Below are 105,890 nucleotides of genomic sequence, written 5' to 3'. Positions count from 1 at the left end.
TTCCTCTCGCAAAATTACGTGGGAATAGTGCCTCAAAGAATTAATTGCAGCACTTTTCAAAGTCGTCGAAATTTTCGCCAAAAATCCAAAGGGGTAAGCCTTACTTTTTTGGTCATTTTCGGAGCCGAAAATTTCGCGTCTCGGAATCGATTTGTATGACCATTTCTAGAGTAATTCGACCCCCAGGAACTCAGAAAACACATCAAAAACAGCGTAGGACCAGCAGCAGAGAAATGACGATGGAAATTTGCAGTTTTTCGGCCGTAACTTTTCAGCTATCAATCGCAGCGTATTGGGACTGCGCTTAATCGATTCCTCTCGCAAAATTACGTCGGAATAGTGCCTCAAAGAATTTATTGCAGCACTTTCCAAAGTCGTCGAAATTTTTGCCAAAAATCCAAAGGGGTAAGCCTTACTTTTTTGGTCATTTTCGGAGCCGGAAATTTCGCGTCTCGGAATCGATTTGTATGACCATTTCTAGGGTAATTCGACCCCCAGGAACTCAGAAAACACATCAAAAACAGCGTAGGACCAGCAGCAGAGAAATGACGATGGAAATTTGCAGTTTTTCGGCCGTAACTTTTCAGCTATCAATCGCAGCGTATTGGGACTGCGCTTAATCGATTCCTCTCGCAAAATTACGTCGGAATAGTGCCTCAAAGAATTTATTGCAGCACTTTCCAAAGTCGTCGAAATTTTCGCCAAAAATCCAAAGGGGTAAGCCTTACTTTTTTGGTCATTTTCGGAGCCGAAAATTTCGCGTCTCGGAATCGATTTGTATGACCATTTCTAGAGTAATTCGACCCCCAGGAACTCAGAAAACACATCAAAAACAGCTTAGGACCAGCAGCAGAGAAATGACGATGGAAATTTGCAGTTTTTCGCCCGTAACTTTTCAGCAATCAATCGCAGCGTATTGGGACTGCGCTTATTCGATTCCTCTCGCAAAATTACTTCGGAATAGTGCCTCAAAGAATTTATTGCAGCACTTTCCAAAGTCGTCGAAATTTTCGCCAAAAATCCAAAGGGGTAAGCCTTACTTTTTTGGTCATTTTCGGAGCCGAAAATTTCGCGTCTCGGAATCGATTTGTATGACCATTTCTAGAGTAATTCGACCCCCAGGAACTCAGAAAACACATCAAAAACAGCGTAGGACCAGCAGCAGAGAAATGACGATGGAAATTTGCAGTTTTTCGGCCGTAACTTTTCAGCTATCGATCGCAGCGTATTGGAACTGCGCTTAATCGATTCCTCTCGCAAAATTACGTCGGAATAGTGCCTCAAAGAATGTATTGCAGCACTTTCCAAAGTCGTCGAAATTTTCGCCAAAAATCCAAAGGGGTAAGCCTTACTTTTTTGGTCATTTTCGGAGCCGAAAATTTCGCGTCTCGGAATCGATTTGTATGACCATTTCTAGAGTAATTCGACCCCCAGGAACTCAGAAAACACATCAAAAACAGCGTAGGACCAGCAGCAGAGAAATGACGATGGAAATTTGCAGTTTTTCGGCCGTAACTTTTCAGCTATTAATCGCAGCGTATTGGGACTGCGCTTAATTGATTCCTCTCGCAAAATTACGTCGGAATAGTGCCTCAAAGAATTTATTGCAGCACTTTTCAAAGTCGTCGAAATTTTCGCCAAAAATCCAAAGGGGTAAGCCTTACTTTTTTCGTCATTTTCGGAGTCGAAAATTTCTCGTCCCGGAATCGATTTGTATGACCATTTTTAGAGTAATTCGAACCCCAGGAACTCAGAAAACACATCAAAAATAGCGTAGGACCAGCAGCAGAGAAATGACGATGAAAATTTCCAGTTTTTCGGCCGTAACTTTTCAGCAATCAATCGCAGCGTATTGAGACTGCGCTTAATCGATTCCTCTCGCAAAATTACGTTGGAATAGTGCCTCTAAGAATTAATTGCAGCACTTTTCAAAGTCGTCGAAATTTTCGTCAAAAATCCAAAGGGGTATGCCTTACTTTTTTGGTCATTTCCGCAGCCGAAAATTTCTCGTCTCGGAATCGATTCGTATGACCATTTCCAGAGTAATTCGACCCCCAGGAACTCAGAAAACACATCAAAAACAGCGTAGGACCAGCAGCAGAGAAATGACGATGGAAATTTGCACTTTTTCGGCCGTAACTTTTCAGCTATCAATCGCAGCGTATTGGGACTGCGCTTAATCGATTCCTCTCGCAAAATTACGTCGGAATAGTGCCTCAAAGAATTTATTGCAGCACTTCCCAAAGTCGTCGAAATTTTCGCCAAAAATCCAAAGGGGTAAGCTTTACTTTTTTGGTCATTTTCGGAGCCGAAAATTTCGCGTCTCGGAATCGATTTGTGTGACCATTTCTAGAGTAATTCGACCCCCAGGAACTCAGAGAACACATCAAAAACAGCGTAGGACCAGCAGCAGAGAAATGACGATGGAAATTTGCAGTTTTTCGGCCGTAACTTTTCAGCTATCAATCGCAGCGTATTGGGACTGCGCTTAATCGATTCCTCTCGCAAAATTACGTCGGAATAGTGCCTCAAAGAATTTATTGCAGCACTTTCCAAAGTCGTCGAAATTTTTGCCAAAAATCCAAAGGGGTAAGCCTTACTTTTTTGGTCATTTTCGGAGCCGAAAATTTCGCGTCTCGGAATCGATTTGTATGACCATTTCTAGAGTAATTCGACCCCCAGGAACTCAGAAAACACATCAAAAACAGCGTAGGACCAGCAGCAGAGAAATGACGATGGAAATTTGCAGTTTTTCGGCCGTAACTTTTCAGCTATCAATCGCAGCGTATTGGGACTGCGCTTAATCGATTCCTCTCGCAAAATTACGTCGGAATAGTGCCTCAAAGAATTTATTGCAGCACTTCCCAAAGTCGTCGAAATTTTCGCCAAAAATCCAAAGGGGTAAGCCTTACTTTTTTGGTCATTTTCGGAGCCGAAAATTTCGCGTCTCGGAATCGATTTGTGTGACCATTTCTAGAGTAATTCGACCCCCAGGAACTCAGAGAACACATCAAAAACAGCGTAGGACCAGCAGCAGAGAAATGACGATGGAAATTTGCAGTTTTTCGGCCGTAACTTTTCAGCTATCAATCGCAGCGTATTGGGACTGCGCTTAATCGATTCCTCTCGCAAAATTACGTCGGAATAGTGCCTCAAAGAATTTATTGCAGCACTTTTCAAAGTCGTCGAAATTTTCGCCAAAAATCCAAAGGGGTAAGCCTTACTTTTTTCGTCATTTTCGGAGTCGAAAATTTCTCGTCCCGGAATCGATTTGTATGACCATTTCTAGAGTAATTCGAACCCCAGGAACTCAGAAAACACATCAAAAATAGCGTAGGACCAGCAGCAGAGAAATGACGATGAAAATTTCCAGTTTTTCGGCCGTAACTTTTCAGCAATCAATCGCAGCGTATTGAGACTGCGCTTAATCGATTCCTCTCGCAAAATTACGTTGGAATAGTGCCTCTAAGAATTAATTGCAGCACTTTTCAAAGTCGTCGAAATTTTCGTCAAAAATCCAAAGGGGTATGCCTTACTTTTTTGGTCATTTTCGCAGCCGAAAATTTCTCGTCTCGGAATCGATTTGTATGACCATTTCTAGAGTAATTCGACCCCTAGGAAGTCAGAAAACACATCAAAAACAGCGTAGGACCAGCAGCAGAGAAATGACGATGAAAATTTGCAGTTTTTCGGCCGTAACTTTTCAGCTATCAATCGCAGCGTATTGGGACTGCGCTTAATCGATTCCTCTCGCAAAATTACGTCGGAATAGTGCCTCAAAGAATTAATTGCTGCACTTTTTAAAGTCGTCGAAATTTTCGTCAAAAATCCAAAGGGGTATGCCTTACTTTTTTGGTCATTTTCGCAGCCGAAAATTTCTCGTCTCGGAATCGATTCGTATGACCATTTCCAGAGTAATTCGACCCCCAGGAACTCAGAAAACACATCAAAAACAGCGTAGGACCAGCAGCAGAGAAATGACGATGGAAATTTGCAGTTTTTCGGCCGTAACTTTTCAGCTATCAATCGCAGCGTATTGGGACTGCGCTTAATCGATTCCTCTCGCAAAATTACGTCGGAATAGTGCCTCAAAGAATTTATTGCAGCACTTTTCAAAGTCGTCGAAATTTTCGCCAAAAATCCAAAGGGGTAAGCCTTACTTTTTTCGTCATTTTCGGAGTCGAAAATTTCTCGTCCCGGAATCGATTTGTATGACCATTTCTAGAGTAATTCGAACCCCAGGAACTCAGAAAACACATCAAAAATAGCGTAGGACCAGCAGCAGAGAAATGACGATGAAAATTTCCAGTTTTTCGGCCGTAACTTTTCAGCAATCAATCGCAGCGTATTGAGACTGCGCCTAATCGATTCCTCTCGCAAAATTACGTTGGAATAGTGCCTCTAAGAATTAATTGCAGCACTTTTCAAAGTCGTCGAAATTTTCGTCAAAAATCCAAAGGGGTATGCCTTACTTTTTTGGTCATTTTCGCAGCCGAAAATTTCTCGTCTCGGAATCGATTTGTATGACCATTTCTAGAGTAATTCGACCCCTAGGAAGTCAGAAAACACATCAAAAACAGCGTAGGACCAGCAGCAGAGAAATGACGATGAAAATTTGCAGTTTTTCGGCCGTAACTTTTCAGCTATCAATCGCAGCGTATTGGGACTGCGCTTAATCGATTCCTCTCGCAAAATTACGTCGGAATAGTGCCTCAAAGAATTTATTGCAGCACTTTCCAAAGTCGTCGAAATTTTTGCCAAAAATCCAAAGGGGTAAGCCTTACTTTTTTGGTCATTTTCGGAGCCGAAAATTTCGCGTCTCGGAATCGATTTGTATGACCATTTCTAGAGTAATTCGACCCCCAGGAACTCAGAAAACACATCAAAAACAGCGTCGGACCAGCAGCAGAGAAATGACGATGGAAATTTGCAGTTTTTCGGCCGTAACTTTTCAGCTATCAATCGCAGCGTATTGGGACTGCGCTTAATCGATTCCTCTCGCAAAATTACGTCGGAATAGTGCCTCAAAGAATTTATTGCAGCACTTCCCAAAGTCGTCGAAATTTTCGCCAAAAATCCAAAGGGGTAAGCCTTACTTTTTTGGTCATTTTCGGAGCCGAAAATTTCGCGTCTCGGAATCGATTTGTGTGACCATTTCTAGAGTAATTCGACCCCCAGGAACTCAGAGAACACATCAAAAACAGCGTAGGACCAGCAGCAGAGAAATGACGATGGAAATTTGCAGTTTTTCGGCCGTAACTTTTCAGCTATCAATCGCAGCGTATTGGGACTGCGCTTAATCGATTCCTCTCGCAAAATTACGTCGGAATAGTGCCTCAAAGAATGTATTGCAGCACTTTCCAAAGTCGTCGAAATTTTCGCCAAAAATCCAAAGGGGTAAGCCTTACTTTTTTGGTCATTTTCGGAGCCGAAAATTTCGCGTCTCGGAATCGATTTGTATGACCATTTCTAGAGTAATTCGACCCACAGGAACTCAGAAAACACATCAAAAACAGCGTAGGACCAGCAGCAGAGAAATGACGATGGAAATTTGCAGTTTTTCGGCCGTAACTTTTCAGCTATTAATCGCAGCGTATTGGGACTGCGCTTAATTGATTCCTCTCGCAAAATTACGTCGGAATAGTGCCTCAAAGAATTTATTGCAGCACTTTCCAAAGTCGTCGAAATTTTCGCCAAAAATCCAAAGGGGTAAGCCTTACTTTTTTCGTCATTTTCGGAGTCGAAAATTTCTCGTCCCGGAATCGATTTGTATGACCATTTCTAGAGTAATTCGAACCCCAGGAACTCAGAAAACACATCAAAAATAGCGTAGGACCAGCAGCAGAGAAATGACGATGAAAATTTCCAGTTTTTCGGCCGTAACTTTTCAGCAATCAATCGCAGCGTATTGAGACTGCGCTTAATCGATTCCTCTCGCAAAATTACGTTGGAATAGTGCCTCTAAGAATTAATTGCAGCACTTTTCAAAGTCGTCGAAATTTTCGTCAAAAATCCAAAGGGGTATGCCTTACTTTTTTGGTCATTTTCGCAGCCGAAAATTTCTCGTCTCGGAATCGATTTGTATGACCATTTTTAGAGTAATTCGACCCCTAGGAAGTCAGAAAACACATCAAAAACAGCGTAGGACCAGCAGCAGAGAAATGACGATGAAAATTTGCAGTTTTTCGGCCGTAACTTTTCAGCTATCAATCGCAGCGTATTGGGACTGCGCTTAATCGATTCCTCTCGCAAAATTACGTCGGAATAGTGCCTCAAAGAATTTATTGCAGCACTTTCCAAAGTCGTCGAAATTTTTGCCAAAAATCCAAAGGGGTAAGCCTTACTTTTTTGGTCATTTTCGGAGCCGAAAATTTCGCGTCTCGGAATCGATTTGTATGACCATTTCTAGAGTAATTCGACCCCCAGGAACTCAGAAAACACATCAAAAACAGCGTCGGACCAGCAGCAGAGAAATGACGATGGAAATTTGCAGTTTTTCGGCCGTAACTTTTCAGCTATCAATCGCAGCGTATTGGGACTGCGCTTAATCGATTCCTCTCGCAAAATTACGTCGGAATAGTGCCTCAAAGAATTTATTGCAGCACTTTCCAAAGTCGTCGAAATTTTCGCCAAAAATCCAAAGGGGTAAGCCTTACTTTTTTGGTCATTTTCGGAGCCGAAAATTTCGCGTCTCGGAATCGATTTGTATGACCATTTCTAGAGTAATTCGACCCCCAGGAACTCAGAAAACACATCAAAAACAGCGTAGGACCAGCAGCAGAGAAATGACGATGGAAATTTGCAGTTTTTCGGCCGTAACTTTTCAGCTATCAATCGCAGCGTATTGGGACTGCGCTTAATCGATTCCTCTCGCAAAATTACGTCGGAATAGTGCCTCAAAGAATTTATTGCAGCACTTTTCAAAGTCGTCGAAATTTTCGTCACAAATCCAAAGGGGTATGCCTTACTTTTTAGGTCATTTTCGCAGCCGAAAATTTCTCGTCGCGGAATCGATTTGTATGACCATTTCTAGAGTAATTCGACCCACAGGAACTCAGGAAACACATCAAAAATAGCGTAGAACCAGCAGCAGAGAAATGACGATGAAAATTTCCAGTTTTTCGGCCGTAACTTTTCAGCTATCAATCGCAGCGTATCGGGACTGCGCTCAATCGATTCCTCTCGCAAAATTACGTTGGGATAGTGCCTCAAAGAATTAATTGCAGCACTTTTCAAAGTCGTCGAAATTTTCGTCAAAAATCCAAAGGGGTATGCCTTACTTTTCTGGTCATTTTCGCAGCCGAAAATTTCTCGTTTTGGAATCGATTTGTATGACCATTTCTAGAGTAATTCGACCCCCAGGAACTCAGAAAACACATCAAAAACAGCGTAGGACCAGCAGCAGAGAAATGACGATGAAAATTCGCAGTTTTTCGGCTGTAACTTTTCAGCTATCAATCGCAGCGTATTGGGACTTCGCTTAATCGATTTCTCTCGCAAAATTACGTCGGAATAGTGCCTCAAAGAAATAATTGCAGCATTTTTCGAAGTCGTCGAAATTTTCGCCAAAAATCCAAACGGGTAAGCCTTACTTTTTTGGTCATTTTCGGAGCCGAAAATTTCGCGTCTCGGAATCGATTTGTATGACCATTTCTAGAGTAATTCGACCCCCAGGAACTCAGAAAACACATCAAAAACAGCGTCGGACCAGCAGCAGAGAAATGACGATGGAAATTTGCAGTTTTTCGGCCGTAACTTTTCAGCTATCAATCGCAGCGTATTGGGACTGCGCTTAATCGATTCCTCTCGCAAAATTACGTCGGAATAGTGCCTCAAAGAATTTATTGCAGCACTTTCCAAAGTCGTCGAAATTTTCGCCAAAAATCCAAAGGGGTAAGCCTTACTTTTTTGGTCATTTTCGGAGCCGAAAATTTCGCGTCTCGGAATCGATTTGTATGACCATTTCTAGAGTAATTCGACCCCCAGGAACTCAGAAAACACATCAAAAACAGCGTAGGACCAGCAGCAGAGAAATGACGATGGAAATTTGCAGTTTTTCGGCCGTAACTTTTCAGCTATCAATCGCAGCGTATTGGGACTGCGCTTAATCGATTCCTCTCGCAAAATTACGTCGGAATAGTGCCTCAAAGAATTTATTGCAGCACTTTTCAAAGTCGTCGAAATTTTCGTCACAAATCCAAAGGGGTATGCCTTACTTTTTAGGTCATTTTCGCAGCCGAAAATTTCTCGTCGCGGAATCGATTTGTATGACCATTTCTAGAGTAATTCGACCCACAGGAACTCAGGAAACACATCAAAAATAGCGTAGAACCAGCAGCAGAGAAATGACGATGAAAATTTCCAGTTTTTCGGCCGTAACTTTTCAGCTATCAATCGCAGCGTATCGGGACTGCGCTCAATCGATTCCTCTCGCAAAATTACGTTGGGATAGTGCCTCAAAGAATTAATTGCAGCACTTTTCAAAGTCGTCGAAATTTTCGTCAAAAATCCAAAGGGGTATGCCTTACTTTTCTGGTCATTTTCGCAGCCGAAAATTTCTCGTTTTGGAATCGATTTGTATGACCATTTCTAGAGTAATTCGACCCCCAGGAACTCAGAAAACACATCAAAAACAGCGTAGGACCAGCAGCAGAGAAATGACGATGAAAATTCGCAGTTTTTCGGCTGTAACTTTTCAGCTATCAATCGCAGCGTATTGGGACTTCGCTTAATCGATTTCTCTCGCAAAATTACGTCGGAATAGTGCCTCAAAGAAATAATTGCAGCATTTTTCGAAGTCGTCGAAATTTTCGCCAAAAATCCAAACGGGTAAGCCTTACTTTTTTGGTCATTTTCGGAGCCGAAAATTTCGCGTCTCGGAATCGATTTGTATGACCATTTCTAGAGTAATTCGACCCCCAGGAACTCAGAAAACACATCAAAAACAGCGTCGGACCAGCAGCAGAGAAATGACGATGGAAATTTGCAGTTTTTCGGCCGTAACTTTTCAGCTATCAATCGCAGCGTATTGGGACTGCGCTTAATCGATTCCTCTCGCAAAATTACGTCGGAATAGTGCCTCAAAGAATTTATTGCAGCACTTTCCAAAGTCGTCGAAATTTTCGCCAAAAATCCAAAGGGGTAAGCCTTACTTTTTTGGTCATTTTCGGAGCCGAAAATTTCGCGTCTCGGAATCGATTTGTATGACCATTTCTAGAGTAATTCGACCCCCAGGAACTCAGAAAACACATCAAAAACAGCGTAGGACCAGCAGCAGAGAAATGACGATGGAAATTTGCAGTTTTTCGGCCGTAACTTTTCAGCTATCAATCGCAGCGTATTGGGACTGCGCTTAATCGATTCCTCTCGCAAAATTACGTCGGAATAGTGCCTCAAAGAATTTATTGCAGCACTTTTCAAAGTCGTCGAAATTTTCGTCACAAATCCAAAGGGGTATGCCTTACTTTTTAGGTCATTTTCGCAGCCGAAAATTTCTCGTCGCGGAATCGATTTGTATGACCATTTCTAGAGTAATTCGACCCACAGGAACTCAGGAAACACATCAAAAATAGCGTAGAACCAGCAGCAGAGAAATGACGATGAAAATTTCCAGTTTTTCGGCCGTAACTTTTCAGCTATCAATCGCAGCGTATCGGGACTGCGCTCAATCGATTCCTCTCGCAAAATTACGTTGGGATAGTGCCTCAAAGAATTAATTGCAGCACTTTTCAAAGTCGTCGAAATTTTCGTCAAAAATCCAAAGGGGTATGCCTTACTTTTTTGGTCATTTTCGCAGCCGAAAATTTCTCGTTTTGGAATCGATTTGTATGACCATTTCTAGAGTAATTCGACCCCCAGGAACTCAGAAAACACATCAAAAACAGCGTAGGACCAGCAGCAGAGAAATGACGATGAAAATTCGCAGTTTTTCGGCTGTAACTTTTCAGCTATCAATCGCAGCGTATTGGGACTTCGCTTAATCGATTTCTCTCGCAAAATTACGTCGGAATAGTGCCTCAAAGAATTAATTGCAGCATTTTTCGAAGTCGTCGAAATTTTCGCCAAAAATCCAAAGGGGTAAGCCTTACTTTTTTCTTCATTCTCGGAGCCGAAAATTTCTCGTCTCGGAATCGATTTGTATGACCATTTCTAGATTAATTCGACCCCCAGGAACTCAGAAAACACATCAAAAACAGCGTAGGACCAGCGGCAGAGAAATGACGATGAAAATTTTCAGTTTACCGGCCGTAACTTTTCAGCTATCAATCGCAGCGTATTGGGACTGCGCTTAATCGATTCCTCTCGCAAAATTACGTCGGAATAGTGCCCCAAAGAATTGTCGGCGTATTTTGTAGGGGAAAGCGATCAGACTCAGTTCAAAGTCACTGCGATTTCATCCTAAAAAATTGCAGCCCACTGACAAAAAGGATTTGTCGTACTTTTGTGGTTGGTATCCTCATACGATACTCCAAATGCCGTTTTCAAATACCCCAGATTCCACATAGTGAAAAAGGGTCCTATGAATTAATTTTGATGTGAACACTTTTGCGTGATATTCAATCATGCCTTTCCTTCCCGGCTAACTTGTTTTCAGTCCAAAACAAAATGTCAGTTCGATTTCATATGAACTATAATATGTGAAAATGACTCCCATTCCCTTGCATCCATGGTGTAAGACACTGATCTCTATACCTATACACAGATCAGTGTGTAAGGAAACAAGGTGTGTTCTAAATGGAGATGCGCAGTAGCAAAGTCAAGTGATGCTCGCACCTGACGTCACACAACTATAGTTGAATATAAATGTCTTTCACGTGCAGGCACATTCTTAATAGCCGAAGCGGCAGTGGATGCGCGATATCAGACCTTGTTTCCTTACACATGCCTACGTCGGCTTCATTGCCAGTCATTTTCACATAGTTCCTATAGAATCGAGTTAGCATTTAGTTTCGGACCGCAAACAAGTTAGCCGAAAAGTTAAGCCATTGATGATCATTACCGTACACCCCTCGAGGTGGATTCTGATCGTTCAAGGCCACCGATGGCGTCTGCTACGCAGGTTGAATAAATGGTGGCTGACGAAACCGGTGGCCTTGGTCAGAATCTACTTCGGGAGGTATACACGCAATACAATATTTTTTCATCTAGGTGTATGAGAGAAATATTGAACTCTACCGGACGGCCCTCTCTTGGCAACATCTCATGTTTATGTTTCAGGTGTAGATCGTGGAAGTGCCATGAACACATCAATCAGGCCTGTAGTACTGAACCTGTAGAGACTCGTCGCCGCCATTCAGTTGACTTTGGCGGGAAAAAGTTTTAGGTTCATAGCTGTTCCTCGGGGTGCACACAACGAATGCATGGTGAACATAGGAGGTAATACATGTCGTTCCTTCTACCATGCAAAGAATAATGGATCCTGATCAATATTTCGAAGTGAGATCAGATTACCTCTATCTAAGTTGATTCTATGCTCATGTCGGGTTGGTGATTAATCAAGATTAAAAAGAGCGTGTGCAGTGAACATACAAAGGTACCATTTTCTTAAATAACTTTTCAAAACGATGAAAACGATATTACAATCTATGCGCAGCAAATTTCAATTATTATACGAAACCTGAAATAACACTGTTCACGTTCACACGAGCTTATATATTACGTTGACAAAAATTCTCTAAAATATGCATTCTATATTCAAATATAATATATCTTATCAATGCTGCATTACGAACTGAATCTGAAGTGCATACAAACCGAGGTATAGAATCGTACGAGCATATTGAATTTCCTACTTACTCCATCCATGCGCACCACTTGCTACTATTCAACAAGTTTCTTTTAGGATAAAGAGGTATGGGCGATTACCAAGACTTGGGATTATTGCATTATGACGATAACCTGGACTACGAATATCAGTCACGCAATCAAGAACAAGATTTATTCGTTTCTTACGAAAATGCGGACTACGAGTATGAAGATGAATACGACCATCAAGTAAACGACGACCAGAGCCTGAGAAATATTTACAACCGCTGTGTATACCCTACAGTATTTGATGCTTGCAATTACTTAATTCCACTGGTGATAGCTTCCATCATATTCAAGAGTATAACCCAATCTAGTAAGTATCAAATATTGTTATACAACTCGAATGAAAATCGTATTGATAGTCCAATTTTGGTTTATTATTATAGGCTACACACCGCAACGAGGCTTTCATCTAATTTCTGCAGTCATTGGATTCTACGTTGTACAACTGTATGCCGCTGAATGTTTGTACTTGTTGATTACCCTGATTACCTTATCGTACCTGGTTTTTTGTTTGCCTGGTCGGTATGAGAGAAGGCTAACTATCAGTTTGCTATGCTTTGGTGTAATATTGTACGGGTAGGTGAAATGGATAGAACATGTTAACTGGAATCATTCAAGTTGGACACATGTGATTGTAGGAGGGGTTTGACATGCTTTTTAACCATTTGACGCAGCGAAAGATGGATGAAACCAGCATTCTGGCACAAAATACGTGGCGTTACCATGATTGCTTCTATGAAGGCGGTGAGCGTCGCAATGGAATCTGACATTTCTCCATCACCTAGTCTCCTGGAATACACAGGATATATGCTGTGCCCACCCACCTGCCTTTTCGGGCCCTGGGTTTCCTACAAAGATTATGCCACCCTGTATCGTGTTAACCAGTGGGTAAGGTACATTATCTGTTTTACTTATGTACTAGTTTTGAAGGTGCATATCGGTATGTCAATGCTTATGCATTTGTTGCAGAGTTTACGAAGGATTCTCATAGCTCTTGGATATTTGACGCTCGCATTTGCATTTCTAAGCATATCGAATTGCTGGGCTGAATGGATTTTTCCGGATTCCGTATGGAGGTCAGCGCTGAGTCACAACTCAGATGAAACAACTTCTTCCCCTTTGTTTGATACCAATGCTCATTGAAAGAAATGTGTTTTAGATGGATTGTGGCATACAGAGAGGCATTGTGCTTCCGATCTTCGCACTACTTCATATCCTATACATCCGGGGGCTTGGCTTTGCTAGGAGGATTCTCCTCGACCACAGCTACTGTAACAAAACCCAGATCAGTCGAGCTACCGCACTCTCTTGTCCAAGTCGTTGTTCATTGGAATATCCCCATGCATAATTGGCTGAAAACATGTGAGCGACGATGAAATCAGTTTTCGTCAACACTTTCGATCGCCAGAGCAGATAATTAATTTGCATATCATTCATGATTTAGATGTATTTCGACACAGCCGTGAACATTTTGGTCAGTTCGGAGCAGTCTTCCTCACCTACGCAGTCAGTTCTCTTCTCCATGGTTTCAACTTCCAGCTAGCCGCCGTCCTTCTAAGCCTTGGGTTCTACACATATGTCGAATACCAGTTAAGGCAGGAACTTGCTCGTACTTTCGATGCTTGCATTGCCGCTAGACGTTGCAGCGGCCACAAATGTATACACAAACGAACCACAGCCAACTGTTGGTGGGTTTTGGTGATAAATATTTTATTCTCTGCATTGGCCATGTTCCATCTGGCTTACTTGGGACTGATGTTCGATACATCTGAACAACAAGAGACGGGATATAGTTACTCGCATGCAATGGAGAAGTGGTCCAGTCTCAGCTTTGCTAGCCACTGGGTCGTACTTGCCACATATTTCGCCTATTTTATGATTAAATAATGAATGATACCTCTATTTTATTTGTGCATCAACTTTCGAGAGAGCGGGAACAACTTATCCCTTCAAGGTTGCTGAATGTAACGTTTTTGCCATTGTTAGCACTATGTGTGTGTGTCCATACGTACTTACCATTTCAAGCACTTACAACCTGTTATTACAAAGCAAAGATCCAATGTATCAGGGAGTAAATACGGTTTTTAAATTCCTTAATTTCAGAAAAATAATCATTGCGATGATTTATTCATATTTGTAATTACAAATATCTTATCGTTACTCATAAGTTAACGCTGTAGCTGTAAATATTGCAGCTGCGCGAACAACACAACATTGATCAAGTAATTGTGAAGATGCCACCGACCTTGGATTTTATATTTTCTAAAATAGCCATACTCTATCTGACAGTTTGTATTTTATATTCGTAAATAAATTTTTACGCTTTTACAATAAAATAAAAAATGAACTATACTTATGTCATCCCATTTCATGTGACGTATTTTTTCAATTATACCTTGCAGAACTAAAATGACGGATCTCTACAAAGAATTCACTACAATGTGATCCCTAATTGATAAAAAAAACACACTTTCCGATTGTTATGAATAATAATACAGCAGGTAAATGTTTAGCGTTAACTAAATTTCGAGGTCCAATACATTTGGGTGCTTTGTACTTATATATAAGAAGTAGTACGACGTGAAATGAAAATGTCGCTACTAGGGTAAAATGGAACAGTAGTTTGAAAAAAAAAACTACTGGGAATTGATTATTTTTTAAATCGATCAGTTTCTCATGATGAAACTATTGGGATCGATGAAATTTATGAATTTGAATCCTTCATGTTTCCTAGAGTATTAACTTCATGCTGACTATGATGCAATGACACTGTTGCAGAACATACCTATTCTGATTCAGTGTTGCACTTGGGGTCCACTCACTTTAAAACTACCTTAGTTATATTTCGGTCATCTTCCACAATAGGAAAATACATGCGATTCAAATTGGAACAGAGAATAATTTGAAACAAGGTCAGTGCACTGTGATTGGTGAAAGTCGTCAATAAGTAGTTCAGGATGAAATGATAGTACGACTGATTTAACATTTGCATCTCACCAGAAAAAAGATCGTAGTATGTCGAGCAAAGAAGTAAGTTTCCAGTTTATAATTAATTTAAAAATCATTGACAAAATTCTTGAAAATGTTACACATAATTAGAGGGTGAAAAAAATAAAATAAAATAAAAGAGTAAACCTACATTAGTAAAATAAGTCTTTGTGTTACTATAAAATCGATAAACTTTACTGCGTTCAGCAAGTGTTGATGTATCAAACCTACTATTAATTTGTTTAACTGTAATTATGATATCAATTGTACAATTCTCTACAGAAGGATTTTTTCAATGTTACATCAAGGATAAAACTATTGGTTGGTTCCTTGTAAGTATATATAAAATACCTAGCCATTTTCAAAGACGAATATGTCAGTCAACTTATATTTTCAGTTGTTCGTACACTCGTAGCCTGCGTCGTGACTCTGAGCTCGTACATTTGTAGAATAATTTCGTTTCACCGTAAAGTTAGCACTTTCCACCCTCTATATGTATCTACTTATCTATCTTTCTTCCTCCCTCTCCTTGTTGGCACTAGGATGATGAAGTTTCTTGTACTCAGCTATGATAAAAGACGGGCCAACGCCTGTCATAGAGCTCTCAATTGTTTCAACTCTTATTAAATCTATTTTAAAACGGTTAATATGATTCTCAGTACATTCGTACAATGACCGCGACTCTAATATAATATAATATAATATAATATAATATAATATAATATAATAGCTCAGTATTTCAATAATAATTAACAATCAAATTTATTACAGCACGGGTCATCGAAATGTACGGACAGTGTGAATATAACTATAAGTAAGCGAGCAGTGAATAATTGTTGTTCTCATTCTTGTGTAAAATTGTTAGTAAATTGAATATAGATTGCCGTCAGTAATCTATGTTTAATTACGACTATTCTTGGGTTTAAGAATGGTATCGCAAGTCGGAGTAATAAGCTTCACATCTTGGATGTGCAGTTTTCTAAGAAACATCCCCGCCTGCGAAACCATGTTTGAAAAATCACCTTACATACGTACATTGTATACATATATGTATGTAGGACTATCTCCGAAGCAGACCAATTCACCGAGTCTTGTATTATTCACTGTAAGTTTGCCTCTACCTTAATTGCGAATGGCCAGCTCCAAAACAATATTCATGATGTGACAAAATGCCGTGTTTTGTCATTTAATATACTACACATACTAATGGATGGTAGGCTCAATCTAGTGTTCGCGTGTCATTCGCGTGAAGAGATTGTAACAATTAGCTGACTGAAGCGGATTAAAATTGTTATACGTAATAAAAATGAGAAGCTAGGAGATAAAATTACAGATAAGAGATTAGTCACAAGGATGAAAACCATGACCAAACCGCGAGATCCAGTTGTGGGGGGGGGGGGGGGGGGGGCAAACCGGTCGTGATAAGAGCATGATGGTCGTGAATCGTTGGTTACTACACCATACGCACGGGACATCGGAACCTCAGCACGATGAGATCTGTGTTCTTCGTTTGATGCTTGAACCTCGGTTACATTGTCGACGTGGTGATACTTATCTCACTGGACGATGGGATTTAGGCGGCGAGATCTCCTACGTTGGCGAGATATATGGATGTCCGCCCTATCGTCTCTGACATCTCTGAGAATATCGGTTAGTCATCTGACAAATGCTGTTTTGTAACTTTTTGTTGTGCGCGCGCTGTAAGACACAGAAAGAAACGGGAATTTGTCTGTTAGCCACCGGACATGACAGTGAGCGATTTATGGTGTTTTAGTTTTTTTTTTAGACATCAACGGTAATGTTGCCGGTAGGTGAAATGTTACCAAATGGTGAATGTGCAGAGGTGTTAATTGAATCATATGAAGGGCAATCGAGTCATGTTACGACTACGTCTCTAACACTGTTAGTTGGACATACTTGTGTTCTTTGCAGCACAGAAGCTAAAGCGTTAATGGTTAAAAAAAAGTCAAGATAACTAATAAAACAACAAAATCGATGTCCCTGGCAAAGCTATCATCATCTGCAGTATGACAAACAACATTTGGTAGAAATAATAATCGAATGTGCAAAGAAACGAACAGGAAGGACAAATATGTCTGGACGTTAAAGCGTCGCACTTACTGTCTCAGAGAATGATATCGTGTGACACGATCCGCTGATCGCAGAATCATATTCATGCCCGGTTGTTGGGGCTGCAGAGCCCCGCGGTTTGTAGTTGCAACAGCAGCGCGAGCTTCGGTAACACACGAAGCCCTGACACTGGACCTTGTAACTGGCTTTGATACAGAACTGGAAGTTACTGGACTCGTTGAATCCACGTCGTTGTTGACATTGTTGCTGTTGTTGTTGTTGTTGATGTGATTTCGATTGTTGTTCATACTACGAATCTGTGTCGTTGCTTTTGAATTGATACGGCGTACACTTGATTCGCAGTTGTTAGTGACCAGCCAACTATTTCTACAATAACCCAAGAAGATGAAAAATCGTCTTTCTAATATAAATCTCTATTTAGCATCCTAAACGTCCTGCATAGTAAATTCCCACAAAGATTCAAGTGCCATAGGAAGGACCACCTTGTTACCAGAGAAGTTATAAAAAAAGGTATCTTTGAAATACGAACCTCTTTACAATCGTTGTGGTAGTCGCACGGCCGAGGAGCCGCTTGGGTACTTCTTTGTCCTTGTTACTAACCAAGCCGGCGGTTCCCTTCTGACTCCTTGTTTGAAGCAAAGGTCCCAGGTAAGGACTAATAGGGAGGATAACCGTGTGAGTTGTAAGTAGCGATCTTTGGCAAAATGGTACTTACTGTGCAACAGTCGAGGGGCTCGATATACCGCCCAGAGACGATTGACAAGAAGGTATGATGCTGCGTCGTGATGCTTTTATCTGATTCAACTTGTCGCCTTGAGTCAAAACTGAGATTTTTGGTACAACGATGCCTGGAAGCGGCCCAGGATCGTCAAGTTTTATACCGTCGACTCGGTGCATGATGCCTGAGACATTGTCTTGAACTAAACGCGAATTTCGCAGGCCAGATAAGGACAATCCACCGGGTCTTCCAGCCACTGAATATATCCCAAACTGATGTACCGGATTTCCGTTCTCAGGATGCAGCGGTACCTTCAGTAAGGAATGAAGGTAGGCTTCTTTTCTAGAGTATTAAAATATTTGTCTTGAATTACAGGTTCTCCTGAAAATATAAAATATATCAGGAGGAACTCACTCCTCGAGCCAGTGTTGCTGGTGGCCGATCACTGAACCAGGTCTACATATTCTGATCCATGCAATGGTTTCCCGAGCTGTAAGATGGTAATGTTTCATGATATAGCAGCCGATAAGGGATCCTGTTCTACCAAGACCAGCCTTGCAGTGTACCGCGACAGCACCAGGTGCAGTTTCAGCTATTTTCAGAAACTGTTGCATTATAGAATTAGTGGGCGTCGAACCATCTATGAAGAACAGCTCCTTGTGGTCGAATCCAGCTTCGACAAATCTAGAGGCTTCGTAAATTTTCTTATTGAGCCGAACGATCGTCGAAACGTTGTTACGACGAAAGTATGCAAAGTAAGATTCCGGAGCATGTAGGGGATACCCTGTAGCAGACGCAGAATTAGTTAATTTTCCATTTGGGATGTAGGGAAGCTCAAGGTTACGAGTGAAAACTAACCGTTTTCAATTTTCGTTTTAGCATGGGGTCCGCAAAACGCGATAAACTTTCCTGGAACTATCCAATTCATGTCACCGTTTTCTACGCGTTCAAAGTACTCGTACTCCTCCCGGTGAAAATCACGAAAATTGAAAAATCCCAAAGAGTAGCACTTGTGGATGGCACGGAGGCATTCTTTCAACGATATCTGGTAGCAAGGTGGACCCAGAGAGGCATCTCGAAACATTATGAATGGCGGACTCGTCGGGCTGGCTATCAAAATGTCATAGGCTTCTTCAGCGGTACGTTTCCAATATATTATCTGGAGAATGGCAATACACGTATCGTAAAAAGTTATTTCAAATTAGTAGGAATGAGCAAAATACCTCGTCGGCTAGAATATAAGGTAACTGACCACATAGCTAGCGATAAGAAATGCAGCGTTTACTCGCTTCTGAGGGTCCATCACAGTGTAGTGGACAATTTTCTTCTTGCTTAGAGTGATCGCCTTCAGTTTCTTGTTCACTTTCTGACAATAACGATGAAGCATTGCAAGATTCAAGGGTCCAAAGTCAGCGTAGAAGTTCTCGTAGATGAGTTCGTCATCGATACTGAAGTAGTGGGTGTTAGAGGTGCTTCGAGGTTTCACCGTTGTCCTCAGCGTAACAAAGTATAACCGATCTGCAACACGGATCTCTTTAGCCTGTAAAAGGGGGAGAAGAGAATTGGTGTTAAGGAATTCGAGATACCCTTCAAGAACTCTGCTGCACAGACTAGCACCTCATTGGAATCCTCCATTTTTTGCTGTCAACCTGCAACGAAGAAACTTTAAGTTAGGTGTGGGGGAATGAAATATAACTCGATACTCCTATCCCCATATACATATAATTGGTATTAGGATGAGAAGTAATTATAAAGTGGAATTCATTTCTGAAAAGTCGAGGTTGTGGGCAGAAACTGGAGGTAAGCTGGATTCCGTTACCCACGCCAATGACGATTGTCACGGGTGTCGTACGTGAATTCGAATTTATCGCGGAAGATTTGCGTGTCGAAACAAACGCCTCCGTTAGTGGCTCTAATTTTTAATCATTGATTTTCACTCACTTAGTTTACTAATCGCCGACCGCGAGTGTAAATATAAACACCGCAGTGACAGGATAAGAGAGAAAGAAGGAGAAACTGAAAGAGAGAGAGAGAAGGGAATGTAGAGTAGGAAGGCAGCGGAGTCGAGTGGTGTGGGCGGGAGAAGCTTGTGGTTACGACGGTAACCGCCAGGGCGAGACTGGTTCCCGAAGCAGGCAGAGTGCTTTGCAGCCTTTGCACCCAGAGCGTGTGTGTGTGTGTGTGTGTGTATGTATGCATGGGTTATGTGTTACATAACCTCTGGCGTATACCCCTATACTCTGGTATCTCCAGTCAAAACTAACAAGTGTATCCTCTATTCTTGATTGGCCGATATGTTTCCTCCTAGCCAATCAAGTGCAGCGTGAGAGAGACAGAGTAGCCCTAAATATCTATAGGTAGAGATCATGTCTCTGATACTTGTTTCAGACAGAACTCGATCGTTCGTTACAGAACTCTTAACTCCCTAAGAGCGTTGTAGACGTGGTCTAGGCGTAGTTCGCTTTACAATTAGTGTGGTCTTAGTTCTCGTTATGAGTTCACTTTTAATGTGCATGCATGTCGCTACCTTTTTTTCTATCATTTGCTTCCTTCATAAATTTGCTCTTTGTACTACTTCTGACACGGATGTGTATATATGGCTTGCACGTTACATGCACGTATACCATCTTTGTATGTATGTGTGTATGTATGTATGCATATATTTACACCTATATACAGCTGTTCCGTGTTTCTTTCCTCTATTCATTTAGTTTGTAACATTATCCAATATTGCTATGGATAAGTAAATATACTATTCTATTCTATTGTCTCATCACATCGGCTACATTTTACGCGGGGTCGATGGGATGAGTATCTCCCTTCGGTAGTATAATACTATATCACGGTGGATAACATTTTTTCTTCAATGGTGCAGCGCATGTGCAGTAGCTACTAGTTCCAGTCTAGATAACGGTGGGCTCACACCTTAGAGCATATCACGCAAGCGCGGTCGAGCGGTAACCAATCAAAATGCAAGAAATCTAGCGAACACTATTCTTCAGGCTTTTAATTTGTTGCCGCTCGACCGCACTCCGTGCTGCCGCGCGTTTGTGAGCTAGCCATTTCAGTGGTTCGGTTGCGTAGAGTCGCACATTTTCAAGATGGTTTCTATTGGACTCACAGCCAAATATGGTCTGCTCAGAACGGAATGAACACTATGAACCAACATGTGTCTACCGCAACAACAAGTCTCATCTTCTTTCATCATGGCAGTGAGGAATAGAGTCCCTTTGACCAGAGTCTTGCCACCGCGTGACCTATTTTCATTGGCTGCTCGAATTCGATACTAATGGCGAACTTTTATGGCAGAATGAACAATCGAAACGAGTGCAGACTTAAACATGCTTTTAATCTACAAATTCGTTTATCGTATCGATTGAGATCACAGGAATTGTGATGATTATCTTACTCCGAATACCACAGATTATATGGAAATATATTATTTCTGAAGCTGTAACACCACGCCGTCGGCGGGAAAAGTCGTTCGGATTACGAAAATGGGTACTGACCAAACGGAATGATGCTCCGCTTCGAAACCCATGTGATTAGGTCAATGGATCTCAATTACATTTTTGTTCGAAGAATTTACAAATCCAGGATTGATTATTAAAAGTGCGAAAAAATGGAGGAAATGCAAAAGCGAGATGCAGCAGCTGATAGCGTATTCGGACTGCACACAATCGATTCCTCTCGCAAAACTACGTCGATATAGCGCATCAAGGAATTACTTTAAATATTTCTCAAAGTTGCTCAGATTTCGACTGAAAAAACCCAAAGGGGTTAGCCTTGCTTTTTTGCGATTCTCAGAGATCGGAAATTTTTGATTTCCTTTTCATCACTGGAACCAGAATCAAAATCCGTCTCCTGAAGCAGGGCTTTGATAAGCCATATTTTTTTTGCACATACATCGTTATTCCGTATAAGACAACTTTGCTGCATAACGATCGGCTGATAGGCAGTCTAAAAACAATAATTGATCGAACCCTACGTAACAATGCATGTGTATCTGCTGATTTGTGTTACATACAAGAACAAATAAAAACGAAATCTCGACACAGACACGAGATGCTGCAATTAAAAGGTACCTAAATGCAGATATAATGTACGGGAAAGGCAGTGGGAAAAAGTATCAAGACAATGTGTCTTAGATACTTGTATCTGTATAGATACTTCCCAACGCTATTGTATACGGTACATGGATAAATTAGTTGATTTTATCGCGATTTCTTAACCCTTTCAGTCACAGAAACCACTATAGTGGCACCCTTCTTGGTCTTCTTTCTCGCATTTTTTTATACTTCATGCAAAATCTCGAATTTTTTTGCATTTTCAGATAACAAAATACCTAAACTTTGGGATTATTAGGATTTTTCGTGAATCCACAATAGTTTATAATTGTTATGAATTAATATATGCAAAAAAAAACGTGTCTTTGTGAATGTAATTAGTTAGCGGAGAAATTTGGTAATAAACGTATACTAAAAACGCTTGGAATTCATTGATTGACAAACAGAGATCTTAGGATGGCCTTCAAATTTCCAAAATTCAATGCATAGAGGTGGTTTTCGCCATCCTTAAGGGTGCATATAGTATACTGTAGAGTATTGGGGGATGCACCTATTTTCGGTCTAAAATTGTACTGTCTCAAAATAAATATTCATATAAACCTCATTCAAGAACACTGCGTCTGAAACAACAAACGACCCCGTTTTCAGCCCATTTCAAGGGGTTTTTTATAGTTGTATTAAATTTTTTACATCAAATTTGGATTCAGTGTCCAAAAATATATAGGAAACGTATAAGTGTGCCTTTCCGTACAAAAAAATAAATAAATAAATAGCGAGAAAAAAGGGACTAAAAAAATGAACGCACTTTCAGCAGTTAGGGCGATCTGAAAATGCTCAGAGCTAGCTAATAAATTATAATCGAACGCATTTTGAGACGCTGTCCCCTTACCGGTTGATGTAACGCCAGTTCCAGTTCCAATAGTACCCAATTCACTAATGACGATCCACTACGCATCCAACTTGTAGCAAATGGGTACAGCTTAAACCGCAATAATTGAAACGTAACTCCTCGTTCGGTTTGAAATGTGAAAAAGACAAAGAGTAATTTAGTGAAACCAAAACAAGTACTAAAAATATATTTTACAATATTCTGTACAAAGATCATTAAAAATTAGTATTTTCATGCATGTCCATACATAACGTATTAAATATTATATCATATTATATTATCGAGGTGACTTTTCCACGATTGTAAATCAACAGATATTACGATTTATGTAAATATTATCGTACGGCGTCACCAATTTGTAGTATACAGTATATTCATCAATTCGATTACGAATCGACAACTAGAATGAAAAGTCACCCAAAAAAAAAAAAACACCTCCGTGTCAGCTGCTGCGGAAGCTGGCGAGTGATACAATTTTTTTGTGATAATTGTAGTTTCCCCAGCAGATGCAAATATAATTTAAGAAACATACAGTATAATTAAAATTAAGTTACGTGCCCAAGCACATACGCTTGCATGCGTAATAGTATCATTCGGTTTGACGCTGGATGCTGTGGGGCAGATTCTTGGTCAATGACAACGGGTGTAACACAGGGAACTGCTCTGCGCGTCAGAAAAACGAACAGACCTATCATACATACAAAATGGGTCCGATATTGCCCTTTGTTCTTATCTTTCCTACTTTTGTGACAAATAATTACACTGCATTGAATAAACAATTAAGTTGTTGCAAACCGATAAAGAAAAAATCAGCAAACCACAAGTATAACTATAATCAACAGATTTCGTTGCATAATTATTGTCGTTAGGAACCACATTTCGTGTGTTTACTCTACACGACAATGTAAGCCTAATTTTTAATATTTAAATTTAAACCACTGTATCGGAGAACCAGCCAGACTTGACCAAAGTTCATTTTACCGTACGATTATTAAAATAAAAAAACTTAAATGCAGAAATATCTATACACGTAATAGTATCGATGTATGTGGTATATGCATACAGAAACACGGATGATATATAGATACAAAACGTACTTATACGTATATTAACACCAGTTGCCTTGTTACCAGGCAAAAAAAAAAATTCATTGTCAAATTGCCTGTGCACAGAGATAGATGCAAGGACGAATAGATGATACAATGCACTGCAGTGTTGTAATGTTACTTATCGGTAATGACAATTACATTTTTCGATTGATTTCATTTTCGTTTCAAACTTTGAAACTGCGCACTTTCGCATCCAATAAACTTTTTAAAATATATATGTATGTATATATGTATACATACCTACATGTACATGTACACATGTATGCATAAAACGTTGATTGAAAAGAACTGTTATCATAATAAAAGTCTATTTACATTGCAAGACAGATATGTTGAGATAATATTGAAGATGATCATAATCATAGAATACTCGCCATGAATATCTCCGAAAGATGACTGGTTGCAACACTTGAGACTACCCCCGTAATGAATAAATAGCCGACTTGAGGATCTATGCATGGTATGAAATATTTTTTGTCAAGCGAGCTACTTCTTTTAAAATTACCTACTCCGAATGTGATCATTACGAGAAATTTGGTACCATAAATACAGGCTAATTAAAACCAAGGTAAAAAAGTTAAAGTCGATGGTCCAGCGATGGTAAGGGCATTCTATGAAAAAAAACACGGTGCAGCATTTACAGTTTAAACAGTAACAGATCAACAGTAAGCCGAAATTGAATTCGCCAATCGGTACGAATTTGCTTTGATTCGTAGTCATACTCAAGCCGTTATCCGTATATTTACGAAGTGATCAAATACGATAATTATTCATTATATCTGGCAAAGAATGGACAGTTTTTTTTACTTGTGAATGAAGTCTTTCACATTAAAACAAACAAAAACTTGCAGAAAATTCACTCTGCTGATGGTCCACTGAAGTTCCAACAATTGGAACGGCTGTTCCATGGAAAAGTCCAACTTTCTGAAGACTCTGTTTGAGATATGACTGATTTTTCTCATCCGATTGCAAAGGACATGTACGAAATATTGATTTAAAGTTTTGGTACAACAGCATTGTTGATCGTTTAAGCGAATGATATAGGTACAGGTGGTTGCCGCGTTACCGCCCCACTAAAATACCCAAGTTGAACCGTCAACGACGGCTGACATAATATTTCATAAATGTAGTGTACGTGAAGAAGGTCTTTGCACTATAATAATTCCACATAACCAACAATGACTAGTTTTAAATATGATGCATCAAACTCCTATTTAACATGGTTGCATAATTTTTATTCCAATTACTTATATACGTATCGTGACTGATTGATTTTATATATTCTGTTCCAGAAAATGTTCTCTCAACAGGTGTGTTTTCATTTGTTCCGTTTGATTTCCGTTCATCTTGCGAACGAGAAGTAACCAGTCTATGCACAAAACAGTCGTTTTTTGCAAAATAAAATATGCGTTCATTTCATTTGATTAAAAAATCTGAGATTCAATGAAGTAAGATATTCGAAAATAAATACAAAACTTGATACAAGCGGCATCATAATCTGTTAGCGGTTTAGACCATTTATGCGTACATGCAGGATCATCAACGTCAGCCGGCAATCTTTGAATAAGTCGCTTCCTTGGAAGAAGAAAGAAATGTTGTGATTCAAAACGTTCAAAGTTGTTCATGTTCAAAAATGAGAGCCGTCTTTCAGAAATTAGCCAGTGTCGTGCACCTAAGCTACCTGCGTGTGCAGGTGTAAAGATTCTAATCGCACCTCATTTGTGAACAAGAGCTTGAAAACTACTTGTACCTCGTACTTTTTTGCTCCTGCAAGGTTTCGACGAATTCAAGGATCGACGGTCATTGTTGATCATCCGGTATATTGTATACCGACTCTATGAATTTTCACTCAAACTTATTGGGCAACGTGTATTGAGGAGAGTTGAGTTGATTAAAAACTTTCACTTCTGTAAATTTTACCTTCCTCCATTAGCGACCGTGCGGCATTTACTCCCTTTGATAGTCGATTTTGCAAGTTTGTAAATCTGAAACCCAACGAGTGTCAGAACCGTATTGGAACGAGCATTAAATTGGCTGCATTTGTTTTCGTGTTCAACTTGTCGGTATCTATTTCGATTCAGTTTATTTCGGTTTCAAGTTAATGCTAAAGAGGTATGTTGAATGGATATTTAGAAATTTTGAAATAAAATGATTTCTTTTCCTTACGAACAAGAGGCAAATAATGGCCATATTCCACTATTTTGTTAAAAATACAGACAAAATTTGCAAATTTGACCAAAGCCATGACACAGATTCATCTTTCGGCTTGAAAATGAGACGAAGATACCGACACTGTCTTATCCAGGTTGATCGAATGAGAAGGTAAATACGGAGCATCTCTGTGGGCTAATAGCACAAGATGTAGAAAATGACCTCGATATTGCCATGAATGGCTATGAAATGCTTCGATTCATTCGGATATTTGTGTTTACACTTCACGATGTTCTACTAGAGGAGAGGCACGACTCGAATGTTTCTTGATAAGCTTTGACTTTTTTACGCAATAGGTTTGGTCGAATTTTGATCCGTATAATACTTCTGATAGAGATAATATAGTCGGTCGTGTGTGCCTTTGACCAGAATTTACACCAACTGATTTTGAACTAACGTAGCACGGCGCAGACTTCACTGACTGCATAGAAAAACAGCATTAGCATTGGAAGCACAGCAAGATCATAGATGCGTCATGTTAGGCGAAATTAAATGACTGAATTTTGGCCAAGTCTTGCATCGTTGTACAATCAACGAAAATTTTTTCGAGAAATTAATATTCCGTGCGATCAGCAGTTTCAACGGTTGAACATGATTTCCGTAATCCATCAACGTGGATGTATAATGCATAACAACCCCGTCAACTGTCAAGTCTGTTATACACGGTGTAAAAAAATATCCGAACTTTGGAATATTAACCTTTAGAGGGCCGCTATTTTGTCCTTGAAATTTGATATTTGTTAGAGGTACGATTTATGAATATAAATAGTCAACACTTCCGGTGGAATTTCCGAGTTATCTGCAGACTCGAAAATGAGCGATACCGGCCCTCTAAAGGTTAAAAGTGGTTAGTTCGTTTAATTGCCAGTTCCTTGTGTAAACCTTCATATACGAATTGCATGGATATTAAAGCAATGTAAAAATGTAGTCACGTCGATTATCGTATGTCATTGTAGAATACGTATGTCAGGTGAGATGCACAAAGAAGAGAAAGCGAAAATAATCCATTGAATGAAATTATCGACACAGCTTAAACCCAACCACTGATACACTCAGACACATATGATTATATTTTATAATAACTCGATTATAGACGTATGTACATGTAAAACGTCAGTCTGCGGTGTAATACAATTGCAACGCATATTATTTATGCAGCCAACTTTTAAGCTGCGATTATCGTATCCTAATTCGTACGTCAGAAACGGCCATTTTGTACAAATTCTGTCGACCGATGGGAAAAATTAATAATAAACACCCCCGTGGTCTACAATTAATCTTAAAATATACAATATTATGTAGGAATATGATCTATAATAGTTAAAATTATATCTCAACAAGCTTGCAGATTTTTTTCTCTGTCAAAATTCTGCTGAGTTCACCGCGCTCGTGCACTCTCATAAAATTACTAATAATTCATCGATAATTCATCACTTATTCATTATAATACCACCATACCTGATTGTACAAAACATACAGACCTATTCCACTTCATTCCACTGCCTTGCATCGTCGGTTAATATTCCTCCATTCAAATTCGTTGTACAAGATCCACTATCAACAACTAATACAGGATTCAATGAATCACGAATGGATATGAAAGACACACTGGTCGTTCAACTTAAAATACCGTATTGTTCCGAGTATAAGTTGACCCCCAATTCTGAGACGGTATTCCAGAGTGTTTTTACTAGTTACCCACACATTCGACAGGTCCGCGTGTAAGACGAGGACAATTTTTGCGGGTACTGTCAGTGGCAAAAAACCTCTGCTTATATTCGGAAAAATACGATAATCAGAGACGTCATCTTTTGCACTCTGCATCATGCTTTGCCTTACTTGCACCATTCGAAATAGCTATATTTACTGAGAATATTCGGAGAAGCATGCTTCATAAGCTTCGTCCATGCCTTGCACTTTTCAAGTTGCCATTGTGAATCGATCGACAACGGAAGTGTACATGGCTCGCTTCATCGAAGATTCGCAGTCTGCGTACATTGCGTATGTACATCGTTGCCCAACGCACCGGCATACGGATATTTTTACACGTAGCAGCTAATCATGTTTATGTACTTGTCGGCACAACGGTCACTTTGCTGTATTGTTCGTCAGCCCGATTAACGTTCTGTTGAGAGAGTGGTGATTTTTGATCGACTTGTTGATGGGGTACGTACGACAGCGTTGAACTTTCCAACGTCGTATTCCCAATAGGTCGTGATGGATTTTCTGCTATAGTCACATAACCAGATGTTTGTTTGACTATTGGCAAAGATGTGGATACGGATGGCGTACCGGATATAACACGATCGCCATGGCCGTCTAAGCTCTGTAACGTTGCGGCCGATGACTCAGTAATTCCGGAGGAAAAGGGGTAGGATGGCGCGAAGTGGTCGTGAACGCCGGCACTTTTTTCTTGGTTGCCGTGAGATGAAGGTTCCAGCATGGATATCATGGTTGATACCGAGACGTAAGGACTTTGCGTTTGCGGCGAGTCCTTCGCGCTGCTCACAGGTAACGCACCAAGCCTCGTACCTACAGGTACATAAGCATGTTTCGGCAACTGAATTAACGATTGGCCGAAAGGTTCTCCTGTCACAGCGTAACAAGCGTTTAGCGCGTCTTCGTCGTCCAGCTCGTTCGGTGGGCATGATTTCATCATGGTGTCATTTAATCCCGTCCGCACATACGGCTTGCAATATTTGTCCGACATTGGTAACTGGCTGTGTTCTACTTCTCGGATCGGGTGAACAAACTTCATCTCTTCAAAGTTTCCCAGGGACGTTAAATGCGGCATATTAGTATTTTTCGTTTTTTCTTCTAAGGAAGCGAGACTGACGTATGGATTCGACGTGGCCGCAGTCGTCAACCTTGGTTCTGCCTCGAGAGGTATAAGATTCACAGCCTGCGGGTGGTTGCTGTTCGCACCGCTTGTTTCTGCCGCTGCTCCGACTCCTGTTTTAGTTGCAAACGCGGGCGGAGGTGCCAAGCCCACTATGCTGTAAACTCCTTGATTACTTCCTTGGCCATGCGGCGAAGGACTTGGACTGTTTGACGACTCTTCCTCAGAGGAGGCCGTGGAAGACGAGGAGGAAGGCATGCTTATATATCCAGTCGAGGACCAGGCATGTTGCCGAGACGCGCCATAGAGACCAGCTGATGGGGTTGCGTCGGTAATGTCTGCCGTGAGATTCGGTGTCGATTTTGCCAGAGAAAGAACGTCACCCGCGGATGTGTCTAAAGTCTTGGCGACTTTAACATACGAGTCCCACTGTTCGTGGTCGTTACATGACTCTGGTTTGGTACCAGCAACAATACGTTGTCGTAACCTTGACGATTCCCAGGTAGGGGGTGATTCGAGTAGTTTCGTCGGCGACATTGGTAAGGGATCTAGATCGGCCCCACTATCCGTTGACACGTGAGACTCCGAGGTGAGAGACGATGTAACAGACTCTTGTCCGCTCGAGCAACCGCTTGAATCTACAGAACGTGGCGGTAGGTGCTGTTCGTTGGGTGGTCCCAACAATTTCTGCTGTAAATAGAAAAATTTGATCATATTAGTACATGTGTTTCAATAATTGCTCCCACCACTGAAAAGCAAAGTTATAAAATATATATTCCAAATACCGTGTTGGACGCCAGACCAGGTGGTAATTTTACTTCCACATCCTGCATAGCCTTACATTTCGTCCACAATCTGTAACCGTGATAAAATTAGTTAAAACACGCGTCTAGCTCCTATTTTAGAACAGGTATTCCTTTTTTCGCATCATTTGTTTTTTCTTGCCAAATGATATTTCTAAGATCAATACTTGAAGTCAAATCACCTCTTTGAAGAGTATGCTATAAACAGTAGGACAGCTACGCCGATGAGACTTCCGAAAATCCATACTAACATCCAAGTCACGTCAGGTGGTCCTATAGTAGGCAAACAGAAATACAGGTATGGTTACATATTTGTACGAATACTGTCTAAATCTTCGACATGGTGCAATGGGATATCGGTGTAATGACGATGGCACGGTAGTTCGTGGGAGTATGCATCAAGTGTGAAAAATCCAGGGAGACCACTATGCAGATTAACGATAGGTAGAAACAGTGGCGAATGGTAAGCAGAACATATTCGCATAAAAATATATTGAGACGAAGATTTCACAAAAAATATACACATTCTGTGGCGAGGAAAATTTATAGCTCTGAGGATCTTGTTTCAAGTCTTTGGTATCTCAAATGTACTCACCGCTGTTGTAACAGGTCCCTTCTCCAGCTTCGGACCAAGGCCCTTCCAGGCGTGTTTTTTTAGGCCCAAAGTTGATAGCCCTTACACGGAATAGATGCGCTCTATTACGATTTGTCTGGCAGTCGGCAATATCCAGATACTTTTCTGTATCAGAAGTAAATATCAATATTCAAAATTAATTTATACTATCCTTTGACTTTCTAACGAATATGATCAATAGTAATATTGTATGCATCATTAGTACACAAACCAGATTAGGCTAGCTTTGTTTGATTTATTAAGAATTGATTTATTAACGGAGGAAATCTTTGCCAAAGGTGTGGTAAACCAAAATTTCAAAACGTCATCTTATATTGTGTCAAAACTTGGATATTTATACCCTAAACGAGAGCGAACCAGTTTCGATGAAAGATAAGGAACTCGCTGGTGCGTGCAAATTGATGTGATTCGAGTAGATACGAGAAGTGGACTTTTGAATTACAGCACAGGAATTCGATACCTTTACTCAAACCGATCCTGTAATTAAACGCTACAAGTTTTCAAAATCCAAAGTATACATGTAACTGACCATGATTAGTTATGTTGGTATAGATCTTGTCCTCAGTTTCTATCTCATAAAAGTCTGTAAGCCCTGCCGGTTCTCTTGGTGGGTTCCAGACAATTTGAATCTGGCTGGTATTCATAAATCGTATGGCAGGTACTTCCATTTTTCCTGGAACTCCGATGTCCGTCCAAAGATCTATCGGTGAGGAGAGATTGCCGCATGTAACGGTACATGCCGAGACGCTGATGTTATAACGCGTGTGCGGTTTGAGGCCTTCAATCACTACTTGGGTAGCATTGCCCTGGGCGCCTTCGACTCTTGTCTTGTTTTGGTTGTAATGAACATGGTAATATCGTAACACACCGTTCATAGCAACTGGGGCTTCCCATTGAACCGCCATGCTTGTGTTAGTTACGTTTTTAACCATAACGTTGAGGGGCACACTGGGTGCTCCCTCGAGCGTCGTGCTATACTGTGGGTCACTTGCGGGTCCCTCGCCGTTCTTTGTCAATACTGCTACGGATAGCATGTAGGTGGTATAGGGCTTCAAATCGGTCACAATGCCGCGCATTGTCTGAGGGTCAGCCTTCACTGTTCTGTTTAATTTCTCACCCTTGCAGTTGAGGTTCTGCGGCGCCACAATGGGGCAATAATATATTCTAAAACCTTCGACAATGCCTATGCGGTCGGAGCACTCCAGCTTCCAACCAATCTCAATCTGGTACGATTCGGGACGATTTATCCACACAGACTTCATCTTCCCAATAGTGTTGTTGTGGATGGCCGTACACGAGGCCCATACCATACCGCTGCTGGCTCGATCTGTATTCGCTGCTATCGCAAATTGGTAGACTTTTCTCGCGTCAGGCACCGTGATGTTGTGTACGGTTACAGTCCGATTTACGTGAACCCAGTCAAGGTACCCCTGCGCATAGCGGGATAGAGAACAATGATATTAGCAGGAAAAACCGTCAATAACCGTTCAAAGCAACGACGGTATCCTAAGGAGACTTTACGAAAGACGGCAAACTCCAATAGAATCGGTGTGCCAAGATAATGGTATTAAGACGGGCGAGACGGGAACTTGGCTAAGTTTGGTACTTTGAAAGTGCCGAGAGATCAAATTGGCCTGGTGAAAAGTAGGAGCAGAATTTTTGGGAATAATGAAAGTAATTGATGAAAATTAAAGAAATCCAAGGATTCGTCGACTGTTAATATTTTAAGAATATTGTACTATTTCCAAGATGACTGAACATTCCGTTCGATTTGTAGGGTTTACCGATAAGAAAGGGATATAATATCAGCAGTTGACTTACAGACGTAACGCGTAACAAATAGATAAATTGTCTACTCACAGTGCATTGATATGGTCTGTCACGATCGTTTTCGCACCAAAATATTGTGTAATTCACAACGTTCGAATTACGCGGTGGATTCCAGGACAGCTCATAGAGACCGGCGTCGAATGCGATTTTCGTAAACACATCTGGTTCTCGTGGCACTGAAACAATTCAAATTGTACATTCACACTGAACAACCGTTCTGGCATTTAGTTGGAAATTCATTGTCAGCGAGATCCCATAACTTACTTTCGAGTTTACTCGGTACATGTACCACAGCTTTATGTTCATTTTCCCCTTTACAGTTGGCAGTTACAATTTCAAATCTAAAACTGTGAACACCGATTCCTTTGAACTTTGCATAAGTTTTGGTTTTTTCCTGTGGCTGCAGATTCACCTTTTTGCCATTTTCTTCCACACTAACAATTTTGTACGTGAAGTTGTCTCCGTTTTCCAAGTATGCCGGAATCGATTGCCAGTATATGTACACATCCCTGTTTGCAGTCTTTGCGACAATCTCGAAACTTCCAATATCTGTCTTTACTGGTAGTCCTGGCACTATGCATCAAAATATCAGAGTTATGTTAGTTCAATGCATTGCCTATAATTGCTGGGACGGTTGCAATTTCTATGAAAACTCGGTGACCGTTCAAGAACCTAGGACTATACCGACTTTGTTGCGGGGCATTTCATTCGAATTATTCGCATTTGCACGAGGAACTTTATCTTCAAACTGGACCTGAATCATTCCACACCGTATAATGGTTCATACTACATCCGATGTAAGCGCAATTTCACATTTTTATAAAAAAATTTAACGTCCTCTGACTATTTACACCCGGATCGCTAAAATTTTCTGATATTCACACGAGCCTTTAGGCAGAAGATATTATCAGAGATTACCTCACTCCTCGGTCTCTTTAGTAGAGAATGACGAGACAGTTTTAAACGATCAAGATCATACGAAAGGAAATTTAGCCTTCAAAGACGTTTATTCTTCTTTCAGGTTCCAGCTAAATCTCGTTACTCTACTAAATGTGTCTACTTAGATTGGGAATTTAAGTGGACGTGGGATTCAGTTGTCGATGTTGTTTGGCAGTGGAGGGAGACGGAAGAAGGCGGCTGGGCCCTAATAGACGGAGAGCCAGCGACGGATTTTGCCAAGACATTTCAAATAGCTTAAATTTTTGTCAATACAGTAGAACCTCGATTATCCGATCCTCGATCGTCCGAACACTCAATTACCCGAACATTGGCGCGAAAGCTACATTGTTGCTCGCTACCACGGCTGTGAGCAACGATGTGCGGATGATGAGTGCATTCTCGTGAGGTGCCACCATGTGTATATCAAGCATTATGTAAAAATAACTTATGCTCCTGGGAATGTGCAAAGAGGACTTACGTGTAGCTGCGGTTCTGAAGTTAATGTCACTGAACAGACTCCAACTATCTTCTCCGACTGCTAGTGCACTTTTGCTGAAAATTCTAACGTCATAAGGTGTATTTGCATATTGCAAATTGGTAAGATTGAAATATTTTTCATCCTGACGAGGTGCGCTCCTTATATGTTCCGTCTGAAATTACCAACATTAGGATCGATTAAGACTGCATACTTTTTCACATATTTTTGATTTCTTACTACTGTCAGGAATATCGTTATTTTTCCATATATATTAGGATGAAAAAAAAAAAACAAAAAAAAAACCACCATATTTCATTTCGATCGGTGAAGTCTCGAAACCATAGGTGATAACATAATATTAAATCTCCCGAAAGGGATACACTGTCCAATTCTTTTCAGAGTAGGCGTATCGACATTTTGTATTCGCCGTCTCGAAAACATGTGAGAAATCCAAGAACATTTGAAGTTCTACCATCGTCGAGTCATTTAATATAGTGTAAGACGTAGTATTTTAGCTTTTAAAAAATCAGTACCCAGAATAAACTTCCGTCTCTCTTGACTGGGCCATAGTAGAATGTTGAATGATATCCGTCAAATACATGGAAGGGAGTTTATCCTAGGTACCGATTTTTCGAAAGGTAAAAAACTGTGGTTTACACTATGTTGAATATGTTGAAGATCGTGGAACTGCAAATGTACTAAGATGTCTGGATTTGAAGGACACCATCGGAATTGGATTTCTTACATATTAATCAGATGGCAAATACAAAATGTCGGTTTGCGCGACCTCGGGAGGTTCAATATTATGTCATTCGCTACTATTATGTTGTTATTCACTACAGTTTCACGAAGTGGCTGAATGAAGAAGAAAAAACAATTTTCTTTGCAGCACTCCAATGTATTTATTACCTTCCAAGAATTTTCACCATCCCAAAGACTCTGGTAGGAAATCTTATGATGGAGGCCTGGCGGAAAGGTACCCATCGGATACGGTACATTCCAATGGAGCAAAGCACTGGAGAATGTTTTGTTGACGACAGACAAACCAACAGGTTTAGCAGGAATCACTGTAAACAGGTTTCAATTTTTTTTCACCATTTGCCTAAACAATTCAAATCATGATCCACAAGTTATACACCCACATACCCGTGGATTCATGTATGATAAAACAGTATTTGCGAATTGGAAATTTCTTCATTTCAACTTTTATTTTTGCCCGTGGAAATATAAATAAATAGATAACTAAATAAGTGAGCTCAATGATCTGATTCAGACACACGAATCTGTTTTGTTTAGCAAACAACTATAGAGTAGAGCCTTGATTATCCAAGTTTCCATTATCCGCACCCTCTACTATCTGATGCATGTCTTACTTTATCCGAATAAAAGCTGAATTTTGGAATAAATAAACATGCTCTCAGCAAAGAAAGGTATCAGAGAAAGTTCATTGCTGCAAGTCTTGTGCTAATATTAGCAATATCCTGATCAAATTCACACGTCAAGGTAGTTAAAATCACTTTGCGTGCGTTAAAGCAAGGCGCGGCATTTGTGAAAGTGACATAACAATATGCGCCTTATGTTTCTAATATTCTTCATTACGCATCATCGTTTCATCCAATATTAATGTTTCGTTACCCAGGCTCGGCCTCAATTGATTTGGACAATCAAGGTTCTCATATAGTGAGTAGTCGATGCCCTGATACACAAGAATGAGTAACGAAAGAATAACAGGACTTCCAGTTAATTTGACGCACAATATTCCAGGAGTTTGCAATTTTGGAATAAACAGAGTATTTGAAACCACATAATTATTTCTTAAGTAGGTAATTTGCTGCCACATGCTCAATGCTTACCATGCGCCCAGTGATGAAATTGATAAATAAAATGGTTGATTCCCAAAACGTTTTCAGCAGTTAATACAAATTTGAAGTTTTCATGGACCATTCTGTATGGCGGGTCCGTAGTAGCATCCCATGTACAAGTATTTGGCGGAAACTTTGGGTCATTCTTTGTTTCCGGGCAGTTGAAAGTTGTCCTTCCACCGGCTCTACCAGGTAGCTTGTAACCCAGAGAGAATTTAGTTGCGACATAATTGGGTGCTGGCACCCACGTACAAGTAAGATTCTCCCAGTTTTGCGATATGCAAGAGAAGTTTAACGGTTCCTTAGGCTTGACTGTAAAATACAAACAAATTTCAACAATATAGTTTCAGAATACAAGTTATATTTACGAGGTATCGTTACATAAGTGAAAAAAAGCTATCATTCAAGCCTTTTTTAGGCTGATAATTCGAGGATAATGTTTGTATGAAGTTGACATATTTTCTCCTCCGCTTTCCCTGATCACATTGCAAATTGCTCAACACATCTCTGAGTCTGTCTATAAAAAGTACAACTAATTACGTGCATGAATGGAACGGTTTTGAAGAGTAACTTCTTCGGGTATTCTTTGTTTTGACTGATACTTGAACTATGATCTGGACTAGGTCGATTATCATCCTGCTAATACTATCAAGGAATCAATAAACTTATTGCGGGAAGTTTAAACGAACTAGGTTTTACTACTGAGTACTGCGAATTCGGCAGGAAAACCAAACCTTATCTTTGTGAACTGTGGTACCATAAAACCACCAGACTCAATCAATACTACCAGAGGATGTATTTTAAATAATATGCATCGAAACTCTTTTCAACTATTGGCTCGCTTCGCATCACGTAGATCTCTTCAGTTTTTAGCAATGACACTTTGCACAACATTTTATACTACGAATAAATTTTTGACCACCGATAGATGGACCAAGAACAGTTCAGAGGACCAACCAAATTTTTGTGAAATTACAAAGAGTTTCTATTGCTGTGGAAGGCCCAACGTAACAAAGTTAGCCACAGATAGAAAAACGAAGAAAAAAAATTTGTCGATTTCACATAGACTTCTCCACATGTATTACATCCGCTTAGAAAAATAATCATCTCTACTTACACCCGATAACAACTTTGTTCAGACAGACAGCCTCGTACGACGGGTCAGAACCATTACCCAATCTGAGTTTGCAGTAGTACATGTCGCTTGATGGTTCTGGTTTATCGACGTACATTGCGATTGTTGTTTTGTTGATAACAGTCACATACTCCGGTTCCATTTCTCTGTCATTTCGATAAAATACCAAGTCCGAGGAGTTTTTACCGTGAAATTTTGGTTCCTTTAGAGTCTCATTCAGTATACAGTATATCTTCAAGGACTGTCCATATTCTTTGACTATATCACCCAGCGGCGATGTTCCTAATATACAAATGCAAAACGTTATTCAAAAGGTTTCATCGAGCCTAATTAACCAGTTCATCTTCCGACGAAGACAGGCAGTTAGGCTTGGTATGCCTTGACCAAGCCCACAATGCTAATTTGAAAGTAGATATTTGCTATCTTCAGAAACAAGATGAGTGAAACTCGCGGTATGTAATGTATTTTCAAAGACCACTGATCTCTGTAATATGTTCAAACTTACTTCCTGGTGTATTTAGTCCAGGGCTACACTGATTTGGATCAGTTGCGCAGATATCGAATGGAAACAAAAGGAGCAGGAAGGAGAATACCCAAAAACTATGACCGCTCCATCTATAGTTTCCCCAATTTTGTACTTTTGGTCCACCTTCAACTCGATTGGTATATTTTTCGTCATCTCTCCGAGTGTTTGTCATGGGTAGCTTTGCAAATTTGGAGCTTTCATTCTGATTAACCACAGGCCTGTGGTAATCAAGGAACTTTGTCCCTCTTCTCTGTTTACCGGATGTATTTTTGAAAAAGAATACTCTTTTTCGAATAATTTTATTCAGAGGTCGCACATGTAAATTGGAAGCTTCTTCATCCATAGAAGCCAAATTAAGACTGTTACTCATTGAATGGATAAATGAGCGCCGGGACATATGCATCTTTCCAACGGATAACCTTTGCAAAGACAGGTCTTTGGACAATATTGCGTGCCCATTACTGAAACGACAATAATATACATTGATAATACTTGCTACCAGCTGTTGGGAAGATGGGCTCGGTAAGATAAATCCACATCGTAAACCCAAGTCAAGAGGAAGGTTCGGTCGATTAGTAGATGAGATTGCGGGTTGGATTGACAACAATGGATAATGTATAAGGAAGTTGGGGTTAGACTCAACAGGCAAACAAACTTATGGATATCCTCCGATAAGATGGCACATTTGTGAGGATACGCTATGATAATTATGATGAGTAAAATATACGGATTCGGGATTATTTTCTGAGGGTATGCGTGGGTATTTGACGTTATAACTATTCGGAGATCGGGTGACGGGTGGGAGAATGTGGGGTCTGGGGGGGAAAGGGGAGTTGCGCGACGGAAGGGTGGGTAGGTTATGAGTATATGTAGGTGTAAGTGGATGGTACGCAAGGTGGAATTCTTACCCTTGACGAACCCCTCGCGATAATTCCCGCTGCTTAGGCGAAACTTCCGTTGCTCCGTTACTCTTTCTGCCTTGCAGATGCCAGTTATCCTTATCCCTCCCCGCTCCCCGCACAGCGCACGATGTACGACTGAGTCTAAATGTCCGCGTTCCTCTCCTCGCTTGCTCGGTCCCTCGCGAGAATTATTAAACACACCTCACTGCGGTAACAATCGATTATCATAACCACCCGCACTGGAACGGACTTCGATTATGGCACAATAAATATTCACTATCTGGTGCCACTATCGTTCACTCGTCTTATTTGTGCCATTACGTCTTTGCTCCAATCCTGTTTACATTCGCTCACCCGAGTCCCAGAAAGAATATAATATTTTCCGGGTAATAGATACGGCCGATCAATTTTAAAGCAGTGCTGCCAACGTCAACCCGAAGCGTCCTTAAAATGACCTTCGCTATGATAATCTTATTTGTGGCCGAATGATGGAGAAATACGCTGTAGTGGATTTTTATCAATTCTGGACTCTGATAAATACCGTGGAGGTCAAGAATGTTGGCGAATCAATAGATATCGGAAGTATAGTTTGGTGACATTTGAACCTAGCGATTGCTTAACTCGCCATCTGAATCATTGACGTCACTTTCTAACGCGCAACGCCACTTTCTTGGAAATAGCAAGGACTTGTGGAACGGACAGCGCTGGCCCAGAGGCGGACGAACTCGGCATTATCGGAATTGCCCGAGGCACTGGGAAGCGTTTCAGTTTTAATCTTCATTTGAAACTCTCAGAACTATACCCGAGTTCCTCCTAATCCTTGTTAAAAATAAAATGCACGTATAGTTTCGATACAAATATGCTATACATAGGTTAAAGTTCCATACCGTAATGCACACATGTCATTGGTGGTAGCGTCGATGCCAGCCAATTATATTCTGGCTCTACGACTATGTACAATTAGCTGGCAGCGCCAAAAACTCCCTAGGACAGAGGCAGAGCTACCCACGAAATCGGCAGCGCAAAAGAGATAAAAGATCGTTGACACCAATGGGAGCTAATATCGGAAAGCACCCCAAGAGTCGCTCGAGTCTGAATTTTCATGGGCAGCAAAATTCTGCCGCAGTAAGGCGGACTAAGGGTGCGTTCCGAAATTAGCTGGCAGCGCTTAAAATTCCCTAGGACAGAGGCAGAGCTACCCACAAACTTGGGAGCGCAAAAGGGATAAAAGATTGTTGACAGCACCGGGAGCCAATATCGGAACGCACCCTAAGGCGCAGTATTTATGTCTAGTTCTTTGCTGATAGGAATGTCAAGGAAATAGGCAACTCGCATACAGCGTGGATCAGGTAGTGCTAGAGCGTGTTTTGTAGGTACTCTAGGCAGCAATTTCCTGCTTTATTGGCATTCCTATTGGTCACAAACTTGGCAGCAGTATTTTCCTACCCGTGAAAATCCCATATAGACGAGAGTGAGAGATCCGACTCCAGCTGTTGCTCTCACTCTCTAATTATGGCTTCAACTCGGTGCATATATCGAATCATTTTAGGTATAAAATAAATACAGTTTGATTCAATTGCGTTTCCGAATATATCTACAGAAATGCTGTGACAAAAAATTACAGAATTTTCGAGAATTTTTAATTTCGTTCAACGTTATTTCGTTTTCGTTATTTCATAAAAGAAAGGAGTGGAAAGGCATTGAAAGTATGCAAAGCACCGTGAAAAAATGAGAAGAAAAGTGACATGCCGGTTGACATCTCTTTTGGTGCAAGACATTCAATAGTGGACCAAAGCGACATTATCAACAAGAAAATTGAAACGAAGGATGATAATTTAATATGGGACTGAAATTACTCACTTTGAGGGAAAGTTTGATTCTCAGCGTTTTTGTTTTTTATTCTGCTATTGGTTCAAAACTGTGATATTGACTGAAGATTATTTTTCGATTAACGCTGTGAGTTTAATGTCTCACGGGCAGAAAATTAATAATTAAAATACTAATTACGCTGTCTTGAAATTACTAATTCTGAATCTTAAGCTTATTAACATTACTCTAAATACTAACCAAAAATTTTATCATGAATAATGTATTTTGAATCGTCAGTTACTTTTGTATTATTCTATACCCGACAGACGACACTTTGATTAAATAAATATTAGAAAATTGCAAGTCCGAATATTGCATACATTCAGAAACGTAAAAATGGATGAGCGACTCTAATGTAAAGATGAACAGCAGTTAGTTTTCCTAGGATACAGAAACTATCTAAGAATAAATACAATACAATGCGGGCTTGTTCTGAAATTTCAAGTACGGAATAAAAATGTGTTCATATTCAAAGCCACAGACTGGGTGTCATGATTAACGATAAAAGTGAAAATGCTGAAAATTATAAGTTTTAGTTCAAGTTGAATCTATAGGATGGGGATGAAGAAAGCCCTGATAAAATGATTGGTACACCAATAATAAAGTAAACTTAATTGGGGGCACATATGTTGTATACACATGTGGTTTAAGAACCGGCACTTACTTTTGTTCATTTTTAGGACCTGGATGGTGCATATTAGCTCCATTTAATGAACAGGTAGAAGCAGGCGCAATTTCTATACAAAAAACATTTACTGAATCGGCCTGCTAATAGTCATAGTGGGGCCATCCCATAGTGGCTAGCGTAGGGCACAGTCATCTTGAGTAACTCAACTTCACCTCATATTTTCTGTGTACAAATATACTGCCTAGGATCATCAGTGGAGTAGCAGTGCCAACTGATAGACGTAGGCATACCCAATATTTCATAATTTTCAATCTCGAGTTCTTTAGTGATCTCTGGGCCCCAAAAAAGAATCAGTAGTTATGCGAGAACTGGGGTATTTGTTCTTTGGTCTGCAAAAATTCAATAAGTTTATTGTGAGAACATGATAACGAAGTTTTTCAGAGTTACTTGGATCATCGAAAAATTCACCTCAGACACAACGTGATACTTGAATTGATTTCTGATTTATTTCAAATCAATGAGCTCGGTTTTTTTCGGGAGCGCAGTCTGACTGGGAATTGACAACACCGAGCTCGCTCAATATTAAACTTGGGATTCGCATTTTAATGTTCGTCGAAGGTACGTGGCTGGATGTTGACCGAAGTCCATAAAGCCTTCAATTCTATAATTGTACACTAATCTGTAATCGCTCATTTTATTCGATTTTATAGGTATACATGTGATATTGTGTGTATATATATTAGGTTGGCCCTTAGAAGATGGTCTTCACTGAATTTTAACTGAACCATTCCCGAACAAAACTCGGTGTTATTGCGCAACTTGATATTCCAAATACAAATGGTGCCTGTAGGGACGTTTTGTTGTTCATTCAGATAACATTAACTTTCTGGGATTTTCGAGTTATGATTTTCCGCCATAAATAGTCAAACATTTGAAAAATTCAAAATCCATATGAATCAAAGTTCAACAATCCCCGATGTGATATTTCATACAGCTGCGGAACATCAGAAGTACCTAAAATTTTTTGGCACTTGTTCTGACAACGCACTTTAAAAGTGTATAAAAATTAATGGTATTCATCTAATAGGCACAATTTGCCATTGAGATACAGAGTTGTGCTTAAGTCCAGATTTTTATTTATTCGTTCGAGCCAGGTTGGGGGGTGACTCAGTTAATGTCCACCCAAACCAATTTTAAAGGCCACTCTAACATGTACACCTTCCGAGGTGGATTCTGACCGATTCAAGGCCACTGGTGTTGTCTGCTCTGCAGGTTGAATAGATGGCAGCAGACGATACACGTGGCATTGAATCAGTCAGAGTCTACCTCGGACGGTGTGCGTATATGTGAGAACGAGAAAAAAAATTATACATAATCATGTCACTCTTAGATCGTGTTGAACTTACCCTAGCTCTTAATAAATATATGAATATGATGCATATGCGCAAAGTCTCGACGATTTCCATTTCTTTTTTTTTAAAGAATTTCATTCAATGTCCCCAATATCATCAAATTTAAAATGTCAATGATTCTGAGAACTTTAAAAAATAGTTTTTCCAACATCTAACTGACGAGTTGATGAGATTCACTTGCAAATTTTTTAATTATTCGCTACAATCATTGCTAGTAAAATAACGAAAATCAGCTGAAATAAAATACTGACCCTTAATAGCTGTTCATATAATTGATTACTTGGTCTGACGAAATAAAATAAAACTTCTGTATGCAATAAAAACATTACTTAGGAAATGTCAATTTAGTCCCAATCCTACTGCCTGGTTTACATTGGTGGGTTTAGTAGTAGAGTAAAGAGGTATGGTATGTACTATTTCGTTTCTACACCTTACTTATCACAATGAAAGTAGGGCACTAAACATAGCAGCGGGCAAAGTAGAGCGAATAGTACACGTGAAGTAGTAGTTTATTGCGATAGAGCCGAGTAGTCGGGTCCGAAACGTGTGAATCTACAGAATGTGTTTTTAATCGTCAGCTATTGCAATTGTCAACTATTCTCTACTTAATTACTGGTTTTGTGTAGACAGTAACTATACCAAAATTAGTAGAGTAGAATTATTTATGTAAAAAGTATGTTATTGTACAGAACTCTACTATTAAACCGACTAATGTAAATCAGGATCATTAGATAATCGGTATGGTAACTACTAGCGAATAGTTAGAAATTAATCGCGAACCTAATGTTGGATAAATTATATCTGTCATCTTGTATACAGTGATGATTTCGCTAGAGACGGAAAAATGCTCTACCTTAGTTCCAAGTATATCAAGGCGGTAGGAACGGGAAGTCATGTAAGGTCGACCTTATCGAATGAAGACATCTCCACTGTATATGTGACGCCGTGCACGATTTTCATTGTCCAGCATTGTTCATTTGCTTCCTATCTGATCATTTGTTCATTTCAAGCCATAGAAATGGTCACGTTGATCCCAAGGTTTCCATTATCGGCAAATAATTGTGCCATCGACGTATCAAACACTAAACAATCGGAATTAAGAATAGCAGAAGACACACCTTCGTGGATAGATCTTGGCATAGCTTCCCACGTCAGCCGTCGTCTATGACCATTTAATTCCAATCTGGAATAAAGAGAAAGAAAAAACCAGAGACTTAGATGCCATCGTTAGTTTCACAACCAAACTTTGAACTTACACGACTCATCTTGTCCTCATTATTCTATACTGTATATACAATTATATATTCATAAATATGCATGAAAACATGTACAGCGCTTAGTATGGGTTGCACATGTATGTTCAATCCATCTATGATTGAAGTCCGTGAACTTGATCCTGACTATAAACCTGGTTATATATTATTTATATAGAACCATGTACTATACCTATAATAATGTAACAGAACATTAACCATATCATATTCTCGATACCAATTATAATAATGCAGGCTCTACCTGATATTTACGTCAATCTTCAAAAGTGAAGGGAAAATGTTTATGTCATGGAATAGATATCGGATATAATTGTCCGTTGTGATAAAACATTTTCACACAAACAATAAATAATCCAAACGATATTTATCTATGATAAATGACAAAAAGTAGGAACACGTGCGATACTGTTAAGAAGAGTATAAACGGAATTCTTTATATGTATACAAAATAAATTCTAATCCATTACTAGGAATATCTGAATACGAATAGAATAGGAAAATAAAAAAATTTACATCAGTTAAATTACATTTCTTTAATATATTTTCGAGTCCCCGATTTTGCGGACAAATATATTTCAAGTGAATAAATTAACTATTAATTTTTTGAAAAATTGATATGTTGATATTAATGCATTCACGTATGTAATTAACAGTATGATAAAAGCCAATTGCCCCCTACTTTTTATCCCAGGACCTGCCTGTCGTGACCTCAGTAGCGAATAATATATAGTCATGAGATTATAAAAAAATGATATGGCTACCTGTACGCGAAGTTTTCAGCTTGTTTCCTTGAACCAATTAGTTGAACAATGGCAAAGAATTGCTGATGTCCGTCGTACTTTTCTTGTTTCTCCAAGACGAGCATAAAGTGATGACCAAAACATGACTGCATCATTACCCAATCTACTGCTCCGGAAAGATTGATATCTGTTGCTAAAAACACGATGTCTTCACCTAGAAGGGAATAGGGTTGCTGTAGAATGTGTTTCAAATTATAGCATATCACCAGTTGCAGTGATAAAAAAATCACTGTCTTTCGCAATGATTAGTCTGTTGCATGAATTGTTGCAAATAGTTGTAAGCTAATACTAATATTATCAGATTACCTTGAAGGGTGGTAATGCTCTTATGGCTCATAACAAGGTGAGGCATGACTTGTTCGAGGGATCCCTGCCACTTGCAAGAGGCACCGGGGCAAGGACAACTGTAAGGGCGAAACTCACAAGCATCCTCGTGATCAGCTTTCTCCGTATGAACAAGAGATACAGTGCAACCGCTTGTCGAATACTTGCAGGGGAACATTACATTGCTCGCTACTTTCTCCATTGCCAGGTTTCTGATGTTACCTGTTTGTTTTTGTTTTTTTTTTTAATTCAAGGTAAACCGGATGACAAGATAACAGCATCGGTACTCATCACCGTCAAACATAGGTAGATACTACAAAAGTGTAGGTAAATGGTACAATGATGGTAAATAATGCATATACTAACCTAGGGGGCCCCGACAAGTGGGACAACAGTTGAGCTTAGGGCGACAGTTGCTGCATACTAGATGACCGCTCTGGCATTGCAGTATAGGTGGCAGGACGTAGTCAAAGCACACAGGACACTCGAAGAGGCTGGCTAGATCCGCAGAACTACTTAATGCCGAGGCTGCCGACGCCGAAGTGCCCGGTACTCCACGACCTCGCTTCCCCGAGCTTATATTCAATTGTGACATTGTGCCGAGCAGACCGTAGACTGTATCGAGACGCTTCCTTCCTCGGTCACTGGTCTTATCTAAATCTAATTTTCCGTGCGAAAGAACGTCCCTGGTTTCGTTTTATATCTGATCAGCTGCCCCTGATATCCGAGGTGTACCTGGTGGGCTGGTCTATCTCGTTAACTCTCGTCAACTTGTTAACGATTTCATTATGAATTTTCCGCACCAGTGAGGTTCCACAAGAAAAGGATGCAAGTCAGCCTGTCACAACGTTCCGGTATTATTCATTGGATATTCTTATTTTGGTATTGGTTTTGGTATAGGTCTTGCTTATAGTAGTAATGATAAGATTAAAAAAAGGCACTTGAACGAAGATTATCGTTGGACGCAAACAAGCCCGAGTCTTCCGACATGGAAACTAACCCCTTCCTTCTGTGGTACGGATAGTGTCAACGTTTACGGACACTTGATAATAAAAAAATAAACCGAATCGACGGGAAAGCTACATCGCGATGTAGCGCGATCGAGGCGCGTCGACAATTTGCTCTGCTGTGGTGGTGCTGTGTACGGGCGGTGGCAACGGCAACGGAAGCTGCGACGACAATAACAGCGACAACGGCGACGGCAACGACGACGGCAATGATGATGATGATGATGATGATGATGATGGTGATGATGATGATGGCGACGACGACGATGATGATAACGATGACGATGACGACGACGACGACAACGAAACTGACGATATTATTGACACTGACAAGGAGAGCGAAGACGACGGGGATGGGAACGGCATCGTGGCGTCGGACGATCGCTGGTGAGGGCGCGGACTCGGATTTAGGGTGGACGCGATCAAATCCAAACTCGGATCTAGTAGATAGACTGAAGACTGACGACGAGAGGCAGCAGGCTGGGGCGACTGGCGAGTGAGTGGTAGGCGACGTTCGCAAGGTGCCTACCTACTACAGGCACGCCGTACGCGTACGGCGTGTTTTCCAGTCCTACTTTGTCACTTCTCTACTTCAGCACATGCCAGCATGTATGCATGTATGGACGTACACACATACATACCATACGTACATTGTAGTTTAGTAGCCAGTACTTATATCTTCACTGTGATTCACAACAGGTGATGCGCGAACGTTATCCGTCGTATCTCTGGACACTTCATGATGATAAAATGTCTATTGGCTGATTGTCTGTCTTTCTTTCAAATACTGCAATAATCAACACTGCACTAGCAACTTCTCCTGCTTATACTTGCTTTCGATGCATGCATGCATGCACGCATTCAAGCACATTTATATGCAAGTACACACAAGCTTACCGCATAGTACCAACGTTTGCAATACGTGCACTGCACGACTTACAGATTACACCACAAACTAGGCGAGTAAAAAAATAGGTATGTTAGGCCTTGTCCGATTATCACATCACATGGATTCTTTTTCTTCTTCTTCCAATTGTCTATCTCCTTCCATCATACAATTCGATTACTGGCACTGCACCTTTCAATGCTGTTGCTGATCTTTCGCTTTTGCGCTATCGAGTTAACGACTAGTTCTGCGAGTTCTGCCCTGTGGTTCTGCCTGTCTTCTAGGGAGTTTTTATGGCAAGTAGCCAGGCAGTTGTTTCAGAACACTGACTTCAGAGATGAGTAGTCTCTGGTGAAAGACATGTTTTGGAGTCTAACTGTTCAGATTGCATATAAAATCACGCTCTTATGCCCTTTTTTATTATAAAAGTTGTCTAGGCTCGGATTTTAACCGACACAAGTGACGCACTTACATTTTGCAATTCACACGACGTAAAATTTTGTCGATTTCGATCGATTCTATACTTTTATCCGAATTTATTCCTCAGAGCTCAAAGATTGCTGACAGCATTGGAAGCTCATATCGGAAACGCACCCTCAATTGACATTGGCGAGGTGGTAAGTGTAGGGCACTGCCGTTACCCCAGTCTCGTCGTCCTCTTTTCCTTGCTTGAAAAGAATAATACCGATGGCTGGTTGTCTGGCAATTTTCACTCCATGTTGCACCGCAAGAGCACTCGATTGTGATCTAAGGACCGAGTCGGTAAGTTGAGGACACTGTACTTAATTTCGATCCTTCCGTGCCGTAAACGTGAAACTATAATTTCCCCTATTACGGAGCCGCACTCATTATCAGTGAAAAATACGTAATTTGAACGACTAACAGAATTCGATTTTGGGAAAAGGGAATTTCGTTTCTCTCGTGTGGGTAAGAACTTTGGCAAGAATTAAGACGGTTAAATGTACGTACAGTACAACTGCAATGGTTGAGATTTTTATATGAATATTTAACAGATTTCCAAAGAGCTAATATAAAATTGAAATACGAAGTTTAACAAGTTGTCCAGCAACTGGGCAATTTAGGATTCTAGGTTCAAGACCAATCCTCAATTTTTACGACGTGAAAGGCCGTGCAGAAGAAAGAAAGAGCTAACTAATCGTAAGTTTCTTTTCACCACATCTGCGCGGAAAGTACAACTTTCTGCCCCTCGCATAACGCGAAGTTGTACTTTCCGATGCAGGGGGTGGTGAAAAATAGTATACGTAACACGGGAGTGAAAAAGACGTCCCAAACTGCGTTCTTGCCACACTAATCTTCGGCTCGGATCGCTCGGGTGTTAATCTTGCACGCAGTTTGGAATAGCTTACTTTCCCTACCATGGTGCGTAATGTACTATTACAATGAACTTCACGTGACATATTTGAATGTAAGATATCTAGATTTAAAACCGATTAGGAGTAGAAAATGATATCTATCCTACTTTTAATGCAGCAGATTGGTAAATGAAAATTTAATGTGTAAAAACTTGATCTTCGAAGTTCTAATTCGACAAGTGTGCAGTTATGACATCTGCAATTATTCTTTAGGGGGTGCCCTCGCCCCCATTCTATGTATACACAATTCTGAACAAAAACACTGCAATATATTTTCCTTTTGACGCAGAAATAAAGAAATGTATACCGAAATGCATACTGTTTTCTTCGGTACTTTTGAAAATATGGACACTAAAAGGAGAGCGTGTATGCATTATTTGAAATTACATTCTAAAATCTTGATATAGATACTAAATTTGTTCGGCCAAACACGTATCTATTTTTTCGTTCGTCAAATCCACTTAAAAACATTTAGATAAACTAAAAATGGCGATATATTTCGAGAATATTGGGTTTGATGCAAAATGACTTATATGCTAAACTCATTTTGTTAGAGACAATTCTATTACACTGCTGGACATTTTGCCGAAATAAAGCTTCGATTTTTTTTACGACCACAGTGCTAAAAAATCGTCTACAATGGTGGGGAGGAGCGAGAAGACATGAAAATTGAATATTTTCAAAATCGAATTTGACCGAATTTATGACGCACAGTTGAAAGTTGAAAATGATTTGAGGAAAAAAAATGCATTTCCCGGTGCAGCAACGTAACCCCAACTTATCCCAATTGATGAAGTTCTCCGACAGTTCCCGGTTTACCCAGTCTGTCATTGCCCTGATTAATCAAAGTTTTACTAATGAATAGTTTTACCCAGATCGGTACGCGTGTAATTCAGATTTCGTTTCAAAGCCGGGGGGGTTCTTCACTTTTATAAAATTTCTGGAGATTGTTTCGATTTTTCTCTGTGGAATATACATTCCTGAAATTTCCCGAACTTCTAAATTATTGGGCACCCTGTGAAATGAAACTACTAATTAGAAGTTTTAATATTATTGAATTGATGTACATACATATGTACGTATGTATTAGCATGTGTATACACGTATTATAAGTAGTCAATTATTTACAATATTGAAATCATTTAGTTGATATCGCAATTATTCTCAGATTGCGTTGAATCAATACGCAAGTATGCGAGGCACGAACTGATACTTGGTTTGAGTCTAACGAACTCGGGTACAGAGGATGTTATAGGGAGCCTACATAAATATTTGCTCGATAAATGATTTACATGAACCCGGCATATCATCATTCTGGCTAAATTATTGCAGTATGATGATAATTCTAGGCCCTACCAATGCATACATAAAATTTCTATAAAGTTAGAATGATTAACTTGGAAGGTTTGGCTATCGGTGATAGAGCGCAATGAACAAACAATGACAATAGTCGAGATAATCGAATTATAACATTGTCCATGACGATGAAGATTATGATGATTATGATGACAATGATAATAACAACAACAGTAATGATGTTAATAGTAATAATAACAATAATTAATAATATTAATGACAATTTAAAAAAATACCACAATTAACGTAGTGATAGATGATAAAGTGATCTACTTCAAGTGCGTGTGTTTGTGTGTAGAGAGTAAAAAATATGTCAAATCTAGTCTGTTCCATTCCGTTTGAAAATTATCCTAATTACAGTTTATAGACACGACTGCATTCAATGTACTTACTGGACACCAAGGAGAGTACTACTAACAAAATATACCGGAACTGTAATATTTTAGCAGATAAACTCTCATGAGATATATAAGGTAAACTTGAATTGCGAGTAAAGCTATACACGCACAACTCTTATACTTGTTTCTTTGGTATCCAGGATACATATTCAGGTTACAGCAGCATTCCAAGACAGTGAAGAGGATGACTGGAGGCGGAGGGTGGGAGAGTGGAAGAGGAAACTGATTCCTCTCCTGTATGTTAACGCATTTCCCAATTTACCAGACATCAGTTTATCGTGGATGGTGGCGCTGCGTAACGAGGTCTTAGATCTGAATCACCGTCGCACATGTACCGCCCTGGAAATCGTTAGCTCATGTTATTTGAAAGTTTCTTTTCTTAAATTTTCTTTATAGCTCGAAGAAAACATCAGGTGACTCACCGGAGACGAATCTCCGCTTCACTAAACTGAGCCTATACCCAACACCGACGAGTTCAAACTCAACCCCGGACAGGGTAGTGCCTTCGCAATTGAATTGCGTGAATATTGTTCCTTGTGATCCTGGCCCTTGATCCAGCTCAATCCTTGCTTTAAGAGATCCGACACCACCACCTTCGCTATGCTGCGAGAGTTCAGTGAATTTCCACAATATTCGATTAGAATCAGGAAGCCACTGAGCGAGTGGCTTACTGTGCAGGCTCTTGAAACCTCCGTCAATCAGCGAAGCTATGTGAACATTCAGAAGCGGGCTTGGTAATGCCATTGCACGACTGTTGTACTTGTAATCAATCTATGGATGGGATGAAACTGATTATGAATAGATCACGGTCTTTGAGATTATCAGTAGAGTGTATCGGTAGCTACATACTTTCAAGTCGGTATGCGTTGTTTCGCATTTCCAATATGCGACGAGTTGAAAGGGGCACGATCCTGCACCCTCCTTGTTCTTTATTTGGTACTTGAGTATATCCACATTAAAGTAGGAAGCTGAAGGATTTTGTTCCGCCTGCCGTCGAAGTAGGGTGGTTAAGGCACTCATATTGAAGTCGAATACTGTACTGTCAGCCGTTGCTTGCGTAGCATCCCTTCAACGAATATACAGATTCATGAGTGATATTGTAGTTCGATAAAGGATTCTTTCGTAGTGTCAAAACTTACAAGCTGATCAGCTGACTGTTTGGCAGTAACTTTTCGAGTCTGTTGCTATTTTTAACACGAAAAACTAGCTTAGCAGGATTTGGATTATTGGCCAGGACGGCAACGATGCCAGCTGGAAAGGATAGCATCATATCTCCGCTGAGCTTCACCTGACATCGAGTTTCATCTGTGCCCCGAAAGTAAGAGTGAACTATTTCATGGAACGCGACAGCTAAAGGTATTGTATCAGCCAGACCGATTGTTAGGGGCGAGGGTCCCCTCGATGATCCGACCGCCACACCGGACGTTCGAAACTCCAGACTGGCCACACTGTCGGCTCGAGATAATGTTGCCGGCGAAACTCGACCACGAGACGTCGCCGCACTCATCCCGTCACCTCGTCTCGAAGGTGGCCTTGGAATCGCTATGGAGGCACTAGGTGACTGCTTCGGCGGTAGAGCCACACTGATTTCCCCTACCTCGGAAAATAGATCGCTATCTGAAATATCGAAAGATCTCTTAGCGAAGAGTGCTGATAACATTTTGCATCGTTAATTTCTCATCTGCACGCGTGACCCACCCACTGCACAAATTCTCCCGACTTTTCCATATTCTACCTTCCTCTGTCCTCAAAAATCAAGATCTGAGTTTACCTTGGAATCGTGGGTTGGGGTGAGCTGTGGCTGGGGCATGCGTATGTGGCGAGGGTTGAGAAATCGTGGGCGGAGAGGATAGAGGTGGCGGGCTTTGAAGTGGTGCGTAAGGGTGACCGCTTGTCGGCGTTGAGGCACTGGACGGTGTACTGCTGGGATTGAAGAGGTTCAAGCCGAGGAGGTCAGAACTGGGCTTTCCTCCGAGCTGCTGAGAGACAGACTGTGACCTCTTCATGTGGTGATCTGTATCGGCGTTGGACCCTCTACGACCCTGGTTGAGTGTCATATTTTCATTGGAATTGCGAGGTTGAACGGTATAAGCGTATAATGTCAATAATCCCTAAGCGAAGGGTACTCCAGCTTACCGCGATTGTGCCTACAGGAGACAAAGAGAGGTTTTCCACTGTTGCTCGGAGCTCGTCGACACTAGCACTCATCGGAGCACTGCCGTTGCTCAAAGGTTTGATTTCGACACGAATTTTACGCTCTCTTTCATCTTCGGAGTCACTGTCCGAGCTTGAGTAAAACCCTCTTTCGTTTTCCCAAGGGTCAACTTTCGGTTTTATACAGAATCCATCTTCGTCGACCTCAGGCGTCGGTGTTCCAGATTTACGACCGTCGTCTTTCTCCTCCCTTAAATAGTCATGCAACGTGAAAATTTGCACCTTTGATCTTCGAGTAGATAAATTGTTTTCGGCAGCCCCAGTGCAATCATTTCATACTTTCGACTGTTTGCATAATGAAAAATGCGGGAAACCGCACAAGTCGTTTCCTCAGATTGTGGCAGTAAAAAACCTACACAAATCCAAGGTACGGTATGGCTTGCAAAAGACCAGATGTCATCAGCCCAGATAACTTTAATTACATTCAGGACAACATAGCGTGCACTAGGTCTGCCGAGCATGCATATACTGACGGGTCGGACTTCTCTTCTTTGTTGCTGCTAGTCTCCACTGTGTCTTTTTTCTTCTTCGCCTTTTTCTCTTTTCGTTTTTCTCTCCTACTTCGCAGGAACCCTGTAGACGGTCAAGGTTGGTCACTGTGACTGTGGTAAAATTTCATACAAATAGAAAAGGTGAACGTTTGTGAATACGATTGTATCGGGAATAACGGTAAGCGAAAAGATCAGCAACCAACGTGTATGTCCAATTTCTCAACAATTTACATACATCTGTCCCAATCGTGATCACTAACGCTTCCTTTCCGGATTTCCCACTGTGCCGAGTATATCAAGTTTGTCTCAAATGATTGACAATTCTTCATTTTCTCGCCACAGTCGCGGTGTGGTTCATGTATCGAATAGACCATGTAAATGTTTATTGCCATTAGGCATATGCGGATTACCAAATAAAATATTGAACCTGGGTGAATGTCAACTCAATCAGTCGGTAATACTGAAAACGTACATTAGCTGGACTCAACTGTGGTTTTGGTGGATAGTGCACGAGAGCCAAGCTCGTGTGCGACTTGGCCATCAGGCACGTACCGACGTTACCACTGTGCGGCACCTTCCTCTTAACAAGGCGTGCTATTATGTAGCTGAACTGTGCCGAGTTGCACAGCGATAAATACAGATATACCATGTAGTTCATATCCTTTTAGCACTGCGAAATTCGCTCAGTCCAGCAACCAATCACAAGCATCATGGGATTTCGCGGCAGTATCAAGCTTCATCAAAACCTAAGTGTCGTAACATCGGGCATATACAGCGAATATTTCCGGTTGAAAGCAGGTCCACCTCCAGAGGTGGATGGATGCTGAATGATTCGAGGCCACCAGTGTCGTCCGTTGCCATCTATTCGACTGGCATAGCAGGTGACGTGGGAGGCCTTCAATCGGTCAGAATCCACTTCGGGAGGTAAGCTTCAGATGTGCTTGCATATATGTATTCGAGCAAAGTCAAATACCTGGGGATTTGGAAAAATTTGAAAACCCGCACATGCCTAACCGGTATACTTTAATTAGATTACAATGGTAGCTAAGGGCTAAGGTAAAGAGAGATTTACTTTCCAAGTGTAAAAATTGTAGCACAAAGTGAAATCGGAGCAAGTGCCCATAGTAGAGTAGGTAATAAATGTTCAGACAATGAGAGGTTCAAGTTAATGCTGTGTTTAGCGCCATGTGCATCACGACAACTATACTAAGCCTGCGTGTACATAATAGCATGCAAATAGATTTTGCGTTTAGAAGGTGTACGTGCATTTTCATGAGTCCTACAAGCCACACGGTGGATTCGACAAGACACCCTAAAGGATGGCGTAGAAGCCACTTCACGTCGGGTCAGCCTTGTTTGCCTACCGTTAGCATAAATTGGTGGTTGAATATTGATACTTGATATGAAATGACTTGACTCAAAAATTCATACTATACAGAAACGCAAGATGGAGAAATAATAGTAGCATAAAGTTAGCTCTCTGTAACACAGTGAACAATTGTAGACATAAGAGCCAACTACTCGTTGAACCCGAAACGCAAAACAAATACAATCACATGAATCGTTTGCCTCAACTTGACAAGGCGAGTAAGGACTTTTGTAATAGTTAGTTATATGATTTTATTACTAAAATGTCGGGAGTTATGTAAATAAGGCGAGGATGATATGGTTTTTCTTTGATTTCATACGTAAGTAATGTTTTTCTTCCACCTCAAACGAATTTTTAGAATAGTGTAATGTATATCTTGTACTGTCTAAGAAACCTCCGCCACCGCTGCATTGAATACCCAGCAAGTTCAACCACTATAAAAATTGTTTTTCTAACAACTTCTAGTGTTGATAAATTTCCAGATAAATAATAATAATAATAATAATAATAATAATAATAATAAATTGAGCCCCGGCAATTGTAAAGTATTTTACGATGAGAAATTTATGGTAATAACGACTCGTAAACTGACGTGAAAACGTAATACTAATGGTAGAAATGATAAGTTGGAAATTAGATGTTTGAATGGTAAACGCGGATCTGATACGCGTGTCTGGACTACAACTTCTCGTCACTTGGAAAATAAATAGTTGAAATCAGAATGAGCGCCATGCATTAATTACTTTATGAGGAACGGCTCACCTGAAGCCACGGCAACGTCGCCCCACCCCATCTCCTTGACGCTATCCAAGTCCAATTCCCAATTCTATACAATATTTACTGTCTTAATCGCTACTGCACAGATAAAATCTAGAAACTTCTTGTGTATTTATATATACGGACATATACCCATCAATTTCCGTGCGCTGCATATTTTTGTTCTTGCGTCATCGGTATATCACATTGCAACCGAAATACTTTGATAAAGTGATATCGTCTTTGTGCAGCAACACCCAAACGATTGTTAGAAAAACAATTGGCACGTGCTACCTGAAGAAAAGCACGAAAAAGTTAGCAACTCAAGTCTGTAGCTAGAGAATGGATCAACTTTCCTGTCATGTTTTTCTTCTCAATTTACGCTACTTTTTGATGGTTAATTATGTATTTTTTAGTGTCAAATTTATGTGGATTTGTTACGTATAACTACAATTTGTAAGTATTGTCCTTTAGTTGGACAATTTTGTACATGCCGCTTCTTATTTGTTTCAGGTAATATGTACAGAATAGCAAAAAGAAACATATAAATATCACCGCAACCAGGAGAAGATTTAAAAGCACTCGTGATTTGCTTTTTACTGATGTAGGTATTAGCTTCCTCGTCTAAAAATTTGAAAGCAGTGCATAGCTATAAACTGAGAAATTATTTAACACGCGAGTAATTCCATGTAAATACGCAAAACATCTTTCAAATCCTTCAACTTTTCAACAATCCTGTGGAAAATCGAGTGCAAGTTTCAAAAGAGACAATATCTCAGAGTTTTTCAAGAATTTCGTAATGCAGACGATATCGTTTTTCATACTCTAAAAACCTTGACGGAAAAGGAAGAGAGAAGAATCCATTTTGCAAGAAAACCCAAATGTCAAGTATACCGATGGGTTGTAAACTTCAGGTTTATCCTGTGAATAGGTTCGGAGACGTAAGATTTGAAGCTCACTATGAACGATTTTTCTTTTCCTTTTTTTCAAATCTTTGCCTTGTACCACTTTGAATGTAACGACACTAAATTTTTTTGTAAAAGGCATGCGATAAAATTTATTTTGAAGGATGTAAAGAATTTGTGACTTGACAAAAAAACAGTTTCTTAGATAGTTTCATAAAACTGTGATTTGATCTGGAATTACTCCAAGAGTTACTTTCATGTTTAAACATAGGCAAGTTTGTTAAGAGACAACAATAATAGTTTATTGTGAAAATGAAGGTATTAATTGTGCGTGTCGATAGTAAGAGGAACTTGGAGTTTTGATAGAACTCTAGATGAAATTGAATAAAAATTTTCCCTTCATTTAAAATATTATTTTGGCTGCTTGAATTAATGGATTGTGTCATAAAGATGAGTAAACAGAGCCCTAACAGCGTCGAGTGAATATGCTATATTTCTCAGAGTCATCGGTTTGTAAAGCACAGCTGTAACCGCTGCTAAATGAAAGACACATCGAATGAAATATTGTGGATACAATGTATTAACGTTGCGAGAGTAAATAATTGTATCAAATGTATGAAAAGTTTGGATATTTCAGAAGTCGCACAAAATTTTCTAAAATTTACAGAGAATTCGTATTCGATATGTCCGGGTTGTTTCCAGTAGCGATCCGCTCCGTAAGTATTCACTCTCAATCAAAATAAAAGACCACGTTTCTTACAAAAACAGAAATATCACTTGATGTAAAATCACCCATTCATCTTGGCAGCGTTGGAATTTCCGCAATTACCAATTCTTATATTAATAAGAAAATATCACAACTTCGATAACGATTGCTACGTAATCTCATGTAAAACTGGTTTCGTTGTGTATCGATAACTAAATTGTGTAAAATATGTAGGAAAAATTGGCATATATTTTACAATTTTTGCTGTTCGCTTGTTATCAGAAAAGTAAACTATTCTCGATAAGCAGTAGCACTGGCGAATGTGAGCTAGACTCAGAACTACTCCAAATTCCTCTAACGGATGGGTTTGTTCTATTCTCCAGATAAATAGCTTAACCAGTAATCAAAGTTCGATCAAGCATTGACCTGCAATCATTTTGCTTAAACAACAGTCTCAAATAGAGAAATAACAGAATTGAGCGGGTTATGAACTAAGTTTATAGTTTAAAATAAATTTGACAAAATTGAATTTCATCTTTTGAACTTTGTTAATTAGAGGGCAAAGAATGAGTAAGGGAAGAGTAAAGTCTGGTGACAATGTGCACACCATAAATGAGAGTTAGGTAACAACACAATGTTAAGCAGTTACATTTGGATCCTCTTAGAGGGTTCCTGGAGATGCTGGAAGGTGATACTGTGGAAGGTGGATTGTTCCGCTGGAAATTGGCCAGGGCTGTACCGACAGACCCTGCGTTCTTCTGTCGTTCTGAAACAATACTTGTCGCTTTCAACGCTACTTCAATGAGCTCAAGGTGTTAGCCTCAAACTGGAGCTGTTTCTTATTGAAAATATATCCGTCGCTGGATTGCAATTAATGAATTAAAATATGGTCAGCACCAGCTTCCGTCACCGGTTAAAGGATGTTGGAAAAGCGTCACAATGTAACGGCAATGGCAATCGCATATAAGCTTAACGTGCAGGGCACGAGATTGCAAAAAAAATGTTACGTCTAGCGATGGTCAACGCATTCGTGATTATGTGTGCTTCGACTAGATTCCTAGCGTGATGAGTATTGTAATTAAGAATCGAAGTGAGCTATTATACCCTATGTACTCGGTACTCACGCTACTGAGGAAGGATCAAACCTGCTTCAAAAATGATTCAAACATTCACCGATTGCACAGTTGCTTCTCACGAAGTGAGAAGCATATATTGATCCCTACTTTGCTGCTCGATATTGAGGCAGGCTTGACATGGAAAAAAAAAAAGTTTATATAAAACATGAAAGTGTAATACCGGCTTGAATCGATGTAAAGAACCTACCCTGGGAGTTGGACATGAAAAGATTAAGGAGCGAAGTGGTACGACGCGATGCCTTGGTCGGTGGCTGTGGTTGTTGTTCTTGTTCCTGATGCAGCTGCCGTTCTATCTCGTGTTCCTTATTTTTCATATTTTCCTTATTTTTTTCAGGACTTACGCGATCCTTTCCGCCCACCAAATTACCTTGCCCCTTAGCTCCCCAACTTTTTGTTGAATTTAGTTTTTTACCAGCAACCCCTGTTTCACCATTAGCAGCCTTGGAGACATCCGCACTACCTTCCTGCTGGGCTGGTTGTGTCATAGTCGTCGCACTCAAGCTCAGCATTACCTCTTCGTACTCGATGACACCTAGACGGACGGTAAACAAATAGTAATCTGAATTAGTGGCATATCGATATGTGTGAACAAAACTTAGGTCAGAATCAACGTAGTTGCGTCAAATAAAGGTAATTCACATTTTCTACACTATTTACAATCCTTACATGTTTATACTATATTTTTCGAGAAAAATAAGCAATTTCTCACCTGGCTTTTCAAACCCCGTATATTTGCTTTGAACAAATTGTTCCAACAGTTTGTCCACAGTCATATCCAGACACTGTCTTTTGAAGTCTATATGAACTTGACCAACTTGCTCATGATTACTCTGCAGAACATCGGCGTAAGTGTTCAAAAATTCCTTCATGTGCTTTAAATGAGTTTCCTCGATGTCTTGAAATCGCTAAAAATAAAACTTAATTTGTCAGTGATACAGATTAGGAAGAGAGATTTCAGTTATTTGTTACTAGGTATCAATTGTTTCTAGACATATGTAACGGTGCGAATACCTTGCAGGCCTGAGTCATTTTGGACTCAAAATCGTTGCGGATTGCATTATACTTTTCCACCAGTGCTTTGTAATCGTCTTGAGATTTCTTGAATTTTGCATCAGCTTTTTCCAGCTCTCGTTGACTGGCATTGTCTTTTTTCAATTTCTCCAATTCTAAACCTTTCTGGACGCACATATCCTTGGCTTTTTGTAACGTAACTGTTGTATTTTGGATACTTTGTACGACATCTAAAGTGCTAGATTCTTCTTCCTTCACCTAAGCATTAAATTTGATTGTTGATCAATTTAAATCACTTGAGCGAAAAACAATTTGGATATGTAATTTTTCAAGTATCAGAATTGTATTCATTTGCAGGAGAACCTTGGCCTGAAAATTTGATAAATCGACCAACGGTAGTCTGGGGGCTGAACAGTGGGCGGCAATTGATAAGCTTCTACTGCTGAGATAAAAAAATGTGAACTGAACTGAGCAGATACAAAACGAAGGGCATCTGCTTTGTTGCCAGATAATTTTTACTCAGGAAGTGACTCGACTGTTGAGGAAAGGCAAAAACCATATCCGAGCCACACTAATTGCCATGGACTTTTCCTTTCTGTGTGGCTATTTGGAATTATGAACGACCGAATCTCAACAGTGCAGCTACATAAGTATGACGATGTAAGTCGTGACACAGAGCAGTTAAACGAATTTAACGATGTTAATTCATTAAAGTATAGTTTATTTCAAATCTAAATATTTGGTACCAATAAATAATCAATAAACCAGTTTAACTCCGAATTTGCGATAATAATGCAAGTCTCACCACTTTGTGCTTTTTATGAAGCTCATCTGCATATTTGGAAACATCTTTAATCAGTTCCCCAACTTTCTGTGCCATCTGTAAATGGAGGCCAGCTAATTTTTCAGCAGCACCTCGCAGTGCCGCCCAGACAGGGGCAAAAGTTCCATGACTACCGCCAGTACCGCTCGCTTGCTTGGCAACTTTGCTTAGAAGCTTGTAATTACTTTCTTCAATTGCTGATCTCTCGCGCAGAAAGTCTGCCAGTTCTTTACTGGCGATTGCCCCATGCTTCATATTATGGTACAGTACATCAAACCCATTATTCTTTTCACCCTATGGATTCAGAGAAATTTCATTATTCTAACGACACATGTCTGATTTAATTGACACACCTCTCGCGTGTGATTTGGAGGATTAACGAGTATATACATTCCTATAGCACATATACAATGTGATGAACAGAGAGGCAACAATATTTTTGATAGAAAATTGTGGTCTACATGAAAGGTGGACGTTCCAACAAGTTATTCTATCCTGGTTGCAGAGACAATAGGAACTATTTGATGAATTTTCATTATGTACGTCAATTGTCAAGCATTTCTGAGCAATAGGTGCATGGTGCAGTTAGTCACCATGAACTCCGAACAATAAAGAATACAAAACCTGCGAATAATTTGGATCAACTGGCTTATTGACCCTCGTCAAATGGTTGATATACTATTATTATCATATAGTTTTATTTCAGTACATATATTATATTATTATTGTATATTATCTCATTATCTTATACAATTAAGAATCCCTAAGGTACATTTTATGTGGGGCTTCCATATTGTAGCTAAAATCAGAGCAATACCTGCACTAATTTTTATCATGATAAATGATGTAGGAAGGGCGAATATTAGGAAAGATGACAGGTTTCCAATATTATTGCAAAAAAAATTCTTGTGCCCAACCTTGCCTGACATCGATTGCTCAACCACCATTGTATGAAACAGCCTAGAGAAGCAAAAGTAGAAGACAAAAGGCCGAGACCTTTATAGTTTGATGTAAGCTAAATAGGCAATTACAGAAATAACGTTGGTAATAAAGGGCTGGCGTCTCATTGTACGTACACCCATATACATGGCAACATTGCGTACACATGAAAGCTGCGACAAGAGTTGGATTACTCCTAGGTTGTTTTGTCAATTCGGAATGACTTTGAGTAGCCTCGGTTAGTAACTCTCAGGCAAAAGTATGGCACTGCCATAGGTTAATTCAGAATGGCATTTTATTTCAGTCAAGAGTCACTGCCTGAGACTACTCCCAGTCACTCCGAATTACCAAATCAAGTGAACCTTAAGTTGTAGGAGGAGGAAAGAGCAAGAGGAAGAGAGCGAAGAAGAAGAGTGAAAGGGAAAGATAGATAGAGTGAGTATTCGAGCCACGCGTAGTATATCGCGTAACTCGTAAGCCCGGCGTAAATCGCTAATGATCCGTCATGGGGACACATTGGGGACTACGTCTTCGTCTGTCTGTATACTTCCGGTATTTATACCGTTCGTAACGTCAAGAATCCATACGACGATGTTGTGATTCGTAAACGTATGATAGTAGACCGTATAGTTGATAATGTATATAAACGGATGGGAAGGGCCGAGCGGCAGGCGAGGGAATTCAAGACAAACGACAGGAAAGTGATTGACATAAATCTGAGCTCGTCGAAAGTAGTGTGAATTGGACGAGAAAATGGAAACAAAGAACAATGCATCTTCCCAGTGACGCTGTAGGTGTCCACACATAACCTGATGGGCGGAGTTGAGCTGGAAAAATCTCGTTTACGTTTGCAAAAGCACAACCACTTACCCAGAAATAATCAGCAAAGTCCACGGTCATGGTGAGTGGATGTCAGGCCGTCATGTTATGCACTCTGAACCTCCCGTCGCCCACTTTCGCACCACGCTATGCTGCACTTCTTGCCACGCCTCTTGCCGTCAACTGATGAACACTAAATGTAATCCAATTTGTGTTACGCTCACGATATGAATACAGTTAACCACCCCCAACCACCGACGATTCGCAGAACCTGCGTCACGACAGTTGACACTACACAACTACCCGCCTCTGTCTGACCCACGGTTCCGGCTTCAACTTTATACAACTTTCCGCTCCGCAGGAGCACAGGCGCATAGCACAGACGGCACTGGACGGCACTACGGCAGCGATGGCAAGCACCGCCGTCTTGTGTCGTAGAGATAATTTTTATCTTATTTTTATATACAACAGGAAGTAGGAGATAGAGGAGATGACAGCGCTGGAACGTGCGCTTGCTATTCGACGGCATAGAGAGGCAGCGAGCCGAGAGAAATAGCGTCGTGCTGTAGTTTTGGCTTTGGGCATGGTGTAAGGAAACGAGGTGTGCTCTAAACGGTGATGCGCAGTAGCAAAGTCACGTGATAGCTCCACCCCACCACTCCTCACATAACGTCACGACCGTCACGACAACTATATGGTAATGGTGAATGACGTCATGTGGGGGCACGTTCTCAATGGCCGATGTGGCAGTGATGCGCAAGAAGCCGCCTGTTTCCTTACACCGTGGTTTTGGGTATGTTCCTCTTTTCACTGCCAATACTGACAGCACTGCAAACGCATTCCCGTATACAGTCACAGCATGCTGCGAAACTCTTACGATATCATCAAATCTGCCCGCTTGATGACACCGTATGAATGTATGTACAGCAATGTTCATTAATGCCTTGGGCTTCTGTCTAACTCATTTTCGGTCCGAACCAAAATGCGAGCTTGATTCTATACAAATTATGTGACCAGGAAGGAAGAGGGGAGAAGACGTAACTCCGAACTCTTTCCGATGGCAAAGGTGGAACACATTCTGATCGGGAGTTTATAGTACCGATAGCACCGCTCGCAGCGCTGGTTTCGTCTGTTGCTTCGGAAATTTGAACGCGCTACATGGGCGCATAATTTTTAATTAAAGAATTGGGGCTTGAGAGTTTATTTCATATCGTCAGCCATCAGGCGCACTGCAACAGACGAAACCGGTGTTGTGAACGGCGCTATTGGAACGACAAACTTCCTATCAGAATGTGGCCCACTTTTGTAAGGCGAAGATATGACTCCTTCCCTCTTCCTTCCTGAATGTGACAAAGCTCACGTCATATGATGATTCGTATAGAATCGAACTCGCATTTCGTTTCAGATCGAAAACAAGGTAAGGAGAGATAGAGAGAGAGAGAGAAAGAGAGATCGATGGGTAAAAATTTCGAGATAAACAGAAATGTGAGTTTATTATGCAAAGCAAAGAGATGCAAAGCCTCCCCACTACCGCTCTCTGCCGTACCCCCTCCAACTCACTCATTAGAAGGACGAAAACTTACTCTCCTATATTGTTCTCTTTTCAATGTCGGCTTCAACATTTCTCACAGCGCGCGCAGGCTATCTGTCGTGAGTGATCTGCTGATCTAGTGACTTTTTGTGGCAGAAAAATCCCCATAAGGCTCGCTCTTTTTAAAGTGATGTCGACCTCCGTCAAATACGGTAAATTGTATTTTACAATTCTATCTTTTCTCAAGTAATGAAACCTCTTTAAACTTAGGGAAATGATGGCTTGATTGTGTATTTGTAGTTTGACTAACGATAAGAAAGGTTCGCAAAATTGACCAGCTACTCCAGCTGAATCAGGTATTTTTTTGTATTTTATCACGATCTCTCCGAACATTTCTTAGTCAATCCATAAGTGCAATGCTTGTACTAGAATCATGAGTTCTGTCATTTGCCAATGTTTGAATGGATTTCATAACTCAGAAAAAGTAGGCATTGTAAAATAAGATTTTTCTTATTTGACAAAGGTCTGACCGTTCCTCATAGGATATGGTTATTTAATGATAATATCACGGATACTCATAACTGGTTGTCTTTAGTAATCTTCAAAGCTTAGAGCATATATATACATCCAAAACCTCAAAGTTAGCACCAGAAAGAAGAAAGCCGCAAAGTTGCAGCCTGGAAGGCATTCTAAGAATATGAAGCAAAGCACAGTATTGTAAACAAATTAGTTTACACAGGCATAGCAAGTTTTCAGGTGAAGTAATGATATGTATCTATTCAAAAACATCATTTATTGCCAATATGCCAATAAAAATATTGTTCGAAGCCTCAAAGGGTACGTATAATAATCGCAGAACAACCATGAATAATGAGCCGTACCGCAATGTAGAACGTGTTAATTACAGAAATGATTTCAGAGGTGAGGAAATCGTTTCTTATACACTACATAACATAGCATTATATAATATGGACGATTGAAACTCGCCAATCGATAGCTTTCCGCTGTGTATACACATATACCATTCCGACGGTAAGCTTTTTTTTATATGTTGACCAGTTTCTACTTGAGTGTCTCTGGCCCGGTTTCGCGACCACGGTTTCATTTTCAACTCGACTTACTTGGTTAAAACGCGATCTGAACGAAGCTTAAAATGTTTTTCCAATCTTCGTTCCATATGATGAAGAACATTCCATTATTCCACGGTATAAGATCATTGCACTGTCAGAACTGAAGTCTCATTTGACTTGTAAAGACAGTGGTGCAGGTTAGATGATTGCATCGGATCTTGTCTAAGTTACATTATCAACTCACTGAATTAGAGTGAGATTGTACATACATTTATCCAGATATAGTTACCTAGTTGCGTAAAAGGGACAAATGAGATGTTAAATATACCATCATGAAGGTTAGCAAATCGTGTTTTACAGTGTTTTTATCTCTAGAGGAACGAAACTGTTTGAATCTTCGCGAGATAATAGTGTTTGCAATTGTGCTTATGAATAGGCCCAAGCAAGTTCGAAAAATGGATGAAAACACTAATAAAGATACTATGGATAGATTTCCACTTACTTTGAGGTTGTGGTATGCTATCAATTCTTAAATCCCATGCTTTCCGCGTTTTTACATCAATTTTCTGATTTTTTTCGAACTAACGTACGAGCACAGTTTCAAATACTATCATTGTCCAAAATTTAAAACGATCCCGTTACCCTAGAAAATAATTGAATACAATATTTCTACAAACGTATAAAATGTATCAAGCATTATAAATTAGTAGACGATGCAGAGAGCTAGGTTGTGTGAACTACAATTACGTCACTACAAAATAAGTTTCGTCACAGTCGCAGTTCACAAAACGGTTTGAGATCTGAGTCAATAATTGTGACATTCTATTGTGAATAAGTACTCCATTCAGAATGTCGTCTTTAGACCTATAAGGTCCCACTTGGCTAGTCTAAGCAGATGTTCGGTACGCTCCACGCAGCATCAAATAAATCAAAATAATTCAATGACCGCGAGAATATTTCGGTTGTACAATTTTATGAAATATTTCAAACGTACTGTATGCAACATTTTTGTACTATGTACGCAATTTTGTACAGATAAGATTTCTTTCGCAACGTATGAAAAATGTTGCATCTGATATTGGTAAAAATCCTGTATATTGATCCTATAATATTTATAGTCTAATAGAAACACTTTTACCATATTTGAATAATAATCTCGTGAGTTCTAAAAGTTGATGCAAACATGTATGATTTTACAACATTTCAAACCAATGCATTGCAGGCTAAAACAATATGGTTAAAGTCAAGTTCTGAAATTCTCAAGTGTATGGCACACCTTGGAAGTTTTGTTAGTTGCAAGTTTAGATTTACGTTTCACGTTGCTTTATTCGGTATACTTGAAATGTGCTTTTGAAGAACTTGGGGGACATTCACTCCTTTCATATTTCTGAGTTTCAAATGTGGACGAATCTTTACGGTTGCGTGTATAAATTTTACAAAACAGCAACGACGTACTCTCTCTGCAGCCTGCAGAGAATAATCTGCAGTATAAGTTATCTCGAGCTTCATTGATCTTGGAAATTTATATTTGCAATTATGCCATTGATCCATTAATGGTAATAATTCCTTACCTGCATGTAACTTGGCGTAGCATCCGTTTATAGGAAGCATAGCATAGCATACACATATAGTACATACGTTAGTCCGCGAATGGATGGAGGATCACCGTGCGACTTATGTAACCGTTTAAAGAAAGCGATAATTGCAAGCCAGCATGGGTGCGCCGTCGACCGACAATATTGAAAAAAATTAACAACTGGGGGAACAAAAGCAGTGGAAGATAGAAAGAAAAAATCCTTTTCGGAAACAAGTGGTAATATGCAGTGGATGACGTAACGGAGAGTTCGATTTCGATTTAAAAGCAAAAATTAAATATAAAATTCATAACCGCGAGCAGGAAAGAAGGCAAGGAAGATGGGGCGGGGTGGGATGCTGTTCAGAAATTGCAAGGAATCGAAATTATTTTATTTGCTAGTACGTATGTATGTACATCGAGAGACGTCGGGCACGCCTGCAGGGTACGCTAGGTAACCATCCGCCAAAGTGGCGCCAGGTATGTCATACATCTATATAGCAGGATCGTGTGCTGTGTTAGACATAGCGCACAGCGCGTTGCGGCAGTATCGACCGGCGGCCGGACGCCTGCGCCTAAGCGATCTCCACCCGCGCGACGCGGACGCCGTCGGCGCATTTTGCCGGAAAAAGACGGCAGTGTCTCCCTGGATACGTAGGACGTTGTGCTCGTGAATATTTCCTAGTCAAGGAGTAAGGGTTCTCCTATCACGTTATAGGTGTGACACAGCTAGATTGTTAGATAATTCGACTTGAAAATTATACCATTTTTCACTTGATTACTTTTACGATTCGTTGGAACACTTGTGCCATATAGTTTTAACTAGACATAATTTTTCTGCTACTCTCTTGTCCTACGAACGAAAGAAGTATGTAGTTAGTGATTGCGGGGAGAAAGTGGGAGGAAGCAAGAGAAAAAGAGAGCAAGTAAGAACGAGAGAGAGAGAGAGCGAGCGAGTGAGGGAGCGAAAGAGAGGGGGCGAGAGAGGGAGAGAGAGTGAGAGAGAGCGAGAGAGGAAGTCAATAGTTTCTTGTTTTACGTTCTTCTTTTTGCTATATGTATATATGTATATATATTTTTTTTTTTTTTTTTCTTGTAATAAGAAAATGAGGTAGAACGTTTAATTCAAGGACCTGGAGTCCAGCCGGGGTTAAATTCACGCCGTAGCGAAGGCGGTCGTCTTTTGACTGACAGACCGACCGACTGCCGTGTCAGCAGCTCGCTAGCGTCTGTCCGTCAGTCGCATCGTATCACACCGTTCTACTGCCTCACATACTCCGACCTCATGATTGGTTCATTTTGGAACTTGTGTCGTGCGTGTCCTTCAATGCCTATAGACAAGGTGAGAATAATATTATCCCTGTTTATCCTTGTATAATTTGATTATTTATTAGTATCATATCATGTTCAGATGAATATAAGATGCTTCCTACATGTTTGGAAATATGCATATCTTATTACGTCATTGCAATTTTACACTTCGAAATTTCAATTGTGTATCTATAATGATATATCGTGTAGCGAGTATATCTATACATATACGTATAATATGCTTGGGTGTCGTTGAATTCGCTCCGGATTCGTCATTGGTTTTGCGCAGACGAACAGATACTGAAAATGGAATTAATTACAGGTAGATATGATGACAAATTAACATACTAGTTGCGAAAACGTTTAAATCACACGTGAAAAACGAAACAGTCAGAGTTCATATTCATGGTTTTAATCGAGCTGACTTTACGGCGCGCTTTCAAATTCGTTTGACATTTACAATGGCGGCTGTGACCAACTTCAGGCGGAAATTTAGCACTGATTGTGTTTCCAGTGTATGCTGTTCTTAGAATATCCCGGTGTCGAATTCGAATGAACAACGAATTGCGTATTATTTCCCCTCGTTGCACGTCGTAGGCAACGTACACTATGATCATAAGCATGCAGGTGCGTGAGATTTAGTTTGAATAGAAAAGTTTACAGGCATATGGATGTACCGGTAAATAGGACATCTTTTGAACGATTAGCTCGTTTGTATCCTACCGATGTGCAACCCCTACCACTGCCTCGTTTTTGCAGTATGTGTCGTTTACAATCTATTTCACGCATTGACCTATACTTATAACTGTTTTTATACTTCCCCGTACATCAGTATAGAAATAATCCCAATCGATGATATGCTATTGGATATTCGCGATAGATGATCTAGACATTTGTGAGATTTTCCCGTTTTATCGTGCGAAGTCCTGTCAGGCGGTGTTTTTGTGGTTTAAATGTAGTTGAACTGACCTCGTAGAGACATCGAACGGGTTACTTTTCCTGAATTTTACGTTTAGGTGCTAGAATGTGAGCTGGCCGTGCGGTGGGAGATGGGCCTAACGGCCGCCACTGGGTATCAATATCTCTGTACTTATTACTTCTAATATACCTAATTACATAAATAGTTCGAATTCTTATCGAGACCTGTGTCCGCAATACTTGTGGTACCTATAATACCTTATATCCCTGGTACGCTTTGCTACGGCAGCAGCTTGTAGGGGAGTACGTTTTATTGTTAGTTAGGGTATAGCTCAGTGGTCACCACGCGACGTTTTTAACCGTGACTAAAAATACCACTGATATCTATCTACATATCTATATAATCAAACACTATAGTATCGGTAATGTTATAATAGTAATTGGGTTTAACAGGCATATGAGTAGAAAATTGAGAAGGAAGAAAAGAAAAGCAAATATAATCGGCTCCGCGGATTAAATCACGTTGTTCTATGGGCAACTGCAGTGTTTTACTTTAATTTTACGCCCGTTAATACTGTATTGTATATCAGGCTCGTTGTTCGATTTTAGGAATTTTCAGAAACTTCGTAAACTTATTGCCAATTTTCAACCATCTTTAGAATTTACATCTATGATGATATTTTACATGACGGGATTTGAACCAGATGCTCCCATCATTGTATTGCAGAGTCTTGAATCATTCCAGCAATGGTTATCCATACGCCAAGAGCTATCTAAATGAAAAAATTTTATTACTTTGGTATTTTATTGACATTGTGGTGCAACTAATTGTTATTGTTGCCACTAAATCTAGAATTTATGCACCTAGAGTCACTCCTGTACTTAATATGTTTTAGCTCCTTAATTCTGTTATCGTAATTCTTTTCTTTCACATTCTTAACGTTTCACCACCCCGTGACTAATCCAAATCATTCCTCGACCAACCAGAGAGCTAGACACATATAGTAAAATACGAGCTTGCAGAAAATTAAAGTTACAGGATCGACCGAGCCCCTGAAGTCCAAGTGTGTGTCCCGCAGTGCAGGACGCAAGAAACTGCAGTTCTGCGGGCTGCGGCACCATTGCGTCACAAACTCGTGGTCCCTAACGGCGATTCGACTATGCGCAATCTATAAATGATCCGAGGGCCTACAAATGTTATAAAATGCAAATGCTCACGTTCAAAACCTTGGGATGATTATAAAGCTATATTCTCATATAATAATAATCTGAAATTGCAATTCTATTGAATGAATCGGGCGAGCTCACATAGAAGTCTAGTAATAAAAGTCACATCAAAGGTATGCGCACTAAGTTACAATCGGATGATAGAAGTTGAGTTGGTGTTTTTGCATTCCCACTATCATTTAGACATTTAGTCATTTGTCGGCTCGTTGACCAACTCAATTCGTGGTGACAATCTGAAATAGTGAAACATACAAGGAGGAACGGTAGGGAAAAAATCATCACTTTGCAATTTTAGAATAATTTTGAAAGAGTTGAGTTTTAAAAATATGAGAACGTTTTTGTCTCATTACGGTTTATACAATTTTTTCAGACAATCCTGAAGTTGCGAAAAAACTATTTTTCTCAAACATTCATTGGTATGCTAACGTTAGTAACTTCAATCTCACGAAAATATTTGGTATAGATAGAGAGTCAATCGACACCAGTGTAACGTCGTTCTTCTGCCAGGTTGTATGTACTTATAGGTATATTGAAAAGTGTGAACAAAATACAATTGACAATGAGTACTACTGCTCAACATAAAAGTGAACGGCTGACGGGTCAATGTTCGTACGTTTCAGCAGCTCCATTCGGAGTATCGGAGCACGTACACATGGCACGAGTATACCGGACCCCACCAGGATCAGCACACGGTCGTACGGCGATCACCGCAGCCGGCTCCAGCGTCCAGTAAGTCATGCTTGACACTAATCAATCCTTCCGGTTTTTATATCATTTAATGAAAACGAGAGGAAAGCGAATCGTCGTCGGAGTCATGATTCGATGACTGCAGGTCGTATATATATTGTATGTCACGGTATATAATCGCGCGTCGGTGATAACAGTGACGCATTTACAATTAGTAAAGAATGGCGTTTTCGAATGAATAGGTACCATACTTGGATGTGCGAGGTTCGAATCTACATCTATATCATACAAGGTATATTAGGCTGGTCCGTATTTAGAGTGTTGACAAATTTTTATTCAGACTATCTTAGAGTTAAGGTAAAAATCTGAAAAACTTAGGCAATTGTTTTTGAATTATTTGAAGTTGATTTGAGGGGTTGAGGCGAAAAATTTTTTCAACACCCTAAATAAGGACCAGCCTGAGATATATCAAGGAACAAAGGGTCATTTCTTTACTTGCGAAACCCACTGCCAGATATCAGATTTGAGATTAGTGTAATTATCGCTGGTCGAGAGTTTCGAAATGGATCAATCTTGAACAGTTTAGTACCGAAAAACTGTATTTTCAGAGTTGCATCACTGTTGTCACCGATCTATATAGACCATATAATACATACATATATATGCCTCTGTATAATATGTGTAGTATAATTTTTACGTTTATCAGCACACGCAGGCATAACATATTACAGCCGATCGGTGGTCACGAGTTATAGCTACGAAGTATTGGTATATGTATACGTTTGCGCAAAGCGTCGCACGTCAGATGTACTGAAAATCACTTGATTAATTTTTGTATGCAGAACATGGGAATGAATTTATAGGTTTAAGATACAGACTCTGTAAACGAATGTTTGATACATTTGACGTGTTAAGCTATCGTTCTATGAACCAATGCCTATATTTTCTAATTTTTCTTTGTAAAAAGCATATACCGGAATTTCTGTGACAGCTGGGCTACTTTTTTGACGATCCTTTGGTATTATCACAATTTGCCAAATTTTATTTTACTACGAGTTGAGAAAATCAGACAAGATTTTTTCCAGGATATTAAAACTATAACTATACAGCTATCTTCCGAGGTTGCACTTATTTCATGAAACTGTAAACCCGCAAGTAGGATAAAAAAAATTAACGCAATTAACGGGTTTAAAAAATTATAAACTGAACTGTTAGTCGATAGAAAAATTGCAGAATAGCGCATCTGAAAAAGACCAATGATTCTTTCTCTCGTGAATATAGTGTGCTTACGAGGTAGTGCACGTCTTTTTTTGTTTGAAGTCGTGAAAATGGTGAACACAAAACAGAAAAGAAACATTTCTTGCAAAATTTTCACGAAGAAATGTTCAATTACGGTAATAATCAACTTATCACAAAAATATTACGCTACGTTTTAGATACTGCACTTGTAAGTATATATTGTGTCCAAATTTCAAATCAATCGCTTCCCTGCTTTCCGAGATTTATTGTTGACCAGTTCGGAAGTAGAATTATCTTGTAGCTATATATAAAAATGAAAAAGTTTTGTTTCATATTTTCGAGCTGATAAATGTTTTGAATGTAGAGTAATTGTGTTTAATGCAAGGGTATAGTCAGATCCTTTAACGAGGGTTTTCAGTTTCTTGACAAATTTTGAAGAACGTGATTCTTACTGTACCCAATTTTATTTTAGACGATGTTATCTGTTTTAGCCCCTAAATTTGGCTGTACAACTTCTGATCTGGAATTCTTAGTTTTAATTTCCATTACTTTTTCGAAGGTATACGGAAAAAAGTATAACCACATTGACAAGAAAGCCGCATACGTAAATCAATACTACCGTAACCATTACTCGTCGTTAGTGGTCTTTCGCTATTTTTCACCATCGCCATAAGTATAGTACGTCTTGCACATATCACTTCATCGCCAATCGCATTCACGTCTGATTGTGTTTTTCCTCAGCGTCAGAACTTATGTATGTATGTACCTACCCGTGATCTTCCGTTGCAATTATGGAGAGTATATAGAGGGGAGGCCTAACTCGGCGCTACACGTGGTGCCAAAACTCAAGAAAATAGTAACTCCTCTTTGCGCGGTTACGTGGCGCCCACAACGCTTTTTCTCGATACATATATATGTCTGTATATGAAAGTAAAACACAATGTTTCCCCCACTCCGAACTACAAATCCAAGAATAATCTGCGCCAGCGCCGTCATTGGCAAGAATCAAAACTATTATTTGCCGAAATTTCGGCTGTGAGGCCTCCTTCTTTCTACCCTCCGTTGTTGCAATAACCGCTCATACACGGGTAATTAAAATAGAAAGTAAAATCAAACTTCTACGATATAATATGCTGATAAAAGTTCAACGGTTTTATGCATCCAAGGAGTCGTTGTGCAGCAGTCGTAGAACTTGTAGTTGTTTCAACCGATGACGCGTGTAGCAATTTTTACAAAATGGTGTTGCGCAAAATGGTGTTGTGAAAGTATTGATATTTCTTCGACTTTTTTTTAAATCTTAAACCGATACGATTATTCTGAATTCTATTCGCCATCATTACAAAAAATTACTATCGACCTTCGATAGTTCTGACATTACATGAGATTAATTTTTTTAAATTATAGTCTTGAAAAAAAAAAAAAATAATTAATGATTCGATGAGGCAGTACTCAATGTTGTCTCGCACTCCTCCAGTTTCGCTTGAGGTTTTGTTTGCTATAAAGCAAGGAGAAAATTAAGTAGCAGTGAAATATTTTAGTATTCGAAAATTGAAAGATTTATTAGTTTTAACGAATTTCAACACAGACTTTTCGGTACTAAAAAGAAATAAATGAAATCAAAATTTCAACGACGTCGAGGGAGTATAGTAAAAAAAATTTCCAATCCAGTCCTTTCGCGTGAGGTCATTTTTAGTGAATAGGCATAAGAATCTCGGAAAAGAGCGAAATCTAAAAAAGCCCCTTTTCTGAAGCGATCTAGTATACACAGCTTATAATATTTTCACCAGCTTTCGGTGAATCCGAGGTACCGCTTGTAAAGCGCTACAAGTACTCATTTAATTATGACGATTTATATCTATACATACCTATAATTTCACGGCCAACTGCGCGTATCTTATGCGTAGATATGAAAGGAAAATTAGTCAGGAAAATTAATTCGAGCATTCTTAAATACTGATAAAAATCTGTCAGCAGTACGTCCGTACCACATCTGGTAACGCATAATATTTTAGTGGTAATCCTATCCATGCGTACATAATATATATGTACTATAAGTATTCAGCTATACACTCCGGAACTTAGTCCAACTGTTACATAATTTGTCGGGATAATGCAATTTTGCAAGAAGGAAAGAAAAAAAAAAAAAACAGACAAAATTTGGCTACCGGTACTCGTATAGACTGCTAATAGAGAAACATGCCAGCCGCAAATTTTATTTACAGCAAAACAAGCGAACGCGAAGCTGCAATCGGCCAAGTCAACTGAAGATGATAGCAACGAAGGTAAGATGATTCTATACAGATCAATCCACAAGTAATGATGTGCTATCGACCCTACAACCCATGCAGTTTAATCAAAGTATAGCTTTTACGTACATATGCCCATTAAACACATAAACACAGCATTTATTAATACCTTTACAGTTTGATAACGTATATGTAACATATGGGGTATTCCATGTCAAATTAACAGTCCATGTACCTCACCCCCTAGTAATTTTTTAGTATAATATTCTTATCGAACCAAAATGGGTCTCAGAATTTTTTCAGATTTTTTTAACCACCGGTGAAATTTGAAGAAAATCGAAAAACCAATTCCGAAAACGCCATTTTTAAAAAATTGAAAAAATTCACACAGACTCTATGAATTGAAATGTGATTTTTGAGCACCACACGATAATAGGATCTCAATATTCGTAATTTTTTTCGCAAGTTTTCCGTTCTGCCATGTCGGAATTAGAGTTTTTTTTCTATTCCCCGATTTGAATAGATCACGGAATCATGAAAATAATGTGATTCTGAAATCTACTTAGATCAAGGTATAGTTCGGAATAGGAGAATGAAAAAAAAAAAATAACTTCGCCATGGAAGAACTAAAAACTTTCGAAAAAAATATTAAATATTGACAAAAATCTCATTTTAATTCATAGAATCTGTGAATTTACTTAGATTTGAGGAAAATGTTGGCTTCGAAATTAGTTTTCCAATATTTTTATAAATTACATCAGTGGCTAAAAAAAATCTGATAAAATTCGCGAGACCATCTTGGGCTGGTAAGAACTTCATACTAAAAAATGATCAAAATTGAAGGGGATGTGATACATGGGCTGCTAATTTGACGTGGGATGCACCACGTATGTGTTATGCTTTGTTGTTACACATGTTTACGTATAATGGATTCGCGCAGTCCGAGCCATTGCTGCATCTTTTAATTTGAATTCGTTTCGAAGTTTGAAAATCGATCGCGGACCACGATCAGAGCTTGCAAATGTTGAAAATCGAGCTGGCTTATAGGGAACCTGCGTGCCTACACAAGCATTAGATTTATTATGAGGTTGCGGAGACTGTGCTGACAGCGGTTAGCGCAAGTCACGAACTCACATGAAGTAGCACAAAAAGTACGCGTAATGGATGTTATGAATAGGAGGATAAGAGACAATACAGGGACATTTATTGAATATTCACTGGCCGACCCTTGAGCTAGAAACCGAATGTGTCAGTCACACTACTGGTCAGTAGTAGTCAATAAATAACCTTGTATTATGTGGACCTATATGAAGTTTCAAACTGAGAAAATGACTAGTATGGGTATTTCTAACACATTATTAATACACCCTTGTGGATTAAGGTCTTGTTTCGTCGATCTTGCAAGTTGCATGTATGATACGTAACTTGAATCGAGAAAGGGTCGACCAATTTTTCGGGACATATTTTATATATCCGGTTGAAACAATCTCAATTCTGATAAGAGTTTGTGAAACAAATACCTTTCAATGCCAAAACTTGGAAAGTGCAGTGTTTTGAAGAGATAAAAAGTCCCTAAAAGTTTCGGCGACTACTCTATGAAAAAACCGTGTACACCAATGTAAAAATGAGATGCATATAATTCGAAGGATCAATATGCATATGCCGGGTAGTTGACATAGTACGTACGATTAAGTACAATATTCTAGTCTCGCGGCATGTCAATCACCGAATATCAGGCACTGTATTATTTGGAATGTTGCAGCATGAATTTTCATTACTTATTGTTAAGTTCGCATCATCAAGCCTCATGCATCCGTTGCGTTTATACCAATAGAAGCCAATAGTTGCCGATGAAGATTAGTGAAGAATTATTGTATACGTGGTGTAGTTTACGTTTACGCTTTAAAATTGGCCAAACTTTGTTCTTAGTTTCCAATTGCCTCAGACCAGAGGTTGCTATATCGTAACTTGTAGGCGTTGACGAATGAAGAATATACCGATGAAACGTCGTCAAGTTAAGTTTCCCACGTTCGACTTGACTGTGCGTTGCTGTGTTTATATATTTATTTGCTGGCCGTATACTCAGTTTGCAATTACTCAAGTTACTTATCGATGTACTAATGGATTTTTGGTTACAGGACCGACTCTGGAGCCAGCCCTACCTCGGCGGAAGAAATGTCCAGAGCTTGCTTACAAGAGTCACGAGTTTATGACGGCTGCGGATGGCAGCGGGATGGATTCTATGGACTCCAACATGTTTGCGGATAAAACTCAGGTGCAACCGACTATACAACTATTTTAGGGGTGATAGACGAGGTGTACTGGGAGGATTCGGTGAATCTCGTCGCTCGGTGTCAGTAATCAGGCAACCGGTTACATTTTACGTACCTATGTCCATACGTGCAAACGTGATTATGTGGTTGCCTAACTGCTGGTATCGAGCGGTGAGATTGACCGAATCCTCCCGGTATGCACAATAGCTGCTAATGAAATTGGTGATCTGTTTGAAAAGATGAGCGACAATAGGTTTGAAAAGCATTGCGCTGTCTTATAAGAATCGCTTCATCGGAGAAGAGGGTGTAAATAACTTTGCGTCACGTGTGAAGGATTTCTTTTGAAATGCGATATAACATCGGGTTCGGAAAGTTGTTCGGGTGTTTTGAGACCTGGTCTATACCTGCAGACTTATCAGCGTTAAACTCTTTGATCGACGATTTATCGAGGGCTGTGACCGTTCCGGATTAACGCGGTGTGTTTTAGTTGATCATAAAGAATTAGCCGGAGAATCAAAGATTATAACGGCAAGTCTATTTATAATTTATTCTTAGGCAGCTACTGCAGCGCCAGAGCTGCCAACTAGCCAGCTGAGTAAGGCGATCTCACGAATCAGCACTGAGTATCGTTTACAGTTTGCCTGGCCCAGGCGATCTCAGTTGACCAACGGCGAAGTCTGTTCATCCGGCGGACAGGCTGCAGCTGGTGGCGGTGGTGGCAGCGGAATCGGTACAAGTGTCGGGACAGCAGCGCCTCCGCGAAAGTCTTTGAGCATGGGAGCTCTGAAACAGGGAATCGTTCCATCTGCCCCAGCCCCCGTACATAAAAAGAGGACCAACGACGTTGACCGCAAGCGGGATGGTAATTTCACAATCAGTTCGAACTTGTAAATCTTAGGAATTGTACTTGAATTTCTTCTTGCGGCAGTAATTACTAGAGTTTGCAAATCGTTCATTTCTTCGACAACATTTATTTTGAATTGTGCGAATTACAGTTCATGTAAATAGACATAACAGTTCAGAGTGTAAATTTGCAATATGAGTCGGAGGTAAGCCGAAGACGAATATCGCAAATATGCAAGGCGACAAGACCGTTGCATCCTTATTGCACGTGATTCTTTATACAACAAGAGTATGTTTCGCGTTTTTTCACGAAGCCTGAAATTGAGGTTATGGTCGAGTGATGTAAGATTTGTTCGCAACAACGCATGCGCGCTGTACTGAAAGGACCACTTTTAACTCCTAGGACTCAAAAATGGTTTTTTAAATACTCCACGCATGCGCATTCGCAAACTCACTTGGCCGTCATAGAAATGGGTACCTTCTGTACGGGACAGACGCATTGAAAAACACGTAAAATATGCTCGCGTTATATAAACGATATTTTCTCCCAAAATTTTCAAGAATCACGGAGTTCTAGGTACATAATTTAACTGAAAACCTGAAGATTAAATGACATGATTTTGCAAAGTTTCTTCTCGTCTTACCAAAGTTCAAGTCGAGGAGACCGCTTTACTGCTTTAATAAGAACCAATCATTAGAAAATCTTCTTGAGATAATCTGGTCCTTCGATTCCATTACATTGTATCGACTTGTTGTGCTCTGTAGGTGTGCAGCCATCCGAGCTTGAACCCTTGGTGGGCAGCAATGGAATTGATGTCGCGGATGGAGTGGTTCTTGAGGGAGAGGAACACGACGAAGAATTGGTACAGCCGAAAGTAACGTTCAGGTAATATCTTTTGAGGCCGATAGTTCTAGGGCTTGGTGAAAAAAGAAGCGTTTTCGAAGTTTTGCATTACAGCATGTAAAAACCGGCCAAAGTTTGTTGAAGCGTTAGGAAAGCTGCCCTGCAATCGCTAAAAAATTTCGGTAATCAAATACAACGAAAAATGAACGAAGTATTATAGAGAGCAGCTGCACAGAATCAAATGCGAACCTCTATGAAGAGTGTGATGTACAAATAGGTTTTATGTTTTGTATTTCACAACGACGTAGCTGAATAGGCATAAATGAAAAGTACCTGGATGTGAGCCAGGTTCTATGGACTGCACTCGTGTCAAACTTGTGCGGAACTTGAATTCAGTTCAATCAGTGATAGAGCAGGTTCATGTACAAGCAGCAATTCGACTACTACTTACATAAGAAGGCATATGGCCAATTGTCAGAAAACACTGCCCACAGGCGGTTTCTGTGTGTTCACTTACCAATAGGTACCCCAGGTCGATATTATGTTATAGTTGACTAAAACGAAGTGATACGTTTTTTTTAATCTACAATTAAATACATTAAGGGGGTGAAACCACCCTGTAAAGTAAGGCATGTCAAGGGGCGATTTGACAGTTCTATTTTTTTTGTTTTTGAGAGAATCACATTCATCATATCTCGTTATTAGAAAACTTTACTAGATGTATTGGTTAAAAAATATCATGTTCTTGTGGGTGAAACTGCCAAATCGCCCATTGACATGCCTTACTTCGGATGGTGGTTTTACCCCGCTCAAAGTGTTTGATGGCAGATGAAAAAAATATGTGTCACTTAGTTTTTAGTCTATTATAACATATTAAAAAAAAACGAATTGGAGAGTGTGACCTGGGATACCATGCCTGTTAGCTACACCCTTGAGTGCCAAGTGTCATATTCATTTTTAAAAAAGTTGGACAATGCTTCACTGTTAAAACTTCTTAAAGTTGGCAATCTCTCAAATGCGAATACCGAGTCTGATTCGTACTTTTTTCACACGCATTAAGCCTGTATTAAACTGTCGAACATACGGATTCGTCTGCCGACAGCTTTTTGTCAGTTTCTAAAGAAAATTTTAGACAGAGTTACGAACCATGTGCACACTTTATGTAAATATATGCAATAAGCTACAGTAGCCCGGTGGCGCGGGACATCATTTCGTTTTCTTAATAGTAATATTAGAGCAACGGTTGAATATTTTCAATAACCGCTCATTATGGTTACCATGCTGCACACTAAGAATTCTGAACATTTTCCTCGTGTCTCTGTGAATTCGATTAACCAGAAACGTCTGTCGCGATGGGCGCAATATTTTCAGGGGAAAAAAATCAGGTGGTAAGTCCGTAAGGATAGCGGAAAGAATTGAAGGTAAATCAAGCAATCCAGAAGTACCAAATCCGACCACCAATATCGCAGAACTTAGACGCCTCGCGGATGAGTATAAGGTAACGAATGAAAAGGTCACGCTGCGACCCTTGCATATGTAGTTTCGTGTGTCAATCTGTTTTCATTACGGTCTTGTATACAGGTGTGCAAACGACCGCACGTTTCGGTGATGGGGGTCTACACATAGCGAGGCCAAATTGATAGTCTTAACGACGCCGCGTGAGTCGCCTTGTATGCAGCAATGTTGCAAATCAATCGTCGATTCTTATTTACCAAATACATGGAAAGCTTGAATTGTCTCAGAGTGTAAGAATAGTTACAGAGATCACAAAATTAGCTGCTCGACCTTCAAAGTGTCGATAAATCATGAACTATAACCCCCACCATGGAACATTCTCAGACCCGTATACAAGACTATGATATTCATTATGATTTTCCACGTCGAAATCAGAGATTGGGGGAATCGAGCTGATGACGATGACGGGACAACTTCAACTTTATGAAACAACCGATTATTTTCGACCAACACTCGAGTCGTTAACATTTTGACTACTAACCGCCTCACAGCCAAATACAATATGGCATTGTGCAAATGCAAATGTAAATCGAAGCATGCGGTTATTGTTGTTCGTAGCCTATTAGATGCGTAAAGTGACTCCAAAAATTCTTGCAAGTTTTGACTCAGCTTAAAAGGGTGTACATATACTACCAGCGCTGGCGAAAATTATTATGAGTATAGTTGTATTTTACGGAGTATATTGTGAAAAATAACACAAAATATTCATTACATAGTATTTATTGATCAGTCGAAAGTGCGAAAAAAGTTTATTGAAAAAATTATTTATAATAAATTACATGTGTAGTTGAATTTTTTTGGCCACCTGAGTTGCGCTTCGTGAGTTGAAATGAAAAATTCAAAAAGATTCTTGTACAGTGACGTTTTTCGTCATAGTCTGTCGAGCTAAACTTTTTAACTTAGAAAAATTAACTATTTTTTGACATTTTGAAGGTTGAAGAACTATTTTAATCTAAAATTTTATTTTCCGATTGTCTTGACTTTACCTCTTCCTTTTGAATAATCAATAAATAATATCTGGTCAATATTTTGTGTCATTTTTCACACTATACTCCGTATAATATAACCGTATGAATATTAATTTTCGCCAGCATTGGAGGTATATATCCCCTTAGAGGTCTTCTGCATCTAAATCTATAACGCGCGGAAAAAAGCAACGTCATATCTAAACCAACAATACTCGTTTTGGATCACTGTACATGCATACTTGATCAGGCATTTGTAAATATCTATATTCATTATACATAGCTAATTTTGAGCATGCAAGTGTTCGTTTCTTTTATTTATTTTTAATACTATCACTGTTGTCTTAGTTCACTCAATATACATATAGACGATACGAACCCTGAAAGAGAAATCTTCAGCACTTTTGTTAACGCTGTAAATTCCTGAAGGATGACCCAACCTAGGGTCAACCAACCCTATATTACGTCCTTTACAGTTCACTCAACTTCCAATAAAACATATACGTGCACATTATTGACTTCCAAAGGTTCAGATGTAAACCATACGAAGTAGCATTCTACGCAAATATTTAAATGTCCGATCGTTTTACTTGAATAGCTTCGGGATTGGGGCCGCGGCTTGGCGGCTGAGGAGGATTTATCGTTGGGGAAGCGTGTTACCAGTAATCACGCGCTCGACGCACTTACGCTTGCCAGGCCAGTACAAATGTCTATGATGTTTATCGTTTTACCCTGTGTCTGTAAAGTAAAACACGATATTAGTTTCTATGCTTTGATGTTGGAATCTCGGTTCTCTATTAAGAGCTCGAAATTCTGTTCACAATTCCACAGGGCTACTGCGGTATCACAAGGTTGTGCATATGTATGTGGGATTTAGAGAGAAAATTTGTATCACACCCAGTATCGACGAAATAGTGACATTGCTATAATTGAGTGCCACGATAGACTAGGCTGTGTCAATTAAAAGATGTGCTTGTTCGGCAGGCCGAGAATTAAAATAATCTAGTCTGGTAAACGTCGTATAATAAAAATGCTCTCAAGGTTGTGGCACAACCTGTAAGTTGACCTGAAAATCGAGGACAAGTTAGAGAATTTGAAAACCATTACTCAAGATAGGGAAAAATTTTTGAAAGAAATCATTTTTGAACTGCACATATGTCACGTAGTAATCTCCTTATATTCATTTGGCATTGTGGCGATCTTATCGCGTGACAGGATTCTCGTAGAATTTTTTTTACCTAGTTTGAATTTTATCAATAAGACGAGCAAAGTTAAAGTAATTTTCTTGAGATTTTGTGAATAATAATTTAGGAAATGATTGAAGGGTAACAGCATTTTTTCTATTGAAAATTTGAGCAGTTCACTAAAAAGTATGATTCGATACCTCGTTTCTGGTACGATCACCTGCTTGAATGTTAGCGAAAAAATTTCGTTATTTCTGGATTAAGGTTCTTTAAAGATTAGCGTAATATATGAACAATTGAATCTGTGCACGTGCAACAATTCTGTATATTACGCACACATGAAATTATGCCATTCGTGTATCAAATTGATGTTGTTGCTCGACATATTTATTCTGGATCGTATTAATGTACAAATTTCACTTTGTTCATTATGCAATGCACTATTGTATTCTTAACTTTTTTCACTCGAGGAGGTTTGTTACTTTGGTCTAATTATTTTTCAAAGCCCATGCAGATCAATTAATTCTATGCAATCTTCACGTATTTCTCTAATCTTCTACTTGGGCTTGGTAGCAAACTTCCTTAGGACCGTTGGAAAAAGATATAAATACACTTTTGTCAGTGTCGTTAGTGCATCCCGAATTAAAGTTGCAAGTTGTAAAACATGAGAATAGCACTGATCTCAGTCTCTGACAGCAGATCAGTTACAAAAGAGGAGAAGGAGCAGGAAAACACAAGAAAGATCGGGCCTACGCAAACAACGGCGATGCCACCTGCGGGCCGAGCGTCAGCGGTACAAGTCCGGCCTTCCTCCGTTCAAACTCGTCCAGTTTATTCTTTCCTGCAGGATGACACAAAGATGGTAAGGTATTCACCATTCCACGGCTCAACCTTCTGTATATAATGTACTACATCAGTAGTGATATATGGAGATTTCTGTATACAGATCCCGATATCGACATTTATCTTGCCGACATTTTTAGCCGCTTCACAGCGCAGACGCAAACCCTTTTCCCGATGATCGATATAATGGTGACACAGAACGCAGAGCGGAAGATGTTTTTCCGATGGTCGATAATGTCGACGAGCGTGGGAATTACCTTCACCCAAAAAAAGCGTTTTTGTCTGAGTTGTGAAGCGGCTAAAAATGTCGGTAAAATGTCGGTATCGGGATCTGTACGCAGAACTCTCCTTATATCATTGCTTAAATCAAACTTTCACCGTCCCTTCAGGATAATGAAAGAGCGATTGCTCGCGCAAGAAAAGACTTCTTGATCCGTCATCATCTGGACCGCACAACTGGTGTGGGTAAGTCTATGACGGTTGATATATTTGAAAGCTAAAAGCTCCTTCGTCGAGCACGAATTACCTCTCCTATACGGATAGTACACCATGTTGTGTTTTTCTTTCTCCTAGGGGATGGCGCACTACTCCCTTCTCCGACGCGGGAAAAGCTGGAGCCAGTGATGCCACGACGCCGTGATGAATCGAAGGATGTACGAGAGGAGATTCAACCAAGGGTCAAATCCAGTCCGAAGAACAGCCCCAGGGCTGGTCGTTCACAGAGCCTCGGTCCAACCGCAACCGAAAGACGGTCACCGAAGCGGCAGCCCGTGCGGGCTCCGTCGCTCACGAAGGATTCAAAAGTAAGATATCTTCATTAGGGTACATACCACGGTCTTATATACAGGTCTGGAAACTTCAATGCTGGAAGCTACGATTACGTGCATCATTTAGCAAGGACAGATTTCGGTTCTAACGGGGCTGCTAGGTGTCGTTACAGTTCTATTAGTATGATATACATAACCTCAATACCGATATAAAGAAGCATGGATCGACTAGTGCTGTCTTTGTCTAATTCCACGGTTTTATATATGGTGTCGCGTCACCGGAAGCGTGATGATCACAACGAACCTAGTGGCAATTAGTGAACTACCAATGTGTCTTCAATAAGAGACCCACTCCTTTCACTGGAGTCTTCAGAGCTGTATGTAAGACCGCGGTACATGCATTGATGCTTCATGTGCTGTTGTGTTGCGGCACTGGAGACTTACGATTATACTCACATACTCACGTTGCATGAAAATTCTGTTTGTGAAGGAAAAGTCCAAGGAGGTGAAGGACAAGGAAAAGGAGACGAGCGACCGAGCAGTCGAGCCAGCGAGGCATCCACGACCGAGTAAGTCTTTGGAGTTATTGAATGATAGATATGGTGTGAATATCACCAGATAGTATATCGGTTGGAATTTCTTTTAATTCTATGCGTGATGCTGTTGCGAATGAACCCCGTACTATCCAAGTTGTAGTGTCATTCCGAATATACGAAGTCGACTCTGGATGTAAGACAACTGGTGACTTCAATTAATACTTTATTTCACAAACATATCTAGTATGGAAAACCTCGACTTGTGTTCAGAATGATGCAGTAATTATTTATACATTGTTTATTCTCATCATAAATTTACACGTTCACTTTAATATTCTGTGCTGATATATATTATCAAGATGAGACGAAAGTATGTTTGCGTGATTGATATACATACGAGGGAAGGGAAAAGTTTACTCGTAAATAATTACCCAGTTATAATGGCGCAGACCAAGAAAGGAGACCACAGTTATGCGGTATTATCTACCAAAGCCAAGTCTAAATTTTGATCAAGTATACAATGCGCCTATTAGATATTTGTATACTCTCAATGGGTGGGGGTCAAAAGGTAAATTGCCGGACAATAAAAGGATCGCAATACCGAACATCCAAAGTAGGGTAAATCAATTTCGGAGGATTTCAGAATGGTGGAAATCGAAGAACAGAAAATTCGAAATGTGTCATACTAACAGAGTAAATTGGTATAGAAAGCCGAAATACAGAATTTTTGACTCTTTGACATGTTGACCTTCCCGTAATTCGCTTTTCTATGCTGTAAAATTGTATGAAACAGTGTACGGGAAACCGAAACATTCGATATTTTACCTTTCTATTCGTCATTCTACTTTTTGAACCCAGCACCTCTCAATGAGATTCGAACGCCTCTTACAGGGAAAGCTGGTGCTCAGTTTCTCTGATCATCTGATCAATAACTGGGTTAGGTAACTACGCTCCTAAACCTTTTGTTTTATCAATCTGTCCCATGAGAGGCGCCCAAATCACATTTTCACTTTTGATTGAATAATCTTTTCATGTGGAGTTGTAGCCTCTTTTTTATCATCTGTGGTTAGTGTTTGCCCGTTATATGTATATATATATTAGGGTGGTCCGTAATAAGGTCAATTTTGAATTTTGACTGCCGCGCCCCCTAGATTGACTCCAAATAATGAAGAAATAACTCTCTAATTTTTGTCGATTCTCATCTTAACTTTAACTCGTGCCCCAAAGATGGTGGATTCCTTTCAACACCTTCAGGGGCACATCGAATTTACCGAACAGATCTAGATGAAATTTGGTATAGGGTAGTTTCTTGGGTAGCTGATTACGAATCTGAACTCAAAGTTTGAAAATTTAAAATGGCGGATTTGATATGGTGGAGTGAAATCCAAAAGTCATTTTATTTCCATAAAACTTGGTATTCGGGGGTTTTCGAGGTCGCTGATTACGAATCTGAACTCGAAATTACAATATTCAAAATGGTGGACCCAAAATGGTAATATCAAGTGTCTTTTAAGATTTTGGTCCACCAAATTAGATCAGCTACTTTGAATTTTCAAATTTTGAGTTCAGATGCGTAATTGGTGACCCAAGAAACCCTCCTATACCGTATAAATCCGTTCGGTAGACTTAAATTGAGACGCCTCTGAAAGTGTTGAATGGGGAAATCCACCCTTTTGAAGGCAGGGGTTAGAATTGAGATAACAATCTGAAAAAATTAGGGGATTATTTTTTAATTATATGGAGCTGATTTGGGAAGTGAGATGGTCGAAATTAAAAAATGACCTTTTTGAGGACTACTCTAATATATATATGTGTGCATTGGCCGATGATAGATGCAGCCGTCATATATTTGGAACAATGGGGACTGTGTATAATGTAATGATTTTAGTATTACACATTCATTGTCATCGCCTATATATGGTATACCGCATGGTAAAGTTTATGTGTACAACCATAGATCTTTCATACTGTCAGTATTAATTTTTCAATGTATACTAAATACTCGTCTATAATCTACATACTTACATCATACATGGATTTTATCCATAGTTGTGTTCAAAATAAGTTACTTGATTGTCTCGTGTTGTAGTAAAAGCATATGAATTTGCCTCCAACTAATTTTAGTTACAACGCATCGCTATTAGTGGGTACTTTTTTACCTTGTAAGGCGACTAAACGACTAGGTAGGTACCTACACATCCGAAATCTATATCCAGGGTATTTTGGATTAAGCCGGAATTTCGCTGGGAATTGAGTCTGCTTCTTGGGATTTGTACGATTGGTCATTTTTCACACTAAAGAGCACAGCGCAAGGCTGGATTATCTGACAAGTTCATAGATGGCTTTAAAGCCCACCTAAACTCATACTTTGAAGTAGAATTAGGCAAAATTTGAGTTTTAATTTTCTTTATACCGAACTTTCTACCGAAGATTCTAGCAGATCCTCATTACTGTAATGTTGTGATTCCATGCCCTCTCCAGAGTTAATGTGTACAATTTTAATTCATGAAAGTACTCGAAAACATTACAAATACCGTGCAACCCCGAGTCAATGGGTGAATTCAAAGTGTTGTAACTCGTCGAAAAACCGTGCTAATTAAAAAAATTCAAAAATTTCCGGACATTGCTTCTTAGCTACTTTACCAGATGAAAAACGGCCCTTATTAATATTTCTGAAATGTGGCACGACCTACAATCACATCAACTTCTCTATTCGATGCCCCCCTTGAAACTGAACAACTTTCATTTTGTTTAAAAGTATTTAGTGTACCGCGCTTGGTTTTCGATACATACTAATAACTCGTTTAAAACGTGACACACTGCACAGAAAGCTATATAGCCGTCCGTCATGATCGGCAGTCTATTTAAACTTAGTGGCCGGTTTCCTAAATTTTCCAGAGTCCCTCATCACTTCATGCACTATGGCTCCTTGTGAACAGTTTGCACGAAGTGACACGGTGTATGTTCTAGGGCCGTACAATCCAGTCGTTATTTACCGCGGTTAATTGATTTTTATACAAATTATATTTTAGCCGAATCAAACATTGACCGGTTAAAACCATATTGGACAGTTAACCGGTCTTAGCCAGTTAACCGATTACCTAAACCATTGACTATAATTAACCAGGCCAACCATTTTTGCCGGTCGAATCGGTTAAATTATACAGCTCTAGTATGTATGTACCTTGTAATTACGAAGTCGCAGGGCTTTTGAAATGTACCAACTTGTATGGATGATTGTAATTGGATGCCGATCGAGTGAAATGGGGAGCGTAGAGGACGAGTACCTATTGATAGGTATTTAGATAGTATAGTGCAATGATCGCTTATTGTATTTGTACAATATGTTCTAGCCTCCCTTGCAACCAATGCTCCCGCCCACCGCCCCTTTCATCACGCCAAACCTGCAACCGCCATAAAACCTCCAGTAAAACATTCAGTTCATTCATCCGTCACGCATCCATCCGCCTCAGCTACCGCAGCTACTGTCGCTGCCGCGGCGAAACTGCAGGAACGTGCAAAGCATTCTCTGAATCAAGCTCAGGTCAAACTAGCTGGTGCATCAGCTGTCCAGCCTACTACCGCCCAACCTAAATCATCCTCTGATTCGTTACGAAACGCGTCTCGAGCCGCTATCATCCGAGCTAGTAAGTAGCATGCTAGACTTACCGATCCGCTGGTATGACCCTGATATACTTTCATACACCTTTTATAAATGTCTATTTATTTTTGCCTGCTCATTTTCTATCTGTCATACCTACTAATGGGGAATTTCGCTTTCAACCGACCCGCCGATATCCAATAACTCTTTTCATACAGCAAGCTTCATATTTCGTTTGATAAGGTTACATTTTTATTTCTAACATTGCGTCAAAAACGAATAGAGGCGTCATATTTACATACCATTCTGATTAATTAGTTGGAATCGCAGAAGAACTGATTTCAAAAAGTTGTAAAACTGTCTAGACTCTGTTTTTTAATATCTTATGACTCTGGATGAAAAAAAATATCACGTTTCAAAGTCGGTTCGATTTGAAATACCCCGTAAATTTTTTTTTTACAATCTGAAATTGATCCTTGTATATTGTTTTTTCTCACGCTTTTTTTTGAGTTTTCGATGTGCCTTTCTGATGTACAAACCTCCTATACGATCGCTCAATGTGCGTTCATCTCGTAAGTGTGTATTGAATAAGTTGTGTGAGTGCATGCGCGTGGAAGTTTGTGGAATATTGATGGAGCCTGTGCTTTCGTTACTTGACCGTTGACTTTTTCAATCTTGCCGACATTACATCATATTATATTACAGTCATAGATCTAATTTTCATAACGATCGTTATAGTACAAAGAAGTTTCATTCGTACGGTATTAGGGGCCATTCATTAATTACGTAAGGGTCCAGGGAGGGAGGGGGGGTTTGAAAAATCTCTACATGACCTTATCTCGGTGGGGGGGGGGGGGGGGGGGGTAAAATCCATTCTTACGTAATATTTTATTACTCTTCCCAATACTAAATAATTATTCAGAATAAAAATAAAAATCTTTGATTTATATGAAATAATGACGTGTTTTAGTGTAACTGAACCTTCTCTAACGACATTCAACTATTTAACGCTTCTTAGGGAAATTCCAGGTAAAATCTTACGTAAGAACGGGGAGGGGGGGTCCGAGAAATCTTACGTATCCTTACATGGGGGCAGGGGGGGTAAAAAACGGCCAAAATCGTCCTTACGTAAATAATGAATGGCCCCTAGCATTATTATACCTATAGGTATGAGATACGTAACTAACTGGTTTACCACAATCAATAAGTCGATCTGGACTGGCCTTTTGTAAGGTTATGTTAACGATAAGTGGACACCGCTATATCTTACTCTTAAAGAGGGTAGTGCCGAAGATCTATAGTTTCTCAATAGAACGTTTCACTACCAATTTTATGTACCTATGGCAGTCTGTAGGTCGCTCGACATGGAATAACATAAGATTCATGATCTGTCAGACATCATGGTCAGCATGAAATTCACATACAGGCAAAATCGAAAATTTTTGTCGAATAGTTGGACGAATTAAGATTCTCAGATTGTCGACATACAATTTTTTAAATATTCCCCGAGGATACAAATAAATGTAGGTAACTTTTTGAAATATCAACTTTTATGAACTCAAATTCATGAGTTTATAGCAAGATATTGATTGCAAATGGTAATGGAAACGTTATATTGAAGAGTCTTTTTTCTTAATAATTAGGCATCGAAGGTATTTTTCAGTCCAAAAAGCGTTTGATTTTCAAGTTCTTACATTTGCGTTCAGTTTCAATACAATAAACCACGGGAAAATATTGTATCCCGAACTTATGTTAGCTCGATACTTTCTAAATTTGAACCGTTCTCGTTCATTTGTTTACTTAATAATCAAAAAATAAGAGTGAGTTTGCTCGGTCGGTAAATGTGGGAGTGTTAGATGGCCTTAAACGCTCTCAATGATAATGATTGACAAGCTTTTGTTGTGTATATCCACAGCGTAAAATTGGTATTGTGAATCTTTACCTCACATACTTTTGTAAATGTGCTATAAATGTATTAAATGTATTATAGGTCTGTGTGGAGATTTTTATGGTCTGTACATATATTCTTTCTGTTGTCCTTTGAGTGTGTATTAAAGGTCAATTAAATTGGAAAAGTAAACAGAAATAATTGTAGCCGAAATAAAAGTTTCGGAAATCAGTAGTACGAGTACTTTAAAACAATATATCAAAATGTTTTATCAACCAAATCAGCCAAGGAGTTTGAGAAGTAGAGAAGTTGTTTGTAAGATGTCAGCATTAAAAGCATTAAAGCTGCAAGGTTTATGAAATCGATACAGACATTTTGATATTTTGTTGAGAGTTACATATACTGTAAATTTTTGACTAAAATTATTCTAAACTAAAAATATTTCTATTTCAGGCTCATAATCACATATTAATTGACTAGCCTACGACAGCATAATATGACATTATGCAACAAGGGAATAAAGTCGAACTTTTATTCCTGTGTTGTGTATAGGACTTTTTTATTTCCGAATCAACTCTGGTCACCTTATTGACTTGAAAAGTGGGACTTGATATTTTTTTCAATATTGTGTTTGGAATTTGGAACAGAGATTATTAATGAAAAAATAAGTAGCGAGAAATGCATACAACTAGGATATGAATGGTAGAATGGTGGAAGCGGGTCCGGTAAAGTAGTTGTAAAAGCAGTCGGGACATTCTTGACCTGCAATTATTATAGTCACACAAAAAATGTATGATATACAATATTTCAAATAAATGGATGGAAGCATTTTTTTGTGAAGTATGCGTCATCATTTTATTAGTCTAAAGACTATAATATTGTTGAAAGTTTATAATAACACAGAAAGAAACAGTTCAGAATTGAAAACGAAGAGAGAAAACCAGAAAAACTGAAAAACTAATTTGCCGAGAAAAAAGTATAAGAGGGAATCATACACTACTTTCGTCCTGCTTTCCAGATCAAAAAAGTGAACAGTTCGGTAGAGTTGGGAATAAACACGTTGATTGATGTATGCCTGGCATGTTGGATTTCTACCATCTTGCAAATGAGGAATGCTCAATCGGGATAATCAGAATCCAGCATACTGGATACGTATGTCACTGGTGAAAATTTCATACTGAAATGCAAGGAAAAATATAGTAAATTTAGAAGTTTTGTAGAAACCGGTGAACTCCAGATGCTGCATCAAAATTTCTACTGTACTAAAGAATTTTTTTTTAAGAAATCTTCAATATGCCTTCAAGAAATACAGAAACTGTAAAGTAGGCAGAAAAAGTTTAAGCGTTTTAGAGAAAATTAATATTATTTTTAATATCTTCGAACTTTATCAATTTTTCCTTAAATGGCATTCCTCTGAAAAATTAACATTAAGTCTGCTTTTTAAAATATGATACAAATTTTCAGAGGTATTCCCCTGCAGCACTCAACTGAAGAGTTTTTCAGAAAAAATTTTCACCATGTGTCCTGTGCCTTGTAATATATCGACGAATGCCCACACGTGAGTGCGTGAGACTGTTTCAAATTAGGGTAATATTTTTTCGGGCTGGAACAATTAAGGTCCTTGCCGTACGAGAAATTCTTCCAGCGTATGGGATTTTCATTCCAAGTCTAATTGTGAAGAGCTTTCTAAAACTGATGCTAGCTTTTTCACATTGAAGTAACCAAAGACTGTATTTTTGCAAAATCATGGTAAATCAAGAACTTTTTGTACCCTTTAGTCGAAATGGCGGACCGAAGCCGGTCTCCCAAGGTCTGCACAAATAAATTACAACATATTATTCAAATTAAAATGAAGCCTGTCAAACCGTACTAGATGATTGTTCTGGAAAATTCGGTAAAGCAGCTGGAATGAGTATAGTTTATTACACGTTATTTGAATGGAAAAGAGGCATGGTAGACCTTGTTTCAATAAAAACAAAATTTGAAAAAAGCACCCAAATCTGAAACAGTCTTGTGTACATATTACAGTATACACGTTTCGGAAGCGAAGTTGATGAATATTATATATATGTTACATTCTTACGTAAATCGAATATGCGCTGATTATTTTATCACAAATTCGTTTACACGATTACACGAAATACTGCAATGGGAACCCTCGCCGGAGACGATCATTAGGTCATAAAAAATGAAAAGAAAAGGCATACCTCAGTGAAAAATTGTTACTTCACTTATGCGGGAAAGTCAGGAATCTTCAAAGTCGAAAAAGTCCGGCAACCCTAGTTATGACCACGATTGCGCTAAATCGAAAATCGCCACCGCGAGGGTCACCTATAAATGCGATGACGTGTAATAGTCTCACTTGACCCATGGCAGTAACTAAACACTATATGTAGCTGATTTTAACAAATGATTCCGATAATCGCCTACGCAGGCTGATTTTTGAGCAACAACCATGGGAAATTTGAGCACGATTGAGTTCGGCGAAAGCTATTAATTGTATTTATATGTATATAACGCGAGCATGTCTTACGCATTTTGCCAAGCGAGTTTTCTGTACATCACGGTAGAGTGAGTCTACGGGGTGTAGAAAAGACCACTATTGAGTCATAGGAGTTAAAACTGGTCTTTTCAGTACTGCGCAGATGCGCTGTTGTAAACAAATCTGACGTTACGTGACGCTAACCTCAATTTCGTGCATCGTGATAAAACGCGTAACACGCTCTTGTTATATAAAGAAATGCGTGCAATATGGAGGCAGCGGTCGATTCGCCTCGCGTATTTCCAATATTCGTCTTTGGCCCACCTACGACTCATATTGCAAACTTACGCTCGGTCCGAAAAGACCGAGTTTGCCATTCTGTTACACAATATACTACTACGTACACGTCGAGTTTTCTCGATCATATACCTAAATCGCAGCCCCTGCAAAACTAGTATTCATTCAAATTTCCAGCGTCAGCTGAGCCTGAGGTAAACGGGGATGCATCTAACGGAGAATCGAATGTTGGCTCGACGGCCACCTCCGCGGCAGCTCCACCTAGTGCAGAAACAAGTCCGTGGGTTGACGATGAGCCTCTTGTAAAAAGCCCACCAGAACCGACGAGGGTCAAGTCTCCGGAGCAAATGATCATGCGATCACCAGAGCCAGTCAATTGGACAGTCCCGCTGGATACTGGCAAGACGTTTACCGTTACGCAAAATGTACGCGAGGGTAAGCAGATACTAAATCCCATTTTTTTGAATCAATTGAAATTGAATATACCTGGTATGTATAACGTGAAAAAAGAAATGACAAACGACATCTGTACCTGGGGCATTCCACGAGGTATCGAGCAAAAATTTTTTATACAAAAAGCCATTTGTAGAAAAACGAAACCCTAATTTTTTAACAATTGTTCCGATCAGTCTTGTTAAAGATATGATTCAATTTGCTACTTCACGTGTGTCAATTTTCTCAAAACGGAAAAATTCTGAAAAATTGAGTGAATTGTAACAAAAAACCAAAAAAACCTCCGTGTGGCAACGACGTGTGACAGAAACTTCTGAAACTTGTGAAATTTGTATGAGTGGTTTACCGTGTCTTTTATCGGACACGGAAATTGTAAACACATTCGGTCGAACTCGTTATGGTTTCTAGTGACATTCGTTTATTTGTTACCCCAGCTAAAGAAGTTTACTTCAAACACATGGAGCTGTCATAAAAGATGGAGATTTCATAACAGCAGTGGTTACATTTAAAATGATTAAAAACTAGCATGAATAGTAATAAACCGTCTTCTAGTGGTGCTTTAATATATTACGACAAAATTTTATTCCCCTATCAGTAGATGGATTATTTGAATTACTCCTGCACTTCTGAAATAGTAAATAAAATCATATTTCCAAAAGGAGTAGGTTGAAATTCTTTTTTTTTTGTACTAGGGCTTCGTTTTTCGAGAGGCACTTTGACATAAAATTTTTTTGAGCAAATTTGAAACATGAATTTTGAATCACGGTCGAGATCTCGTGTAAGAATACTCGACTTACGTACAATGCGAGTAAAATTGTCACTCCGATAATTCAAGGGGAACCACTGACAAGACCTCACAGCGAAGCAAAGACATGGGGAGCATCGTCAATGCCGCCAATACCGCAGTCCGCATCTCCCGACTTAGTTGGGCACCACAAGTCTCAGCATTCGGGGTACAAATCACCGGAAAGTGAAAGCGTCTCTCTTGGTAGCTTTAGCGGTCTGAACGGACACAAGGAGCATGATTCTGGCAGGGAGAGCCCCTTACGTGCGCTTGGCACTGACACGACAACTACTCCTACGCCGATGCAGCAGAACTTCAAGGCAAGTTTGTGTAAACATAGAATAACCATATCCTTACTTACACGATGGTGTGAAGCTATTACCTTCATATTAATTGTAAGTTGCAAGTCGTGGGTAGAACTTGTAGATACGGTCTTCCGTTCATGCGCCGAGCGTATCAAATCTAACTACTGCCGGGATTTCTTGGGGTATGTATTTTAAACCAAGAAGACTAAAGCACAAATTTCTATATGCTATCGAAATCTGTGTACTCAAGACCAGGAGACCGAAATCCGAACCGAGGCCGTAGTTTGAGGTGGGCCAATATATGGCAGCCGCCTGTCGACGCTACTCATTGTAAGCGTAGAATACTTGCGCAATCCGATATTGCACATTTCCACATTCATCTGTTTCAAAGTAGGGGACAGACTCGAATTATTTTGAATTATTTGATTGCGCACTACCCCATTGCGCAAGTATTCTACGCTTATCAACGGCGCTAGGTGGTTGCTATGTACAGGCCGAGCACTCTCACCCGAGATCAATCTCTGGTCTCCTCTCTTAAACGCAGTAATTTCCATACACGCACGCTCACGGTATCTATCTCCACCGAGATAGGCAACCGAAGTTACACGGTCAATTTATGTTGGCGATACCGTACGTTCGCATCGTCAACCCCGAAGAAATTATCGTCATACAATAATAACCGGCAAAGCACGGCACGCCTTATTACGGGCGCTTTTATCTTACATCAATCTTCTTACAAGTCGACACTCGGTGATTTCATTAGTCGGATCTAACGGAATAGGCCAATGAAATCACTTAGTGTCGTGTCGTGTCAGAAAGTTGACGCAACAGAGAAGCTGTAGTACAATTGCGTAAGATTGCTGTACCTTGCTGAGGTGGAGAACCTTACGGATCCTCTCGCCTGTAACGTCGCGCAATTGAGCGGCGAATAAGCTCGTGGCAATTGCGTTGTCGCAGGCGGGTACCGACTCTGTAACATTTTCATTACATGCATTTGAAATGGTTACAGTGTCCTGCTGGCGAGGAAAATGAGGCACCGACCGTTGTCAGTGACGAAAGATTGGATACCGCGGCAGTGGTCAAGCCAGTCGTAGGAACAAATTTGAGATGTCTCGAAGATCCGGTCTTCGAATTTGAGAGGAAGAAAGAGGCCGCGGTGCCACCGTCCGGCTACCGTGTTTTGGAGGCTGAAGCACCCCACGGAGGCCAATCAGTGCCACAGGCCAACGCCGGAGGAAGCGGTGGTTACCACGTACTGGAAGCACCTGCTGTTTTGGGCCAGAGTACTGGGCAGCATTCCATGACCAACGACGTATTAGAGAAAGCACGCAATCGTTTCGACAAGTTTTGGGGAAAAGGAAGCGAGAATTAGATGCGACGTCAGCTCTGTCTAACTGGGCATGAATCGATCCCGGTAGGTATGCATACGTAGGTTTTGCCCTGAATTCGAGATACATAACGATACGCTGCGCTATGATCCGAACAAATTTTTCAATTTATTATTAATCCATACCGATCGGTACACATCGCATCCAACGACCGGTTGAGTAATTTTTACGAGTTGTATAAAAAAAAAAAAAAAAAAAATACACATACATCGTAATTATTTCAATTATTTGATGAAATCTTTTCTGTTATTCTCTCAATTTATTCTCTTCCAGTGAATAAATTAAAAAGTAGAAAAGTTGACGGTGCGATGCAAAGGTGCGATCAAAATAAACTACAAAGATATACAAAGTTTTATAGGGTAATAAAGTAAAAAGTAAAAATTATCTTGCCGTTAGCGCAAGAAAATCGAGAAGGGCTTATTCTATACCTATTTAATTATAAATATACACAGGCTATAGTAAGCAGTCGTTGCTTCAAACCAAAAATTATTAATGAATGAATTTAAAAAAGTTTTATAATGTATAAATAGATTGTCAAACTATTTTTGTTTAAATATTTAATAGTCAATGTTTTTGGACAATTTACGTTTTGCAAATTATTGTATACATACATTTACACAGTTGTATTACACGGTATTAAAATGATCCGTACGATAATATGGTATATATAGCTATTGCTGCTGTTACTGCTGATGTTACCGCAGAAACCAAACGAAATGATCAATCGTAGCCCAAATTTCATACTCGTTGGAATCTCAAATGCTGTATTAAATATGATAACGTGTAAAGGAATTTGTTTAGTCTTACGTTACCAAGTTGGATTTTCTCAAATTCCAAATAACCAAAGAACGGACAGCCAACAAACCAAAAACATGAAAATTAAATAATAATAATGATATAAAACGTACGAAAAACGTTAATATACAAACTATACGCAAACGACATAACATCATAGTCCGATGGATCTGAAGCGGATAGGATATCTATGGTTGCGATACCTGTCTTGTCAGCATTGTATAACAAGAAGTATCACTCGCACAACTCGCTCCATCAAGGTATAGTAATAAACATATACTCGAGGAGGCGTGTATACTATCAACACTACAATAACATTAATTCTGCATACTGTAATAACTGTTTAATAAGTTTTGCGTTTGTTGTTTGTTCGATTTTAATCAAATGTGAAGAAGAATATGCATAGTCTCTGATCCGAAAAGGGCCGATGGATGTTCAATGTACACCGAAAACCAAGGATTGTTTGTAACCCATGTTTAATACAACTAACTTCTAAACCTATAGAAGATAAGATTTATATATACAACAAATCAAGAAGTATAGCGACTGGAATTCCAGTGAAAGCATACGTAATATATAATCCAGGTCCGTTGAAAAATTCTCTCTCGTTTCAGTAATAACTTGCTATGATTATAATCGATTGCGATGAGAATCTTTCTCAAATGCAAATGCAACAAACCAGAATCACCACACTCCATCCAGGTCCACGTCCAAAAGCCACGAAAACCAATCGTAGATGAAGAAATAACTGACTGATCACTATTATGAGTTACTTCAATATTCATTTATACATTGTATAAGGATACATACAAACATTATAAACATACCTGTGAACTGTTATAGGTTAGCTGGTGAAATACGTGTCCATATTGTATAGTAAAAAAACAAGATGATATGCATACATCTCTGTGTCTTCTTGTACCAACCAGATATTCGTTTATATACATGCTGTATCGTATGATAGTGCGACGAGAATACTGTATGAATTATTATACGAGCCAGTATCTCCGACCAAAGCCACAAAGCTTGATCTTTGTCTGACTTAATCCGTTTTATAATGTATCATAATTTTCCCTCCATAAACTAAAATTCATATAATGAATCTTTAAATCATGCGTTTTTACGGAGCTCAATAATAATAATTCTTCCAACGAAAATGCAAAAATCACACTGTTATGGTATAAAACGACACGGGGTGGATCCGCTTACGTACTGTATGTGTAATTACCAAACAGCGCTTTTTTTCTTATTGTTTATTTGCCTCTTCCATTAATTCGTTTCTTTAGTCTCTTTAATTATAAGTGTAGACGAACACATTAATTACACCGTGAACCCGTCTCATTCTTACCAAGAGTCTTTTGAAATATAATAATAATAAATAACGAAATGATGATAATAATAAGTAATTATATATACCTCCATATAGACGTATAATAGAAGTACGCCCGGGTACAAGATCAGGACTAATACAGAAATTCTAAATTATCGCGTTACCGTACGCTCAATCGTTGGATTTTGCGACGTTTGAATGAAAACGAGCGTTATGGTCGCTGTTGCAATCGGCAGATACTGTTCCAACAGCAACCGAAAAAATTTTAATCAAGAAAGATTACATCTGTGCAGCTAATTAACTAGCTGGAATGCACTCATCTCTTGTTGTTATCACGTACTAACAATCCGATTGTACGCGACAAGAACGCTTTCTAGCGGTCTTCGATGATCTTAATAGAAGGCCTGCATTTGCAGTAAAATATACAGATGATGATAATTTTCGCCAGTTCCGTAGTACAATGATCGATTATTTTTACTTCCTTCTGATATTAGTCAAACGAGATTTATTCGTCGACGCACTTCCGGTATCCAACATTTCGCGCCATGGTCTATTCAATGTTTGATTATGAGGAGGTGACTGAATATGTATAAGGAGGGCCAACACTTAGTGATGGACAAGGATGTTGAGAAAAGTTTCGCGTGTGCGAGGCTGCGCGGAAGAGGAGGGGAGGCTGCAAAGTAACTGCAAGACCCGACTGACATTAAGATCTCATGTATAAGCGAACCCGTGAGTGCCGGAAATTGAAATTGTCTTATAAAGCTGCTGTATCTGTTGAGCTGGTTTGCCAAGGGATGATGACATTCAAGTTTTTATCGTTAACACAATGAAAAATGTTGACAAAATTCAATTGCATCAATTTTTGAAGGGTCAGAGATTGGCGAGAAACGAAGTGAAAGGAAACAAATCAAATTAAAAGAATGACACACCCTTCTTCTTACCACTCTGCAAGTTCGTGATAGATGCAGCGGCGAGTAAACTTTTTATCCACTATACAATATTTGTCGCATGACCGCTACCCACTTAAACTTCACCAGGGTTGGCCATTTTACATGTCTTCAGTCAACGCGCTGGGGATCAAAGTTTAACGCGTAGCGAGTATAACAGGGATTCAGAGTTATGTTCCTCGTTGAACTGGGATTGTAATTCTCGTGCATGCGTTGACTACGTTTGTGTATTTGATTGATTTGTTACGGCAATGGAGAAAGCTTAATGATTTTACCTGTTTGTGTGGGATAGAGAATAAAGATGAAGAGGGTTTGGCACTCAAGATGAGAAAAAATTTGTAATTTTGGTAAAATTGAGCTTCATCAGGGATTCGACTCTGAATATGAAAATGAGACCAGGAAATTGATGTTAACTTTGGAACAGAGCAGGCCAAAAGGCAAATGCAAAGCATCTGCGTAGACTAAGGGCACGGGGCCCGTAGGCAGCACTCGCGAATCGCTAGGGTTTTTGTATATTTAACATGACGGTCTATAATAGATGATAAGTGGATACAAACAAGGCGACTGAGATTATTAGTTAACGATACTGTTTACATAATTATTAAGTTTAATAAGCAAATAGCAGAGGAGAGTGCACCTGTGCAGAAATTATGTTAAATACTCTTGCTGTATTATTATACATATTATAATAATTAAAACGGCAAACAATAACATAAGAGAGACGGAGAAACAGAAGGGAAAAACACCGTGATGTGTCATATTGCGTGTGATAATATAATATATTATAAATATGAATTTTATTATTGAATAGACTTACTGATGGAAATTAAATATTGCAAGTTAATTTTATAGTTACGTTATTACATGATATAATATTACTACTATTATTGTGTTATTATTTCCATCACGAGAGATCTATCACCATACCGTATATATAATAAACTACTTACTGCAACCAACCAAGGCCTATGTATCTAGATGCATTGTTTAATACCATAATGACGCTGAAACGAATGGCAAGAGATTATAAATTATTTGTATCCTCGACTGATTCTGTATATTATGCAGTTACTATCCATAGAGTTATGCATGTTATATTTACCTACTTTACTTTTCAAATGCAAAAGAACTTATGTCCAATCCTATTTTTTTCTGTACATTGTCCAGCCAACCAAATAACGGAAACAAATGCCAAAGAAGGTATAAAAAAAGAATCGGGTTGATTTTCTAAAGAAAAGTTAGGTAATAAAATTTTGACGGCCTCGATTGTTTAGAATGATATTCTAAATATATACACCGAATTTCAACCAAAATTATTAAAAATTGTTGAAGTTATTTACTTTGAAAGAATGATATAAAAATTAGAACGTGGTGCATCAGGGGCGGAAAAAAGCCATTACCAGTGTGACGTTTGCCGCCCGAGTGAAACGAGGTGAAATTGTCTCCTAGTCGTCATGCAGATGATTTTTTTGTCTTCGTCGCTTTGATAATTCGCCTTTCTCGTACTTGAAGCGGGCGCAAAAGAAATTGATTTTTCCAGGGGACTGAGAAAAAAAATTGGTTAGACGACAGGTGGAAGGTGTATTCAGTCGAGTGATCGCCACTCTCGCTTCGCACGAGCGGCAAACATCACATTCGTAATCGCCTTTTTTTCTCCCTTGATACACAATGTATACGATATTTTTCGTCGATGCTCTCAGTGCTTGTGGCACATTAAAAACGGCAAACGTATTTCATAACGATTTATTTTTTTTACATACTTAATTATTTCAATTTATTTCGAACAAATTGTATCATTCTAAAGTTATTCTTCTTCTTCTACAATTTTCAATATTTCTCACTGAAAGTTGGATTGCGTATCCAGTGCATAATCCTGAACTTAACTTAACCCTGCGCCGGCAACGTGGGTCTTTTAAGGCACAGTCGATATTACAATTGCGTATTTTACCGAAACAGCGGTCGGAAGAAATTTGGCTCCCCGCTCTAAAAAAAGTTAGTTATAGTAGTTTGCTACGTAAGCACAGACTTCGACATTAGAGCGTCAGTGTGTGAGTGGCATACGATACAATACGCACACGGGTCTTCAACGACCCAGGTTGCCCGCGGTGTGAGTAATTTTTGCAAATAATCGAGGTAAGTTTTTCGATGTGTTCTATGATTTTCTTTTTCTTTGCGTTATCCTGGATATTACATGTATTTTTTTTCGTCATTATAATTGGTAATAAAGTGCTTCTTGTCGTGTAAAGTAATTTTCCAGTCTTTTTCTTGAAATTTACCCGATTTACACATCATCGAAATTGTCCATTTTCAATTGCTCGATTAATTCAACTATTTGGAGCTGATGCATTCCGAGTATTTTTTTTCGAAAAATATGCAGTCCCAACTATATAAGCCTAAAACCGTTTTTTTTCTTATGCCGTAGTCAGACGTTATGACTTTTTTTTTATCACACGAACGTCTTATCAACATTTTTGCTCAAATTTTAGGTCATAAAATGAACGAAAAAAGGAATCAGGCCTTTTGCACTGTAGGTATAGGTTCTAAAGGCCCTCGAAAGTAGACGGTAATTTTTTCAGATTTTTAGTATCACTACTAAAAGTAGCGCTAGAAAAAAGGGAATCATTATAATCACCTCGAGAATGAAGATTCCAGTTTTTGATAAATCTCGTTGTTTCAAGGTCTAGTGATTCACCTAAGATTATTTTCAGATGGACGTACAATGTGATCGGATTTTTTGTCAGCGTCGTGACATCGTATCGCGATTTCTTCAGTTTCGACCGCTACAATGGCATTTTGCTATGGCAAATGTATGCTCTGCATTATCCCCTGATTCCGTTTATTCGGTTATCGACATGCATTTACCGTCCGGGCATTTAAAAAATTACTCCCAAATACTTCTTTCGTGTCAGAGACCGTTCTCATTGGTCTCTGGGGTCTCTGGTGAGCATTCCACAAGGTGGCAGCACGAGCAAAGATTTTTCAAGGCGTGTCGTATTAACCGTTGACGGCGTTGACTAATGTTGACGAGTGCCAAGAAGTGGTCGCGTGTGTATGTCGCGCGCTAATCGTGTCGATGTCTCCTCGCGTCCCGGATATTGTGATAAGATAACATTGATAAGAACCAAGGTAAGCGGAAGAGCGATATCAAAATCTTTCCCTATCTCATTCACGACTCGAGTCACTGGACTTATTGTTCGCTCGAACCCCGGAGCGACGCAATGCCTCGCGATTGTTTACGGTGCGCCCTTCGCGCTCCGTGCCACTCCCTAGGTATTAAACCTTATTACAACGAGAAACCACGGAAAATGAATTCTTTAAACGATGAAACAATCCGATTGTCGGGAGGGCGAGCATTGATTATTTCACCATTTACTTGAATATTTTAACTTATGATGAAATTACTTGTAATATCACCTTATTTGACTGGTCGTGATGTGGTAATTTTCACGATTGGCCTATGAACTACGAACTGCGAATCGTACAGCTGCGTAACGTTATCTTTTTCTGATTAGAACACCAAATTATAGACAGCTGCGAACTTTGGCTCTACACCAATCCTGTTTTGCCATGGTCGGCGTTTGGTTGCAAGTCGCTTGGGTCACTGCTTTGGCCAGCATTGTCGCTGCTCAAGATCTAGGCGATGGAGAATTGATATATCGTTGTCCCCAGTACTGGATCAGGCACCAAGAGTCATGCTATAGATTCATAAAGAGTCCCTTGAGGGCTCGGGCAGAAGCTCGCAAGAACTGTCAGGCCTATCAGAGCGACCTTGTTAGCGTCGATTCTCTTGAGGAGCATGGGTTCCTCATGTACCAGTTGCAGTGGCAGGATCCGCAACATCGACGTTGGTACACAGGTATCAGGCAGCAGGGTGGCTACTGGTCTAACGAACCGGATGGAAGCCAGCTGGTCAACATGGATAATGCGTTCCTACCCGAGCCCTTGGATAATGTGCAAGGGAAGGACTACTTGGTTTATACATTCAGTAATAGCCTGAAAAGATGGGGATTCGAGAAGGTTACCGGCAGAGAGGAGCTTCTCTACATATGCGAAGCTTCTGTTGTCAGCATGCACAATTTAGTTCAGGACGACCGTACCTACCAGTACGGCATCGAGATAAACAATCCCCTGAGAGTGCCGCGCGGTCCTTACTTCATTAAGCAACCGATCGACACGGTATTTGACATGTCCAAAAGGAGGCTAACCAACGACGTTACCCTAAGCTGCTTGGCTGGTGGATACCCGACTCCTACTTACGAGTGGTTTAAAGAGATCTATGAGAATGATAGATTGGTTGCTAATAAGATCAACCCTTTGGAAAACAGCCGATACACCGTCAGCGGAGGAACTCTGATTATTTACGAACCCGAACAGGTAATTATCCCTAAGATCTATGGGGGGACAAAGCAGAGAATACGTATCATTATTCCATTCTCTCTTCAAACTTGTTTCAGAAAGGAGATCGTGGATCCTATCATTGCAAGGCGAGCAATGAATTTGGCACAATTGTGTCAGAAAGTATAGTGCTTTCTTTTGGATACATATTAGAGTTTAATCTGAAACGTTCCCAAGAGCAGGGCGATCAAAATTGGGGGAAAGCAATCTATTGCGATCCTCCTCAACATTTTCCTGGTGTCAAATATTATTGGACTCGAGATTACTTCCCCAACTTTGTTGAGGAGGACAAGCGTGTCTTTGTTTCCAACGACGGTGCCCTTTACTTTTCTGCGTTGGAATCGATAGACCAGGGAAATTATTCGTGTAATGTACAAAGTGTCGCATCAGATACTGGGAGAAATGGCCCTTTTTTCCCAGTTCGAGTCAATCCTCACTGTGAGTCTGGTCTTTCGATAATTCTATCACCTCTGGTCTCACTAAGATGTCGATTTTTCTCTAACGTGGTAACATTGATTTCAGCTACATTCCAGCAGCTTACTTTCACCAACAACTTTCCCAAAGTCTATCCCGAAGCTCCCGTAGCTGGAGAAGAAGTTCAGCTTGAATGCATCGCTTTTGGATAGTATGCATTCTTTGTCAAAAAATTTGACTAATGTATTTGTGACACCTTTCTGGTAACACTTGATCACTTTTTCAGTCCAGTTCCATCTTATAATTGGACACGCAGAGGTGCTGACCTACCACGTAGTGCAGTTTATTCCAACTATAACCGTGTCCTAATCATTCCACGAGTCCAAGTAGAAGACCAAGGAGAGTATGTTTGCAGGGCATCGAACAACAGAGCCTCGATAGAAAATTCAGTTTATTTAACCATACAAGCTGCCCCAAACTTTACAATTCCACTGGTAGACAAACACGTGGATAACAGGGGTGATTTAACGTGGACATGCGAAGCATTTGGCATTCCTGACGTTAGTTACAAGTGGTTCAGGAACGGTGAAATATTAGATATGTATACACTGCCGCCTGAGGATAGAGATCGATACACGATACAGGACAACGTACTTTCGATAAGGAATCTCAATCCTGAGAGAGACCAGGCGATGTATCAATGTCGAGCGAGAAATCAGCTTAGAACAAAGTATTCTTCAGGTCAATTACGAGTATTGTGTAAGTTGCTTCTTCTGAATTTTGAATACCCAAATACCATATATTGAAACAAGAATTGTTCGATCTTTCGCATACTTATAGCGCTGAAGCCGTCTTTCAAAAAGAGGCCCATGGAGTCAGAAACATATGCCGCAGACGGTGGGAATGTAACGATAGTGTGCAACCCTGAGGCTGCGCCACGACCAAAGTTTGTATGGAAAAAAGATGGGAATGTTATTGGTTCTGGGGGAAGAAGGCGTATGCTTGAAAATGGAAACCTAATAGTAAGTCCAGTTTCACGCGACGACGAGGGCATGTACACCTGCATAGCCTCGAACGAGTATGGAACAGACGAAACCCGGGGAAGAGTCATTGTGCTTCGTAAGTAGCTGATGTATTTTTCGATGAAGCTTCAAGTCACAACTTTGAGACTTAGGAAGTAACATGTTGTGTGGAAATTGCAGGTGGCCCGAGATTTATTGAGAGTCTGTATCCCCGTACAATTACTGCTGTGATGCGGAACCTGACGTTATACTGTCGCGCCGAGACCGAGGAAATCTTAGACGTTGCTTATATATGGACGCACAATGGGCTACGAATAAGAGACAGAGATCTGATAAGTAATCCACGGCTACAAATCGATGCCGGGCTTCTTAATCTAATAAACGTGACTTTCGCCGATGCCGGTGACTATGAATGTATAATCAAGAGTGCAGTTGGAAGGATATCGAGCAGGACAAGCGTCGTTGTCGAAGGCCCGCCAGGTCCACCAGGAGGTGTCCAGGTCATAAGTGTCGTAAAAACTTCGGTGACCCTTCAGTGGACTGACGGAGCATTTAATGGCAGACCTATCACTATGTATAGTATTGGCGCAAGGACGAATTGGAATCAAACATGGTTTCTGCTATCTGAAAGTAAGTTGCCAGTTCGTTAATTGCACCACTCTCTTGGGGGTCAAATCTGTGATGCAATATGCATTCAGGTGATGGCATGTTTGTTTACTGAAAAGATTTCTTGACAGCTGATAGTATGAAAATCTTTTGAATTACTATTTGCCATCGCATCAAAGTTTGCTTACGTCAAAACTGAATCATCACAAGTGAGCAATAGTAGTCTGATTTCAGCAATACCTATTATTCTTGATAATATACTATCGGTTCCAGAGATGCAATTCTGGTAGTTCCGTAATCTACTTTGACCTTTCACAATACTGAATATTATTGCATTGCAATATTCATTATCTTTATCAAATTTTTTTACAGACATAACGGCCATCGAGATCGATAGGTACAACGGGCGTAAAGAAGCGTTTCTTGAAAATGTTCTCAACCCGCACACAGTCTATGAATTTCGCGTGTCAGCGATAAATGACCTAGGTATTGGCGATCCGTCGAGTTCGTCGCCTCAGTACAGCACACCGTCTGCCAAGCCGAGAATGGCGCCGATTAACGTAGCCGGCGGTGGCGGTAAAATCGGGGATCTGACGATAACTTGGACGCCGTTGAAATTGTCGGAGCAAAACGGTCCCGGAATATATTACAAGATTTATTGGCGTCGGAAATTCCACGAAATAGAATTCCAGTCTCTTGCGCTCAATGAATACGGGAACACGAATATGGCGGTTGTGCACATTCCTTCGGAATATTACTACACAGAGTACGAGGTGCAAGTTCAAGCCGTGAACGATGTTGGTTTTGGACCGCTTTCCGAACTCGTGACAATATTCAGTGCCGAAAAGATGCCGCTCGTCGCTCCGCAGCAGGTTTCCGCGAGAAGTTACAACAGCACAAGTCTGAACGTCACCTGGCTGCCAATTGAAGAAACGCGAGAACGAGTCCATGGTAAATTGATAGGTCACAGGCTCAAGTACTGGAAAAAAGACAATGCGGAGGAGGATGCTGTGTATTATCTGTCGCGTTCGAAGCGACCTTGGGCCCTGGTTGTTGGCTTGCAGCCTGACACCTATTATTTCGTCAAAGTAATGGTGTATAATTCCGCTGGTGAAGGGCCAGAGAGCGAACGTTATCTAGAAAGAACGTACCGCAAAGCGCCGCAAAATCCTCCCTCATCTGTGAACGTTTATGGCATCAATCCGTCCAGTGTTAAAGTAGTTTGGCGTTACGTTCAGCCAAGTTTGGCGGAAGAACCATTAATTGGATACAAAATCCGTGTGTGGGAAGTTGACCAAGACATGAGTACGGCCAACGATACGATAGTTCCGGTCGGTTCGGCACTCGAAGGATATATAACAAATCTTAGTCCCGGAAAAGCTTACCACATGCGAGTGTTGGCGTTCAGCAATGGAGGCGATGGACGGATGTCCAGTCCTGAGCACACTTTCCAAATGGGAGACCCAGATACGTTTAGGAGCTCGGCAAGCAAAAAGATTCTTAATACTGGTCTTGGTGTGGCATTGTTGCTTCTACTAAGATTAATCAATTACATATAGTAACTTGTTTTTTCTAAGGTACCTCGAAACAGGCTTGAACTTTGAGGTGTTGCCAATTTTTTACTCTCATCAAATATAGTTGACAGTTCAAAGTTATCTCGTAGCCGTCCACAGACATCGTTAATCGGCTATTAAATGTTGACGGCAGCTATTGAACGTAAACAAAATTAAAACGAAAAAGGTGAACAAATGTTAAGATCATCAGTGGAGTCACAGGCTGTCTGTTAATTATCATTAGGTATCAAACGTGTAGCAAACGATAATTGTTACTTTTCAATCTGTTACAAAAGTGTGACGAGGTGATTTTCCATTGATGCTTCGACTACAACTTGTAGATCTGACTCATGATTGTTGTAAAGTATATCCGAAAGATATTTTGAATCAAGCCTTCCAAAAAATCCCAAGATTATTCGAATTTTCACGATATGTTTTACGAGCATACCGAGAAGATCTCGTGCTGCTACCCTTGATGCCTTGCATTAACCGGTGTCAGTGGTCTCTGCTCAAGTGTGAGGGGTTCGCTTCGCGATCTCCTCTGCTACACATTTACAAATATATTACCTATGTACAATAAATACGTATACATGTAAGCAGTGTTGTACGTTTGCAGTATGGTTTTATAGAAGACAATTAACTTGGATGCATCATCAATCTCACATATCGTGTAGATATCCTGTAAGAACAGTTAGCCGTGTTTCTGCCGAAAGTTACAACTATCTATTTTTTCAGTAAATTGTACAGATATTGTCATGTTCCCATTTTAATTGCAGGTAATGTCTAGAACTCAAATTCTGACCTTTGAATTTTAGCACATTCCTCGAGGTTTATTGGGAGTTTTTCCAACACGGCTTATAAGTATATGTAACAGCGATCACTGGCCTATCGATATTTGGCAGTTGTTCGCTGCTGCGAATCTCGATTAATTATAAGGATTTCAAAATATTTCAAGATATTTTAATAGTTTTTCATTTTGACATGATATTATGACAGCTAAATTCTTTTAAGAAAGTATCATTGATGCAGTAGAGCCATGGCAGACAAATCGATGAAACTGATTAGCACTCACGTATGTGATTTTTGCTAACACCTCTTTTTCCACTCGATTATCTTGTAAATATGTATTCAAATCACTGTACTTGGCCGCTGCCAAGCCCCTCCCTCCCTCCCTCCCTCTCCTTTTACTTATAGTTATTATTTTCGTCAACAATTCAGTTTATGCTAAGCGGTAACAGTTTCCGTCCATACGAGTTTATACAACTATAAATATACATACATAATTATAAATATTGAAATATATAACGCGACAAAATATTTTTAACTAACTTAATACATATTAATTATCTCATTATATGGGTTTATACCCTTGAATTTAAATTTATTTAAACTATTGATTTACCACAATTTATTAGCATGTAGAATTTAGTTTGTAACATTTTTGTACTGCTGGGAAAATTTATCCAGGCAAATAAATTTTTAATATCACGTGCGTTGTCTTCTCGTATCAAATAATTTCTAGTTCGAAGGAGCTTATGATGTTGAAACCGGACACATCTTATGAAACATTACGATGGTAAAATTTGTTCCTAATCAGTTGCCGCGCATAATAATGGGAACCAAGGAATATGATGTCATGTGCTTGAATCGAATTTTATTGTTAGAGCGCCAGATAGAGCAAGATACCATTTGTGGCCATCCCGCCACTAACTGTACTGTGGCTTTAAATT

The 105,890-nt window shown here is 39.7% G+C and overlaps 7 protein-coding genes across 28 annotated transcripts; 3 read left to right on the top strand and 4 right to left on the bottom strand.

Moving 5' to 3' along the window:
* The first annotated feature begins 11,388 nt into the window (after positions 1–11,388).
* Positions 11,389–13,737, top strand: LOC124410849 (protein-serine O-palmitoleoyltransferase porcupine). The gene is made up of 7 exons (XM_046889528.1): positions 11,389–11,533; positions 11,843–12,121; positions 12,195–12,387; positions 12,486–12,699; positions 12,781–12,887; positions 12,971–13,173; positions 13,256–13,737. Exons 2-7 carry the CDS (start codon positions 11,854–11,856, stop codon positions 13,696–13,698), a joined length of 1,428 nt encoding a protein of 475 aa, XP_046745484.1. The 5' UTR covers positions 11,389–11,533; positions 11,843–11,853; the 3' UTR covers positions 13,699–13,737.
* A 171-nt stretch (positions 13,738–13,908) lies between these two features.
* On the bottom strand, positions 13,909–19,633 carry LOC124410845 (dual specificity protein phosphatase CDC14C-like). 6 transcript variants are annotated; one of them, XR_006929627.1, is made up of 10 exons: positions 19,550–19,633; positions 19,195–19,257; positions 18,861–19,126; positions 18,467–18,767; positions 18,023–18,392; positions 17,606–17,950; positions 17,420–17,545; positions 16,921–17,256; positions 16,268–16,437; positions 13,909–15,337 (listed from the first exon to the last, which is right to left on the bottom strand). XR_006929627.1 is itself a non-coding variant. In XM_046889522.1 (9 exons), the coding sequence occupies exons 2-9, from the start codon at positions 19,241–19,243 to the stop codon at positions 15,307–15,309; spliced, it is 1,824 nt and encodes a 607-aa protein (XP_046745478.1). In that variant the 5' UTR covers positions 19,244–19,257; positions 19,550–19,633; the 3' UTR covers positions 13,909–15,306. The 6 variants fall into 6 exon arrangements, 5 of the variants coding, with proteins under 5 accessions (XP_046745478.1, XP_046745477.1, XP_046745474.1 ...); XM_046889522.1 differs by lacking the exon at positions 16,268–16,437; XM_046889521.1 differs by lacking the exon at positions 13,909–15,337 and having other exon boundaries at positions 15,397–16,497.
* A 6,991-nt stretch (positions 19,634–26,624) lies between these two features.
* Positions 26,625–38,510, bottom strand: LOC124410826 (cytokine receptor-like). Of its 2 annotated transcripts, none has more exons than XM_046889475.1 (13): positions 37,839–38,510; positions 36,910–37,391; positions 36,387–36,686; positions 35,261–35,581; positions 34,317–34,474; positions 33,408–33,579; positions 32,255–32,563; positions 32,021–32,166; positions 30,690–31,590; positions 30,122–30,265; positions 29,709–29,799; positions 29,509–29,578; positions 26,625–29,413 (listed from the first exon to the last, which is right to left on the bottom strand). In XM_046889475.1, exons 2-13 carry the CDS (start codon positions 37,331–37,333, stop codon positions 27,950–27,952), a joined length of 4,500 nt encoding a protein of 1,499 aa, XP_046745431.1. In that variant the 5' UTR covers positions 37,334–37,391; positions 37,839–38,510; the 3' UTR covers positions 26,625–27,949. The 2 variants fall into 2 exon arrangements, with proteins under 2 accessions (XP_046745431.1, XP_046745432.1); XM_046889476.1 differs by having other exon boundaries at positions 26,625–29,410.
* A 2,306-nt stretch (positions 38,511–40,816) lies between these two features.
* LOC124410853 (E3 ubiquitin-protein ligase SIAH1-like) lies at positions 40,817–46,252 on the bottom strand. Of its 2 annotated transcripts, none has more exons than XM_046889532.1 (5): positions 44,506–46,245; positions 44,122–44,361; positions 43,777–43,969; positions 42,595–42,924; positions 40,817–40,990 (listed from the first exon to the last, which is right to left on the bottom strand). In XM_046889532.1, the coding sequence occupies exons 1-4, from the start codon at positions 44,732–44,734 to the stop codon at positions 42,747–42,749; spliced, it is 840 nt and encodes a 279-aa protein (XP_046745488.1). In that variant the 5' UTR covers positions 44,735–46,245; the 3' UTR covers positions 40,817–40,990; positions 42,595–42,746. The 2 variants fall into 2 exon arrangements, with proteins under 2 accessions (XP_046745488.1, XP_046745489.1); XM_046889533.1 differs by lacking the exon at positions 40,817–40,990 and having other exon boundaries at positions 42,309–42,924; positions 44,506–44,654; positions 45,346–46,252.
* Positions 46,253–48,223: 1,971 nt separating this feature from the next.
* LOC124410837 (F-BAR domain only protein 2) lies at positions 48,224–60,634 on the bottom strand. Of its 4 annotated transcripts, none has more exons than XM_046889503.1 (12): positions 60,380–60,634; positions 58,553–58,864; positions 57,748–58,005; positions 57,446–57,641; positions 57,104–57,268; positions 51,847–51,946; positions 51,296–51,563; positions 50,931–51,201; positions 50,299–50,776; positions 50,009–50,225; positions 49,582–49,930; positions 48,224–49,498 (listed from the first exon to the last, which is right to left on the bottom strand). In XM_046889503.1, exons 1-12 carry the CDS (start codon positions 60,407–60,409, stop codon positions 49,428–49,430), a joined length of 2,715 nt encoding a protein of 904 aa, XP_046745459.1. In that variant the 5' UTR covers positions 60,410–60,634; the 3' UTR covers positions 48,224–49,427. The 4 variants fall into 4 exon arrangements, with proteins under 4 accessions (XP_046745459.1, XP_046745460.1, XP_046745461.1 ...); XM_046889504.1 differs by having other exon boundaries at positions 51,856–51,946; XM_046889505.1 differs by having other exon boundaries at positions 57,149–57,268; positions 60,380–60,633.
* Positions 60,635–65,098: 4,464 nt separating this feature from the next.
* Positions 65,099–95,295, top strand: LOC124410834. Of its 11 annotated transcripts, none has more exons than XM_046889495.1 (17): positions 65,099–65,194; positions 65,633–65,844; positions 68,582–68,687; positions 72,107–72,166; positions 74,269–74,405; positions 74,959–75,265; positions 76,012–76,132; positions 77,462–77,588; positions 79,169–79,266; positions 80,454–80,616; positions 80,987–81,062; positions 81,171–81,400; positions 81,855–81,933; positions 85,254–85,547; positions 90,346–90,603; positions 91,457–91,725; positions 92,720–95,295. In XM_046889495.1, exons 2-17 carry the CDS (start codon positions 65,788–65,790, stop codon positions 93,080–93,082), a joined length of 2,745 nt encoding a protein of 914 aa, XP_046745451.1. In that variant the 5' UTR covers positions 65,099–65,194; positions 65,633–65,787; the 3' UTR covers positions 93,083–95,295. The 11 variants fall into 11 exon arrangements, with proteins under 11 accessions (XP_046745451.1, XP_046745454.1, XP_046745448.1 ...); XM_046889498.1 differs by having other exon boundaries at positions 68,579–68,687; positions 75,040–75,265; XM_046889492.1 differs by having other exon boundaries at positions 68,579–68,687.
* On the top strand, positions 87,018–104,556 carry LOC124410829 (contactin). Of its 2 annotated transcripts, none has more exons than XM_046889484.1 (8): positions 87,018–87,028; positions 99,702–100,544; positions 100,625–101,003; positions 101,088–101,190; positions 101,266–101,738; positions 101,820–102,098; positions 102,182–102,631; positions 102,980–104,556. In XM_046889484.1, the coding sequence occupies exons 2-8, from the start codon at positions 99,738–99,740 to the stop codon at positions 104,164–104,166; spliced, it is 3,678 nt and encodes a 1,225-aa protein (XP_046745440.1). In that variant the 5' UTR covers positions 87,018–87,028; positions 99,702–99,737; the 3' UTR covers positions 104,167–104,556. The 2 variants fall into 2 exon arrangements, with proteins under 2 accessions (XP_046745440.1, XP_046745439.1); XM_046889483.1 differs by lacking the exon at positions 87,018–87,028 and adding an exon at positions 99,177–99,296 and having other exon boundaries at positions 99,683–100,544.
* The last annotated feature ends 1,334 nt before the right edge of the window (positions 104,557–105,890 follow it).

The sequence above is a fragment of the Diprion similis genome, chromosome 10 (assembly GCF_021155765.1).
Source record: "Diprion similis isolate iyDipSimi1 chromosome 10, iyDipSimi1.1, whole genome shotgun sequence".
In the NCBI taxonomy this organism is placed as follows: Eukaryota; Metazoa; Arthropoda; class Insecta; order Hymenoptera; family Diprionidae; genus Diprion; species Diprion similis.
Note: the sequence above shows the minus strand (reverse complement) of the source record. Positions and strands in the feature narration are given on the sequence as shown.

Excerpts from the sequence above, each read along its gene's own strand:
- LOC124410826 (XM_046889475.1), bottom strand. The coding sequence starts at position 37,333 with ATGCATATGTCCCGGCGCTCATTTATCCATTCAATGAGTAACAGTCTT. Across the intron at positions 29,800-30,121 it reads AGGGACCTGTTACAACAGCG|GACCACCTGACGTGACTTGG; the intron begins GTGAGTACATTT and ends TGCCTACTATAG. Across the intron at positions 29,579-29,708 it reads ATAGCATACTCTTCAAAGAG|ATTGTGGACGAAATGTAAGG; the intron begins GTGATTTGACTT and ends TCACGGTTACAG.
- LOC124410853 (XM_046889533.1), bottom strand. The coding sequence starts at position 45,512 with ATGCCGTTCCCATCCCCGTCGTCTTCGCTCTCCTTGTCAGTGTCAATA. Across the intron at positions 44,362-44,505 it reads CACTTGTCGGGGCCCCCTAG|GTAACATCAGAAACCTGGCA; the intron begins GTTAGTATATGC and ends AAAAACAAACAG. Across the intron at positions 43,970-44,121 it reads GAGCATTACCACCCTTCAAG|GTGAAGACATCGTGTTTTTA; the intron begins GTAATCTGATAA and ends ATTCCCTTCTAG.
- LOC124410834 (XM_046889492.1), top strand. The coding sequence starts at position 65,788 with ATGATTGGTTCATTTTGGAACTTGTGTCGTGCGTGTCCTTCAATGCCT. Across the intron at positions 77,589-79,168 it reads GCCTCGCGGATGAGTATAAG|CTTCGGGATTGGGGCCGCGG; the intron begins GTAACGAATGAA and ends TTACTTGAATAG. Across the intron at positions 80,617-80,986 it reads TGCAGGATGACACAAAGATG|GATAATGAAAGAGCGATTGC; the intron begins GTAAGGTATTCA and ends CCGTCCCTTCAG.
- LOC124410845 (XM_046889518.1), bottom strand. The coding sequence starts at position 19,243 with ATGGAGGATTCCAATGAGGTGCTAGTCTGTGCAGCAGAGTTCTTGAAG. Across the intron at positions 18,768-18,860 it reads TTCTTATCGCTAGCTATGTG|ATAATATATTGGAAACGTAC; the intron begins GTCAGTTACCTT and ends GCCATTCTCCAG. Across the intron at positions 17,546-17,605 it reads AGCCCCTCGACTGTTGCACA|TCCTTACCTGGGACCTTTGC; the intron begins GTAAGTACCATT and ends CCTCCCTATTAG.
- LOC124410829 (XM_046889484.1), top strand. The coding sequence starts at position 99,738 with ATGGTCGGCGTTTGGTTGCAAGTCGCTTGGGTCACTGCTTTGGCCAGC. Across the intron at positions 102,099-102,181 it reads GGGAAGAGTCATTGTGCTTC|GTGGCCCGAGATTTATTGAG; the intron begins GTAAGTAGCTGA and ends TGGAAATTGCAG. Across the intron at positions 102,632-102,979 it reads ATGGTTTCTGCTATCTGAAA|ACATAACGGCCATCGAGATC; the intron begins GTAAGTTGCCAG and ends ATTTTTTTACAG.
- LOC124410837 (XM_046889503.1), bottom strand. The coding sequence starts at position 60,409 with ATGACCGTGGACTTTGCTGATTATTTCTGG. Across the intron at positions 51,202-51,295 it reads CTCCTGTAGGCACAATCGCG|GGTCGTAGAGGGTCCAACGC; the intron begins GTAAGCTGGAGT and ends ACACTCAACCAG. Across the intron at positions 50,777-50,930 it reads CCCCAACCCACGATTCCAAG|ATAGCGATCTATTTTCCGAG; the intron begins GTAAACTCAGAT and ends TCGATATTTCAG.
- LOC124410849 (XM_046889528.1), top strand. The coding sequence starts at position 11,854 with ATGGGCGATTACCAAGACTTGGGATTATTGCATTATGACGATAACCTG. Across the intron at positions 12,122-12,194 it reads CAAGAGTATAACCCAATCTA|GCTACACACCGCAACGAGGC; the intron begins GTAAGTATCAAA and ends TTATTATTATAG. Across the intron at positions 12,888-12,970 it reads TTTCCGGATTCCGTATGGAG|ATGGATTGTGGCATACAGAG; the intron begins GTCAGCGCTGAG and ends AATGTGTTTTAG.